Below are 144179 nucleotides of genomic sequence, written 5' to 3'. Positions count from 1 at the left end.
AGACTCACCTGTTCTCAGCTGCATTTGAATAAAGCACCAAATCCACACTTTAAGCTTAAATTTCAAAACTTACATTTAACTACTGATTTTATCTACTGTTCTGATTTTATCTGTTTTGATTTTATATACTGTTGTTTGTTTGTTTGTTAATTAGTTAGTTAGTTTATTTGCTTGTTTTATTCAATTTTAAATCATGCTTTTTATTTGTTCTTGTTTCTAATGTCTCTGTAAAGCACTTTGAATCACCTTGTTGTTGAATTGTGCTATACAAATAAACTTGCCTTGCCTTGCCTTGCCTTGTGCGCATGCATAGAAACAATGGGTAGGATGGTTTGTCAGGTAGGATGGATTCCCAGAACACCGGCTAAAGACAGGCTGGTGAGCTTCCAGAGCTATCACTGACTCCACACACCAAGTTTCAGGTGTCATCACGCAAATTGACCAAAAGAAACCAAAGTTACAGCCCCTCTGATTTTAAAGGGCCAGAGACCAATTAAATTCTCCATGCGCACGGCAGAAAAGGGCCATTGCCATGTAATTGTGTGGTTAATTCTTCAAAAAATATATTTAATAAAAAGCATTTTTAGGCCTATTAATAAAATTAATTAATTTCTGCTTCTGTGACTGACCAGCACCCACTCCATGACATGCTGGTCAGTCACAGGAGCGCGTTCAGTGAGAGACAGATTACCGAAAAGCACCACTGAACGACACAGGAAATCATTCCTGCCTGTGGCCATCTCCCTGTACAGCTCATCCACTTAACACACTGTTTACTGCAACAGCTGCACCCTTCTTGCACATATTCTTTTTCAGCTACTTATTAATAAGTAACTTTTATGTATATATATGCCTGTATATATTGTGCTATTCTTAGTTAGCATATTATCTGTCTTTGTTAATGTTTGTTTATAATGGAGCACTGTAACGAAAAATAATTTCCCCTAGGGATCAATAAAGTATTCTGATTCTGATTCTCTTTAATACCTAAAAAAATTCAACTGGTATGATGTCCAATTGTGTGCCAAAATTGGACATTTTTGTACAACGTCTGGATATTCATGTATTGACAGGCCTGTAATTTTTCACTGTTTCACTTTAGAAACATAACTCTTTGCACAGATGATGTTTATATATTGGTTACTGAATTTCTGGAATCAAATGTGAACTGAGGCACATTTTTAAAAGGGTTATATGCTAAAAATAAAAAATTAGGCGAGGATAAAATCTACTTACTTTTTCTGTGTTCCAGTCTCAGTAACTTTGACACAGTAATATCTGCTTCAATACTTACACGTCTGATGAAATCTCACAAGTGTTAGCTTTATTTCGATACCAAGATTGTAAGGACAGAGTTTGTAATTGCAGAGAATTATTAAATTAAATTTGGGCATTACATTTTCGAGCAGGAAGCTCAAAATGTAACAGATTGTGTTATTAACCTCTTGGGGCTTAAGAGGTTAATAACACAATCTGAATTAAATTACCCAAACTGAAGTAGATTGCCACCCAGAGGATGGTATAGCCTTTACTTTTGTCAAAAACCAAAGCCCACTGAGCTATAAATAATCACAAGTACTGCAATGTTAAGGAAATGAATGTGATCAGGCTGCTCACAACACTTCCATAGCAGTACTTTACAAAGACAGAAGCCAAATAAAATAAATGAGCAATTTGCAAAATGTGTGCATTAATTAGAAATTATGACTTTTGTTACTTTATCATTTTTTCTCTTGACTTCATGTGTGTAAATTTATGTAGGAAAATTTGAGAAATAAACGGTATTCTGAAAACGTGAATCACATGATTGATTATATGATTATAATTAGCTGACATCAAAGCTGCTTGCTGTAGGGGGCATCTGGTTAGCAAAGATAATGAACAACAAAGTTAGTTTGATCCTGATTCCTGTGCCTTTAATGCGCTCAGGCTCTGTACTACAGCAATGCACCCCCTATTACAGAAACGTTGTTAGGGAAACAGCATGTTTATTAACTGCAATATCCTCATTTGAGGGCAGAGGAAAGTCTGGACAGTGAAGCACGACTTACCTTCTCCACCCCCTTGATAGGCAAGGTGTTTATGAGAGGTGACTGCTTCAAACTCTGCTTGATACAAAAACAGTGAAGAATAGATTAACCAAATTCAGCACTTTCATTGCACAGCTGAGCCACCCTTCCTCTGTGGTTATCAGAGTGTGACAAAATGATTACCTGAAGTACGACATCACTCTTATATTAATTTCGCAGCTATGTTTAGGGAATAAGGTCACTAGAGCTGCATTCTTCTTGTGGCAACAGTGCTGTCACACTGATGCATTTTCTAATCTGAATAGTTTTTATTTAATCACTGATACTATCAAAAGAACTGCGATAGGCACAAAATGTCAAATTTTTTATTTAGACATTCAAATGCCTCAAAACAATATCAGCAGTGATCTAAGCTGTACATTATAGTTGTTCTGTAATATAAACAGCGTTATAGTACTGCAGTGCAATATATTAATCTATTTAGTTATAAAAATGACTGAGTTTTAACCCTCTCACACCACATGTTTACATGTGGTTGTGGCAGTACTCTAAAAAGCTGGAAAAAAGACACATACAGTGTCACCTGGGGAACTGTACCCCAGGAAATGTAGGAATGTAGGAAACAGGTTAATTTCAATAGTTTATTTAACAAATCATTAAATCAAAAATAGGACTGACACTGCAACAATAACTTTAAATGAACTACTTAAAACAACCAAAGCAAAAAACAAACAAACATGGCAAATCAGTAAGTTAAAAAACTGAACATTTGTGGGGTAAACATATATATATATATATATATATATATATATATATATATATATATATATATATATATATATATATATATATATATACATACAGTGTTGGGGAGTAACGGAATACATGTACCGCCGTTACGTATTTAAAATATAAAATATGAGTAACTGTATTCCGTTACAGTTACCGTTTAAAAAGGTGGTATTCAGAATACAGTTACTTTGTTGAAATAAATGGATTACACTGCGGTACTTTCCTGTTTCATTTTGTCGCGGGTCAGGACTGTTTGGGTTTTGTTTGACAGCTACGTTCTGTTGTTCCAGGCGGCAGCGTTACGGTTGCCATGGTTACAGGGCGACGCTCTCTCTCTCTCTCTCTGCGATTGTGTGTTTCCTGGGTGAGAGAGCGCCTTTTCGTTGTTGTTGTGCTAAGCTAACAGGCAGAATGCTACAAGCATAGCTCTAAAGAATGTAGCATCATGGCCAGTGTAGTTCGTGCTGCAGGGAGAATGGACTGCCATACACGTTATGGGTCTGTGAGCGCGAGGAGGGAGAAAAAGGGGAGTGGAAAGGTACGAGTTGTTATCGAGGAAAAACGGGAGCTGGAAGCATGTAAATATAATAATAACCACTGCAGCCAAGAAGAGTGCCTGACGAGCCCAGTTGTAAGTAAGCTATTAAGACTCGACTGTACACCGTGTTCGTGTTTTCCTCCGAAAACAATAAGTTCCGTTGGAGCAGCCTTTCAACGCCTCTCTCTGTCTCTCACAGGCAAAGTTGACCCACACAACAAAGTAAAGCTAGTTTTCGGATACGAGCCGACAGGGACCCCGCCGTATTAGTCAGAGGTCCCTTTACTACAGTTCGGAGTCACGGACCTTCAGTAATAGTAATAAATCACACAGCAATAGTACATTCACGCTGTTGTAAAAAGCATGATAATATATTAAGTAATCCAAAGTATTCAGAATACGTTACTGTCATTGAGTAATGTAACGGAATACGTTACAGAATACATTTTGGGGCATGTATTCTGTATTCTGTAATGGAATACATTTTAAAAGTAACCTTCCCAACACATATATAAAAAACACCCAGCACGCCCCTGCGGGCGGTTTATCCTTCAAGCTCGGGTCCTCTACCAGAGGCCTGGGAGCTTGAGGGTCCTGCGCAGTATCTTAGCTGTTCCCAGGACTGCGCTCTTCTGGACAGAGATCTCCGATGTTGTTCCCGGGATCTGCTGGAGCCACTCGCCTATCTTGGGAGTCACCGCACCTAGTGCTCCGATTACCACGGGGACCACCGTTACCTTCACCCTCCACATCCTCTCGAGCTCTTCTCTGAGCCCTTGGTATTTCTCCAGCTTCTCGTGTTCCTTCTTCCTGATATTGCTGTCATTCGGAACCGCTACATCGATCACTACGGCCGTCTTCTTCTGTTTGTCTACCACCACTATGTCCGGTTGGTTAGCCACCACCATTTTGTCCGTCTGTATCTGGAAGTCCCACAGGATCATAGCTCGGTCATTCTCCACCACCCTTGGGGGCATCTCCCATTTTGACCTCGGGACTTCCAGGTTATACTCCGCACAGATGTTCCTGTACACTATGCCGGCCACTTGGTTATGGCCTTGCCTTGCCTGCTAGCATCTTGCACCCTGCTGTTATGTGCTGGATTGTCTCTGGGGCATCTTTACACAGCCTGCACCTGGGGTCTTGCCTGGTGTGATAGACCCCAGCCTCTATGGATCTTGTGCTCAGAGCTTGTTCTTGTGCTGCCATGATTAGTGCCTCTGTGCTGTCTTTCAGTCCAGCTTTGTCCAGCCACTGGTAGGATTTCTGGATATCAGCCACCTCCTCTATCTGCCGGTGGTACATACCGTGCAGGGCTCTGTCCTTCCATGATGGTTCCTCGTCTCCCTCCTCTTTCTTGGGTTTCTGCTGCCTGAGGTATTCACTGAGCACTCGGTCAGTTGGGGCCATCTTCCCAATGTATTCTTGGATGTTCGTTGTCTCATCCTGGACTGTGGTGCTGACACTCACCAGTCCCCGGCCCCCTTCCTTCCGCTTAGCGTACAGCCTCAGGGTGCTGGACTTGGGGTGAAACCCTCCATGCATGGTAAGGAGCTTTCTTGTCTTTATGTCAGTGGCTTCTATCTCCTCCTTTGGCCAGCCTATTACCCCAGCAGGGTACCTGATCACGGGCAGGGCGTACGTGTTGATGGCCCGGATCTTGTTCTTACCATTCAGCTGACTCCTCAGGACTTGCCTGACCCTCTGCAGGTACTTGGTGGTTGCAGCTTTTCTAGCGGCCTCTTCATGGTTCCCATTCGCCTGCGGGATCCCCAAGTACTTGTAACTGTCCTCTATGTCTGCAATGTTGCCTTCTGGTAGTTCAATCCCCTCAGTTCTGACTACCTTCCCTCTCTTTGTTACCATCCGACTACACTTCTCCAGTCCGAACGACATTCCAATGTCATTGCTGTATAGCCTGGTAGTGTGGATCAGTGAATCGATGTCTCGTTCACTCTTGGCATACAGCTTGATGTCATCCATGTACAGGAGGTGGCTGACAACTGCTCCGTTCCGTAGTCGGTATCCGTAGCCAGTCTTGTTAATGATCTCACTGAGGGGGTTCAGGCCTATGCAGAACAGCAGTGGGGACAGAGCATCTCCTTGGTAGATCCCGCACTTGATGGTGACTTGTGCTATGGGCTTGGAGTTGGCCTCTAGTGTTGTACGCCACATCCCCATTGAGTTCCTGATGAAGGCTCTTAGGGTCCCATTGATCTTGTACAATTCTAGGCATTCCAGTATCCAGCTGTGGGGCATTGAGTCATAGGCCTTCTTGTAATCAATCCAGGCAGTGCACAGGTTGGTCAGTCTGGTCTTGCAGTCTCGGCTGATTGTTCTGTCTACCAGTAGCTGGTGTTTTGCGCCTCTGGTATTCTTGCCAATTCCTTTCTGTGTCCCGCTCATGTATTGACCCATGTGCCTGTTCATCTTAGCCGATATGATGCCTGACAGGAGCTTCCATGTAGTACTGAGGCAGGTTATTGGTCGGTAGTTGGAGGGGACCGGTCCCTTCTTGGGGTCCTTGGGGATCAGGACCGTCCGGCCTTCAGTTAGCCATTCCGGGTGTCTCTCGTTAACTAGCAGCTGGTTCATTTGTGCTGCCAGACGCTCGTGGAGTGCAGTCAGCTTCTTCAGCCAGTAGGCGTGAACCATGTCGGGCCCTGGTGCTGTCCAACTCTTCATACTGGAGACCCTTTCTTGGATATCTGCCACTGTGATGGTTACTGGACCCTGTTCAGGGAGGTCGCTGTGGTCTGCCCTCAGATCCTCTAGCCACTGAGCATTGCCGTTATGGGTTGCATCCTTCTCCCATATGCTCTTCCAGTATTGCTCCGTCTCCAGCCTTGGTGGTGCTGTTCTCTTATTGTTCCCTTGCCACTGAGAGTACACCTTTGCTGGTTCTGTGGAGAACAGCTGGTTTATATATATATATATATATGTATATATGTATATATATGTATATATTAACTGCACTTAATTAATGCAGTTAATTAACTGCACTTAATTAATGCAGCACTACGGGCAATACCTACAACCACGATTACCGACACTAACAAGCTGATCTACAATACGGCAGCAGTGATCAGTGAGATGCTTGGCTACAAGTTGAACAGCGACAAGGGGCAGTACCCTCCATGGAGAAGGAGGCTAGAGGGCAAGATCAAAGTAGCACGGAGGGAGGTTAGCCAACTAACAGAGTTGCAGAAAGGTGCGACAAATAAGGTGCCTAAGAAATACAGCAAGCTGTCCATACCTGAGGCCTTGGAAACTGCCAAGCAAAGACTCACAGCCTTGGCCAGCCGCTTGAGGAGGTACACCAGAGAGATCGAAGGCAGGAGAATAAACCAGCTGTTCTCCACAGAACCAGCAAAGGTGTACTCTCAGTGGCAAGGGAACAATAAGAGAACAGCACCACCAAGGCTGGAGACGGAGCAATACCGGAAGAGCATATGGGAGAAGGATGCAACCCATGTCTAATATATATATATATATATATATATATATATTAGATATATATACTCTAATATAATACTCTAATATAATGCGCTTCCATGTCTGTTTCTGGACAGAATTTTGTAGACTTCAGTAAATCACTGTGCTTCTTTCCTATTTTTCCAGCAAAATACAAAGAAAGCAGGGGTGGCTCATGACTTTTGCACAATATAGCTCAAAAGATTAAAAGATACAAACATGTACAAAACACATACCTGTAGGATGTGCTGGATAAACTTGGCTGGGTAGGTCCATTGGACACACTGGAGGTGTTACTAGAGAAGACACGTGTGTCACCAGTAACACTGGCAGAAGAACCCGCTGATAAGCCAGGTGTGTTGTAACTGACAAAGGCAGATGTTCCACTGGAGTAAGGCTCATCCTCATCAGTAGCAACGACAGCAGGATTGGTGGACATTGTGAGGGTGTCAGCAGAGATGGAAGATTCAACAGTACAAACATCTTGGGTTGCAACGCACCAGATGACCTCATCATCAACAGACATGGACTGTGCGTTAACAATGGGAATGGCTGAGGGAACTTCTTTAGAAATTTCAACTGTGAGAACACAAAGAACAGGAGTTTAACTTTTGAATAACATCTCATCACATATATAGCTTTTGCTTTTCATGTATTTAGGGGTACATTTCTTCCTGCTCAAAATATTAAACTAAATTTAAATATGATTTTAACAAAGACTTGACACTTAACTAAAGACACAATGGCTGAGATGACTAAGTAACAGACACTGAACCAACTTAATTTACAGTTTATTTGGAGCGACTTTTAGATAGGAATATTTACCGCATTTGTCAGAATTCAACGTTTCTGTGAAATCCTGCCTGCTTGTATGGCTACTCTCTCCATCAGAATATGTCTGTAAATTAAAACAGAGAATACATTTCATTTTACTGACAACAAAATGTCATAATAAATATTAGTAATATGTTTATGTATTATGTATTAAAACATAATACAAGTGACAATGTTTAAGGGAGTTTAAAATCCATCTTTGCCTTTTTCACTCTCATTTTATGAACATACATACATTTGCTGAAATGATCAGGATTACTTACTGATTCATTGTCCTCACATAAGATGACCTTGTCAGGTCTGACATAAATTGACTTCTGATGTCAGTTTTTTCACAAGGTCTCCATTCAAAGTCTGTTTGGAAGTGAGTGATGGCTCAACTAGTTTGGTGTGGCATGCCAGCAAAATCTGTAGCCTAGGGGAGGAAGAAAACATAGTGTATATGAAATTTTTGTTAAGGCTAACAGACTACAATACAATACAATACATTAAAAGGCTTAATTTTTGTTAACTCTAAAAGATATCAATCCAGTCATCCGATCGGTGCTCCCAGATCCTTTTTGGAAATACCCAAAGTTGACCTTTAATAGTATAATAATCTAAGTAACAAAAAATTTATTTTTTTTTTATAAAAAAGGATCTAATGCTTACCTGCATCCTTCAAGAACTGGCTGGAAGGCAGTCCTTATTGCCTGCATTACTTTGTCTGAGTCCCAGTCACAGCTAAACTCCAGTGCAGATTTTATATGTCCATTTTCAAAAAGCCAAGCTTTTTTGTTACGCCTTGGCACATGTGTAGTTAGATGGTCTGGCAAGAGAATCACTTCTTTGGTGAAAGACTGAGCCACAGAATGTGACCTGCTTAGCTGTGCTGGAAACCTAATGGAGGATAAAGGCAAATTAAACATTTCTGCATGTAATATACTCACACTTCTCTGATCAATGAAGTACATTTAATTAAAAAAATACACCATGCTGTACACATGTCTAATCTGCATTAATAAACACCCTCTAGCCCCATGGTAGCTAGGATAGGCTCTTGGAATCCTGAATTGGATAAGTGGAAGAGAATGGATGGATGAATGGATGGATAGATGATGGAAGATAGTGGGATGGGTGGGTGGAGAAACTTAACAATCACATAAACAAATGTCTTCAATTCATGGAGTACTTTTTGTTGCTTTAAAAAAAGTTTCATTAAATTATATACTGCCAACAACTATGTATTGTAACAACTGATGTGCTTTACTTTTACACAATGTTTGCAGATTAAGCTTACGGGACGTGAAATATTATAGAAATCGCATGTTTCCACAATTAAACAAATTAACTGTTGTGCACAGTTTAGTCTCCACGTCCACACGCTGTCAGTCTGTCGCACAGTTTTTTTGGTTTGTTTTTTTGTGATATTTTTGTTTACTTAGCTTCGTCGAGCAATTGAAACCTACGGGCTATTACTAACCTTCCACTAGTAATTTCAGTGCATTTAGTTCTGGTCTTACCTCTTCTGCCTTGGGCCCTTTCGAGTAAAAGGTCTAAGATTGTAGATGGGACCTGTTGTGGGGCACTCCTGTGATGTGGAAGGCACATTCTCCATAACGTTAGCTGGATAACCAGGGGTTATCTGACCGGAGAGGTTCACTGCATTTGGTCTTCCACGATGAAAAAGTGAATAAATTTCTTCATCAGTAGTACGATGCGGTACACTAGTACAAATATTAGGTTGGCCAGAACATGCATTTGCCAGGGTGTTAATTAGCTCCTCATTCCTTAGAATTTGAGCCACAAAATTCCGTGCGGACCTGCTCATAGTGCCATTCCTCGCAGGTACAAACAAGGAAAACACTAGATGGCGCAAGCGCCTCCGTGACGTCAAGCTTCATTCTATAGAAGATCAGAAGATCATTCTATATATTCAAGTTTCATTCTATATATTCAGAAGATCATTCTATATATTCAGACTTTGGTTGGAATATATATATAATATTTTCCTAAAGGGCATTCCATAACACACACACACACACACACACACACACGTATATATATGTATATATATATATATATATATATATATGTGAATTTAAAAAAAATTTAATTTAAAATTTTTAAAAAAGTTTAGGCTTCTCAGCAACATGGAAAAAGTGATATGGTCATGACTGAATTATTAATTACGTACTAATAATATAATGTGAATTTGTAAATTGGGCAAAAACTGCTGTGCCACCATATGAAAAAAATAGACTCACTTAAACCTCTTTATTAATGGAAAATTAAGATTCATAATATAAATATGCTAATACTTGTAGGTGCTTGTCTTCTGGGTTTTGAAGGTTAGAAGGTGGACAGAATGAAAACAAGCGGTTGTTTTCCCTCGATGGTAATTATGCTCCATGCATGATCAGACACACTCTGCTGACGTCCAAACACTCACAAACCCTCCACAATAATGGATGCTGACTGAAGAAATCATTTGTTTTGGGATCTAATTATTAATTATCGGCTGTCTGGGAAACCTGGCTGAGTTTGGATTTCACAGACTCCACTGACCCAGCAGGCTGACTGGCGGCGGCCTGACAGCGGCTGTTGCGGTGTGTTAAGCGCGGTCGCCGTGCTTCATCCCAGTTGTTGTGCACAGAATAAGGACTCGTCACGGGCACTGACAGGGCACTTCACCTCTGCCGACACACTGAACAACCATTATTCGTAGCTGTCTCTCTCTTACAGTCACACTCAGTTTCACAGCATCCTCTATTGCCGCTATTCTGCGTCACATTTAACAAATAAACAGCAACATATTGAAGCTTATATGCATTTATATGTGCATTTATGGTAATATGGACCCAATTACTCAAAAGTTAATTCGAAAGTGATCTCATCACGCTCTGGCTCTCTAGCAAATGAGCATAATCTTTTCTGCAGATAATCTAATTATGACTAATTGTATCTGAGCAGCTCATTTTGATATCATCTAGAGAGGGACACTGTCAGTCTGAAAATGAAAGCAGTAATTTGAAAAGTTTTAACGGTAATAGAAAATTTCTCGCCTTTATTAATTTGTTACCGGGCAGAAAAAATAGACTTGATACAGAGATAACGATTTCATTATAGTGTAAGGTGCCCATGTTCATGCTCTTTAGGCCATTTAGTGGCTGTATAGTCCTGAGTACAAACACTATGCACATCAATCATCAGTACCGTCTTAATTTAATCCAAGCACAGTGAAAGGGGAGCTTTACTAACAAAAGCTGGAACCAAAAAGTAAATTAATGAATCATGTGAAATTATTAGTCCAAAATGCAAGGACTGAAAACTTCAAATTGGTTGAGTGCTTATCGACTCTATTTGAGTGCCTTCTTACTACGGTACACGCCTCGTTCCCACATGTGCCTTTTTCTGTGCTGTTGCCTTTTTAAACTTCACACACTCACACTGAATAATGAATGCATTTTGGGCTATTTGGAGGGTCAGTATCTTGCACAAGGGTACTTTGGCATGTAGACTAAAGGAGCCGGGGACTGAATCACTAACCATCCAATTGGTAGATGACCCGCTATACCTTCTTAACAGAGCACAAGCAGGGAAAACAGGAACAGTGGAGAAAAGTGAGGCAAAGAAATATACTGGGCACTTTTCATTATGCTAACTTGCACTGCTTCGCATCGTGCGATCAAGAAACTGTTCCCCCTCCGCCATCATGAAGGATATTCTAATTCCTTAAATGCACCTTAAGAAGATGAGGGGAGAGAGGCTTTTGGAGGGGAAAGTGTTTGATTAAGTGGACACTTTGCCTTCGACATGGTCAACATAGACCTTAAAAGTGACCGCTGACTTGTTTTTTTCCTTCTCTGCCACTTGTGTATAGAACTAAATGATGGAGCCAGATGTCAATTTGAAAGTGCCACTGAGTTGTATCGCAAAACAGCAGCTACAATGGTGATTACCATCTGTTAGGATTGTGCCAGCATGTTAATCTTTTAGAAAAATCCATATGGTGTTTCCAAAACAAACTAGGTTGAGCTATAGCAAAATTGGCCAACCACTTGGACAACAGCAAGAAATACCAGGGCGATTGAATGTGAAAATCTCAGTGGTATGGTTAGAGTCTATGGATTTTATTGTTATGTTTGGCGTTATGACTCTGTAATTAAGATGAATTCTTAGTCCTGCAAACCACAACAAGCACAAAAAGGAAAAATCTCTGAGTTGGAGAATGATGTGAGAAAAGACAGGACAGGAGAGGAAGATGACAGGTTAGGTTTAAAGGTAAGGACTGCTCAGTGATGCTTGATAAACTGCAGATTTAAAGCTTAATGTTGTAATTTTAATCACAAGCTATTCTATTTTTGTGTTATTCAAATGTCATGAAAATCCTGTGTAGTTAATAAAGAGGTTAGCTTGTCATACTGTGGTGAATTTCTTGTAAAGCAGTGCGCTGGACTGGTGCAGAGTGGCTGTGGTGCGCATGGTCAGTGTTGGTTTATATCAACTGTAATAGATTAAGATGCATTTTAAATCATGAAATTAGGTTCTCTACTGGAGTCCTACCTCATGTGACAAATATGGCCAATGTGATTGGCTGTGCCTTTCAGGGAGCTCTGTTTAGTTTTATCAGCGGCAAGCCTGCGCTGCAAGGACCTGCAAGGAGGAGAAGGGGATGAACCTGGATATAAGAAAGTATTTTTCAAAGAAACCTGTAAGTCACTTAAAGCCAAGTTAACTCCTAAAATGTGTCTGTCATAATAACGTTACAGGCTATGCTAGGCTTTGGCCCACATCAGTCTAAAATTGTATGTAACCATGAATAACGTGTTTTGGAAACTAACTGCACAACAGCACTATTAGTTATCTCAGTCTCAGAGTAGTAGTATTTGGAATGTCTCACTGTTATTCATCAGGTGACAGAGGCAGCTCTGCCATGTTGTAGCTCGGACAGAGGTGAAGAGGCACTGACTGATGATTTGGTGCTATAGATTAACTAGTATTTATTATCATGACAATTGTTAGGCTGCTGACGTAAATTGATTCATTTGTGTATATTTGACAAAGAATCTGAATTGACATGTCTCACTTTTTATATGGCACGAATCAATGTGTTATTTTATCAGGTAGCAATATGTCCTAGTGCAGTCAGAGGGGAAGAGCCAGGGCCAAAGGTGAGGCACATCAAGCACAGAATAATAATTTTAATCTGAGGATAAAACGCATGTACAGTGGCTATAGAAAAAAATCTACACACCCATGTTCAAATGCCAGGTTTTTGTGATGTAAAAAAATGACAGCAATTCATGTTGCTGTAACAGTAGTTCATTTAGAATTTAAAAAAATCCCAGCTCACTGAGTTGATAGGAGCAATAGTGCCTAAAATGTTGCAGAATTTTGCTGTGAGATCTTTTACTTTGTGGTAATCTTAGATGAGTAGTTTTATGGACAAAACCCACCAGGGCATTCAGTGTTCCCTTAGTGCTAATGTGTAAGAGATGTTTGTGTACTATAACTGAAGTAATGTTGTTAAGTCCTTAAAGTCATATTCTTTTATTGTGATGTCTGTATTTGAAGCTATTTTTATTTTTGTATGATACCTGATTTATATGGAATAGGGCTGAAGTAAACTAAAGCCTAAAATACTTAGTCAGTCATTTGTTTAATAGTAATTTAACATTATAAAACTATGAATTGTAAGTTTAAATGGTTTAAAAGCATGTAGAATATCATATGTAGGCAAGTATATTTCTCCTTTTTTTATCAAGAAGCAAAGACAAAAAGAAGAAGAAAAAAAAGAAACGGGGCAGGGTTCGGTGGTTGAATCATCCGTCCCCACCAATGCCAAAACCAAATCTACGCCCTTGCTTTACTTACTTTACTAGGTGTGGATGTAAAGTCACCTTCTACAATGCAGACAACAGAACATTTTTTAAAATTATTTTTCACTCCATAACAGAGTCAAACTGAATACCTTCATTAGAATTAGAACTTTGATTCAAATAATATTTTTATTTTCCTGTACTAAAATTCATAATTTAAAAAATGTACATTCGTCCTTCCAGGAGTTTAAAAAGTTGCTTCAGTACGTCAACTTTTATTGGAGTATTTTTTAACCCAGTTGTCTGTAAAGAAAGTAAAGAAAGTCTGTACTTTTGTCACCTGTGCAATTCTCTACAAATGACACAGCTGGGTTAATGGGACATTAACTAGGTAAAAGTTTTAAAAAAACACTGCATACATTTATGCTGCTATGCAGATTATCCCTTTTTTTATTTAATAAAATTAAAAAGTCTTGAGCAATCCCATATTTCCTCAAAAAAAAAAGAATAGGAGAGAAGAAAAAATGATGCTGGATATCTGTACTGATGGACAGGGTAATGTGCCTGCTCGGGGTGCACCTGCTCTCATCTGTGAAAAGCACAGAGTGCCATTCTGTGCAACCATTCTATGTTCATTCTATGTCTTTTAACCAGTGGTCCCCAACCCCCGGGCCACGGACCGGTGCCGGTTCGTGAGTCATTTGGTACCGGGCCACGAGAGTTGAGACTCGGGTGTGAAATGTATGGTTTTCAGGGTTTTTATCGGTTTTTATCATTATTTTGTTATCGTTTTTTTCGTTAACTCGTTTTTCCTGGGTCTTTTCACGTGTGTTATGAATAAATCATATTTTTTTTGGTACCAGTACTTGTTTTATTTTGTTGTATTTATCCGCGACACCTTAAAGGCCGGTCTGTGAAAATATTGTTGGGCACAAACCGGTCCGTGGCGCAAAAAAGGTTGGGGACCGCATGCTTTAAACCATAGATTAAACAAATAGCTCATTCTAGCCTGCTTCCTTTGTAAGAACAGACCTGTCGCCAACTGATTCTGAAGAATTAGTGCATTTGATACTTCTAGACTTCTGGACTAGTGTGGCAATTTTCTTTCTTAAAGATGGATTTTGTGATTACAAAACTATAGTTGGAGGCAAACCCTTCAGCCTTCAGACCCCTGTCCTGTGGCACCAGCTACTGTTCAGTGTCAAGAGACAGACACTATCTTTGAGGATTAAGCTCAAAAATGTCCTTTTTGATCAAACGTGCAGGTAGGGCTGAATCAGTTTCCAAGAATTTCGAGCAAACGTTTTTCACTTCATTGTTTTGGGAGATTGTGTGTAGAATTTTAGGTGAAAATAGGTTTAATCAATTTTGGGATAAATCTGTAACATGACAAAGTGTGGAATAAGTGAAGCATTACTTTTGTCTGCTGTCTTCTGTGCTTTTTTTCATATTTTTTATTGAGCGTCTCTCGATGCTCCTGTTTCTGTCTTCTCTTTCCCCTCCCTGTAACCACACTTGTTCCTGAGACTTGTTCTGCCAAAGGTCTCCTCCTGTTAAAACCATCACTCAGGCTTTGCTTGGAGGGTATTTGAGGAGGATATATGATGTTCGAGGATTTTACAATATAAAGTGCCTTGAGTTATTTGTTGTTGTGAACTTCAAATAAAGTTCAAGACTGTGTTTTCAGCCAAATTCTTTTTGTGTCATAGATTTTCAGCTTGTGTGACTTTGCTGAAATCTTACCTCCACACCCAGCATCACAGGAACAATGAAGACAATACTGCATCAAATTGAATATTCCACTTTTTTATATTGCTTTATAGGATTTTGTGACGTAAGGGCACACAGCAGTATGTAATCCACTATTCACATCCTATGTTCTTGTTCGTCTGTTTTCCATCATGCTTGTAAGCAACAGTTGTTTGATTGTTTTTTACTAGATTTGCTTCATCAGTCTTATAATGTTCACCTGTTTCTCATATGGGGAGATGGCCTTACATCAATAACAAAGGCTCTCCTGCTGTATCTAGAATAACTTTAAATATAACATGACAGTTCACAATGTTGGAGCCATATTAACTTCATCTTGAAGCATTGGGGCTCATCTTGTCTTAAAGACCTCATAGTAGCATATCAACCAAATAACCCAACAGATCACTTCAGACTACTGTCTTACTTGTGGTTCCTAGGGAATTTAAAAGTAGAAAAGTCAGAGAGAGTGTGCAATAATAATACAATATAAAGCACCTTGAGGCAACTGTTGTTGTGATTTGACGATATGTATACATATATATAAACCTGAATTGAACTGAATTAAATCTCTTCTAATTCAAGCCACTACCCACAGGTTGTCTATTTCACAGTGATGTTGAAAACCTGACGAAATACACCCCAGTTGCTTCACTGATTACAAACGGCACCTCAGCACACACCTTAATCATTCTGCAACCATAATGGCTCCCTTTCTGAAAAGTCCCATTAGCAGATGTGCTCACAATAATAATGGGAGAGAGTTGGGGGTTTTTTTTTTAAATCCCAGGTCTGTCACGTTATGCCCCCCTCCCCACCCCTCTCGCTTTGATCTCTATTCAGTTTTTTCACTGGAATCTCTAATTGGTCCTTTATAGGATTCATCTTTGATCATGTCCTGCAGGCACAGAAGCTCCACAGCACTCCAAATAAAGAGGTTCTATAACAAACCTCATTAGTGTTATAGCTTTCATATAGATCAACCTTTTGGTTGATTGTAATAATTTTTATAGACAGAAAAAAAGCCAAACAAAACTGGTACACTACATGTTGTGGTTTCCTCCCTTGATCGAACTGAGTTTGGAACTCTGGGTTAAGGGAAGTCATACATCTTCCTTCCTGGGGAATGATTGCTGATTGTGGAGGGTACTTGAGAAACTGATGCGCCTAAAGCACCACCTGAAAAAGAGTTTTTTTCAGTTTGGGCAAGCTCCCCACTTTGGCCAAAAATTATTACAGCTTTATCAGAACTACTTTTGCAATACACTGTCATGAAGCAGCTCATAAAGGTTTACAGGAGGACAGAAACACTTGTGAGTCCTTCTTCCACTAGTACTTTGAAGTAACAATGAGCTGTTGGAACGCGGGCCCTTCTGTTTTGGAGAGGTATACCAGAGAAGTAGAGAGCTACTAAATCTCAACAAAAAGCAACACAAAACATATAGAAGACAAATCAATGTGGGCAGTTTGACAAGTGCATAGAGGAAAAAACATCAGTGATTAAGTAGACAGGCAAGTATAATGTGTAACAATAAGGTTCATATGAGCAAATAGCATTGGTGAGTGCAGAATTCTTTATGTGGTGACTGAAGCTAAGCAGTGCAGCGTTTTGGTGGAAAAAAGGTGTTTTAAAAGTGCAGTGCAACAGTACAGCATATACTGGTACCTTTAGAAAGCTAAAGAGAAACGTTTTCCTTTGTTGCTCTTGAAAATCAGCCAACATTTCAATATAAATCACAGCAGTAAGTGTGAAATTTATCTTCTGCAATAAAGAACAAGGTCCTGTGGTGAAATGCATCTAGCAAACAGTAGAAGTAACTTGTGAATAAAATACACTGTACCTAAATTTATTATACTTTTATTGGTATTTTTTACATACCATTTGGTATGTGGATACCGAGTTTACTGATGTTGAGCATCTGTGTATCATCAAAGTAAATCTGGAGAAAAATGTTATGCTTACATCATCTACAATAAGTTTTGCAAATTAAATAGTATCTTTTTATCTTAAAGTTATGATCACAACTATAGTATCTCCCCCTTCCCTATTATAGCAGTAAGGTAAGGTAAGGTAAGGTAACTTTATTTATACCTAAAGGCAAGGTAAATTTGCTTTACAGAAAAATGACAGCATTTGACATCCCTTTAAAAACACACATACCTAGTAAATATATCTCACTCACTGCCGGTCGCTGCGTGCGCATGCAGTGATTTAAAAGGAGGCAGTAAAATCTTAATTTGGACTGTGAAGGAAATTGGAAGCCAGTGCAACTGTGTGAGCACTGGAGTAATGTGTTACCTGCACCAAGCGTTTGTGAGTCTTGCCGCTGTGTTTTGTATGTTTACAGTGAGTTGCAGGGAGGAAATCGGCGACTTGGACTGACCTTTGCAGTATTTCTAATCTGTACAAAGCAAGACTGGACAGGGCTTTTGACATTCTGGTTGAAATTGAGACACTGATTGAAAATTATGCCCATGTTTCTAGCAGATTGCTTTGGGTCGTTATTAGTCGTCCAAGGTGGGTAGTGGCACTTCAGATTTATCAGCGCTCGGTTGTAAGAAATCAAAAGTAATCCAGTCAATTTTTGTGCGTTTGTCAGGACTAAATGAGAAAAAGAACTGAATGCAAACTGGTTACATGCCCAGGGTGTACCCTGCCTCTTGTCCTATATAGCCTATCTCAACCATTATAGGCTCCAGCAACCTGTATGGATAGATGGGCGGATGGATGTATGGACGAAGATGTAACCAAAGGACAATAGGTCCAAGAACTGAGCCCTGTGGGACCCCACATCTCATGAGGCAGTTGATGAGGTAAAACTGTGACTCTGCACCACAGGCTGATTCTGAATATTATGGTTGATGAATACAATGTGAAACAGACATGCTAACACAGACGTTCCTTAAAACAAATGCAAAAATGTGACTGATAAAAAAATATGTATATATGAAGATCATCTATCAAGCACCAGTTGACCCACCTTCACTGCTTTACCGATTGAGGAAAATAGTTTAAAGTTGGTATCTGAAAAGAGCAGTTCTGCCTCAAGCGTGTTAACCAATAAATATCAGGTGCACAGGTAGAGTTCTGAGACATTAACCAATGATAAGAACTATCCAGTAAAAAGAACATTCAAATAAAACCCAACAGAGGCTTGTGTAAATAATATAAAAGGGACAGTGAAAGGGTTCAAAGGCTGTGATGCAACCAATCACTTGCAAATTTGACTTAAACTAAACTTCTGAGCAGTGAAATATAATTACTTAATTAATTACCAAAGTTGTTGGGGGAAAAGTGCACTTTACATAGACTTGATTTTAAGCTTGTTAAACAGTCAAACATTAACACCTCATGCAAATATTCAAAGTTGAAGAAACCATTCAGGAAATGCCACTGGACATGAAGCCTTAATCTCTATGCCTTGTGTAACATGCTCCCCAATGTGGATCCAATTATATTTCTCAAGCACTTTTTCCTTCAGTTCAAACTACAACTTGAGGAGTTTAAAAAAAAAAGGCCCTTTGATGTTTAGCTGACGCTTCTTAAGATCCAACTCAAGAAGTCAAACTACTGACTGCAGCAGAATGGTGCAAAGCACCAATGTCCCTCCGGATAGTGTGCTTTGAAATTGTAAAATAAGTGGGAGATTATTGTTAATTAACAACATGGTGGATCATTGAAGAATTTTTTTAACAAATTCTCCTGCACCTGCTGGCAGTGCTAATAAGATCTGGTCTCAAGTTTACCAGAATTCAGCATGAGACACATAGCCCTCACTCACAGAGACTGCATAGATACCTTGTGGGAACTCCTCTTGCTTTAAGAGCAGAAAACAAAGTTTCTTAGTATGAAAAGAGACTAAAATAACAGTGTTTGTTTTACCTTAGACACATTATTATGCAAATATATGAATTTATATAGCTTTATTTCAGAGAAGTCAAGGAGAAAATGGCTGCATTTCTTTCACTAGAGCAGCATGCAGTAAAACCCAGAGGACACAGCGCTCGGTCAGTCAACTCAAACAATGTATAAAATCCTTCATGGAGACCCACTGTGACCAAAAGATAGATCAAAACCAGAAAATAAGCCTGAACAGAGAGGCTCTTTAGATCAGTGCCCTTTCAAAGCAGCTTTAGTTTGCCTCCACTGGGCAATCGAGGGGAATTAGATGTCATTCTTTTTCTCAGAAATGAAACCCGCCTGTTTCTGAGAGTTAAAGCTTTGTGGGCAAAAAAAAGTAAAATCAGCAGCAGCATTGAAACAAGTTCTCCTCTCCACAATAGGGATTATGGTGTGATAAAAAGTGGAGTAACATACATTGTTGATGTTGTGGGGGTGGGTGCAATATGTAAGACTGTATGATGTATCCCTGAGATGGTGTGTTCTGCTTAGGTTTAACTTAGAAGTGATTGAGATGTTTTAATAACTGTTAAGGTGTTGCTATTTGGTGAGTAGCTGCTGGAGGTTGTTTTCAGTTGAATCTATTCCTTAAATATGATATACACTGTTTTATATTACAGTTAAAAAAAAAGTAAATCTCTCATTTTACAACCTTATGTATTGCGTTTTGTCTTAAACATGTGCTTCTGTATCCTGTATGTAATGAAATCATCACTCATGGATGACATGTTTTTACACATTGAGTATACCACTTAAAACCAGTGTCAGAAGCACTTCCCTTTTAGTGTTCACATTCATCTTTACAGAGAAAGGGTACTGTCGGGCCCACTTTTAAAGACATTCAAAATATCTGTCAACAGACAGATGTCGGGCCCACTTTTAAAGACATTCAAAATATCTGTCAACAGACACAAGAGACAGATTCAATTTATGGTAATGCACATGTAAATGTCCGTTTCCTCTGCACTTAAGGAGTCTGTGTTTTCCTGATTGACCAAAACCCTGCTTGTTCCATTCTGAATTTTTCTTTCTATTTATTTCCAGGTTTTTCGCATTTTGAAAAGAATATAGATGGAGCTACTTCTGTTAAATCTTCTGCAATGCATTGCTATTTTATGTTTTATGAAAGCACTCAAACCTTTGTGACAAATCAGAGGATCCATGCAACGGTTTACCAAAAATAGGAATATGTTTGAATATGACAAATTTAAAACCGCAATACTTTTAATTACGAGTAGAAACCCTGGATATTAGGCTTATTAGCAATTAACTATTATGAAAAGGTCAACTTTTTAAACCATGGATAATAATTTATATATGATGTGTATATGAAGATTTCACACACTAGTGCAGGAAGCACAACTCCTAAATATTTGCATTTGAGACCATGGAAAAAAACTAAAACCTGTGATGGATCCATTTCAATCTTCGGCGTGAGGGTCAAACCCTGTAGCCACCAGGTTTGATTATAAAAGTTAATTATGCAGCCATTATGAGCTATTTGTGGATATAAAACATGAGCAACTGTGAATTCTTACATACAAGACACACAAAATCAATATTAAGCGTCTCCCTGTAAATGCAACATGCATTCCTGTTACAACACCCTCACCTCAGCTGTTGAACACAGATGTCATTTTAGTGCAGGTAAGATTAAAAAACACATCAATATAATCTAATTTTAAAATGCTGGGGTGTTTATATTAGTATCACAATAAAACCATAGATTTTAATCAGGGACTAGCTTGCCATGATCCACTGTGTACACAGTTTGAGCATTTTAAAAAGAGATTAGACTGTGTTAAATTATTCACCTTTAAATTCGGTTTTTAATTATCTTTTGTTATGAATACTCTGAATTATTTATTGATAAATAGTACATCTCTACTGTTTCATTCTATGTGTTACATAACACCGAATGAAACAGGAAACACTATACCTCAGAAAAGGTTGAGTGATCACAAATACTAACAAAACAATTCCAACTGCGCAAAAACTAATCTCATTAGTTAAAAGTAAAAGACGCCGAGACCGTGGTGTGTTCATCGTAGCCATAGTGTGTAGTCGCAGTAGCACAAACAAGTGACGAACACGTGGTAAGTGAAGTTTCAAAAAAACAGTTTATGTAAAATCGCCCCTGCATGTCTGCATCACATGATTTAGTCACAGTTATGCTTTCAGATTATTGCATGGAGATGTCAATGGCAAGATGAAAACACTGGACTTTTAGACACAGTATTTTAGACATCCAGAGTGTCAATGAACACATCCATTAATATCTCGATAGGGCAAGCAGTAATAACATTTTTACCAAACTTAAATACTAAAGCTGGGGTTATTTCCTCTATCATTTCATTTTATTTTAATTAATTTTCCAAGATGTCCCAAAATCATTTTATTTTGTTTTGATTTTTTTTAAGTCTATTTTTGCAGCTTTGTTTTAGTGAACTAAAAGGTTTTCTCACATCTTGTTTTGGCTTTTAGTTTTATTTAACTTAACTATAAATACCTCGCTGCATAATACATAATAACACACGTATTTACTCTGAAGATCATACAGTATCTAGCTTACCAGAACAAAGCAACACACTGACTACAACCCTCTTCTCCCATTTTTGCCCATATGTAATTATATTACAGAGTTTATCTTGCACTTGAAAAAAAAATCTAAAGGAATAACATTTATATCAGGTACAACAGGAGGAGTACTGTGAGTGATTTACTGCTACAAATCACGTCTCTCCCTCTTATCACTAGCTTGAATCTGGAGGTGCCTTTTACATTCTGTCACCTCGGGTAACACTAAGAGGCAACATTATACAGTACTGTCAGATGTGCAGCTGCTGAAGCTCTCTACATGCACCACTGAAAGAGAGATGGGGTGACATGTGACTGCATTTTGTCTAATGTGTTTAGGATGGCTAGTTTTGGCTGGCACATCTTTATGGAAAGAGCTAAACATGGAAAATACAGTGGTGTAACGGTGTCATATGTTTCTGCTGTAGTTTCATTCACCACTCTCCAGAATGGCTGTTGCTGTAAACACAAAGTGACCTTGAGTTCTGGACTATCCTGATTGAATGCAACATGCTTCTGTTCGCCATCCCATCCGCATTTTAGATTTTCTATACAGATTTTCTATACTACAAGTGGCTGCACTAAATGCGGTATCACAGAGAGCAGGAGGTTAGTAAAAGGCCAGCTGATGCACCACTGTGCTGCAATAGCTTGTGAACTTGACAACTGATCCTGATAAAAGGCCCTTTCTTTCTATCTCTATTGTTTGATAAAACAGAAATGACAAAAAGGATAGTATGTGAGAACGATAGTGAGCAGCAACATTAAGGTAGATAGGATTGCTGTCGGAGGCATTGGCTGAACTGTTTGTAACAGATTGTGTGTGACATGTTATCAGAAATGTGTCAATGAATATGCACTTTCAGTTTTCTGCTATTTACGGCAAAAGAACAACACGACCCAAACATGTCACATCAATTGTTCAGTGCAAAAACAAAATGCTAAATGCTATATAGATTTACTGTAGCATCTTGTTGCACAAAGTGGTATATAGTAGATGTCTATGACGGTTACAGTAGATATATTTAAGAAATTTTGAATTAAAAAAATGTTTAGGTCTTTTGTGTTCTTTAAGCTTTTATAGCCACTTTATTAAATACACCGGTTAAACCGCTTGTTAACTCAAATATCTAATCAGTCAATCACATGAACTTTGGTATGTAGACATGTTCAAGACAACATGCTGAAGTTCAAAGTGAGAAAACTAGAGAAGAAAAGTGATTTAAGTAAGACGGCATGGTTATTAATGCCAGACGGACTGGTCTAAGTATTTCAGAAGCTACTGACCTACTGAGGCATGCACCTCTTGGGTTTACAGAAAATGATTAGAACAGAGAAAATATCCAGTGAGTGGCAGTATGCAGCTAAGTAAAAGTGCCTTTTTGATGCCAGATGTCAGAGGAGAATGGCCAGACTGTTTCGAGGGGGGTCGGACTGATTGAGGCTGATTGGTTTGGAAGATCCAGGAGCAGGCAGCAGGGGCCATCTCGAGGTGGTCCAGTTTGGGGGTCTGGGAAGTCTGAGATTATGGTGTTAACCAAACTACACAGGTCCAAACTATACTGTATTCACTAAAGCTGTTGTCTTTTTAACATTTTTTGATGCTTTGTATCTTGCTCTATCTAATCTGAACATTTAGACAGTTTTTAACTCTCAGTGATGCCACTGAGTGTTTGTGTTTGTTTGAGTTTGGAAACTGAAGAGGAGTTTGGACCCGGAAACCGTGACGTTACAGTTAAGAGGGGGATACTCATCTTCTAATGGCTGTTTCCAGCAGAATAACACATTGTGTCAATAATCTCAAACTGACTTCTTGAACATTTTTTGCAAGCTCACTATTCTCCCACAGACTCCATAGTCACCAAATCCAGCAGAGCACCTTTGGGATGGGGTGCAACCAGAGATTTACATCATGGATGCGCTGATGACAAGTCTGTCGCAACTGTGTGACGCTATCATGTCAATATGGACCAGAATGTGTGTGGTTTCCGTTCCAATCTATGCCATAAATAATTAAGGCAGTTCAGAAGAACCGTTAATTGAACTCTCATTCACAGCATCCACTGCGCCCTTTGCACTGGTCCATTCCCTGACTTATGCAGGTTAATTGAACTTCAAAGAGCGATGGCACTTCTAGGCTCTAAACGTAAATTATGTCATATTTCATGGTCACATGGCAACTATATAAGAGCATTCATGTCACAGGTAAATGAACCCTGTGTTTTATAGAGCCTTGTAATTACCAGATAGTAAAACCAATGAAGTGACCATCTTTAGCCTCTCACTCATTTGATCATTTACATTTATAAAGTGCTCGTGTAGGATTTTAGAAAGCATGTTCAGTTAAGTTCTCTGCAAAATTGGTTTGATCACACAGCGTGCATGAAGTGCGTCTTTATTAAACTACTGCCTTATGTTCTGATTGCAAAAAGAAATTTTAAAACTGTGATTTTAAACTAAAGGAAATAGTTGTTCCATTATATTGGAACAATTTATATATTTTGTTGCTGTTTCTAAAATATTTGTTACAACAGCATGATGTAACATGATGTCTTTACTGTTGCACAATTTTGGCAAAGTCCACAAATTATCAGTATGGTTCAGGCTGGGGCTTTGGGAAGGCCATTTCAGAAACTTAATGTTAGTCTGCTTTATCCATTCAAAAATCAGTTTTATTTTGTGATTAGGATCATTGTCCTGTCGGAGCACGCAACTGGGTCCAAGTTTCAACCATCTAGCTGTTGATCTGAGGTGAAATTAAAGGTAGTCCTTCTTCATTATTCCTTCCACTTTCTGAAATGTGCGAGTACCACTGGAAGCAAAACAGCCGAAAAACATGATGCTACCACTGCCATGCTTGACTCCTGGTAGGTTTGTAAAATGTAAAACATCAATGTAAAACTTCACTGTGGTATCACTGCTATTCCAGCAGTTTGCAGTTCCCAGCAGGCTTGAGCCTTTGTGGTTACGTCAGAGTAACTGGTCCATATGTACAATATATTGATCCAATGGGGGGGAAAAAACCTTTAAAGAAATCCTTAAAAGCCCAAAATTACCATGGCATTCATGCCCATGATCATTGTATGTACAGGACCACAATAATATATGAGACTTCAGAAATTCTAACCTACAAATTGCTAGCCGCATGTTCAAGCTCACATCAGTGTGATCAAAGGGGAAAAACTGCCTTGAAAAAATGGCAAAGAAGAAAAGTAATTTTATAGGCAATTTCAGTGAAACAGAGGGCAAGAAAGCGTGATTAGAGGTTGAGTATCGGTCTCTCAGCTAAGAAAGGTGAAAGCTACGTCTTTAATGAAAGCTATGTCTTTAGTGAACGTCCAAGCTATTATTTTAGTAATAGGTACATTAGTGCTCATTCTCTGTTCATTAAAATGTGTTTTGTATTTTGTTTGATGCTTTGTGAGACATTACACTTCATTCACTTACTATTTTTAGCTTGTTCGTGCATCCTTTGCACTAGCATGTCCCCTAATATGGCTAGGGTTATTTTCAGATCTGTTTTTTTGAATGAGGCTTTGAGTTTTGGAAAGTCTGTTAATAATATTGAAACATTTCATCTCATTAGTAAGTGAATCAAATCCAGATAATTGAATTACTGCCAGATACTTAATGAATTTTTTTGGTCATGGGCTCAGGGTTATTGCTTTGCTGTCAGAACCAGCAAAGTTAAGCATTTTTTTTCCCTTTCAGTAGCCTCCATAAGCTATTATTAGACTCAACTGTCTAAAGTGACTCTGCATTTAGTTTAAGTAGTGCCATTAGAATGGCCACAAATGTGCCGACACATCTTGGCACAGCGAGTAGCGAGCTCGCCTTTGTTCATTACTGAAAACGGCCACTCTTGGCTTTGGAGCCCACCAAGCAGCCAGACAGTTGAGCTGAAGTTATTTATGCACACTCAAGCTCTTTCATTCCAGGTTTAAAGAGAAAGTATGGGCCTTTTTTCCTGGCTGGTGCTTTACAGTAGGTGTCCAGTACAAAGAAAAAAAAACCTTCAGTGCAAAGATGGTAATATCTTTTGGATAAATGATAAAGCCCTTATCGGATATAGAAGGCACACATTTCTTGCTGTACATTGTGATGGTGAAACAGATATGTACACTTTCCAGCCACTTTATTAGGTAAGCCTGTTGAATGCATTTTGGCAAGCAGACATTCTGCAGACACTTTTTCACAACTTTGTGAATCTATTTATTTGTTCATTCATTTATTTATTTAAAAGGAAACATCTGGCTTTAATATGAGTTATGATCGTATTTCACGCAGTGGTAAATGGATTCTGACATGCTCTCTGTGACTTGTAGTCACAGCATTTTTTAAGCAACATGGGGAATTAGACCTCTTTAGGCTCCAATAGATTTTTTTTTTATGTGGAATAATTAAATTTACTTCTGAAACTGTGTCTTTTTCTGTGAATGACATTTTATCAAAACATTATACTCAATGGCCAATTCTTTAGCCAAGTTTGTGGTAAAGGCCAGCGCTACTGTTGCCAAAAAACGAAGGAATAAAGCCAGTTTCAACAACAGTCAAGGATTAAATAAATACATCGTTGTCTTCATGTTCTCTTTAACTGTTTATATCTATTTCAAAGACTGGTTGCTCGTAGATAGCACAACAGGTCCAAGAAGGCAGCTTTTAACCATATTTAACCCCATCTTCCTGTATCTACAGTACTGTGATGCTCAGCCTTGACTTTTCTTCCTACAGCTCACTGGAGACAAAATGACATCCCAGCTCAGTAAGGTCACATAAAGTTGCAAGATGAGTCAATTTCCTTAAGGAGCTTGTTTACCTCCTCTGTAGCTAATAAGTCAATTTCAGTAAGTCAGATTTTGTCTCATCTTTAGGACTCATCGGTCTTTTTTCTATCCTCAGCAAGGAATGTGAAAAAGGAGCTCTCTGGTATGAAATCTGCTCTTCGCCACAGACAGCTTTGTGTTTGCCCAAGCAAGCATACAGATGCCTCTTGAGAGCCACTGTAGCATAAACACAATATGCCCAAGATAACCACAACATATTTCTGCTGCACAATGAACAAGTTTTTTTTTCTTTTATCCAGGCAGTGAAAAGACAGAGCTCTATTCCTCTGCAAAGTTTCTTTTTTGACCTGGGAAACATCAGGAATAGTTTTTATTTAATAATTCATACTGAATGCTAATCCAAATATAATTTCTTTTTGAAGTTTAAAGCCCATGTACCAAAGTGAAGTACCCCAGCAACCTTTGCACAATCTGACTTTTCCACCAAAGGAAATTGTACAGTGGAAAAGCTTGCAATCCTTAGAAAAGGTCAGGTGTGCGTTTTTGAGAGATGTATATATACATTCTTCAACATTTAATCATCAAATGCTTTGATAACTAAAAGTAAAAAGTCATTGTTAAGGGAAATGAAAAGTTTGGTGCACCAACTTGCTGACAGTCTCTTGAGTTAAGTCATTCAGATGAAATCTGAAGGCCCAGTTTTTATAAGTTTTAAATCTTCTGTGATTTGCTGGCAAACAACCTCTTTAGTCCACACAATGAGTCAAAGGTGAACTCACTTCTTTATGAGGCTGATGTCAGTCTGGTGGTAAAATAAGGAGCTAATATGTATTTTGCTAAGTGACTGAGTAACCTTGAATGCGGCCCCCAGACCAATAGTACCATCACTATCGACGGCGAGCCGCTGACTAAAGTTGCCCAATTCAAGTACCTCGGGTCCCTTGTCACCTCGGACTGCAAAACTCTACCTGACGCCAGACTCCGTGTCAACACAGCGTGGATGAAGTGGCATCAGGTCAGTGGAGTCTTATGCGACAAGAGAATGCCAATCTATCTTAAGGCGAAAGTCTATAAGACGATTGTGCGCCCAGTGGCACTCTACAGGTCAGAGTGCTGGCCAGCGACGACCAAACACAATCTCACACCATGGAGATGAAGATGCTGAGGTGGCCTCTGGGTCTCACACGACTTGACCGAGCGAGGAACAAAGATGTCAGGAAATGATGGGGAGTGACACCAATCACAGACAAGATGCGAGAGGCGAGGCTCCGATGGCACGGCCATGTTGTCCGTAGTGATAAGAACTCCATCGCAAAGACAGCCCAGCAATTAGATCTAGGTGGAAACAGGCCACGAGAGGACCAAAAAAGCGCTGGATGGACGAAATCAAAGATGATATGAAGGCTGCGAATGTTACACCAGAAGACGCCCTGGATAGGAAGAAGTGAAGGAAGGCATGCAAAATAGTGGACCCTGCATCACAGGATATAAACTACTAGGAAGAAGAAGAAGAAGAAGATGTATTTTGCTAAGTAGAGTAGTTAGTCTTATTATTAGAGTTTAATAAGGCATGTTATAATATATCTGGAGATCACCCATCCATCCAGTCATTCATCATAGCAATCCAAGTAAAGATACCCAGGTGTTCCCAAGCCAGAGAATAAGAAATATGCAGAGGCCTTAGTGCTCAGTCTTAGAGGACCTGGATGTCCATTCTCTGACTGCTGAAAGTGGCTCTTGGAGTATCTCGAGATGTTAGGTGTTTCATTTAAAGTGCCCCGGGGTTCCCTCCTGGTGAGACATTGCCAAAGCACCTCACTAGGCATCCTTTTCATCACAGGTTATTATCACATTAAATCTTTATGTTTTACATGACAGTATTAAACTACTTTGTTATAATCTGCATCTTTCAGAAGTGGTTATAGTGACTATATTTATGGCAAAGCACTTGCAAAACGAATGCAATTTCCATCATCACAGCTTTACGCATTTAGGTAGCTATGGCTTAGTTTTCCTTTCTTTGTCAAAGATCTTTTTTGAGAGGATTTGAATCAACCAATCATCTTACATGACACCAAGCTCAGCGCCTTGAACTGAGCTTCTATAACTGCTACTTTGTGGGGCTTTCCGGACTATAGTTACCAATATTACTCTTTTTTTATGTCAGTGCACAAGAGCATCACGCGTCTTATCAAATGTAAAATTCCCTTTACAGACATACATACATTTAACCATGTTCTTCCACCCAGAGCTATGACTCGTGACGGTGTATTCTATTTCTAATATGCCACATTTCCCTTTGGTGTAAACACTCCTCTACGATCAAAGATATATGCCACGTTGTATAAATCATATCCTTCTAGGTTTGCAGGTTGGGTTTGACACTGAACTATCCAACTGTCAGGGTCATGTGGTTTTGATAAGTTTATAATTCACAGATAGACTGGCAGCATCATCGATATGCAACATTATTCATTACAGCGCTGACAGAGAGAAATGTGCCATGACAAAAACTGTAATCTATGACCAGATACAAATGCGTAAATGCAATAAATCAATGCATGAGCATGGTATCTTCAACTGCCTATTCCCTCATATTGAAGAAGGACATTACATTACAAGAATCCTCCAACTTTATGTTAAAATATGTATCCTGGAATTGAATGAACATCTCAGAACACATCCATGTTCGTTAGAAGTGCATATTTTCTGCTTAGAAAAGTTTTTTAAAAAATAGCTTTAAATGTCTGTAGCTGGATATGTTTGTGTGCACAAACTCTACACACAGAAAAAAGCAACTAAAAGAAGTAAGAGCTGACAAGGAGAGAGTGTGATGGCAAAATAATGCAGCAGTGAGCTTGAAAGAAATGATGCTTTAACTTAATTATGTTATCACATTAGACATGTTAACCTTACCCACATTGCTTTGTTTTCTATCATTCTTGACCCTAGACTAAATCTTTTAAACCTCGACCTCCTGACAGAACTTTAAGGAAGTCCTGATTAACTGGATGTATAAATATATCTCCTTAAATTAAAGTACTGTGTTATATCTTGAATGGCTTTTTCCACCGAAAGGACCGACAGATTCTGAGCTTTATGTCTGATGTGCAGAGACAGTTGTCTGGGAATTACTCTTCCTAGAGTTCACAGTTCAGCACTGACTGTCAAATATAACTTGGGTTCATAAATAATAGGATAGAAAACCACACATTTCCCTCAAATTCAGTTCTTTAGTGCTTGATATTTAGAAGTAAAACCACTCAAGCTATGGCTATCTGAGATTTATTTTCATGTAGGACCATTAAAATGTGCAGTATAAGAATTCTTCAGCATGTACGAGAACTAAAAATGACATTTTCTTTCCTAATTGGCCTTAGAAGTAAGCAATGTTATTTCCTTTGCATGCAGGTTAGATGTGACGAATGCGTTTAGTCACAGAAGTTGTTGTGTCATGAGGTGAGCGCTGCTGTTTCACTGTCTTTATTGTTTTTGCACAGGCAGGAAAAGGCTACTTAGTTGTTTTCATCTCCTGACATCCATGACAAAAAAAGAAGAAAGAAAAACAAAGTAGTGCAGGAAGTCTGGAACACAATTCATCCCTATTAGAATCAATAGCGATGAGGTGTTAAAGTGAATTATCTTCACAGTCATCTTAAGCAGCCTCATTAAACCGTGCGAGCAACGTATCTGACATCAGACGGTATCTGCTGATCTTGAAGGAGAGATAAAACATTTATTACTCTCTGGAGAAATTAGAATGCTTTAAAATTCCTCCCACAATGTCCCAAATCTGCATGATCTCTGTTTAACAGCATTTCTGTGGTGTTTTATAATTCTTTAATTAGCTCTAAGTTATTCCTGGCCGATGTGATGAGAAGACGATTGCAGCCTCCATCTCAAGACATCAAAAGTAGGCTCGGTAACCCACGTCAATTCAATTCAGTTTTAATGCAATAACTCTGTGCTTCAGCAATGAATAAGCAATTGACTGTGCAGCACTTAATCCATGCAAAAGTCATAAACTTTGTTATTTCACAAAAAAAGATGAAAAAGAAACTGAAGTACAACAACAAGGGTTTACATTTCAGAAAACTTTTTAAATAATTACTGTAGAAAGTGGTGGATAAAAATGAGTAACTATAGTCCTGTGAAAAACCAAGGACCTCTTCGTGGCTTCCATGGGAATTAAGAGAGTAAGTAGGAGCCAGGTGCTGCTAATCAAATGCACTTGATTAATTGTCCACCAGCAAGTGTGAGCATCTCTATAAAAGCAGAATTTTTAGCAGTTTGTAGGTCTGGGGGATTCAGGTGTGTGTTAACACAATGCAACATTTTTCCCAAGAGTGGTAAATCTGGCAAATTCACCTCAAGGTCAAACTATGCAATGCTCAGAGAAACTGCAAAAATCACAAAAGCTACATCTGTCATTTTTTGGGACTCAAAAGGAGTAATAAACGATTTAAAGGTTCCATTTAACTTGTGTAGGGAATCAACAGGGCACAAGGTTAAACAGGTAGGTAATAACAAGTAGAGCGCGCCTTTCAGGGACAGGACTTCTGCCAGAGAAGAGAAAACAGGGTAGTGTTTGGCCAGAGTGAGGACCTGGAAATTGAGCTGGAATTTCTTAGAGGGTTTCTAGAGAGGGGTGAGCCATCCAAGAAGCAGAGCACTGGATGCACAGTAGTCCAATTCCTTGGAATCGTTAGCCTGCCTGCCTGCCTATCAATCCCGCTTATCGGTTCTTACGCTCTCGATCAGCTGATTTCAGTTTGTGTGTCAGAGGGGGAAAATAGTGGCACAGTATATGGGCATTACTTTTATTTTTATTACACAAAAGGACGAGAGCGCAATGGTAGAGACTGCTCCAGAACAGAAACATCTGCATTGTACTGTTAACACAATTTTGGCTCTTTACAAGCACAGCATGCTAATGCTATGCTAGCCAGGAACCCAGAGTGATGTAAAAGCTGAGTAAATGCTGACCACAGCCCAGCAACGTGATAAAGTGAGCCGTCATCTCCAGTGAAGCCAGCCGCTGCGTAACTTCAACAGGTAACAGTCAGTTGGGCCTCGCGACAGGACAATGATCCCAATCACAGCAGCAAATCTACAACAGAACAACTGAAAAAGAAAAGAATCAAGCTGTTTCAGCGGCAGAGTCAAAGTCCAGACCTCAACCTGACTGAAATGCTGTGGTGGGGCCTTAAGAGTGCATAAACAAATATCTACTAAACTAATTTTTACATGCTACTGAATTGTGGGATGTACTTATTTCCACAGATGATTTTATTTAGATAGGTGTGTAGGAGTTATCTTATTTCAAAGCACAGATGGGACGTAATTCTTTAAAAATATATTTATTTTTATATCAGAACCTTATTATACGTTTCTCTCCCAATGAGGTCCAGCATTTATCTTGCACCAAGCAGCATTCACCGGTGCTGAAACTTTAGCCTAATGTGGGAATATGGCCAGACCTAAGCTGCCAACAGAACCTCTCAAACCAGTGGGTCCAATTTTCATGGATAATCACTCATTCATGTCTAAAAAGAAAATTATGCACTTTGGTTAAAACAAAATCCAGCTTTAACTTTAGCTTAACAATTTTATGACGTAATGTTTCTTAAACAAAGAATCTTTAACATATTAGCTCCTGCCAGCTTGTACATCTTGAGTCTGAATTACTATGACAGCTTGAATACGTGCCCCACCGGACATATCTAGTCAAAATGATCTGGATGTGCCCAGAGCCTGATTTAAGTTTTAATCAATAGTGCAGACTGACACAGAGAATCTCCTGCAACAGGGTTTGAATAAACAAGTGGCAAACTCTCGTCTCAAGTTCCAAATCACAAGCAAAGGTTTAGGAAGTTATAATCTCTTGTGAGACGAACGTTAACAAGCACCAAGAGCTTTTGTAATCAGCTGCTGTTCTTTTCAAGTCTCATCTACCCCACACTTCCCATCGGCCATACTGATAATGACGAAGTGCTGTGAAAGGTTCAGAGAGCCAGTGAGGAGTTGCTGCTCTATCAGGAGTTTAGACAGAGTTTAAACAGAGTACAGAAGCACACAGGGATATTCCTGAATTTGCGTTAATAAATGCCAAGAAACCATCTTCGATAGATAGTTTATAGAAATGAGATGGCTGAGACTGATGCCAAGTAATATAGATCTGGATGTTGCTTAATAAATTTGCGGAATTACCTCATATCACCCACTCCTATATAACATCCACTCTCCCACACCCTCACACTTTTATGCTGTTGCCTGGAAATCTAACACAACTGAAAAATAATCCTGTTTGAGTTAAAAGCTCTCCACATCCCTTTCTTAAATGGCACTGACGTTGTTGTTTGTTTGTTTTTTAGCCTACATACATAGAAAACTAGAAATCCAGGTTGTGTTGAATACTAAGGATAGTCATACTAAATATTGACTTTCAAGCTTGTTGGAACTCTGTTACTGCCACTGTGTGTTACTGTATTTGCTGTATTTTGTTACTTTAAATGCATACTACTGTTTGCAGTACTTTATTTTAAATGGAGTGAATGCACAGGCTTGTTGTTGGTTACAGAAGTTGCTTTTTCAGAACAATGACCGTGATCTGACACACATAATACATCATAAGGCCAGAGCAACTCAAACATTAAAGAGTCTTGGATTTTGACAAAGCATAATCGGAAATCTAAATGTCAGATGGCAAAGGATGTGAAGATCAGCAGAATGAAAAGAAGAAGAAAAAGAAGAAAATGTGACTAATGGATAAAAAAGAAAGAAAGCGGACTAAATATAATTAATTAATTAATTAATTAAGACCATGACACTGAATGTAGCCTCTGACAATGCAAAGCACTATGTTACCAGATCCTGACACTCGAATGTAAATAAATGTCATGAACTGACATTTGAGCTGGCAGTGATGTTACTGGTAAAACAGTATTATGTTAAAGCAATCAAATTAAACATGAATCAAAACCAGCAATAATTCAGTTGTTTACATCTATAACCTAATAATCACTCACTTCTAGAAAGCCTACTGCTTTTTATTAACTTCATTCACAGACTGATTTTTCTTAGTATAAAAAGAAAGAAAAAAAAAGGAAAGAGAGCGAGTGTATTTGCTCATGTAAGGACCTCTATATATTATTGTCTTGTTTCTTTTCATGATAATTTCCCTCTTTGCTTTAATACCAGATGAAGTACAATAAGTGTTCAGATTTCTGATTTCTTCCATTACTATCCATCCATCTGTCCATTCATCCATCCACTAACAGACTGGAGCCAGTTTTCATGTGGCAAGAGGCAGGGATTATCCTAGACAGGTCACCAATCTATCACAGGGCTAACACAGACAGACAGACCCCTATTCCATTTGGGATCACCAGTTAACCTGACATGCATGTCGTTGGACTGTGGGAGGAAAACAGAGCAGCAGAGAAAACGTTCAAGCTCCACACAGAATGGCCCCAGTCTTCTTGCTATGAAGCGACAGTACTAACCAACATTTAAAAAACACAAGCTCTATCACATTTGAATATCAAAAATAATTATTATAGCTTAAACGTACCTTTAAAAAAGCATTCAGAAATCAATAGTATCTTCAGCTACACAATTAATGAATCACCAATGTAAACAATACTGCCTTTATCAGTAACTTTAGAAAGATCCCTTCACATTTACCCTGTCTATTGTCTGTATGTGGTTTCCATTTTAACTTTATAAGTGCCCATGATGTGAACCTTTAAAGTATTTTTCTTCTCTTTCTATGAGTCATCCTCAGTAGTAACACCTAAAGCGATGCCTTTTTGGCCAGCAGGAAGAACACATGTTGTCTCATTTTTGTTTTACTTTAATTTAATTCTTTTTGTATTAAAGTTGGCCTGTGATAAGATGAGACACTGTTGCCACCATGTGGTTTGAGAAAATAGTGTTAAAGATTTGAGTGTGCTGGAAAGGAGCTGGTGAATTGTCACGGGAGTGGAACGGACTCAGGCGCAGACTGAGGTAGCACAGTTCAACGACACTTTATTAATCACACTGGTGCACTATATACACGTGAAGGGGGGGGGGGAAACACCAGGGTCCCGGGGATCACTTGGCTGGGGAGACACACTTCTTCGCACTCGCTCTGCTCCTCGTCCAAACAGTCTCCACACAAGCAGCTCAGCTCACTCTCCTACTCACGGGGTCCAGGGGTCACAAAAGGGCTGATCCAGGTAAACCTGTTTACACAGACGAGGGTAAGTCGAAGGCAAACACGGGAACAGTAGAATCGCAAGGAAGCCAGGCAATACTAACGAGAGTTAATATTCCAGCGACGAACAGCTCAGAGCCCCAGCCTTAAGAGCCAGAGAACTGCAATCCGCTCGAGATCAGCTGCAGGTGCGTGGGCCAAGGGCAGGAGCCCAATCAGAGCTCCGCCCAGGCAGACAGGTAGGAGAGACAGAGTGAGAGAAAAACAACAAACACTTGTGGCCACACTGGGCTGGCCGGGGAGGCACAGGGACCATGACATGAATAAAGAATTTTTAAGAAAATAGCCTATCAGCTCAAATCTCACTTGGGTTTATGTGAGAATCTTTGGGTTAGTCGCGTAATATGGCATTTTAGAGAGCAGAGTGACAAATTACAAGTGCAGTTTTTTGACAGCATTTGATCTAATGCAAAAAAAAAAAAAAGTTTCTAATCCCAGGCTCTGAAGGGAAATTCAAGGTTAGTCTCTGCCTCTGCTGAATATTGCTCTGGAACTATTGACGTTATTCAAACAGAGCAGAAAATCAGAACTAACAGAAAAGAAATCTTATTCATCAGAGGTCTGCAGCACTCGGCATAGTGTAGTACAAGCCAATTTATAGCTCACACACTCCTACTATCTGCTTGGGTTTCTCTGTAGTATAAAACTTTAAAATACAAGATGGCATATGGAATAGAAATGAAATCAGTTTAAATGGTCTGTTTAGAAGTCCAGTTTAAACACTGCAGTGTATCTCCAACAAATCATAGGAATATGACTTGTTGGAGATGTTTCACCCACCGCTTTTAGTTCTTCAAATTCACAGAGATATCTGGGGGGTAATCATGGGCAGGGGCTAAGCAGTCAGTTTGGGCAAACAGTGCAGCAATTTAAGAATGCAAGAGAAATCTCTGTATGCAAGAAAAAAAGACAAATCAATACTGCATGGCTCTGATCTTTGGCCCCTAAGATCAGATATAATCCTTTGCATCAGCTCAGCAAGAAGGAAAATAAACAAGAAGCTAGATAGGAGAAAGCCATACAGCTTGCTGTCAACACACTTTTCAAAACTCAGCTTCTGTAATGGTGTGAGAGTGCATTTACACATTCAGAAGTATGCACACAGGCTGAAATATATATAAACCCAACCCAACCCAACTGTCCTGGTGGAAAACCCAACTTTGTTTAAGATTCCACTATCTAGCTGTTTTAAGGTGAAGTTGAAGAATTTGGAGCTAGTCTTCTTCATTTTTCTATCCTCTTTGTGTAATGTACCAGTACCATAGGCAACAAAGCAACCCCAGAGCATGATGCTACCACCACGATGCTTAACAGCTGGTACATTGCTCTTGGGATTGAAAGCCTCACCCTCCATTGTGGCCTAAGAGCTCAATATTGGTCTCATCTGGTCATAAAACAATTCTCCAGAAGGCCTTTAGCTTGTCCATGCAGGCTGCTGCAAATTTCAATCAAGCTTGATTTACTGATTTTTCTTGGTCAACACCTTCTAGGTTCATGGGGATGTAAAACTCACTTCACTGTGGACAGTGAAGTGATATTGTATACAGACCTTGAAGCAACATATGCCATCATGCAGAAAACTGCCTTTTGGGTAAACACTTACTTCCTGACTCTGATTTGACTTATTATAAAACAAAATACAACAAAGCAGCATAACCAAAATCCTGTATGAAGCAAAAATGGGTAAACAATTTATTTTAAAAAAATGAAACCATTTGGTTCTATTGGTCCTTAAAGACAGAGTGAAAAGAAGAGGTGATGGAATTGAAACCTCTGCCTCTGTCTCAACACTATAGAAAATATTTGGGCAAACATCAAATTCACAATGAGCTTATATTTTTCAAAAAGCAAAATCAGCTTCAACAATTGACATTTTCTTGTCTTTTGCCTATTTGTATTTTACTCAACCTCCCAAGTATTTGGCAAATGAAACTATAACATGAACTTAAACTGATTTTTGATAAAAGAACAGACAGCCTTGGTCCACCTGATGCCCCACTCACTGAAGCGTTTCCATGGTTTTCAGACGTGATGGACAGCTGAGTTCAGGGTGAGGTCTGAAGGTTGTAATCACTGTTCCTGTTCCACAGTCACACAATTCACAGCCTCAGGTTTTACGCATCATCCATCTTTCTCATACTGTGCTGTATTTATCATCCCACCTCCACATCTTTGCTCTCCGAGAAGCACACGAGCCTGCAACTTTAGCAGAAAGATAAATGGAAACTGCATCTATGTGGAATTAGTCACTGTCTGATCTGAAGAGCACGTCAGCATTGACACACCTGTGTTATCACCCAGAACCATAATGTAGAGCTCCATCAGCTCCTGAAATTACTACTATCATTACTACTTCCTCCCTTAAGAATATCGAAAGATGTTCAAGAATCATAATGAGCTTTGTCTATAATTAATTATGTAGAGTCCACTTCAATATGGTTTTCTCATCAAGGCTTATTTCACTGGGAGAAATTCATCTGATTTACCTGATGTCATCATAGGTAAATGCAGCACTGTGCTCAGCATGTCTTCATATTGTTCCTTCTTTGTGTTCAGCTCTCACTGTAATAATTGAGGATGATTAAAATTTTATTCAGCCAGATGGGTAAGTGTGTGGAAGTGGGAAATATTCACTGCCTACAGTTGTATCACTGACCTCACAGTCTCTGGCCACCAGCCACTGCTCATCAATGTGGATGTCTAATGAACCAATCATATCACAGCAACCCAACGCATTTAGTGATGCAGAAATGGTCGAGACAACCTCTTGATGTTCAAACTGAGCATCAGAATGGGGAAGAAAAGGGATTTAAGTGTCTTTGAATGTTGCATGGTTGTTTGTACCAGACGAGCTGGTTTGAGATTTTCAGAAATTGTTAATCTGATGGGATTTTCCCACACAACCAACTCTTGGCTTTACAGAGAATGAGAAAGAGAAAATATCCAGTGAGCATTTTTTGGGCGAAAATGCCTTATTGATGCTAGAGGTCAGAGGAGATTGGTCAGACAGCCTTTACGTTGATAGGAAACTAACAGTAACTCAGGTAACCACTCATTACAACCAAGGTATCCAGCAGAGCATCTTCTGCTGTAGCAGCAGAAGACCACACTGGGTGGCACTCCTATCAGCTAAGAACAGAAAACCAAGGCTACAATTCACACTTAGTTGAATCAATGCCCTGAAGACTTAAGGTAGTCCTGAACTCCAAAGGGGTTCCAGCGCAGTATTAGCAAGATCTACTTAAAATATACTTAATAAAGTGTCTCCTCAATGGATGTTGTCTGTTCAACTCGGGTATTTTTTGTGTTTTTTTCTGCGCTTAATCCTGCTGTTCATTGACTAGTATCTCAACAGTCATTGCAGATAATCTGGGATTAATATTCACTTCTTCAACTGTTTAATACTTTCCTAATTTTCAAGGCTTAGTAATGTGATCAGAGTCAGAGGTGGATTTTTAGCCTTTCAGTCATGCTATAATGGCAGATTTGATCAGTCAATCAGCTGATTTGCTCCAGATCAAAATAAGAAACGTCAGCCATCATCTGATGAGCTGATTTGTTAAATTTAGTCTGTCATTGTTTTCACATGTCAAAAGAAATGTTGCATATGCATTAAAGAGTACCTGCCTAAATTTTCTTAATTTTGGATAAATATCCAACCAAAAGTGATTATTCTCCAGCATAATAATAATGTCATTATCTTCCACTTGGGATGCACTTCATCACAGGTGACTAACTATGTGTCAGCATCAGGTCGATTAGGATCATCACCTGCAATTAAGAACAATTTTAAAATGAAGCCCAAAGGCAGTGGTAGCTGTCATTGAACTGATGTCGTGTAACTTGATTTTGTCAGCGGGTGCAAACTGCTCTGCTGAAAGACAGAGACATGAATCAGCAATAGCGGCTGCCAAAATGACTGACAAAGTCACTCACTAACACAGCCATAGCGGCTGAAGGTTGGCGCTTATGTCACGTCAGATAAATGTGTGAGTGTGAACAGCCATAGAGAGAGGAGGCTCAATCAGAGTGCTGGCTGTAACTCAGTTTTATAGTTCATTGAGGCCAAAGAGGTGCCCAGAATGTGCAAAAAGTCTTTCGTTGTTCTCCGTGACTCTGTGATCGTGTGCAAGAAGATACTGATGTGGATTCTCATTCAAAGTGGAAAGCTGTTTAATGTGGCCTTTTAAACAGTAACACGCGTCATAGTTTGTGCTGCTTTAAAATTGATTGCAGAGTGACACATATGTTTATGTAACTGAGTATCCAAAAAAAAATAAATCTGCAGCTTCTATGTGTTTTCAGAGCAAACGTGCAGCAGAGCTCCTCCCATTTCAGCAAAAATACACACTGCAGCTCACCTCAGCAGTGGTGATGTATAATAAAACATAAGAGCAGTGGACCAGTTTGTCTGCCTGCGCTTTAAATTTATTTTCTGACAGTTTCATGATTAGCAGGGGCATCATCTCAGACGTGCACTTTTTTTGGCTAACACATCCTTGTCTCTCTCATCCTTCTTACATACATTCCTCTCACTTTTGTACAAGTTTAATTCCTCTGTTTTTTTAAATCAGGATTGCTTTTAAGATCATTTTGTCCAGCGACTAACGAGCAGTGTAAACCTACAACAAACAGGAGCTTCGGTTAAATAAAAATAGGAACGGGTTTTCGGAAGAAATAGCCATAATGATAAGATGTTCTCTTCTCGCTGTCCTCTTGTCAGTTTGAGTTGTGAGACTCATGCATCAGGCTATAAGACATGGAGGTGCACTCTTCCCATTACCGTGAATCAGCAGCGTATGAAACAATCCCATCTGCTGCACCGCCTGCTCTTCTTTTATTGTTCTACACACTTCTGTAATGTGGACTCATTTTGGTATGTATTGATTCTGTATTAAGGTGAAAATTGTTGGTATGCAGAGAAAGCAGACTGTATAATACAAGCAGAGCTTAAGTATCACTTCGGTATGAAAAGAAAATCTGAAAAACAACCAGTTAAGATGAGCTGACTCACACAAGTGCTGCTGGATGATCCTCTGACTCAGCAGTTCGTCATCACTGTAACACAGCCAACCACTCACCATTTAATTAGAAGGGGTAGATAGTCAGCGGACAGGAGATGGGTGGTGATCTTCTTTGGTGTACTCACATTACTGCTGTGTAATGTGAACTAATGTGTCATAGTTTCTAAATGAGGATATCTGTAACATTTTAAACAAACAGATCCACAGCTCATTTTATGCATTTGGATGAAAATATCAGAAATGAATCTAAATTAGCTCTTTGACTGATACCATTGACTTTACGAATGTCTGACTGCTCCCCTGAGGGCACATTATCGTTCCTCAAAGTAATTAGCGGCTCTGCACTCAAACAGTATAGAGTGACTAATTACCCAAATTATCTCGCGGGCTCATTAGCTTCGGATGGCTCTTGACACTGCTAAGGCACTTTTTAAACAATGGTAGAAATTACACTGTCAAAATGTCACTCGTGGCTGTGAAATAATAGCCGTGCAACTAATCGAATGCGGAAAATTAAATCAAGGCTGATGCATTTCGCACGGTATCTTTATTACTCCCATTAAAAAGCAAAATAGCCTTCCAGAATTATACCGGTCTGTGTAATTGTTGGTGGAGATCCCACACAAACTAGCGCACCTTTGTTTTCAGAGACGTCCTCGTGCTTTTAGAGGCATTAGCTGCACGCCAGTCAATGAATGGGAAGGTAATCAGGTTTAATTCACTGTCACCATCCATCACAGTTAGTGATAACCCAGAACAACCTTTGCATTGCATGCCCGTGCATTTGAATCACAAAGTTCTTGTTACATCAAAGTGGTGAACCAAGATGTTGGCCTTATACTTGATTGGGAGCTTTCTTTGCAGGGTGTTGGTATTGGGGTACATTTATGCATTGTGCTGTTGCCTGTCCTTCCACATAAGAAAAAAGTATCAAATTTTACCAGGAAAAATGCAAACAAACTTACTAATAATATGCTATGTTAAGGGTATCAAACATAAAGCCTGGGGACCGTGTTCGGCCCAGCTCCAATCCAAATATAACTCCAGTCCGGTCCATTGGACACCTCCAGAAAATGTCAAGGAGGGCAGACCTCCTCCATAGCCATTCCTATGGCAACAAAGTAACAGATAAGCAATAATAGACATTTCTATATCACCAGTATTTCTTAATTATAATTTATTAACTATGAATTGCTCTCTTGTAACTGTAATTGCAGGAGATGGTAATGAGGTACAGAACTTTTTTTGTAATTTCACTCTTCTACTTATTTGTGCTGACAGATTTTTTTTCATTCACTACATCAGCATTTCTTCACCACATAGAAAAACAGAGACGTACTGTATAAATGTAACTTCTTCTTTTCTATTACCTCTATTACAGAAAATAGAGTTTTTCTGTTTCAGCCAACTTAAGATGAAAGTGTGCTGCAATGTGGCCCCAATGTGAAATGAGTTTGACATCCCTGCCCTGTGTGGTTCCCTGCAGCAGGTCAAACTGTCATCATCATAAGATACCTGAATTTGTTCTTGATACTCAAAATGTAAATGGCTACTCATTATGACCCCATCGCCCTCTGTTCTGCTGCCACACATAAGACTAAATTTATACAAAGCTGTGAATGTGAAATGGGAGTAAGCCTGACATTTACTGAACTATTTCACATCTCCCCTAAGGACCTCTTTCCCATTACATGAGTTTTAGTGTCATTCTTAAGCCAATTAATTTATATTCTTTGTTTCACGAAAGGCAAAACTGCTGCAGCATTGCTCTGAGGACTCACTGCCTGCACAAGATCATCTATTGATTTTGGTCTTCCAAAGCCATCATATAGTCATATATTACAGAATATAGTGGGACACAGTGATTTCTGAAACGTTTTTTGAGCTTATTATAGCTCCTTAAAGGAAAACCTTTGCTAAACACTTATGTTGTGTCTCTCATAACACAACATTTAGAGAATATTTTAACTGCTGTAAGGCTCCAACAGTTTGTACCATGAGCAAATCTCAGAGGTTTTTCTTTGTATTCTGTTGTGAGTTTGGAATGAAAAAAACTAGGATGCTTAACATATAGAGTAAAATACTTTGCAGCCCACCTACTTCTCTCATGCTTTCTGAACTCATTTACTCAGCTTAAATTTATTATAAAGGGGGTTTTACATTATTTTTGGCAAAGGGTAAAGAAAATATTTGGCTTTTTCTTTGTTGGCTAAGTTTATTACATAATCAGGTAAAACAGTTTTGTCAATATAAATTATTGATGAGGCACAAAAGGCAAAAAAAGTCACATCTTCACTTGACAGTAACAGTAAATACAATGCGTGGCATTTCAATACAATGTTGAACTTTCAGCTGCTCCCTTATTAGCAAGGAGTCACCACAGCAGTTAGGTCCACATATTTGATTTGTCTTCTTCACGCCTTTCCTGCTACATCCCAAACGGGATTTGTATCTCTTCCTGGGATCAAACAGGGGATCTTTTGCTTGTTAGGTTAATGTGTAAACCACTACACTATGAAATTAAAAAACCCACAGTTAGGACAGCGATGAACTCTACGCGTCCATTTGATTTCTACGCAGCATTTGGGAGGGACCCTTCAGCAGGATCTGGTGGTCCAGATGGTCGTCTCTAAAACTCCTACATACATATCCACACTGGTATTAAGATTTTCACCACAAAATAGTCACTGGATAGAGTTTAGCTGACCTCCAGACTTTTTTTTTGTTAGGGGGGGTGCTCCTGCCATTTGTTTATGTAAGCTCCATCACCTTCATGAGATAATTTTCCCTAAAAACTAGGTTCTCGCCAAAGAAATTCCATGAATACTAATGCTCGGCTCTCTCGCTTCTTAAGGCTCCACTATTGGCCTTTCTGGAATATTCTTTGCCTTTGATAGGATTAGAGTTGTGTGTTTAGCAGGATAAAACGAATGGAGCACATAAAGTGCAAAGGCTGCGTTTATGAGCCAGCCCTCGCCAGAAATTAAAAAGGCGGAAATATCAATTGGGGCCAGAGGAGTGGCTAAAGATCAATTTTAGCACTTCCCCCTGATAATGTAAAATGACAGTAACTGAAATTACATAAATCAGTCATGGAGAATGAGGTTTTTATGGAGCCAATATGAATCATTTTTAGGGCAAACACGACTTTTAGTGCTGCACAGGAATTGCAGCACAGTGGGTTTTTTTTCATGCTACTTAGGTAATTAAATAGGATAAAAAGCCATTTCATCAAGATATGGTGAAATACATTAATTTATACAGCATGTTCCCAGATTAGAATTTTTTAATAGGAAGGAGGATATAGAGCTATTTAAAGAAGCTGTCCTGTGTGGTTTCTTTCGCCTGGCTCTATTAGGACACAGTCCAGAAGTAATTTCTCCTTTAATAAAAAGACTAAGCTGGAAACAGATTTGTTACTAATTTTTGACAATCTTTCAGAAGTGTTGCGTTGAGCCCTCGCGGCCCTGTGTAAATAAACCCATCCACAGCTCATTACACTGACTGAGTAAATACTTTCATTTTAGCCACGCATGCTTATTCGGGGCAGTGGTCGTTCCTCTGCTCTGGAACACTTTGCACTAATGAAAAGGTGCCATGTTCGCTGAGATTGTGATGGATTGAAAGAACACAACCTCTGGAGAGATCTCTGGCAAAGCGTCTCATGAGAGGAGGAGACTGCCGCTGCCGGTCTGAGGAGAGGAGGCGCGTCTGTGCCAGAAAAAAGCCCCGAGATGTGATTGATGCCGATGAACCACAACCTCGAGGCAAACCTCAATCTGGATAAGCTGCTCTTTGTGCCGCTGGCAGCTCCAGTATCAACAATTTGCTGATGGAATCCAGACAAGCGGACATGATAACATCTCAGTGTCCCTCCCAAAGGGTTTTGTTTTTCCAAGTGATGTTAATTTAAAGAATTGAAACTCTAAAAGTTTTAAGTTTTAGAACAATATGGCATACCTTTGATCATCATTGCAGCTAATCTGATTGCAAAACCATGTTTTTTCCCACCCTAAGTTCTAAGCTTCCTAATTAGTTTTCCTGTGCTGTAACACACTGGCTGTCTCACTAAAATCCCAGTGAAAGTTGGGATTTGGCCGCTTCACTGTTGCACATAGGCTCATTTACTCCCTTGCCTAACTGAATTTGCCAGAAAAAGTTCTTTTCTTTCTCACAGAAACTTTAGCAAATCAGTGGAGAGTGCACATTTTTGCTATCAACAAAACCCAGCTGGAAACACAAGGGAGAGGTTTGACACATACAGACTGTACATAAATTTAAAGGGAATATGACAACTCACTTCTTATCTTGAGTGTCATGCATTTAACAATTGCTGAACTTTAGCAGCTGCTTTATAAGAAATAACTTTTTAAAGTGGACCTTTACAGCTCAATTGTTTTAATATTCTTGGACTTTATTAGATTAGCTTTGCATGATTCAAAATTCAAAATGATCGATCTTCCACAGGGGCTTTGGTACAGCCCCTCCTCAGTTTGTCCCCAGCTGAAAACAAGTCGTTTTTGGCATTCTTCCTTTTAATGATGCCTTCTCTTTCCTTTTGATTGGCTGCCCTTCGTAAATAGAAGTTTTGAACAGCAGTTTAAAAATCTATCTGAAACTTATGTCATTATTTGACACCTTGGACATGTTTCATATGCACCATGCATATTTTAAATGTAAAATGTTACTCATTACAGTGTATCATAGACTTGCTCACTGTTAAAATAAAAGGCTGTTGCATGGATCTTTGTTTGTTGCTGGAATAATTTACTCCTGTGTAGCATTTGGCCGTGTGCCACATTAATCACCAGGGTAATGGGAAGACAGGCCTATTGACCAGTAGTCCAATAGGACAGAGGCTCAGGACATACAAATCAAAGCTGTCCGGCTTCATATTGACAAGGCTGTCCACAGGAAGCAAGATTTATTTGCCAGGTGACAGGGGAATGAGCACAGGAAGTCATGGAGATGTGATTTGGCTCAGGATCAGCCAGATCTGCACAAATTAATGGTTTATTGTGTATTTAAAGGGCAACTGGCAGTTTGGTAAATCCCCAAAGTAAAGCCAGAGGTGAAATGTGTGTTCTGCTTTTGGTCTAATGCACCTGTGTGTAGGAGGGTGGTCAGGTGTGTGAGAGCTGCTCACGGTGAGCTTCCTCAACATGAAAAAGTGAACAATGACGAGTTTTCTGTTTGCCCCTGTATTTTAAGAAGTTTGGTGTATCCCGCCAAGTCTTTGGAATCTAAAGGACCTCATCTGCAGTACTGTGAGCAGTCATCACTAACTGACCGGGGCATAGACCATATGATGTTGCACATTAAATCTTTTCTTTCTGACAGGAACAAATGTCGAACTATCACATTAGTGAATTGGTTTTACAGTCTGAGCTCCATTCTTTGTTTGTGTGTGTGCGTGTTTTTTGTTGGGTTTTTTTTTTTTTGGTTTTTTGCAGTGTGCTTTATTGGCAGCAGATATGTCAGGAATAAATGACCTCTATTTCCAAGCAGACCTGTAGTGTTCTCTCTGCAGTAAAGCACAAAGAGGGATGCTGTTTATTGTTCATTCAATTCATTGTGGAACCGCAGCACAGAAGTGTGATGAATGTGCACTTTGCAGCCAACTGAGGAGTTTCACAAGCAATCAGTGAAATGCAGATTTGAGAGAGAAGGGGCCTTTCTATTGTAAAGGGAAGCTTCAATACTGAAGCAGTACTGAAGTAGCATATTTAAATGTTTACAGGGTGTTTTTGTGCACAGGATGTTTTGACGTGTCAGTGTAGAGAACCACTGGAACTCAGTGCATTTATCCATCCATCTGTTCTTTTCCGCTTAGCCAATTCAGGGTTGGGGGACTGGAGTCTATCCCACCTACCATAAGGCGAGAGGCAGAGTAAACCCTAGACAGGGTCCCCAGTCTGTTGCAGGGCTTACACAGAGAGACACACAACCATTCACACTCGCATTCACACCAATGGGCAACTTAGAATTACCAGGGAAGAGAGAGCTGAGTGTAAAAGCAAAGCTCTCAATTTACCGGTCGATCTACGTCCCTACCCTCACCTATGGCCACGAGCTGTGGGTATTGACTGAAAAAACGAGATTGCGGATACAAGTGGAGGAAATGAGCTTCCTCCGAAGGGTGGCTGGCCTCTCCCTTAGAGATAGGGTGAGAAGTTCGGCCATCCGGGAGGGGCTCAGAGTAGAGCCGCTGCTGCTCCACATCGAAAGGAGCCAGCTGAGGTGGTTCGGGCATCTGACAAGGATGCCCCCTGGGCGCCTCCTGGGTGAGGTGTTCCAGGCATGTCCCACCGGGAGGAGGCCCCGGGGCAGACCCAGGACACGCTGGAGAGATTATATCTCTCGGCTGGCCTGGGAACGCCTTGGTGTTCCCCCGGATAAGCTGGAGGAGGTGGCTGGGGAGAGGGAGGTCTGGGCCTCTTTGCTTAGGCTGCTGCCCCCGCGACCCGGCCTCGGATAAAGCGGATGAGGATGGATGGATGGATGGAACCTAACCCCACTAACTGCCTGTTTTTACACTGTGGAAGGAAGACAGAGAACCCAGAGAGAACTGACACAGACACGTGGAGAACATGCAAACCCCGCAAAGAAAGGCATCGGCCAGATGGTGGATTCAAACCCAGAAAGGTTCTTGCTATGAGGCTAACCATGGTGTCTCTGCCTGACATGTAGAAGTGGTCAAGATGAGGTTCAAACCAGAATGGTTGTTGGTGCCAGACATGCTGGTCTGAGTACTTGAAGAACTGCTGATTAACTAGGATTTTCCCACATACAGATCTAAAGAGCAATTTCAGCAGCATGTCTCAGTTTTTCTACCTGCTAATTGTGTAAAATTACATAAAATTTTCTGTTGCTCATTGCCCAGACTGTCATGTATTTATGAAAGTTTTTGTCGGAAAAAAATTGTTGATGTCAGAAGTCAGAGGAGAATAACCAGACTGCTTCAATCTGATAGGAAGGGAACAGCAGCTCAAATAACAACTCACCAGAACCAAGGTCTGCAGAAGAGCATCTCTTACTACCACAAAACTATTGCTACTTAGATGCCTAAAGTATATAGTTTCACATATGTTATAACATTTGATCTTCCCTAACAGCCCTTACAACATTTTCAGAACCGCCTGACTATCTCCGCTTCCTTTTCTCAGGAGTGGGACCCATTGCGGTCTTCTGCTGCTGTAGCCCCCTCATCCTCACCACAGACTGCTTCAAGGTTCAGTCTGTGGTGTGTTCAGATAGTAGAAGTAGTAGTTTTTATGTCAGGACTGTAAACACGTTTTTTAAAGGCCGCATAGACAAGAAATTTGGAATCAGATACTGTCATAAAATATGAAATGAAATAAATAAAGTGCAACTCAGTTCGCGGTTATCAAACAAAAGTCAATCAACGCTCGCAGAGGACCGTTATTTTATTTTGAAGTTTACCTGGCAACAGCTGAGGTAATACTTTGATTTTTTTTTCTGCTTGAATTCAAGTACACCCCCTCATCCTCAGGACAAGAGGATGGACGCTCTAACATACACCGCTCCGCCACAGATCCGCCGTTCAGTGTGTTTACAGGAGGATGAATGAAGAGGCTGGTGGTGCAGCAGCGTGCGGACGCGCAGTGTGCTACCGGCTGTGCTCGTGTCGCTAGTATAATTATTATTATTATTAACAGTGTGTTACTGGTTTGACTGGCAGACGACACACTGGAAAAGCACCGAGGCAAGACAAAAACCCGACTTTCCAGCATCCGTAAGCCTTCAGAGATCATCTGTGTTAGTGTCCGGTGTTTGATTCATCTGCATTACAGCGCCATTCGCGTTTCCGTCATACATATTTACATCTCGTCTTTCTGTTTATGTATTTCACGGCAGTGTTGATATTTTTTTCCTATGGCCTGTGACGATGACAGTGACGCGAAAGCTGCCTATGTATCGCCAGCTGACAGATCCATATACTATGATTTATGTGTTTTTCTTCGCTTATATAACAGCCTATATGCGACTTTATGGCTTTACAGCAGCGCTCTCCACCTACATGATCTGAAGGGGGGGAGGGCTAAATAAGTTAAACAGGACGGTATAAAGAGCCCGAAGGCCTGACTGCGAACGGCTAATTCAGTGTCTGACAATCAGTGAAACCGAGAATTTATTTACATGCAATTTGAGGAAGACTTGATTTTGCAATACGTAGACAGATAGAAAAACACACATTTCAATAACTTCTCTCATCTCTCTCCTGTAGATTTGAACACGGTCTCCCTGGTCTACTTAATAATCAGAAGATGCTGCATAAACAAACCTAAACATAGCTGAGTTAACAGAGGGTGGGACCACATAATCTGCTCTCTGAAGGATAGAAGTTGATGCATACTAACTGTATGAGGGCCCTCAGCTTCTCCCACAGCTGTGTGCTGTGCTGTAAGTATGTGTTTGTGTCATATCTCTCATATGAGAGAATAACGTGCATAAATAAGTGTATTTGGATGACTCCTGTGTTGCAGAGGTCTGGTTGTTCACAAACAGTGCACAGCAGGCACACTGAGTAATTATCTCATCATTTTTAAGTCATTTAGATTGTTTTGCAGTGCATGTCGTGTAAAGAACTGGATCAGTAGACACACACTTAACATCACAGTTTCCTGTGATTCAAATCACTTCCAGTGTGAATCTTTTTGAGCTGGGAAGTGAAGAGTCATGGGCTGTGGGGGCAGCAGAACTGACGCTTTGGAGCCTCGCTACCTGGAGAGCTGGACAAAAGAGACGGAGTCGACATGGCTGACGAGCACAGACACAGATATCCCCTTGTCATCCATCCAGAGCATCCCCTCTGAGAACTCAGAGGCTGGCTTCACTTCTGAGAAAACAATCAGCCCTGGTAAGAAGAATGAATTACTGTATGGCTGAGCAGATGGGTGAATGAATACTGAATTAATCTCTTAACCGGAGCAGGCATTAATTTAACCTGCTGAAAAGAAATATCCTTGATTACTGTATGAAGAAATATAAAGGGGGCTGGGAGGCTTCCCCATCAGAATTTAATATATCTGTAACAGATGATTTTAAATCTGTTTGTTTTTGCATCAATCCGTAGTTTCTAATGTTATTGTTCTACTGCCGTTTTACATGAGTAAGGTACATCCTTTAAAATCTCACTGCTGTAAATAATTTGAACATACTAGCAATGACTTTGCCATTCATTAAACTCTTTCTATCAAAGCGGAGTGGACCATCTCTTCATGTCAAGGGCTGTGCTGATGGCATGCCTGATTTCAACAAGAATCCATTATGCAGAAGAAAGAAAACAGAAACATGAGTGACAGAGGAAGTATCCACTTTAGAGACCTTTGTTCTTCTAGTGTGCAGTTAGTTGTATGTGTCTCTACATACAGGTCAGGACATCAGAAACAGATAAATCTCTTAGATGGATCCTCTTCTTTTCTTTGAAGCCAAGGGGAGATGAGTCCGTAAATGGGGATGATAGGCTGCTTCAAAAGCCACTGTGCTCAAACAGGGCTCAGCTCTCATGGCAACAGATACAAGCATGAGTGAATGCAGGGAGAGGAGCCTTGATGTAATTGTGAAGGCAAATTGACTTGAGCTTCAATGTGGAGAGATAAAACAGACCCAAAATTGGCTAAATTAATCAGCAGCTGGGAACCAAACAGATTTTTATGACAACAATCATAATAAGTTGTGGTTCAGTATGTCTAGAGAAAATATTCATTAAAATGTCCTCATTTCGTGTTTTGGTTTTGTCCAACCTGCACCATATGTCATCTGTCATCATTAGACACATGGTCACACATTAACGAGGAGATGAGGTGTACACACATCTGTAAAATGCAAACATCGACTACCTGCGAATAACTGATCACAGCTCACGCCTCCACAGTACCATCAAGTTGGTTCAGTGTAAGACAACTAAGTTGTCAATATGTAATCGCTACCGTTTCATTTACCGATGACTTCTAACAGAAGCTAATTGTGGCATAGCGGTTATCTTATCAAGCTGAAATTGATTAACTTCAAGAGAAAAAAAACGAAAATTCATAGAAATGTATAAAAGCTACAAACACATAAGCAGACATAGCTGAACCTCTACATCTTTACAGTTCCAGATTTCTTTGAAGACAGCCTCCCGCCACCGGCTCAGGCCTACCTAAAGGTCTGCTCGGCCATGTCTGAAGCCAGCCTGAACGATGTGAAGCCCAGCAGCACACCAACAGCACTGGGCTCTCCGCGGCAGGACACGACGATGCCTTCTTCTGGAACCACAGTGCAGCGCAGAAGTGTTTTGCACACTGAAGAGATTGTAAGCCTTTCCTTCTGTAATGTGTTTAAATGTGCTCGAGACAGCTCACAGCACCTTTTTTTCCCTGCAATACTGACCTACATCTAAGGTGTGGCGCATCAAACATTTCGTTTCACATTTGGAGCTAAACACATTCATACAATCACTTCTAAGATTTTGCAAGCATGTCATTGAAATTTGTTAGAAAGCTATCTGACAAATCACAGGCAGACCATTTATTTTAATAGTATGTCAAAGACAAGAAATGTGATGTGTGGAGTGCCTCAAGGTACCTGTTTGGGACCACTGTTAGTTTTGGATTTTATTAACGATTCTTTTTTAAAAATTTTAATATCTCAATTGATATGTTAGATATTTGAAGGCAGTAGAAAATTGGATGAAAGATAATAAACTGATGTTTAATGTTAGCAAACCAAAGTGTATGGTAATGCAGGTATCAACCAAAAACAAAACAAATACTTAAGCTTAGGTAATAATAATATTCCCATGGAACAGTTGCAGACCAGGAGAGAAACTGATTAGGTAGAACAGTGGATTGTAAATTAACATGGTCGAAACATACTGATATTATAATTTAATAAGTAATATAGGTAGAGGTCTGTCAGTGGTGTGGTTTAAACATTAATGACATCAGAGGCTATAAAACATGTTTTAAATCAATTTGTTCTGTCGCAGTTTGATTACTGAAGTGTAATCTGGTTGAGTGCTTCATCAAAAGAAATTTTAAAAAGTGCACACAGAAAACAATTTACAGAACTATGATAGGATAGAACTCCTTACCAGTTTATATTATGCAACAGAGTACTAAAGATGAATTAAAATATTTGTTAAGACATGAAGACAGAGACATAACGTGAAAAGGGAAAGACCATCTATGAATCGAGGAGGGGGCCAAAGGGTACATCTTTCACCATCTTACAATGCTGTGATGGCAGCCATTCCCCAACTCTCTGTGAATGATACTTATGGCCATTGACCAATGGTCTTTGATCAATGGTTGTTTATCAATGGTCATGACAATTTGCATATTAATGATCAAGGAACTGACCTGTCAACCTATTGTTCATTCAGTGGGCTGTTTTCAGTTACTGTGCAAATGTACTGTTTATAAGGTTGGGGTAACCTGCAGTCAGCTGAGACTGAAGAAGTCACTTGGATGCAATGAAGTAATGCAGATGTTGACTATTGCTTCTTTTGGTGTCCTTTTATAAACTAGTTTTATGTTCTGCGAAATTCAGTGCTGTCTGTATAAGCAGAATTGGCTTGTTTTACACTGACATGTTGTTGATGTTGGCTTGAGTGTGTAGGACCCCAGGAAGAATATTTACCACACTGTCAGTATTTCAGTGTTTTTTATTATTTTTTATTGTCCATTTATTCTCCATTAACAGACAAAATGGCAGGACAATCGGATGTCGACCAAGCAGGTGACCATTACAGTCACCCAGAGCATCCACCAGGTGGACAAGAACGGGAAGGTGAAGAAGTCCCTCACGACATATGAGGTCATGAAACCAGTGGAAGCTATCAAACAGGTGGCGACACAAAACGCTTGAGTGCAGGGGGACATTGGAAGAAGCCAAAAAATGAAAATAATTATGACTGTGAAAGAAATCGAACAGGTTTTGTGGTCTGACAGGTGTCGAAAGCACAAAAATCAGATTTCTAGTGCATTTAATACTTTACGATGTATGTTTTACTGACATGTTGGAGACTTTTACAAGAGACATTTGATCAAACAAGCATGGGGTAACAGGCAAAACAAAACGTGGTATGTTACAGCGAATGTCATATTAAAAGCAATTGTAGTATATTACAGCTGACAGCTTGTTTCCACATCAGTGTAAAGAAATCATTGCTTAGCACTGAACTCGAAAATAGTTTAATCCAGAGTATTTTCACATTTTAAGATGTGGTTGAACATTAACATAGGTGTAAAACTATTACTGCAATATTATTTAATATGATATAAATGTTTCATAGTTTTGTTACTTGGCATTGATGCACCATTTGTAGTCGCTGCTGTCCTACAAAGCAAAAGGCTCAGGAAACTGACTGTGACGATTGCACTATTTACAGTGAAGCCTGGACGGAGGTTTGTGATAATAAAAAAGAAAAAGCGCTCACGAACAGCATCGTGTTTTGTAAGATATCGAGGTTACTTTTTAAAATTCTGTCGTTATTTGTGTTTTCTAATGATAATAAATTACACACCGAAATGTACTGTCCTTTTAAAATGAACTCATTTGGCATGCTCAAAGACAATCAGGTAATCATGTGGCCTTCAGCTGAGGTACCTCTGTATATATGTGAGCAATAGATCAACAGTAATAGTCTTTATACTGATGATGTTGACAGCGTTGAGCTGATCTGGTGTCAGCTTGACAATGAAAGTGTGTGAATCTGGTTTTGATGGTCATAACGGATCTGCCCTGATCTAAACAATGGCTCCTCCTTTTTCATCCACTCGTCTGCACAGAAGTCTGGGAAGAAGAAAGTAATCTCTCTTTGAGCCGACTCAAGAGAATCTACAGAAAACAATAACAGAATGGAAAATCAAAAATTTGCATAGTAATTACAGGCTTCTTTTTAATTGGTCTAAAAATGTCATTTATGTGCAACCAGAAAGACACGTTACTATAAAATATTAAGATGGATTCCAAGATCTGCTATGAAAATAAACGCAAATCTTAAACATTTCTTACATTTTCATGCAGCAATACTACTTGTCACATGTTCAAAATATAAATGTACAATACTGTGCAAAAGTCTTGAGCCTTCAATTCTTTATAGTTTTTTCCCAAATAAGCCAGACTTATAATAAATCTTATAATAGAAATAGCTCTCCATGATTTCTGCTGTTCCCTCATTTTCAGTCCAGTCCTTCTACCTGACCATCTTCTGAAGAATGTTTTGTTTGTTTTTTCATGTCCTTCAAAAAGCCTGGAGAACTAGTCCTGAAACTACAGAAAGCTGTTTTTGCCTTTTATTTTCATGCATGTTTGCACGTTTCAATAAATCATTGTACCCATTTCCCAATTTTCTGGTGAAACAAAAAGAAAAGAGGAGGGTTTTGCACAGACTATGCCTATTCTGTTTTCTGCCCAATGACACCAAACACCATTATAGAAACTGATGGGCTTTAAAAGATGTGAAATTGAGTCATGTGTAAAGTTATATATAGTTATAATAATAATGGATTGCATTTATATAGCGCTTTTCGGGGCCCTCAAAGTGCTTTACAATGCCACTATTCATTCACTCTCACATTCACACACTGGTGGAGGCAACTACAGTTGTAGCCACAGCTGCCCTGGGGCAGACTGACAGAAGCGAGGCTGCCATATCGCGCCATTGCCCCTCTGGCCATCACCAGTAGGCGCTAGGTGAAGTGTCTTGCCCAAAGACACAATGACCGAGACTGTCCGAGCCGGGGCTCGAACCGGCAACCTTCCGGTTACAAGACGAACCACCAACTCTTTGAGCCACGATCGCCCCACTATTACCTCTTGCATATGTTTAAGATAATATATTCACAATAATAGATTATTAACATTACGCATATCATTTTGTTATCATTTTTTTAGCATTATGAAGCTTGGGAGCTTTTTTACCTGAGCCATGAGTTGTGTTCCTTGTGTCTGTGAGTCCAAACTGGCCCCTGATGGAAGCAGGCGAGTTGAATCTGGCTCTGAACACTTTGGTCGGCCCCATCAGTTCTCTCCAGTGGCTTATGGCATCCTCCCTGGCTAAAATGTACGCTCGCATTGGCCCACTGAGGACAAATTTCCACAGCAGTCATGAATCTGACTTTGAACACTGCTGATGTTTTCTAGATAACAGACCAAAAAAAAACCAAAAAACACTCTTCATACAAATCTAATCTATTCACCCCCAGGACCTCCTGGGAAGACAGTTCAGCCATAAATAAATCCGTTTTAGCTAAACAATGCCAGCTGGTGCGGCATCAAGCTTGACTGGCTGACACACTTGAAGATGCTTCCTATGTTTGCGATATCAATAGCAGCAGTCAGAGAAGGGTTGCTGTAGCAACTACTGCTTCACTGCTGTGAGCAGACAAAAAAAAAAGACAAAGTAATTACAAACGCCTTTAACAATCCAATGGAGGCTCGCAGCAGGAGGACCTATTGTGAGTGGTCTGCATAGCGATATTTAGGCTACTGCACCAGGGAATTGTGTTCTAAACACGGATAACTGAAACTCCTGTTGTCCTGTTTTGGGAAAATCGTTTACTGGTGCCTTACTGAGCATGAAATTGGAGTGCTATCAGCAGAGGTGCTGATGGCTCTCCATCCATTATTCCATTTAAAATACAACACCCAACAACAATCATCCAAACACATAAAATTGTAACTCAATCACATGGAGTCAACGAAATCTGTCCATGATATAAGCATGGAGGCTTACCTTGACATGAATTCAACAAGTCTTTGATAGAAGAATCTCCCTGAGATTTGTAAAACAGAAATAATAAAGAAAGAAAGAATAAAGACCTTCAATAACAAAAAGGAGAAATCAGCTATCCTTCATTTGACAAGACATTTATTTCTTTTAACTGTCATACATACAGTGCACCCTGCTAAAATAGGCTGCTGACTCATTTATTTGGGTACATCATATACTACAGCAATATTTTTAAGTAAAGCTTAAACACAAATGAATTGTTTCCAAACCTGAATGTTCAGCATAAAACCTCTCAGAGTCCTGTCGTCTCCAGACCAGATCTTTGCATCTAACAATCCCAAAGTTGTTGTCTAGAATTCTCTGGTGAAGAGCCTGAAAGACAGAAATCACGATGTTTGTCCTCCAAGTTGCATCAAAACATGACTGGATCAACTTTAGATGCTTTTTCCTGTGTGTAGATTTTTTTGCAGAGAAAAAGTTAAAAATTGACAGCTCTGCTTCAAAAGGTCATCCTCTTGTGCTTTAACTTGAGATGACAATAAAGTAATGCACATTAACAAGTGAAATTAAACCTATCACTGATGGAATATTTTATGATAGACACAGCTGCTATGATTTTGAAGCGTCCAGGTCTGTGAGGTGAGCAAATGCTTCTTTACCACTCGATAAAATTGATATCAGAACAGAAAACATCAATTAATTAATTGCTGTTTTATTTGACAGTGGGTTAAAAAAAAAAAGCAATTAAACGGAAAGATATGTTCATTTATGCTTCATTAATTCCAAAAACTAATCTTTATAGATTAAACAAATAAGGAACACAGTATTTAAATCACACCATGCAAACTGTTACGCCCTGAGAAAGAGCAACAAATGTTTGAAATCTTGAAAAATGAAAATAACATTCACTGGTCATTTTATTAGGTACAGCTGTTAAACTGCTCATTCATCAAATCAGCCAATCACATGGCAGCAAGTTAATAGACATGTAGGCATGATGAAAACAACCTGCTGAACTTCAAACAGACCATCAGAATAGATGTATTTCAGAAATCGATGATCTACTTGTTGGGGCCTGAGGTCAGAGAAGGATGGCCAGACTGCTTTGAGCTAATAGGAAGGCAACGGTGACTCAAACAATCGCCCATTACAACCAAGGTCTGCACAAGAGAATTTCTCAACATGTTGAACCTTGAAGCAAATGGGCTACATGAGCAAAAAGAAAACACTGGGTGCCAGTCCTGTCAGCACAGAACAGGAAACTGACTCCACAATTCACACAGGCTCACCTTAACTGGACAACAGAAGAGTGGAAAATGTTATCAGGTTCTGATGAGTCTCCATTTCTACTGTAACATTTGGATGGTAGAGTCAGAATTTTGTGTAAACAACATTAAAGCAGGGATACATCCTGCCTTGTATAAATAGTTTAGGCTGATGGTGGTTGTGTAATGATGGAGATTTTCTTGGAACACTTTTAGTACCAGTTGAACAACACTTAAATGCCACAACCTGTCTGAGTATTACAACTGTCAGAAAGCTCAAAATATCTCAAACTGGTTTCTTGAACATAGACAATGAGATAACGGCACTCAAATGGCCTCCACAGATCAGTCACCAGAGCTCAATCCAATAGAGAACCTTTGGGATGTGTGGGAACAAGAGAGTCTCATCATGAATGTACAGCCAACAAATCTGCAGCAACTGTGTGCCATTATGTCAATATCAACCAAAATCTCAGAAGAATGTTTGCAGCACCTTGTTGAATCTGTGGTAGTCTGTAGCTTTCAGACTACAACTTCAACTGTGTAATCTTAGGTCTTAAACTCTGTAACTTAAACATCAGGGCAGCTTACCTCTAGCATCAAAGGATGAGCCACAGCATCTGGTTTGATGACCGCCAGGGTGAGCTGCAGCACTTTGGACAGGCGAGCACTTGTCAGCAACATTATCTAAAGACTGAACAGAAAATACGCCCTCAATGATAAGATCCAACTCGCCTAAAAGTACTTACATTTTTAGTTAAATTAATACAAAACAAACACCACAAGCAACGAAGATGCGACTTCTTTTTCGATTTTTTTTTATCGTTAATTTACCATTAATATAAATCATATAAAGTTAATAAAAATACGAAGATTTTCTGCGTGACAGTTTCCAACCCATCAGTGCTAAGTTCGTGACTGACACTAACCTCTGTTGTGACTTCTGTCCAAAAAAGAAAAAACAATCAGTTTGTAACGGGGAGCAGAGCAACGGCCGCCGACATACTGTTAAATAAAAACGCGTAATTTTTGTGGAGTTAGCGGTTATCTACAACTGTAGCGTGTGAATATAGTCTGCATCCTTGCTTGTCCAATTACACCAAAAACAATGCTAAAAATGTGAAAATTAGCTGAACGAGTCGTTGTTTGGTCTGTCCGTTCGTAAAAAGGGTCCCCAGAAACAGTGCCAGCAGAGTTTGTTCCCCCGCGAGAAGAAGTAAAAACATAGATTTCATGTCTTATAAATTTTAGTTCTAATAGAAGCTTTTTGGAATTATTTTTCTTGATTTCCACAAAATGTGTATGTAGAATAGGAACGTAACTACACGTAGGTACTGGCATAGGCCTACTGAGATTCCATATATAAATACTGCACTTATTATTGCATTTGGCAGTGGAATGAGACAAATACTTTCCTATTGTTCCCGTATTGGAACGCTAGGAAAATGGAAAAATGTCATCTGGTCAGAAGGCAGTGTCAGAATTTGAGGTAAATTACACAAAAGCATGGATCCATAATTCTTTATATAAACTGTTCAGTGTAAACAGTATAATGATGTGGGAGATATTTTCTTGGAAAACTTTAGTACCAACTAAGCATTGCAAAAAAGTCACAGCATGCCTGAGTATTGTTACTGTACAGATAACACTCCATGTCACAAAGATCAAATTATCTCAACAGTGAGTTCACTGTACTCAAACGACGCAGTCACCAGATCTCAATCCACTAAGATGTGGGAGAATTGGAGATTTGCATCATGGATGTGGAGCAGACAAATCTAGAGCAACTGTTTGATGCTGTCATGTCAATATGGACCACAAATTTTTGAGGAATGTTTTCAGCACTTTGTTGAATCTGTGTCCTGGAAAATTTAGACAGTTCTGAAGGCGAGGAGTAGGGGAGTGGGTGCAAACCAATACTAGCAAAATATACCAGATCAAGTGTCCAGTGAGTGTGCCCTTCTCGTTATTAATGTTTAATTTGTTTCCTAGATTATTGGAAGGAAATTCTTTGTACATATACACTAAATGAATATTGCACCTGGGTTGTCTTGTAAAGCAAAGGACCAGCAGTTCCAAGTATGTGATATAAATGATCGATATAGAGAAATTTCCCTGCACATCAAAGTGAGCAAGAATGTTTGAACATAAAACCGAGACGTCGAGTTCAGCAGCACACCAGCTACAAGCAGGGACTGGAACGAGACAGATTTTTGTCTCTGGTATTTCAACACTGGGGCAGATCAGACATACAGTATGAATTACAAACACAGCGCACATTCCAGCAATGCAAAATGGCCACACCCTTGAAGAGTAGAGATTGTGTGTGTGTGTGTGTGTGTGTGTGTGTGTGTGTGTGTGTGTGTGTGTGTGTGTGTGTGTGTGTGTCTGACATTCAGAGAGACAGAATGGGGGGAGGAGGGTAGTTAGATGTCCCACATAGGTTTCTCCCACCTGCCCATGTCATGTGACTTGGGGTGACAGGACAGCTGTTACCTCCCATGAGAGGGCTGAAGAGGATAAGAAGAGGTGCAGAGTTAAATTGGATATATTTTAAGAGTACAGACTGAAGACCTAAATTCTATGTAACCTGTAGTTTTTGTATTTTGTATGGCTTTACAACCCACACATATCCATACACATCCTCCACTGACAATAAAGGCATTCAACTCAATCGTCAGGAAGACGTGAGAGAAAAGAAACTTGGATATGAAAGTTGTGTGAGGGTGTTGTGCTGTTTTATGATCACTTGCTTTGCTGTAAATAAATTGCAAATGAAATACTGTTGCTGAGTGACACAAAATACAGGTGATTTTGTGTTTTTTACACTTATGATTTTGTCTAAGGTAGGGTGTCAAACATAAGGTGTGAGGATCAAAATCTGCTCACCGAAGATTCCAGTTGGGCCCACTGGATGACTTGGGAAAATATAACTTTTGTACTTTTAACTATATTTTAATAGGTTTTACAGCTTTTCCTGCTGATAAAGCTCTCCCCTGGAAGCTTTCATACTACACTTAAGTAGATATGTAAAAGATAAACAATAAAATGACAGACGGATTTATGTTTTTCATTGTGGAGTATAGAAATTTCATCAATCAACAAAAAACTTAATGTTTTATAAATATAGGACAGTCTGAGCAGTGAGCTACAAGAAAATTGATCATGTATAGAGACTGAGATGTGCTGTTGAAATTACACTTCATCTCATATCAAGATATATCTGGGATTAAATATGTCGCTAAATGTCTTTACACTGACAGAAAGTGCAGTTTCACTCCTCTGGCCCACTTAATATCAAAGTAACCCTCAATGTAAAATGAGTGTGGCATCCCTGGTCTAAGGCGTCATGATATCAAATCAAAAATTAACATGACAGGATCAAATGTGGCTGTTCAGCCATGCTTACACAGATATCCTGTACATTTTTAATCAGCAAAATTTTATAACCACATTGGCAATCAGCACCATATTAGCAAGTATTATAAGTGGAAGAAGATACATGTAACACATGTAAAGGTAGCTCAGTTTTACATGCAAAAGTACCCTAGTCGCCCTTTGATCTTGTACTAATGAGTGCACATTTAACACCAGCAAGAATTTTATTATCTTGTTCCAGCAGTCAACAGGATAACCTGAAATACTTTTAGGACCTTACATCCCCCAAATGAGTTTATGTGGCTGAACTGTCTGGTTATGGAGATACTGCGAGTTTGATACTATCCGTGTAATATAAGCAGCATTAAATTTACACAACACCAGCGTCTTTTCCAGGAAAAATAGTTTTTTAATGTTAAACTTTTTTTAAAACATCAGTCGTTCTTGTATTTCTTTTTAAGCCACACTATCATAATTGCAATTTGGAATGATAAAAATAATTTGTTGTGACCATTTATATACCTAAACTGCTCAGAAGTGTTAAAAAATAGTGTTTGTTTTAATCTTGAAATTGTTATTGCCTTAATATGAAATAACTTGTTAAATGTTAATGTTAAAGGATTTTTTTTTTCCACAAAGGGCTCCTTCCAATTCTGCCTGTGTCCGCTCAGCATCTCTGCAGATGATGTATTGAGGAGCAGTCACTGAGAAGTACACCAAACTGCCTGAAAAGCAGTTTTCAGATGGTAGAGCGCAACACTTGGACAGAACAGACATCATCGATGCTCACTGCTGACTCTCTCTCTTTTTTTTTTTTCCCGTTCCTTTTTTTTTTGCCTGTCCCATTTGGCTCTTTTGCCATCAGAATTATTGTCTAAAGGCAAAGAAAGATGCCCAACGGATTCACTTTACCAAATTGACCATCCCAGCCTTGCCGTAATGGTCACTGCTGACTCTCACTTCAAGTGTTCTCAGCTGGTCGGCTGATTCAGCTGATCCTGCACTCTTTGACCACCATAAAACTCATCTCTGTTTCATCTCCGTGCCACTGCTGCTGTTGCTTCTCTTGCTTCTCTTCCTTCCCTTGCTTCTGGCTCTCCTGCAGTTGTCGTTCCCTTTTGGTGGGAGTCAGCTGACAACTGACTTACTCACGACCCCCACGGGTGCTTGGGTGTCCATAGGCTGCTCATTCTTTTGCCAGTAGCCACCGCAAAGTATCACGTGGAAAAGGAATGCTTAATGTGAGAAAAAACTGAGCTTTTGTCATGACCAACTGTGATGGAAATGTGCACAGCATCTTCACGTAGTTACACTGTTTAAAACGAGTGTCAATTATTGATTGATTTATTGAATGTATGCTTATTTTATTGGTTTTAAACTAAATGTGTTATATTTTTGCTGCCCTCTTGCTGGTTTTAATTACTATCCTGTTATTCTTTTAATTTTTAGGCTGTATCATTTTTATATCAAGTCCCTTTTTTTAATGGTTTCATGCACTTGATGATTTCTGTTTCTGTAAAAGACTTGGTTGTTTTATCAACAATAATGCATATGTTGTTTTAAATAAATATTAAAATAAACTAAATATTTATTACATACACAACATAGTTGTTAAACCTTATCCAAACTAAATGGTTCAGTTTAAGAAATTTTACGAGGAAATAATGAGCCTGAACAAGTAACAGTTTAATATCTTCCCTTATAATTACCCTTTATTATCCTCTACAGTGAGGCATTTAGTAAAAATTCCATCTGATTTACTACTATTTATATACACACATACTGTATATCGATACACAGGAGGATGTATGGTGTCACATCGCCTTCAGGTATTGGTTTCTATGACAAGAAACATTCACAAAGTGATCCAGTTATTATTTGAAAGACAGTGTTTAACAAACTTATTAGACCAAAAACTTGTTTAAAAAATCATATTTTTATTTATTAGGCAGGATTAAAACCTGAAATCAGGTTTTCAGAAACCCCTAAAACTGCTTTTTCTGTTCAGAAATGAAAATAAATAAATATAATTTGGCATCTTAATCTAAAACTAAAAACATTTTGTCAAATAGTCAATTTGAAAATTCATGGATAACAACAATAGTTACATTTTAGCACTCAAAACATTATTTGATTAAAGAGCTGGCACATACTTGTGGATTAACCATTACAGAAACATTCCAACAAGTCATTTTAGTAATTTCTAATACTAATAGATGCTATGATTTTTAATATTAGCAGTTAGATATGCTTGCCTGCGAAGTCATTTCAGCCTGTCATTGCCATTATGTAATTGAGCTGACAAAACATCCTACCATGCTTTGGTACAATAGCACAGTGAATATGATCGTTTAATAAAATTGTACTTAATTTGTCCCCTGCTATCGTCCAAAATCAGACCTCATGTGTCACCTCTGACTGCTGCAGTAGGCCCTTCTAGGGTGACACAGGCTCCAGTGTAACACCCAGAACCCTTTCATGTCCTAACTGTCGGGCTGGTGAGAAAAGTGTGGGATGTGTTTCCTGTTTTGGCACCTTTGGATGGCTTCAGTATCAGACTGAAGCCTAGTCCCAAGCACCTCGAGGCAACTGTTGTGGTGATTTGGTGCCATATAAATAAAACTGACTTGAATTGAATTACTTAGGGTGCCACATTAATAACAAGCTTTTTTCTCTGTGTTGGTGAAATGAAATGAAAACTCTTTGCTGTTTTCTAACCAAACACCAAACAATAAAGACGCTGACGTCACCAACTGCTGCATTTCCTCACTCCTAAATCTCACATCCTCAGAGCATCCGTTTAAATCCTTCTGTCCTCTCCTTGAATCATGTGGGCGAGTTTCCTTCACCTCTCCATCACCTGTTCTCTCTTTCAGCATAAATGCTGCTGACCTTTGACCTTTCTGCTCCATTGCTTTGCCACACGGACCGGGCTTCCTTTGGCAGCTGTGTCAACCTCGATGCTGGCAACTGCTGTGCCCAGGGAAGGACAGAGAGCGCCATTAATATCAGACCACGTAATGAGTCAGCAGCACAGTACCGTCTTACCATTGTCAGGATTAAGCAGCTCACTATTGCTTTTTCAACTAGGCCAGCTCCTAATCTTTTAGTGTGCCTTTAGAATACATTAAAAAATGTGTGTGAATTTTTTAGACACTTTAAGCTATTATCTGTTGCCATGATGCCAATTTTACAATCTCAAATCCCAGTTTTAGTCTTACTTCTAAGTTATTTGTTGTTAAGTTATTAAGTTATTTATTAACCCCCCACCCCCACCTTCCACCACCACCACTACCTCCTACAGGAGCTTTCCTGCTAAAAGAGGTGGGGGTCACTCCGTGTGCGTGTGCATGCGCAAGATCTGGTCTGGTGTCAGCTGCCACTTTATTTATACCAATAGAATTCCATATTATCCGCTGTTGAAGAAACTGCTCTGGAGTTCATCATTCAAAGCTCCTGTCTGCTGTCCTGAGGGAAATTATTTCCTCCTGCCAAGTGAAGTGTGTTGTGACCTCCCCAGAAGCAGTGGGACATTGGCAGCAGGGCAGATGGGTATGACAGAGGGGAACAAAGTGATTAGCAAACGGGGGCCCCGGTATGTGAACAGTAGTTAAAAATAACCTCCCTAGCCCAATTTGAAGATAACATGCAGCTTGGGCACTTAAGCCCCTTCACTGACTTTCCCCCATGTTGATTTAATTGATCTCAAAATTGGTGAGCAAGTCAAAATCCTGTCATCCAGTGTCCATGTTTACAGTGAGTTCTGGAAGTATAAAGAATTACCAGACTGGATGACTGGAAGTCAAATTAAAAAAAAACAAAAAACAGAAAAGGTGTAGACAGATGAAAAAAAAATCAGAGGGTAAGGTGAGCTCTTCTGAATGATGCATGACACATGATGAAGGAGAAACAGATGATTAGATGAGAGCGTTCGCTGGCAAAGCCCCGGCCTGTGCGCCAGTATGTGACAGTGATCAGCTGTTCCCGCAAAAGAGGAACACAAGGATTATGATTTGTGTCTTTACCATCGTGTCCGGTGCGAGCGACCAAGAATTCACTCAGCAACAAAAGTCATCTGATATTCCAAGCGCTCAGATGTAACAAGCAAGGCCGTGGCACATCGCTGGCATTAGTGGAAATGTTGCATTTGTGATACACCCTGGCTCGGCGCCATGGGAAATATTGAACAACTGTCGAATTTAGACAACATCCTGTGGGGTGAAAAAAAAAAACGGGAGCCACAAAGATGCAGCCAGGTTGCTATTTGTGGACGGCAAGTGCCTCGAAAATAGCGAGAGCGTTAGGTTTCAATATAAGCCCCTCTCTCTGAGCTTGAGCTTTCTGTGAATGAGGCCCGGGTTCCTATCACACCCAACCCCGGCGCTGATTTTAGAACACAGGTGTTGACCTTAGTGGAGCAGCTTGTGCTTGCTGCAGAGGAAAATGAACCCCCTGAGCCTGGGTCTGTTTGCCTCTACACTGCTGGTGATCAGTGCGTGTAGATGCTTCAGCGCTGTCACACCTTCAGACCTGTCATTCTATACGGCAGCACGTATCCTGAGAAAAGACATATTCTTCCAGGCTTTGGATTTTTGCCTCCTAAAGTGGCTCATTTCACATCGAGTGCTTGTGTTCTAAGAGTCATGGTGGCAGAATGGTCATCTTGTGGCCACTGAAGAATTTATTGCTTTCTTTTTATGATGCCACAGGAGCACCTATATATCCTACTGGCCATGCTTCGTGGACAGAGGTTTACTTTACAGTTTGTCAAAGCATTTGCCACATTTGGTGCACTGTGAAGCATACAGGCTTCTTATCATGTGATGTCTCCCAAAGGGACCTGTTTCAGTTGCCCGAATCACCGCATAAAGGGGCCTGAAATGTTATTTTGTGAACTTGATAAGCACATACGTCACTTTTTCCTCCCCGGTAAACGATGCAATGAAGCTAAAGTGAATCAAAGAAGCCAAAGAGGGCTGAAACTCAACCTTGGCTTCGGCTGTGACTCACGGCCTGCCGTAACTGCTGCTCTGACTGTACCCCCAGACCCAGTAAAACACGCCCCTCTTGCAGTTGCTTCCTTGTTTCTCCCTGTATCCCCTTTTCTTTTCTTTTTTCTTTCCCTTTCTTTTTTTTTTATCCAAAAAGGAGCCATTGACATTCGGTGTAAAATAGAGGCAGGGTGGGGTGGGGGGGGCCTGAACAGAGGAACGGCAGGGGTGTAGGATGTCTCGAGCCCAGTGTGAACAGCTGAGAGGTGTGATTTCACAGGCTGGCTCCCCTCTGTCAAAGCGCTGATTGGGCCGGACAGGAGGCGCAGGAGAGGCCCGGGCTTCTAAAGGACACCAACAGGTGGGAGGCCGCATTGGAGGGGGCCGCTCCTGGAGCCATAGAAAAGGCCGATCTGCAAGGCCTGCTGTGGGCACAATCCACTGACCAGATACAGAGGAGGATGGGTGATCACAGGAGAGCTGAGGGTGAAGCCGGGGAGTGGTTCTCAGAAAGCGGAGGGTTAGTTTCATGAGCTTGGCTTTAAAGGGTGGATAAAAGGCAGAGGACAACTTCAGGGATGAGGAGTAAGGTTGGTCTGAGTTTTGTCTGTTTTTGAATCACTCCTGTGATTTCTCCTTCTAAAACTTTAGTTCACAGCGCAGGAAGAGACAAAGTCATATGTCAGGCAACAGAATCTTCGGGTTACTGTGCTTGTGTGGTTTCAGCTTAACTTCAGCACAATATGAGTAAAAATCTGGTATCAAACCAGCTTTCTCTCACTTTTACTGAAGACACAGCACAACATGGCAGCCAGTTGTGTCAGGTGAGGGGAAGCTGAGATGTGATGCAGGAAAGAATCAGGAAATCTGGTGCCTCTCAGAGGAGTCGTCCTAGTCTAATTACAGTAGACGAGACAGACTTTCTGGTGGCCATTTGGTTCAGAAGTGTTTAGATTTATCAAGGAAGTCACCACTTGTGAAGGAGAGGTGGACTGAGGCCTTCATCTTAACCCCATTTACTCACCGTGAGAAAACCACAAGAGGAGGCGCAAGGAGACCAGACGAAGGTGAGTAAAACGCATTTTTTTTTAAAATCAGCTCAAGCTATTTTAATAAGGGGTTGCAATTAAAATGAATTGAATTTTTTCCGCTTTTAAGGATCACTTGACACAACTGTCGGCATCACGTTGACTTGGCATGGCACGATGTTTGGGAAATAAAAAAAGGACGATGACCTGTGTTTGATGGGAGCCGGTATTTGCCTCACCCGCCTGAGTTATTTAAACTCATTTCAGCAGCATCACACTGGCATTATCCATCAAGTATCTGCCAGTATGATCAGTCCCGTCATCTGTCAGTGTCAGAAAATTCACTTTTTATTTGTCTAATAAAACAATGGTCAGGTTTAACCCATACAAATTGCTTCTAGCTTCATGGAGATGATAGAAGCCACCATTCTGTGCCTCTCATGCTCCATTATTCCTTTATTCACTCACTCACTCTGTCACAGTTAACCGCTGTTAAGCCGGTTCTTCCCACTACTCTTCACGCGTGGCTATGAAAGGGTGCTTTGTGTCTCGAGGAGCAGCGAATCCAGTTGTTGTCCCTTGTGAGCACATGCTTCCTTATATCCCCATATTAATACGCCACTTATGGAATGTAAGGAAGTGTGTGGTTTCAAGGGGACCTGAGCATCGACGTCGACATTTCTCATATTGTCCTTTCATTTGTCTTCATTCAGAAAATTGTGTGAGGGTGTCTGTCTACTTTATGTGTGTGTGTGTGTGTGTGTGTGTGTGTGTGTGTGTGTGTGTGTGTGTGTGTGTGTGTGTGTGTGTGTGTGTTGTGTAAAGAGCTATACAAATACAGGCCATTTACCATTTGGGGGGTGTCAGAGTTCATGACCATGTGTGTGTGTGTGTGTGTGTGTGTGTGTGTGTGTGTGTGTGTGTGTGTGTGTGTGTGTGTGTGTGTGTGTGTGTGTGGCAGGACAACAGGTGAAAGGCCTGTTCCCTCTCCTTCAGCTCAGGCACGTGTGCAGTTAGCATTACTCCCAGGGCCGCTGATCGGGTCTCAGGGACTTCTTGAAAAATTCCTGCCCTGCCCCAACTGCTGACAGTCAAGGAGGATTGACAGAGCACAGCTGTCACCCATTATAGCAACCGCAGAGCTCTCAAAAAGGGAAGAGGGGAGGGAAGGGCAGAGATGCAGGAGCTGTCACTGAGGGTGAAAGTTCACTGCCGTGGGCTGGATTTGGAAGGAAACGGAGAGATGTCACCGGCTGTCAGAGTTCTCAAGCCTCTAAATAGGAACTATTTGCTTGGTAACACGGAGGCACTTGTTCCTGTGCTGTAACTTCTCCTTTTCTCTCTCTGTGTGTTCCATCAGGTAAGACTGAAGAGGATTCAGCAGCCCTTACTGCCTGCAGATGATGTCCATCTCCTACCGTCTTTCTCATGTCCCTCTTTTTCCGTGACCTTTACCCCTGTAACCTTTCCTCCTGACTGCCCCTCCCCTCCTGCTCTGCCTCTTGCTCTGCCACTCGCAGCTGAAGCAACACGCCTTGCTGTGGCTGGTCAAACGGAACCAAGTCAGGTGTTTCTGTGAGGTTTGGTCCCCTTCAACCAGCTACTGCGCCGTGAATTCAGTCAGCACACACCGGCTGGGAGTCAAACACGCAGTGACATTGTGGTGTAGCGCTGCTTAATCTGGAGGTGGTGAATAGAATAGATTTTACAGCACAGATGCAACGTGAATCTTCTTTAGGAGCACTATGTTGATTGTCCATGGTAATATGTGACTAGAAACCAAATAAAAGATCACTGATGATGTACAGTGTTGAATTCCTGTTCTTCTGATTCACGTTCAGTCCATTGTGTACTCGAGGAAAAACACAACGATACATTAAGTCTAGCAGTTGAGTCCACCTTATTCTGCAGAATAGACTCTGACCCAGTATGAGATGATATAAATATGAGGCCTAAAATGGCAGCAAAGTATAACTTAGTAAATTATTTAAACAGAAAAAGAACGCAGGTGTAGCAGTGCAGGGATAGACACTGTAGAATAGATGGGAAAAGCTAATATTACAGTCCGGGCCAGAGAATTCAGTACCATGGATAGCACGCATGATGTATATATACAGTAATATGCTGTTTCTAGCTAGGTTGCCTTCTGTGTGGGTGTGGAGTGTACACATGCCTGCAGACTATTTACAAACAGGCTGTGCAGAGGCAAGCCAACAATCTAATAACCCTGCGCTATATGAGCTACACACCAAGTACCACTCGGAGGTTTAGAATATCACTGTGCTGCCTGACTAGAGCTAGAATAAATCTCTTTTATCCCAACTTCAAGCTCAGTTTTAAATGATGAGGTAGGGATGTATCAATAAAAAATGACAGATCTTTTTACTTTTAGTGTTTGCATGAATTTTACAGTTATTTTGCACTCTACTGTATAGGTCTATAAATAGCACATATGCTTATGTCTGTGTATTTTTGTTCTTGTTTCACTCATATTTCATGTGTGTTTAAACATTTTTTATAAATACAGCCTGGGTGGAAACCTGATCCAAATTTCCTACAATGTGGGACAATAAAATCTGTCTTCAGTCTATTTTGTGATGGAGTATAATATACACACAAAAATGACACTCCAGCTGTCTCCATGAAAATAAACTTCCTCTAAGCATGCAGATGTAATGGGGATGCAAATAAGCATACAAAGAACAGCGCTGCACATCCCTTACCAACTTTTTCACTTCAAACCTTTTGTCAAAACCAGCTAAATCTGCTGCTGTTATTGAAATCACTGACCAAAAGCCAGGATGCTGAAGTTGTAATTCACTGGATCATAATATAGACAGTAAACTGATATTTAACGTCAGCATTTTAATCAGGAATAGACAGGCAATCTGTCCAGGGTTTACATATCTCCTACCCAATGGATGGATGGATATTTGGAAAATAGTATTAATTTTTAATGGGCATAAAACAAAGATTAAAATATCAATACTATAGTCTAAATATCAGGAGAGCAAATCAATATGCTTAATATTAATGTGCACACACTCATCAACATACAACGTCATCCACCAGGGGGCGATATACGTTTCTATGGTAGTAGTTTCTACAGCAGAAGAGGAGGTGAAGCAGCATCGTAAACATGGCTGACAGTGGAGTGATAGGTGGGTTTCAGAGTGTGTAAATAGCTGTAGTTCATTTGGTTTTTCCTTTTGGTTCTTATTCTTTAGTTGCAGGAGTTACGAAGAAGTATCTCATACTCACAGCGCTTATTATGTAGACTTTGTTATTAGCTGGTAGCAAAGTTAATTTCCCAGATGCTAGACCTGCTAACGTTAGCGTCGAGAGCATGTAAACGGTACTCATGCCGTAGACAGAGAATGTATTGCATCATCTTTTCGAGTAGTTTTAAAATGTACAATACTCATGTTTCTAGTTGTCACTGTGCTGTGACGATGATGCACTACACTTGTTTTGTTACTGATTTCGTTGACACGGTGCAAACTAAAAGCAGCTAACAGACTCGACCTTAATATCACCGCCTCTTGTGGAAAAAGTAACAGAACTACGTTATAATGCTAAATAACCTAATATTATCATCCTCTGTTGCTCGTCTTACAGACGGACCCGGGAGGAAAGATGAAATCGAACGCGCAAAGGTTAGTCTAGGTGTTTTCTTGAAATTTATTACAGCCTTTTGTGTGGATAAATGCTTTCCTTAATAGTTAGGTTTTTCTTGACGCCTCTTCCTGTCACGTGACAGAGTGAAGGCAAAGACCTAACCAAGGAGGAAAAGCAACGGCTGAGGAAAGAGAAGAAACAGCAGAAAAAAATCAAAGAGAAAAAAGATGACAAGGCATCACAGGAAAATGAGAAGGAGAAGAAGCCGGTCACTTCAGCAGCTCCAGCATCCCAGCCCCCGACACAACCCACAGTGCAGAAAGGTGCCTCCCATTTAGGCAGCAGCAAGTGTTGTTGTATCTGGGTGCACAGTGTGATTCATTCTTTATCCTAACATCTGTGTCTGTTATGGTCTTTGTCAGCTCCTTCAGCAGTGCCTGCTACTGCACCTGTTTCTGTGCCTGCCTCGGAGGCTTCTGTGCCGGCGGACAAGCCAACAAAGACTAAAGCGGAGCTGAAAGCTGAGAGGAGAGCTCGGCAAGAGGCTGAGAGGGCCAGCAAACAGACCAAGAAGGGAGAGACAGGACAGCAGGCAGCCACGAGCAAACCAAAAGCTCCGCCCAGTGATCTGCAGCCAGGTACTGCTGTTGCACCTAACATTTGCGCGTTCAGTTTTATCTTTTGGATAATCTAACTCAAAATAATCAAGTCAGAACAACAGACAGCTACCTGTAGAACTTTGAGAAGCTGTTTTTGCCAACACAGAAGCTGGCTGTGATAAATACAGACTAACAGTGATCAGTGATTGTTGTAGGGTCAAACGTTGGCCTCATGATTGGCTGCAGGGAAATATGCTGAAACAAGACTGACTGGTGGTAACTTCACCAACAAGGTTTTGGTGCCAGTGAAGTGTTAAATGTAAAGGTCAAGGTCATGTGATATCGGTGGCAATGGTAATAAGTGTATCAGCAGTAGAGCGACTGATTTTGGAAGGTGAACCTGTACAGAAATATGGGAAAATATGAAGACATTAAACATGTAATACAGACTGAAAGCAATACAGCTGCTGCAGACAGACCATCAATATGAGTGTGTAAGAGGGGAAAATGACTGTAACGTAATAATATATCAAAAGTGTAAGCTTTAAGTGCTTTGGTCAGTAAGGCTAGACAAGACTTGATAAAGTTTAGCCTATTTACATGTGAACGGAGATATTTTTTAAAACTGCACGTGTGGACGGGATTTTTTTTTAAAAACGGAAAATCTCAGATTCCAAAAATACCCTTGTACGTGTGAATGTAGCCTTAGTCTTTGTTCAAATTTGACAGTGCAAATACCTGGATAACATAAAATCCTGCTTCGCAGTACAGCTATTTAGCATCTCCCAAACGACCAGCAGAATTTTTTGGCTCGTCAGCAAACTGGAGAATATTAACACTCTTTGCATTTTCAGTGGTGAAGAGGCTCCCTGAACACATTCAAGTGGACAACCCAGACGTTTTAAAGAAACTTGCCAAGAAGTTGGAAAGGCAACAGGTCAGTATTGCTGTGAGGAACTTCTGAAGACCCTTAAAAATGATTCAAGACACACTGAATACACACGATACATAGTGATTCTAAGTAACCTTTTAATTTGTTGTAAGGATGGATAGATTCATCGGGAAATGTTTGACTTATTTTATGAAAATGGCTTTATCTTGGATGCTTCAAGTAACTATTTTTGTTTGAATCTAACATACTGTATTGTAAACAAATTCAGTTGATGGAAAAAAACACTGCTGGTATGTTTACAACATGTTATATTGGACAGAAGTGTGACATTTCCTGCAGGTGCATGGTTCGTTTTTGGAAATCTAAGCTTTTACTAGTTAAATCTGAGACATTCTCTAATTAAACAAAAGTCAGTCAGTTGTATACATAAATAGAATTCCTGTTATTTGTACAGTAACTCCAAAATAAAGTAACTTTATTTGGTTGAGTCATTGCAGCCAGTAACCAGCAGTTGTGATTGCATGTGACTGTATCCAACATTTCTTTCAGACACCAGAGCACTATGCTGCTAAAAAGGTATAAGCCATCGGCGTCTGGCTTTACAGAATGTGTGCCTTTAACCTTTTTGGTTCTGTTTCAGTTGCTAACCTGTTATCTTAATCCGGTTTAACCCATTATTGTTGGTTGTTACAAACTTAATGGTAGAGATGTAAAAACATCTCTTCCATGTAGACAGCTGTTAAGTTGGCAAGTAGGTTTTACAGTATGTGTGTTGTTTGCTGTGGTCACCGAAACACCAGGCTGTCCGTTGCTTGCTGCTGTTCTGTTAGTCATAATTTATTATAACAGTAATTTTTAATTTTGTCAGTTTTCTTTCTATTAGGTCTACACAGAATTCAAAGTTTAATGTAACTCTTAATGAGCACAGTCTACAGACTCCCTGTTTTCACCTCATTAACTCAGCTGTAATCTCTGACCTGGTGTACATTTTGTGCATTTCAGATCCCGCTGCGCTCAGATTATGGCTACAAAGTCAGCCTGTTTTCTCATCTCCACCAGTACAGTCGCAAAGCTCCTCTAACACAGCAACTCAGGTAAACTGACTTTAAATTGTATGTTACAGTGTGTTGTTTATGTCATGTTATAAGATGTAACCTCTTAAGATTTCCTTAAATCTCTTTTGTGGTTTGCAGCATTCCTTCCACAGTGATTCATCCCGCTATTGTCAGGCTGGGTTTGCAGTATTCACACGGCATTGTTGCAGGATCCAATGCTCGCTCTGTCGCCCTGCTGCATGCTTTCAAACAGGTACAGTCCCAACATAGACCATTCATTCTTCAAACCCCACTGTTCCCTCTCTCATGGGCAAGGCTAAGGCTGACACAGTGACCGTTTGACTGCAGTCAGTTACAAAGAAGTCGGCCAGTATTGGAGAGGGTCCATGTTTTTACTTATCAGGAGACATTGTAAAAGTGAATCTGGTCATTAAAATCAGGTAGATACAATCTCAAATTCACACCAAGTTGAGAGCGTGTAATGCTCAGAGAAGCTGCAAAAAAAAAAAAATTCAAGGACTAGATCTCAGACTCTACACGCCTCAGTGAGTTCATGACAGTACAGTTAGAAAAACACTGAACAAGTATGGTTTGTTTGGAAGTGTTGTCATAGGGAAAGCTTATTCTTTCTAAAAAGAATATGGTGGTATAGCTTAGCTTTTCAAAGTTGCATCTGGGCTTGTTTTACAGCCACAGGACCTGGGCACTTTGTAGTCACTGAGTTTACTACGAGCTCCTATGTATATAAAAGTATTGTAAAGTCAATGTGAGGCCATCTGTCTGACACCTAAAAGTCTGGCCTTAATTGGGTCATGCAACAGGACAACGATCGCAAGCACAGCAGCAAATCTACAACAGAATGACTGGAAAAGAAAAGAATGTTGTAATGGCCCAGTCAAAGTCCAGTGTTTCATTTTTCCCTTCAGGTAATAAGGGATTACACTACACCTCAAAATGAAGAGCTATCAAGAGACTTGGTCAACAAGCTAAAACCTTATATCAGGTAAAGGAAGAAAAATACTGATTTTAGTCATTCATCATTATTTCCTACACTACTGACACGTTTTTGGTTTAACACATGAAATCATTCCTTTTGCTTTGTTTTTATCTCAGTTTTCTGAATCAGTGTCGCCCTCTGTCAGCCAGCATGGGTAATGCAATCAAATACATCAAGAAGGAGATCTCTAATATTCCTAGTAACTGTAAAGAAGACGAGGTTAGTGACACTCGTGTATTTGCAATCACATAATCTGTTTAAGTAGTGAGACTTTTATCACACTGTGTGGTTCATTTTAAGTTTCCAATACTTGAGAACTCATGCACTTCCTTTTGTTTTTAGGCAAAGAACAAACTGCTCAACTGTATCGAGTCCTACATTAATGAGAAGATTATTCTTGCTGGTGTAGCTATTGCCAAGTGCGCCATAGAAAAACAAAAGATCAGTGATGGAGATGTGATCCTAGTTTATGGATGGTAAGTCTCTAAAAGCTGCGTGCATGTACTTGGTTTCAGCTGTTAAATCTGTTCTTTATTAGCGAGCATTGCTTAATTGTTTATTCTTAACGCTTTCTCTTCCCTGTTTTGGTTAGATGCAACCTTCCTTCCGCATTTTTGTCCTGACATTAAATGTTCCTCTCTCCTCCCTGACAGCTCGTCACTGGTCAACCACATCCTTTGCAAGGCCTTTGAGAAGAACAGAAAATTCCGTGTTATTGTTGTGGACAGCAGGCCTCGGCTAGAGGGCAAGGAGGCCCTGAGGCGCCTGGTTCAGAAAGGCATCAGCTGCACCTATGTTCTTATCTCTGCTGTCTCTTACATCCTTCCAGAGGTAATCATGGAGCTACACTAGAGTAAACCCCAAAATATTTGGTTCTAAGCACAATGAGTTTCTTTATTCTCTTCTAGGTGTCAAAGGTTTTCCTTGGTGCTCATGCTCTGCTGGCTAATGGTTACGTCATGTCTCGAGTGGGGACATCACAGATAGCTCTGGTGGCCAAAGCTTTTAATGTGCCTGTGCTGGTGTGTTGTGAGACCTACAAGTTCTGCGACAGGGTGCAGACAGACTCCTTTGTATCTAATGAACTCGGTATGGAAAGTGTTCAGTTGCTACATAAATGTCTGCGAGCCTTTCAGCTCAATTTGTCCTTTTGCTCAACTTTATTTCCATACACCAGTTTATCCTCATCTTTGCTTTCCAGATGACCCCGACGACCTCATTGTAACCCGTAAAGGAACGACTCCGCTGGAGGGATGGGAGAACGAGTCCTCTCTCGGCCTTCTTAACCTGGTCTACGACGTGACGCCGCCTGATTTCGTAGATCTAGTCATCACAGAGCTCGGGATGATCCCGTGTACCTCTGTCCCCGTGGTGCTGCGAGTCAAAAACGTGGACCAGTGAACAACTCAGTTTGTGTGCACCAGAGCTTGTACACACACAACAAATTGTGCTTTTAGCATGCAATAAATATATATCTGAAGTGACATATGCTTTTTAAATTGAGTCCATGTGTGTTTTTATGGTAGTATTGGATGAATGGAAATATATTTCCTGGCCTAATGTGACAAGGCTGTTCTGTTTATTTAAAAAAAAAGTAGTGCTAGATGTTATAAGACCCACTGTTTATTAGAAACAGAACAATTAATTGTCAATACAATCCCACTGAGCGTCACAACACTAGTTATTAACCATGGCATGCAATTTGAAACAAGACAGAAATTTTTCCTAATTACAGTTGGAGTTGAAGCATCAGATAAATGTTATGGCTCCCATAAAGTTAGGTTTAATGACAAAAGAAAAGTAAGACATTAACCAGGTACTACAGTTTTTGGTAAAGCAGCTAGGAGTTTATGTTCTCACTGCTCATATATCGTCACCAAGTTCAGTTAAAACCAGGAGAAATATTCTGCATGCTGTAGATGCACTCTCTCCTTACAAGAATTATTTATTAGTTGCAATATTTAGTCAGTGCATTAACATTCAGACAACTTATTTAGCCAGAAGCAATGTATTGAACATAGAGCAACTAGAGCTGCCCTTCAACACTGAATTTTCCCAATGGGAGAACACAACATTTTAACAGCTAGAAAATCAGTTAATGTACAATTAAATCCTGTATATGCATAATGTAAACATGATACTCGAAGCATAGAAACAGATATCCTGTTTTAAAATCTTCAGTAGAACCCTGAATCTCACTGGAGAAGAGTATCAAAGGAGGTTACCCTTGAATCTCAAGACATTTAGCACATGTGGCCTATAAACAAAATGTGGCTGTAACAGACAAGTATCTTCCACATTTTGTGTTTTGTCTGAAATTGAAATTAAAGATGTAAATAAAAACATCACACTTCAAAAAGAGGTTTGTTGCAAAAGAAAGGATTTTGTGTCGCTCAACTACATAGAAAAAAAAAAAAGGAATTTAACCTATTGGACTATTAAAATAATTTTTAAAGATGTCAAATAAGCTTGCACCCTTAAAACAAACTTAGTCTTTGCTGTCAGTAAAGTGGAAATTCAGCACGTCTGCCCAGACAGGTTTTAGGACTGAAGACAGTATTTGTGTAAGTGCACATAGTTTCTGAAGGATTTTGTAAAACACAGTGTTTTCCCTTCTATCACATGGTGTCAGTCAAATACATTTACAAATATAATTGATGTGCTAATAGTGGTCATTTTTGACAAAAATATTTGAAATGCGGAGCAAATCTTTTCTTTAAAATTGCACTGAAACATCTTTGAGGTCAAACGTGTAAATTTCCTTGAAACAAAAAATACAACAGACCTCAAAAAGGTGTAAAATGAATAAAAACACATTTAAAAGAAGCCCTGTAAAAGTCCCCTCAGACTTTGTCAGCATTTTCCCCTATCAGTATCTTCCCTTTAAGAACAGTCAGTTTGAGATTAAAACCAGCTGACTAAGGTTCAGCTTTAGAGTGATTTGGCTTTACGTCTCTGGGTGGCCCACAGAAGAACCGAGATCACAACCGTAGAAGCTGCAAGAGGCCCAAAGACTTGCAGAGCTGGGAACTCCCCCTATGGACAGTTTTAACAAATGCACAACTTTAAATAATCGAAAAGCTTAGCATCAAAAGGTGATTTGCATAAAGCTGCTTGCAGAACCAACCTCTCGAAGACACTTGTATCCACGGAAGTTTTCAGCGCAGCTGCACTCAAAGAAGCCTGGGCCGAAGGGGGCACAGAGGGAGTTCTCTGGACAGTTCATTGCTGTGGATTACCAACAAGTATGAATAGATGTCACGTGTAACATATTTAACTGTAGTTTTAGATGGCATGTGTCACAGCAAAAGTTAGGAACTTACACAGTTGTCCAGTCTCGTTGCATATATTCCTTTGGCCTTCACAATGGCGATTTCCCTCTTTGATTTTAACCTTTTCCCAAGATGTGTTGCTTCCCGGACAATCTATATTTTGTGGTAAAATCCTACAGAGAAATTAAGTTAGAAAAAAAAATCTCAATCTAATACTGAGGAGAATCTGTCATAATTTGGGTAAAATACTTACATGTAGTTTAACTTATTAAATCCTTGAAAAGCTGTATCACTGATGTTGACAAGGGGATTGAACGAGAGGTCTCTGTAATATAAACATTTATAGGATGCATTTAAAAGAGCGACCACATAGATAAAAACACTAGCACTTTCTAGTACAACTATCAGTCATCCAGTCACACTGCACTTGTATCTATGCCTAAAACACTTTGTTTAACTTTGATACATCTTGCCCAAGGATACTTCAATATGTGAACCATTTGGTAGAGAAACTGCTCAACCACAGCCGCCCTGTGTCTTCCTTATTTGCTTCAGCTATATTTATTTTTTGTGAAGTTAAATCATTTTAGTGCTTGCCAGAAGGGGAGATAAAAGTTGTTATGCATGGCCAGAAATAGAAACTTTCCTAAACTCCTGCTGCTCAAGAATGCTTTTATGAACATGAAGATCATTCTGAGGAATCGCCTGCACATGTGTCATTTGTCTTTCTCGGTACACCAATACAGGCTTTTACTACAATTTTTCATATGAAATGTAAACTGTGGAGTAGCGATAAGAGCAGTTATTTCCTTTTGAATTAAAAATAACCTTACAATCAAAGAAAAAGCATGTGTAAGCAGGAGCTTCTGTTGTTTTGCGTGCAGACGAGAGGATTATTTGTGCAAAAAAAGATGTGAAACTGTATTTACTGTTCTTACATCATGAAAGCTGTTGATGCTCCCTGAAGATCCTGCACACAAGTTAGTGAACAGTTGGACAGATCCAACCTGACAAACAAAAAACACAAATAAAGTTCAGATAATGAAGAACTTCCTCTTTCAGCTGCACTCTTTAGGGGTCACTACCAAATTTGATCATCTGCCTCCATCTCACCCTATCCCTAGCATCCTTCTCTACCAACTGTGCATGTGCTTCTTCATTATATCCATGAATCATTTCTGTGGTCTTCCTCTTTTTATTCTGCCTGCCAGATCCACATTCAACACCCTTTGTCCAATATATCCCACTATCCAAACCATCTCAGCTTTGCCTCTCTAACTGTGTCTCCAAAAAACCCAAATTGAGCTGTACTTCCTAATGAAAATGCTAGCACTGCCAATTCTGCCACCTCCAGCTCAGCCTCCTGTCTGTTAGTGAGATTATGAAGACGAAACCTTTCCCACAAGTTAATACACAGTCAGCATTGGAAGTCACTAGAAGGAAAAAGACATTTACATTTTCTTTTTTTTTTAACAGTTATTCACAAAATAGCTTAACAAATCTTAGCTTGGGTGTAAATTCTGTTTCCGACGGACCCTGAAAGCAGCAAATCCTACCCGATGATGTGTTCAGGGTCGTTTGTGGTGTCATTTCTCAAACAGCAACGCCCGTCTATCCGTCCAGCGGATAAGAAGCAAAAGTGACCGACCTCGGAGCTGTTTAGGATGGTCCCGCCACACAGGTTACATACCTGTGGTTACACGTCATAACAAAGAGAGGGGGGGGACACCTGTAAACAACAATCTTGCTGGCCATTTCCTTTCTGGCACATACAGCTACACCAGAACCTGTTGTATTATTAGTAATATATATGCGCCACAGAGTTGTTGAAGTAAAGACTACAGTTATTGCATTTAGAAAGCCCAGCCTTACCTGCAGCTCGGTCAGCTGATAACTTGCTTGGAAAAATAAATTAAGGATCAAAACAAGCGCCACAAATCTCATACAGCTACATAAAGCTTTCATTTTTAGCAACTGGAGTCACATGATCAGACCGCAGCAGGGCACGTGACAGGAAGCGGGTCCAGCATTTTATGACGTTTGCAGGATTTTATGGGATTTTAACTAACATTACCTGCTTCTGTACGCTCTCTGTTACACACAATCACAAACAATAGTATAAAATTATGCCGTAAGCATTTCTAGCTGTAGAAAAAAGGTCAAATAAGAAATATTACAAAATACAAAATATTTTTAATATTCAAAACATTTGAAGTAGTTTTTCACGTCTTCGAATATTTTTTTTAAATATAACGTTTAACTGTGTGTGTTGTAAAACTAGCGGAAAAAAACATTTTTGACTAATGAATTTTGACTGCGCGTTCACTGTCAGTTCGGATTGGACCAACTAACGGATTGGATCAAATAACGTAAAACTAATTCTAATACAAAAAATACCCTTTGTGTTATGTTTACAAAATATTGTGCCATAAAGTAAAATAACTGTATGTCTTGGGGGTGAATTTGTGTTATTTTAATTGCATAAACTGCAGTATACACCCGTGTGCCGACGATAAGATGGTTTGACCCAAAACCTTGATCTGCCAATACGTACGCTGAACACAGAGTGGCTGGACGGTGGGGTAGCCTCTGGTTTCTTACGCGATATTTGCCACATTTGCTCTATCTATATACCTTGTCGCTGTTTAAACTTTTTTCCGCAAAGGTAGGACGTCGGGAAAGCAGGAAACGTTCAAGTAAAACTGTCCGCTCATATATTTCGAAAGGTTTACCATACGGGCTGTGCGGCGCTCTTGGGCTTGCAAGAACCAACTGCACCTTTTATCCAGCAACTTCATCTGGTTACGCTAATGAACTGAATTCACTGCACAGCTTGAAACTGAGTTTTGGGTTTTTTGTTTTTTAACAAATAGGTGATTTTAAAGGTTTTCTTACAACTTGCCTAAAGTGAGTTAATAGGATATTGTAATGCTAACAGTGAAGGTGTAATTACACTTGCAACATGGCTGCTACTCGAACGGCAGAGGGAAAAGTTTAACACTGACGTGGGAGAAGTTTAACGTTAGTGCGACTTGGTACGCGAGTTGTTGTCCACATAATAAAGTCGTAAGCAGTCGCCCCGTAGTCCGGCAACAGTATCCCCCCGGACTCTCAAACCAGTGGCTGAACCGAGAGAGAGACGCCTCCTCCTCCTCTTCGTCCTCCTCCTCCTCCGTAGTCACCGACGTTAGTCACTGCAGTGGACTTTGTGGGGAAACTGTGGTGTCTTCCTCTCCATCGCAGACTGTGGTGGCGTTAAAGGACTTATCATCTGGGAGCTGCTTGTGTTTCGAGCTAAGATGCATTTTTCCATACCCGACACAGAGGTTCGTTCGGGAGAAAACGGTTCGACCTACGTGGTAAGCACGACGTTGTGTCTTTCTTTTTTGTTGTTGTTGTTGTACCCGCTTTAACCACAGACTGTGTTAATGCTTGTTTCAGCTGCCCACATGTCGAGCTAATGTCAGTGCGGCACGGGCTCCAGTGTTTACTGTGCACAAATTATTGGGAAGGCGGAACTGCTGGGTTATAAATCAGCTATAAACATTACTGTGTAATCATGCCATTTATGCTTTGCATAGGTGATTAAAAACTTGATTTGTTGTATTAAAATTTGAGCAAATTGGGCAAAAAATATTTTAGCATGATTCTTTGAGACATCAACAGAAAAGTAATGTGGCTTTTATCGTGTTCAACACAGTTTCTGCCATTTTACCTTCATCTGGCGGATTAGTTCTACAGTATAAACATATAGCATCATTATGCCATGTCTGAAGTTTAACACACTGTGATTTACCCTCAAAGCTTTATGCACAAACTTGCATGTGTCCCAGTCTCTTTATAGGCTCAAATCAGCCACAACAAAGTCTCTTTTGTTTTAAAGGTTTGAGCCAGCACCTAAATTCTTAGTGAGATTTGAGGTTTGCTTACCATGATGTTGCCATCTCCCGTGTTATTTAGAAAAAGAGAATACAGCCAGCATTGCTTTAACTTCATCCCTTAACTAGCAGTTATATATATCAGTCTAAACTATGGTAGTCTTCAAAGCACATTGGGAGCTGCAGCATAATCTTTATGTTTATTTTCTTCTTTCTGTTTCTTATTGTGTTTAATGTTGTTTGAAACATGAATTACCATTGTGCTTTGCTGTGTTCTGAAGTGAAGGTTGATCAAGGACAGCCGTAATAGCACCATTTTCTTTGCTATTTATGAAAAACCCAGTGACTGACAGTCAGGATACATTGTATTAATGTTTGCCAGATGTAGTGTTTATTTCTCAAAGTTTGCGTCAACTCAAAAGATTTCTTCCTTGTGTTGCTTGATTATTTGGACAGAGACGATAAATATGATCTATTGGTGATTGCAAGTTGCCAGAAAACTGCTTGGGTTCAAGTTGAGATGGATAATGATTTTAAAGATGTCATTATGAATTGTGCTTCCATTCCTCATCCATTTTCTTATTTGTTCCTAGCAGTAGGCCTTTGCAGGTTTATGGCATAAGTACAACAGTTTCATTATTTCTGAACACAGAGTAGAAAAAAGGTTTGCATCTGACTCAGATGTGCAAGAGCTCCACTGCCAGGAGTGGGACGTCATTGTTTAGCAATGTGCGACTGTCAGAAAACCTTGACAGCATCGATGAATGGAACTGGAAAGCTCAGAGCTCTGATGGATCAGATCATTTGGAACCTGTTCTCGGTTCCCAAGTTTGCTTCTCCTCATGTGTTGATGTCGTGCAACAAATAATTAATAATTCAGGATTTTTATAGAAAACAGTGTCTATAGTATTTATTAAAAGTGTTTTTGTGTGTCAGGTCCCTTTGTCCTGTGTGTGTGTGTGTGTGTGTGTGTGTGTGTGTGTGTGTGTGTGTGTGTGTGTGTGTGTGTGTGTGTGTGTGTGTGTGTGTACTTAAAAACACAAACACTGCATCATCTGATTTTAATGTAACATTACTCTGGCTGCTCTCAGTGTCATACACCTGTAAATGAGTATTTTCCATTTTGACTGTGTATTTGGAAGAAAGTCTTGGAGTAGGTATAATAATATTTGAATTGGCACAGAATTAGGAAATAAACATAAAAAGCTTTCCAAGAGAAGTAGTGGACATGTCGAATAATTCAGAATTATTTCCCTCTTTACAGTGTTCTCCATGCGTTCCTCACTGATGTCGTTCTCTGACGTATCTCTACTTAACCAAGCACATTTTTAGCCTGTACTCCAGTGGGAAAAGCAAAGGCCTTTCACCTCTCAGCTGGGAGTCCTGTGACTGTCACTGTGACCTTCCCATAACCAGCTGAAAGGAAGGGACTTTGCTTGATTGTAACACTGAGAGATGGGTTGTGTACCTTGGAACCAGTAAGCCGCAGAATTTGCCGCGTTTGCAAAGGGCTTTCTTAGAATTAAAAAGGCCTCTTTTTTATGGCAGTGTTCCTGGGTTGTTGTTTTTTTCCGCTATTACACTTCTGCCTTTATTTCAACCTAATTTTTTTAGTGTTTGTGGATATGAGAACAAGAGACTTTGGTGTTACATTAAGTGACGATAACTCATTTACTCAGGATGAGGAACAGGTTTAGACTTAGCTCTAAACTAGTTCATTATTCATTATTCAAAGTCTGTATTACTTTGGTTTTTGTTTTGTTTTTTGAAACTATGAAAGCTGTGCTCAACAGTGTAGCTGTGTCAGTTGGCTCCATGTACTGAGCCAGATGTATAAACTTAGAGACACAGAGAGGTTCCCTAAAATGTGCTAACAGTAGCAGGTATCTTGGAAATCCTCTCACAGATACTGGTTCACAAGATTAGATCACATATGGTTTTAGGGGTTAAAGTGGGCAGTGATGAAAAAAGTAAAAACACTGACAGTTTTGTTTCTAATAAGGGCGTCTCATATTAAATCTGGTCTATCTCAGGACTGAACATTCAGTGTTTTGATCTGATTACAGCAATGGGATCAGACAGCATCTCACTCCTTTATTAAGAAACTTTATTATGACACAAATTTTAGATTAGCAGCTGGATTATGAAATCAAAAGCTTTTAGACATGATGAGGAACTAGGATCAAAATGTAACACTATTTAATACATTTGTAAGAGTTTGGGGTGCAGAAACAAAGATGAGTGTGGGAATATGGAGGAAAACATATACAGCCTCTTGAACTGTCCCCAAGTTGAACTGCTTGTAGCCACCAAAAAAAAACTCGGGTATTTTTTTTTTTTTTGTTGTTGTTGCACTTTTGCATTTTTAGAGCCAAGACATTCTGCATACTCATTCTTCCTTCCTGTCAGGATCCTGCCTACACAGACATATTTTTTTTTTGTCCAAGCCTTCCTCTTTTGCAAGAACAACTTTTGGCGTGATATTCTTGTTTTTCCCTTTGATTGTTTGTGCAGTTCAGCAAGAGCATGTACATGTGCAGTCAGAAACTGTAAAATTCCTTTTGTGTGGACAGATGACCCGCCATGTTGACTGCAAGAATTAATTGAGATAGAAAGGGAAGAGGATTAAAGCACTACAGCAGTTTATGTCTTGATATCCAAATATGAAGTCTTCTCAGTGAGCTTGTTGTTCCCTTATCACTGTGCACAGCCTGCTGGAAGCTGATTGGGTTTTTTTGGGGGGGGGTTTTAGCATATGAAGGAGGAAATAATAATTCTCAAATTCTTAAGAATAATTCTTCACACAATACTAATAGGATTATTCCATGTAGGTTGTTCTGTAATTGATGCATTACATTTTTATGTATATTTGGTTTACTATCGTATTTAATGACATGAAAAATTTCTTCCTTGCTTTCTGTGGCTGGCTCTCAACATGAAGGCAAGCAGATTTTTGGTCTGCTAGCTCCAAGTGGTTGTTTTGTGGAGGAGTTTTCAGTGACAGCTCCTGTCAAAACAAGCAAAGTGTCTCCAGAGAAGGAGTTAAAGATTCCACATGAAATACTTTCTCTCTATATTAAATGTCTGGATGAGGCAAACGAAGCGGTTTGGATTGAAAACTGTGCAGCAGGTTCTGTTTTCCTCTTTGGATGGAAGTCGCTGGAATATGATTGAATCCAGTTCACACTTCATTTGTTTGGTCTAAGAAAACAAAAGCCGAGGAAGCACACTGCAGTGGGATAATCAGATGAAATCAGTAGTGAAACTTGATGCTAAAGGTACAGGGTGGTAAATGCTGATTCTTCCAGCGTCTTTCAGCGGTTGTGGTTTTATTTCCTCCATGCAAACACAATGCCTCTGAAGTCACCAAATCACTGTTGGGTGTGCATTTAAAGAAACAAATTCAGCACTCGCTTTATGCTTTTTTTTACATAGTCTTTGTCCTTATGTCTGTCCCCACAGGCCTACAACATCCATGTCAATGGTGTGCTGCACTGTCGGGTACGCTATAGCCAACTTCTTGGCCTCCATGAACAGGTAAGGTTTCAGCCATGTTAATATACCAACCACACTGTCAGTGTGCTTCAAAGCACGTTTTTATGTGTGGTGCTCTGACATAAATGCCATCACATCCACCCATGGTGACCTTTTACTCGTATTTGTGTCATACGGTCGATACGCCAGCCTCCCGTCACTTTAAATCATGACTACGATGCCTTGAAGTCTTTGGCTTCCGCTTTTCCAAGAGTTCCAGCTATTGGCTGTAAATAGACAGTATTATGGAGGGGGGTGGGTGGGGGTGTGTGACATGGAAAGAATGTTCTTGGCCTTTCTTACACTTTACCTGCTGGGAAAAGGAATTTAATCTGAAAAAGAAATGTGGTGGGAAAGTGTTGAGTTGTCTGTTCTTGAGAGTTGTTTGGTCTCTGCCTCAGCTGAGCTTTACACACAGCCAGACTGATATTTCAGAGCTGTTAATAGGCAATTAGTGTATTCAGTGTTTCACATGTGTTTTTCTTTCTTGTAAAGATGTGTTTTTAAGTGCTTTGTGCACTAAAATGTATACAACAGCATAAAACATGGCCCTAAAGGAGTGCCCAATGCCCCTTTTGCTTATACACATTACAAACTAAGAGAGCTAGGGCCAAACTTTACAATCTCCATCCTCAACTCTGTGTTATCATCCTGACAGTTGCTGTTGCCTGGCAACAGGGAGTGGGAAAGACACACTCAAATCTTTAAGCATCAACCCCAAAGGGCTTCCTGTGGCATACTCATGACCCCAAAACACTCCACACTTGATTGTGGTGCACACACTCGTCTCAGTTATTGCTCAGAAAATTAGATTTTTTTTAAGTGCTTCTCATGTGTTTTCTCCTGTAATGATTTGCAACACGGCAGAATCTGTGCTAGATTCAAATCCTGTTTAAAGCAAACAGTAAAAAACAGGACAAGCTCTGCCAAAAATGCTCCGCATGAGCTCACATGTATTTCAGATGTGACAGACTTTTATGAATCTGCAACCTGTGCTCGGTGTGTGTGGCTGTGAAAGCTTATTTGTATGTGTAACCAGTTGCTGCCTCTGGCATACTTAAAATACCACAGGGAAATATGCAGAGGTGAAAATCGCCTCTTTTCCTCTAGCACTCGCTGTGGTCTGCCTTCATCATAGCATACCTGCAGCAATATGCAGGTTAAAAATTAAACCACATAAACGTGTTTGATTTTTAGATCAGACACCAAATGGTGTAAGACTTCAATCGTTCAAGCTACCAGTGCTCAGATGATAGAAAATGGAAAGAAATGAGTCAAGAAGCTGGAAGACAAAGTAAACTTGGAATGACTAGACATTCAGCGTTCCAGATGTGTTCGTGTGTGAGTGTGTCTGTGTCTGTGTTTGTTATGCACGGAAACTCCAGCAGCTAGCCGTTGAAACAGTGCTTAAAATAAACCTGTGATTCATCTCAAACAACCTCAATGTACCTCTTAGAAAAATTAATCCACAGATCTTAATTCAGAAGACTGCTGTTCTATAGCAAAGTTATCATTTTTAATAGTTCAAACTTAAATCTCTTTTCAGTAATTATGGCTTTGTTAAAATAAGAATGTAGCTAGCAGACTGCTTGAACAAACTCTGTTTTCTCTTAAAACCAGAGAAATACTGGTTTGCGAGGGTTTGTTTTTTCCAAGAGTGCCGACTCTTTGTTCCCTCCGAGCTTCACAACTTGTGGTTTGCATCAACAGATAAAGAAAGAATATGGAAGCAATGTGGTGCCTGCCTTCCCCCCAAAGAAGATCTTCACACTGACCCCTGCTGAGGTCGAACAGAGGAGAGAACAGCTGGAGAAATACATGCAAGCTAGTAAGTTATTCATGCAGAATAAACTTTTCACAGATGGCTTGTATTGTATTTCACTTCATTCAGATGCAGAGTGGTTGTTTAAACCAGTGTTTAAATTAGATAGTGTTTTTTAAGTTGCACACATTCCCCTCTTTAGTAGTGTGTGTGTGTATAACGAGTCTGTGTTTTTAAAACAGAATATTTGCAGGACAAACACGGTTTCCTTGAGAGCTTTCCCCACAGCAATCACAAGAACAAGTTTGCTTGGTGTCTGCAGGGAGTCCAAACATGCACTGTTCTCTTCATGCCACATAAGTGTGAAAGAACTGTTAATCTGGGCATAGTGTCTGAGCAGGGACACTGCTTCAGTTGGGAGTGAAATGTTGACACACCTTATGAAGAAAAATATCGAGACCCAGAATCTCAAAGCTGAAAGTGTCAGTAATTTAAATAATTTTTTATTGATTTGAATTTTTTAGTAAAGAGATTTTTGTTTTTTTGGTTGGTTTTTTGGAGGAAAAATACCCGGCTTTTGTACCATGAAGAATAATTAAAATCTTTGGCATGGTAAAACCAAGTGGAACACCTCGTGACAGTTTTAAAAGCTTATTTAGCATCAGGTCAGTAAACCCATTCAGAGTATTTCAATTCGAGAGGGTTTCGGCATATTACACGTTGTGCAAACAGGTCAAAGGTGAACTATCCAAGTACACACATACACAAATAAGTGCAACTGGCAGCAACATGGAGGGTTGGTTTTAATCCTTTCAAGCACTGGAAGTTACAGCAGAACAAGGGATCATTGTTTGAGTGCATATTTGCTCATAGTCTGGGAGCATACGCATTCAGGGTGTTCTTGGCTACAAGTTCACTAGGTTACATCATGGTTTTTGACATAGTTATGGAAAATAAACTGACGCAAACACAATATGCACTGATGCAGATGGCTTCAAAATTTCCCTTTTTGTCAAGTGGAGTTTGTGAAGTTAGTATACAGGATGACACACACATGCTCACACTAAGTCATATTGTATGTTATGTTAAATGCTCTGCTTTGCCACTGAAAACTGTGTCAGGAATAAATGAGAAGCCAAAGCAAAGGAGAGTTGCTCATTCAGCCTTTTATTTACTAAGTATGGTGTGTTGGAGCTGGTTAGTGGCAGTTAAGGTCGTTGATCCTTTGCCAGAGGTCAGCCCTTCTGTCATAAAGTTTTTATGCGCTAAGCTAAATTGCCTTTACAAATAACTTGGAAGGTATGACCTATTTCACAATAGCAAGCTCAAAAAGCAGAAAACTAAGAAATGGGAAGTGGCTCCACCTAAAAACATTGATGTTTATGAGTAACCCCCAAAATTGCATACCAACACCAGTTAGGCATTCATGTAGTTGTGTTACTTTCAATTATTGCTTTACTGTCCTTTGTTTTGTTTTGTTTTTTTCAGTCCGTCAGGATCCCTTGCTTGGAGCCAGCGAGTTGTTCAACAGTTTCTTAAGGAAGGCCCAACAGGTTGGTGGTTATTTTATATCTAACCTGCATCAAGCTGTTGTCGGTCAATAGGTCTGAAAGGAGCAATGCACCTTATACTAAAATGCTGAGGCAGTTATTTCTGCTTCACTAGTAATTACTTTGACATTGCGGTGAAATTAGGTAGTGCTGTTCTTGCTGTTTATCTATCGCAGCAGCACACATACACTTTCTTGGATTGTGTCATCTGTACTTGTAAGCTTCTGGTTAGATGTGTCAGATCAAGACTGGCCTGCATGCTGAAACATGGAAAATGATAACATGAATCATGTAACAAGTCTTTTGTTAAACACAGCAACTTAGTTACTGTGTGTGTGTGTGTGTGTGTCTGTGTGAGAGACATCCAGCTCAAAACAAGCTTTTTCCATACCAAAAAAATCTGATTCTATGTCATTTCAAATGGATGGTGTATTCATAACTTATTCATAGCAGGTTGCACCATTTAGTCTGTGACTTGCATTACCTGAGGCTGCAAATCCATTCAGATTCATCCATCTGCAGCCACATCGCACCCATTCTCCTGTTTTGTTTTTTTCTTCCGCCCTCTTCTCCTCTCAGATTAGCACATTAGAGTCAGTGTTTATGTCACTTCTCTCACGTACTGTGAGGAAAGCAGGTCTGGAATAGGAGATGACTTGCCTCCCAGTGTAGGCTTTTCATCTGTGCCTTCTGTGCTCTCAGAGACCCCCTGCTGTGGGAAAAGGGAAGATGATAGATGATTTAGCCAGGAAGACGAGAGAGAGAAGAAGCTGGAGTCATCCAGTTCAACATTGCACCCTTAATATAAACGATGAGATTATTTAAGCATCTCATCATACGTTTTTCTTTTCTTTTTTTTAATGCAGACTTGGTTTAATTAGTGTTAGAGGCCTTTTCTTACATAATGATATTGCTTTTACCTTTTTAAGTAAGCATTTTTGTTGAATGGTGCTTTTTTTTTTTTTTTTTTATTGTTTTGTAATGTGTAGTCAAATCGTGGCTTTTTTTTTTACAAGTTTGTTATCCAAAACAAAAGACTGTATGTAGCACTATATCCAATAAACATTTCCCTGCTTTTGAATATCTTTATGGGGTTTTTCCTTTTGACTGTCGCTTGGACAAAACAAGGCAACCCTTTACTAAAGTTATGGTAAATATTTTCATATTTTCCAAACAGTATGTAGATAACAATCAATTACAAAGAAAATGAATGTGATCAGTATTGTCCAGTCCCCCAAAAAGTTAGTGAATAATTAAAGGTGATTTTAATAATTAAAAATATTTAATTACTCGTTATTGTGGACTGTTCATTGCACAGGTCCTATTCTTATATGCACTAAATAATTCCCATATGTGAGCCATTGCCTTTGTTCCTTCTCCATTTGAGTTAAACCATAACATACTTTGAACATCTTTCAAGCTTTTATGTCAAAATTGACAGTAAAGATAAAAGTGATCAGACTGAATGGATTAAATTTTGTTTGAAGTGCATTATAAATTTGTGTTTGAGAAAATGTTACAGTGGAGGGTCATCCATTGTCGGAAAGGGTTTGGGGGGGAGGGGGTGGTTCCCCCTCTAACCAGACAGAGTTTTTCCATCTGTGTGGCTTGGTGTGATTTTTGTTGTTGACTGATGGGAATGAAAACATGTAGCTCACCCAGAAAGTTGAATTCAATCCTTTTGTTTCCACAGGAGACCCAGCAGATCCCCACAGAAGAGGTTGCAATAGATATCTGCCTCTGTAATGGCCAGAAGGTCACAGTCAACATTTTCACATCATATAAGACGGAAGATGTGCTTGATGTAAGTGCTGCATGTTTAAAGTGAGAGTAAACATGTTTTTACTGTTTTGCACAGTACGGTGCTTTTTAAGTGCCATGTTTGTTGAAATCTTGCTTAGACAGAAAAATATTTACATGAAAAAACTATAAGTGAATACTGCTGTCAGCTCCATATCTTGATATAGTTAAAAGAAACTAAAGTCTTAAACTTTTATCTGTTTGGTTTCAACTTTTTTTTTATTAGTTCTGTGTGTTTGGTTGGAGAGCACATGGACAAAATTCAGCCCTGAGGGCTGGAATTGGATGAACTAGATAAGTCTGCGCTGCTATTTCACTCAATTCCAATGCAGTGTGTTTGATCAGTGACCCATGCAGTAGCGTATATACCAGGACACTACCAGAATGTAGCGTATTTTAAATATTTATGTAGGCATCTAAGCAAGTTATAAATATTTTCATTGTAACCTGTGGCCATGTTTCAGTTCAGTTATTTAAAGTGTGGCCCATTGCTTATTTCATTTAAATCGGTATGGTCATCTCTGACCTAGAGGCATTTGAGCTCTTCATAACAGATCTGATAGACACCAGGGATTTGCCTCAGGCAAGCAATATTGCTTTACAATCTCCTGTGAGCTCTGAGGCACTACATACCATAAGTCAAATTAAGCCATGTTTATTTGTATAGCACCTCCTCAGTACAGCAATATTTCACGAAGCACTTTATGAAGTCTGGCCTACTTCAATCAAAACTAAGGAAAACTCGGAACACAACCAAGACAGATGGAAAGAAAACAAATCTAAGCACACGCTAAAGACACTTGATGGCATGATGAAAATACCCATCAGGCCTATTTAAGCTTTCAGGCCATAATCCCAAAAGAGCAATTACAATGTGCCAGTGAAACAAATATACAGTATTATTATCAAACAGCTTTATTATATGTGACTTGTTTTGTTGTTGTTGTTTTATTATTTTTTTAATAATCTGTGCAAGACATGGTGATGTCCAAACCATTCAGTATATGCACTTCACCTGTACTCTTTATTCACCATAAACACACACTAAAGTACACACTCTAACTCATCCCAGTAAACATGGTGATGCCTCAGTGGCGTGCACTTTGTCGATCTTGGCTGTAAATCAAACTTGTTTGAGTCTCTTATGAAAGTTTAACCACAGTTAACCTCTGATCAGAACAGCAGCTGTCAGAGCACACAGATGGTGTATATTTTAGTCAGGGTTTCTGCCTCAATGTAGTATTGCTTAATTATTTTACTAACTAAAATGCTAGATTTTTTGTTTGTTTGTTTGTTTGTTTGTTTGTTTTGTCTAGGCAGTTCAAAAACTCTACCAGTGGTTTGCATGTGGCTTTGTTTACCGTTAAATTATGAGAATTACAACTTCAAAACCAGAAATGTGTAAAATGTAAATAAAAAAAAATCTCATAAACCCACATTTTAGTCACACAAGAGCACAGAAAACAAATCTGATTTTTAAACTGGGGCATATTGTTTCATTTGAATTGCCCATCTGCTAAGAACCACATCTACAAATTGCAGAACAATGTTAGAATAATGTTCCTTGCTTTGTGAAAACTTTGAATATCTCATCATCTACAGTATATAATATCAAAAGATTTTAAGAATCTGGAGAAATTTCTTTGCTGTCTCTGGGCCAAAGCTCGATTAAAATAGACTGAATCTAAGTGGTAAACTGTTCTGTGGTCAGACGGGAAAAAAAAAAGTAAAGTTCTTTTTTTGGAAAACACAGATGTTCTGGGTTAAAGATGAGACACCGTCTGGCTTGTTATCAAGGGTTAGTTGAAAAGCATTCATCTTTGATGGCGTGGAGGTGAATCAGTGCCTTTGGAATTGGCAGCTCTTAAATTGGGAAAAGCACCATTAATGCTGAAAGGTATAAACGGGTTATAGAACAACATATGCTCCCATCCAGATGTCTTTTTCAAGGAAGCTCTTGTATTTCAGTAAATATGTCAGCAATACTAAACTGCTTTGTGGAGTTCAGCAAAAATGTTATTGTTTCTGCAGGCTGTTGCGACAAAGCTTGACCTCCCAGATGACCTTGTTGGTTACTTCAGTCTTTTCCTGGTTCGTGAAGGTGTGGATGGAAGTTTATCATGTAAGTTCAAAATCATAAAAACAGAGCCATAAAAGCAACTTGAACTTGTGCAGCATCCTCCCGTTTCTGTTATTGCTGTAAAGTTTTCTTTTGCGTGCTACATAAGCTGCAGAAATGTTCCCTGATAAGAATTGTAAAGTAAAGTAAATTGTAGCAAAAATCCATTTGAGCTGAAAGTGTAGTTTGCCAGCAAATGTTTTAAGGATTATCTCTCCAGCTAACAAGAGCCATAAAAAAAGAGCCATCATTTATTACTGCTGATTATTTATGTTCTAGCTGGAATTCATTTCTCAGTAACCAAAAGAGACGATTCTCAGAAGACACAAATCACACAGAAATAAATGAAAGTAGGATTTTGGTGTAAACACTTGAACTTTCATTAAGAATTGCTAGAGAGTAGATTCCTGTGGAACCGCAGGGAACTTTATTCTGGCAACAAGAATACGGCTGAGTGTGTTTGTCTCTCTGTTCTGAGAAATACTTCAGTTTAGTTGAGGAAAAAAGAAAAGCTGTGTATCGCCTCTAGAGGGTTTATCTTGAATCCAAATTCTGCTGTATTTCTGTCTCTAACTAGAATGTATAATAAATTTTTTGGGGGCTGTTCTGACTCCCAGTGAGAGTCAGCTATTTGTTGGCTGGTGCATGCAAAACATTTTGTAGTGCTGGAGTGTGAGTGCGCACAACATCCTTTTTGCAGTGTTCTTGGCTGAAATGCATGTTGTGGTTTACCAACAGTTCCAGAGTGGTACCACATTTACAGGCGTCTGATTAGTAAAGTTATTGTTTTTCCAGACTGCAAGAGGAGTGTTGACTTCCAGCATATTATAAATGTGGTTTTTTTTTTAAAAGTACGCTGTAAATGGAAATACACAATGATACTGTTTCAAGCCAGGGCAAAATCATTTTTTTGCCCATATACATTTTGTGAAGACTCTGTAGCAGTTAGCATGTGGTTTGTCCATTGTCTTTTTGTTGTCAATGTTACTTACAGGACCGCCTCAAAAGACCAAATGGCCACATCTCATGTGGCTCAGTTTCACTTGACGCACATCATTGCAAAGTATTAGCATTCACATTCATGTATACCCCAGTGACAGAGGAAGAGAGCCCTTTTAGGTCAAACCTCTCCACAGTCTGAGATTCTCATGGTTTCCACCTGTCACATGCTCGCCTCAGAGAGCATCGATACCAGGCTGGAAGTGAACCCAGATGAACTCAGAGGGGTCTGTATATTTTACAGACGTGTTGTTCATCCTGCCATTTAAATCTGAGGCTGAGTGATATGAAAAAGAAGAGGCATGTGCTAAATATGGCTAACAACGCAGCAGGTCATTGATCAAGCAGAACTGATGGTGGGATGATTGACATAACAGGATAATGAGAAAAATTCAGGCAGTAATTTCCCTGAGGTCGGAGTGTTAGTCAGGATATAATGTAAAATATTACGGACATGTTGAGAAGAGCCAGGATGTGGTTTGAATTAGTGCTGCTCTCATTTGCTTTTTGTGGCATTTTTAGCTTTCCAGAGATGATTTATTTTGCTTAAAAATGTCCCATTACATGTTAAGTATTGAGTTTGTTTCTCTTTATGCCAGATAATTTTCAACATCAAAGTAACCACTCTGTGTTTCTGTTTTCAGTACACAGCCCCTCTGCCCATAAAAAAGACAGAATACACTTTTATAAACCTAATGGTAAACTAAAGGGCTCTTTAGTCATCTCATTTGTGTGTATTTGTGTGTGTGCACTGAGCACATTTATTGATGGGTGAAAACAAAGTAGCAGCAGCAACGACCTTCAGTCTACTTCACTCTCCTTAGGGAACTGACTGCAATAAAATAGCTGCAGATTCTGGGTGCATGTACACAAGAGCCCTTTTAAAAAAGTATTGTCACACACACACATTTTACCACAAGTTGTATCCTGCTGGGGCCTGCACAGATGGTGTCTTCCCCGTTGTAGACATTGTTATCCATGTCTTTGGTACCTGAGCTACATTTATGATAAATTCTGCTTTTTTTTTCCTCTTTCAGTTGTGCGGAAGTTGCAAGAATTTGAGCTGCCCTATGTATCCATTACCAGCTCGCGGAGCTCAGAATTTCACATAGTCTTACGGAAAAGGTATGTACCTCCTCTTGTTCACATTATGAGTATGAATCTGATCACGTCTTGTTTTCTTTATCTGTGGTAAAGCTCTTGGTGTAGACATGTTAAAAGAGAAGGTTAAAGATGGGCTGCTAGAAAGGTTACCTTTTTTGTTGTCAGGGAGAATGATGATCATCACCTGACAGTAAGTGGGCTTGGTCCAGAAAATGTAATGAAATGACAATAAATTCTACATCTACTTAAATTTCACCACTTTGCAGTTTGTCTTTGCAGTAGGTATTCCTTACAGCTACAGCGTCTACAACAATCAGTTGCACTGATCCAACAAGTTAATCTTTGAACCAGAACTAAACCAAAACATTAAAGGACAAAATAACTGCAAACAAATTTATATTATATTTTATCTTGCTATAGATTTCATTTCATTCATTTACCCTTGGTGCAGAATGCCTGTTGCAATTTCTAACATCTTCGTTACCAATTAACTGGATAACCAGAGTTCTGATAAATCATTTACTCTGAGATTTAAACTTGTTCTTGGGGTTCATCGATTACCAGCTTTCGCTTTTTTATTTACACAAAATTTAGCCTGAAAATAAACAAATAGATTCAAATATTTTATATAATTGAACTTCTCACTTCACGAAAGTCACATTTCCAACAGACTGTTGTGCTGCATCAGTGTTTTGTTTTGTTTTTTTCGGGTTTATAATTTATTTGACTGGGTCAGGGTTCAATAAACATCAGAGGAAACTAAATGTCAGCACAAGAAATGCATCAACAGTGTTTTTTGCTGCAGATATCTGTATTACTTTTCAATTAACAGAAAAACCCACTGAGTCTGAGCTGTTGGTGTGGAGAGCAGTGCACCAGGAATTGCATGTGTCACAAAAACGGGGGGGAAAAAGTGATAGAATTAGTCTTAATGTTGTTCTATTTGAGAGAAACGGCTAAATAAACAAGAAGATACTAACTGCTCATTCAGTTTCAAGCCTACAGTCCAGTCCGCTGATTTGTCCGCTTTTTGTCAAGATAACTTTTATCTGCTTCCTCCTTTTTCTTTTCCTTCATTATTCTGCCTCCTGTGGACTCTGGAGGTACACAGGATGTTTACTTTCTTTCTGCCTTAAGGAAAGTCTCAGTCCTGCTGACCTAGTTTCGCTGTGGAGTGTAGAAGAGTGAGGGGAAGAATAAACGTAGAACTAACAAGTGAGAAAAAACAGACCCCCAGTGTATGAGATCCAGACGAAGAGGAAGAATGTAGGGAAGAAAACTACTGAAAACCTAAAATGTATGATGCAGTTCTCTATTGCCAAGCTTTATTCAAAGCATCTACAAAATGAAAACAGGATTATGAAAAACAGTCAAGGTTAGTGAGCGGTACAATATAGTTTATATACTAGTAAGATTGTAGCTTTATGGTATTTTCAGTCTTTGTATGCGGTAAAGAAGATCCAGGAGGTGGTTTGAACCAGTCCAACAAGCAAAACTATTTCTCTCAACAGGGTCTTTAAGTGCACTTTCCATTACATCTGATGAGACAAAATAAAAGGACTCACCAAACACAGTGCTTCTGATTCCACCACCCATACTCTCTTGCTCCCTTTCACCGCCCTACGTTTTACTGGTCGTTTTTGAATTGCGGATGTGGCCAAGTAGCTTAACATTTCCTCAAACAACTGCTCTATTCAACTGCTCCTAATAGCACCCCAGCCAAGCGCCTACATGTTAAGTTTCACACCTTTGCGCTAAACTGTTGGGAAACATGAGCTCAAGGACGATTTTATTTAAGAACAAACGTAAATACAAAATGTAACTGGGGCAGGAAAAATGCCTCAGTTGTGGTGTAAAGAAAGTGTTTGCTTAAGACATTTCACAACCAGCAGTGAGGAAGTGATACATCTAAATTGTATACTGTTGTTCTGGGTGTTTTTAAAAACATAGACCCAGATCTGATTCGTCTGTCTCAGTCAGATAGAATTTTTTGAATTTCTTTTTCAACATCATGTTCTGATTTTCAAGCTGGCCTCGGGCTCCCACACATCTCTTTGCACAAACGTACAAGCAGTACTTCTAATATTGCCACAGTGCTGTGTGGAAATTATACCATTTCACTCACATCCTTTCAAACTCAGCTGTAAATAATTCTTGAGGTGAATGTTTGCATGCCTTACTCACTGACTGAGCTGATTTCTCCATAAGTCACTCATTTCATGGATGGAGTTTGACTGTACACCGGACAGACGTCTCCATTGCCTTGTATTGATAAATACATAGTCCATAGAAATAGGTTTGTTAATGGGTTAATGCATTGTATTGCATTGCATTGCTTGCTCCATGGTACAAAGTCCATGTGATGTGAATAGGGCTTATAGTAGACAGTGAATTGATGGCTAGCAGTCTTTTGTTCTCTGTCCTGCTCCTTGCACGTTTAGTTTATGGTATCAGTCTGATCTGAAACAAATAGTAGCATTATCAGTATTAAGAATGCAGCTGACTCCTTTCTGCTGCATGTACATGCATGTTAGAAAAGACCAACTATTTAAAAGCCGACATTTTGGCAGTTGACTGGTCTGGAGCATTCAGGTGTGTTAACACAATGCCCTAATCTTCCCAGGAGTGTACATCCCAGCAAAATTCACCCTGAGGCCAGATTGTTCATGGTCAGAAAAACTGCAAAAAAAACCCCCAAAACCAAGAGCTACATCTCAGACTCTCTACACCAAAGTATTCTAGAGTGTGGGGCCATCTGTCTGACAGCTAAAGCTCGGCTAAAATTGGCGAACGCAACAAGACAAAAATCCCAAGCACAGCAGTAAATCTACAACAAAATCAAGATGTTGCAATGGCCCAGTCAAAGTCCAGAACTGAAGCTTATTGGATTGCTGTTGCAGGAGGCTAATAGCGGTGAATAAACTATTGAACTGAAGCAGTGTTGTTAGAAAGAGTAGGCCAAAATTCCTTCACAATGATGCCAGAGTCATACAGAAAATGATTACTTCAGGTTATTGCTGCCAAAGCTTTTCACATGACTACAGTACCCCCCTTAGCTCTCTTCAAATCACTCAAAGTTGACAATCAGGCTGTGTTAATTCTGCTTTATTTGACACTGTCTTATTTTTTTTGTCTCTTCAGCTACTGGGACATGGCATATGATAGTGATGTAATGGAAAACAGAGTTGGCCTGAATTTGCTTTATGCCCAGGTAAGAGGCTTCATCACTTAGGTAAACCAGACACTGTTTTAAATTAAACTCCCGCTGAGATGTGCACCCAAGCAGAAAATTTAAATTAGACTTGATTGTATTTGTTTCCAGATTGCATCTGTTGTATTTTATTGAGCTTGCTTGGTGCCAGCCTCTCACCAAGAAAACTGAATCAGCAGCTGCTTCATCTTTTGGTTGCCAAATGCTTTTGTGCATCCCCTGGGATCATCCATTATCGAAATATTGGTGTCAGCTTGTTTTAACATTGCAACACCTTGAATCCTCTCTGCGTCCCTCTTTCAGAAGAGATGTCCTTCCTATTATAGTAACTTCCCTCTGCTGTAACAGTTGTCTGATTTTATTAAGCATTTTCGGGGCGGCAAGTTTGATTAGAATCTGTAACCTCTGAGCGTTGCCTCTGCGAAGCAGTATAGTGCCAACGAGCTTGTGCTTTTGTGCATATTTTGTTGAGCTGCACTGTTAACATGGCGTTTTTAGTGTTGTTTCTCCTAGCAAAGGAAACTCATTGACCTGAATTATTGTATTTGTCTGTGTAGAAAAATAAACTTCCTGTTTGTTGCTTCACCAGACAGTATCTGACATTGAGCGAGGCTGGATACTCGTCAACAAAGACCAGCACAGGCAGCTCAAATCGTTGCAGGAGAAAGGCTCTAAGAAAGAAGTAAGCAAGGGTGCCTCTTTTTGACGTTTCTGCCATTTGAATTTTCTTTGCCAGTTGTCACTTAAATCCAGCTGATGCTCAGAAATGTCCTTGTGCTAGGACAAATCTGTAGACCACGGAGAATACTCCCTCTAGTGAATTCCATGTTATGCAATTAACCTAGTTTGCCCCATAATATGAATTTTTAAACACATCCCAGGAGAGAATTTCAGAATTTTCTATCAGGGATTAGGTAAGCCTAAAAAAATGACATCTAAAAATTGTTTGGTTGTTTTTTTTTTCTTTTTTTCCTCAGTTCATCCATCTAGGCCAGACCCTCAAATATTATGGCTATATTAAGTTTGACCCTTGTGTCACTGACTTCCCCGAGAAGGGCTGCCAAGTCATCGTCAGCGCCGGAAACAATGAGCTCAACTTCCATGTCAAGCTGCCTAATGAACAGATGAAAGAGGGGAGCTTCAAAGTTACTCGCATGAGGTGCTGGCGAATCACATCTTCTGTAAGTGGAAGCGTGAATGCATGAGAGTTTAAGTGTACCTTTATTTTATCAAGATGAAGGCCCTCCTGTTTCTAAAGTGGCCTATTGGCATTGCACCAGAAACAAACCATAGTTAGTTTTTTAGCATTAACAGCTAGCTAAAAATGCTTACCTCCACACCATCCATCGTCATCAGTCCAATTACCCAAACACACAGCCCACACAAGGATAGTGCTGAATTGATCTTTTGTATCGATTAACACCTAAAACAGTATTTGAACTGCAAATTGTCTGCTGGGAAAAGCAGATTCATGCATTGAGGGGAAGTACTTCCACACCTCTGTAAACAGTTACATGTGTAGAAAAAAAGTGTAAATGTCAAGTTTTATTTCTCGCGTGTTTCTTTAATACACTGAATTCAAAGTAAGACACCAGATAGTACATGCACGCTTCAGTTTTATCTCAGTAGGGTTTTTTTTTTTTCATATTTCAAGCCAGTTTTTGCTTTTAGTCTTTTTACCCTCAGACATGATGCAGTCTCTTCAGGCAATCACAGAAACCACTTATTGCTGTCTCAGCCTGGTCTTCTGCTTGTTTTTCATGCCTTTGAATTAATGCTGCCACTTCCTTCAGTAAGTAATAAAGTTATATCAGTGTGTCATGTCCACTGGCTGCTATGGTATTAAGGTGGAGTACTTCTGGTCATGAGCTGTTCCTCCTCCATGCTTCCTCTTTCAGTCAGTGAATGAAACTATTTTTATCATTAGTCTGTTGAACTTTGTTAAAGCATACCACTTGTGCAGTCTCTTCTTTACCTTTTATATTAACAGAAAACTCAAAATCAGTCTAAATGTCAACTCTGCATCATCTGAGCCATCTGTGAGTTCCTTGTAAATGTTGTGATGGTGAAATCATTTACTAGCTGAGTGTTTTTGCTTCTTGGCTACTTTGGAAATTTAATGCATTTTATCCATTATCTTATTCTGAAGTGTGCTGAAGTGCAGAAAAACCTCAAAAAAAGCTATCAGACAGTACTAACAGCTCCACTAACACTGAATTAAACCCATTGAAAGTGTGTTGTTTTTTTTTTGGGCGGTGAGTCTAATGAAAGTGTAATGGTGCTACATCACACACCAAAGATTTACGAGTTAATCCATGAAGGTTCTGTTTCAACTGTGACCTTAAATCAATTGATCAGCATGAGATGGTGCCAGAGTCCCTCGAGCATATGACTGGAATTGATTGATCAGGCTAACATATTGCTGGTCCAATACCCAGCATTTAATGAGTGTTATCTGTTGCATTGATGGCGGGGGGGAAGGAACAAAAACCATCTCTTGTTGTCATTTCCTCAAATGTTACAGATGGAGGACTGAGTCTCTCTCAACTGGGCGTCTGTCTCAGCAAAAAAACAAAAACATTTGGTTTGTGTGGGCAGCTACAGATTCCAGTTTAGGTTGAAGGTATCGATTTTGGAGCAGGAGGTTCCTTCTTGGTCAGCACTCTCTCAGTCTATGACAATGTACATTCAGTTTTAACTCATTAAAGGACCTTCATTGTAGGACATTGTAGGACCTTCAGCACCACATATTGAAAGATTTAAGTGAGTGCATGTATATTTAAGCCTATATCTAAACTTTTAACCCTCTGTGGATTAGAGAGGTTATTAAAGCTGTATCCTGCATAATCATTCCACCATGGAAAAAGAACAGTTAAAGGAAATCATCAAAATTACCAATTATCATGATATTCATCCACATGATGAATAGATTTAAACTTCTAAACATAAGTTAGTTGTAGTTGTGGTAGATATTTGCAGACAGTGGCGTTAAGATAACAAAGACCGGGAATGTTGGAAGGTCTTGTGTTTGTGATTGCGTCAGCGCTCGGCTATTTTTGTGCACAGATTAGATTGATGGTCTTATACAATCTTTTCTTTGCTGTATCACAAATACTAAACAATATTTAGTTTCAGCTATACAGATTTTGTTCTTTCTGTGCATTTTTCAAAATACATTTGATCCCCTTTTAAAAAGTTACAATTTCAAATGGGCTAAATTTAACTCATTAATTGGATTTTTTTTTTTAACCTTATTTGACACTTCAGCTCTTAAGCCATCTAGAAAAACGGCTTGTTTTGGGAATGTAAAGCATCTCATTAACCAGTATTTGTCATGAACCGAAGTTCCGTACACAAGCTGGACCCAGAAGCAGAGACAACACGCACAGGAGTACGAAAAATAAACTTTATTTCAACTAAAGGTGTCCCGGAAGGGTCAAAGGAAAACACGCGAGAAACTAGAAAAACCAAGGGACCGGGGGATGAGTTACGCAGGAACGCTGTAATCGGGACTGTGGGAGGCTGCAACAGAAAGAGGAAGAGAGTTACTGGGAAGCAGGGAAATAGCAGCATACGTGGGGGAGAGTATGAGTCTTACAGTCAAAGCGGGGCCGTGGGAGCCGGAGGGAGGGGTGAGGGTCCGCGGGGGAGCTCCAGGAAAGTAGAGGTGATTGGTACCGGAGGCGATCCAAACTCCAGACGGGCAGGTGGACAGGCAGGTGGCTCAAAAACACGCCGAGCTGTTACCTGAGCGCAAAGGAAAAGATTAGCGTTTGTTCAGGTAAATGAGGGTTTTCACAACCGCCTTCCCGTGGGTGTACGTTACCGCTGTGAGACGACTAACGGACTGGCGTGGAGCAGCTGGCTGGGCTGGATCAAATAGTCCACCTGATAATTGCCTGAGATGGAATGCAGGTGTGGAGTTAACAGCCACACCCGTGGGCGTGGGCATCCCATCAGCTCCTTGGACACCGGGCCGCGGACCATGACAGTATTGTGCATGGAACAGCTGAAATATGCATTTTTTGTGTTTGCACCCAATCGTAGCAGAACAGTCTATTTTACTACTGAGAAAAGCATTACTTGAGGCTCTACCCGCACAATTTCTGCTGCCATTTGAAAGATGGAACATTTAAATATGTCATTTGAATGGAGATGGGCAAAAAAGTTCACTTTTGTACTGCGTTTGTGTTTGAGCATTACAGTCATTATGTGTATCAAAGAAGCTTTTACAATTCTCTAAGAGCTAATGATGTGGACACGTGGCATCACATCTAAAATTGCAATGCATCCTAGCTTGTGTGTTACAGACTGAGCCCCCACACTGCCAGGCGGGGTGATTAATTCCTGAGCTCATTCTCAGAGGTCAGAGTCATTTAATGAGTCCTTTCCTTAGCAGCCAAATATTCAAAACATCTCATTTGTTGTAGCTCTGCAAGACACCCCCCCCCCCCCCCCCCCCCCCCAATCCGTTGTAGCCAAATTACATTCGGAAGAACCCAAAATAAACACTTAGCATGTACATGTGTTTGTGCATCTGTGTCAGACCGTTGTTTGTCTTGCATTTCCACTACAGCTACATTCTGACCCAGAGCGGAAATGGTTTGTGAAGCAGTGAAGGGCAGACACTGCTTAAACGAGGAATGAGGGCTTATTTCTAGGGAGCGTAACACACCCATCACAAATATTTCTTTCATGTTATCTTTTAGCCTGCCTGTCATTTGTGATGCAGGAGTTCAAGAATAGCAGCTTAAGGAGAAGACATGCAGGGTAGAAAATGAGATTTAGCTCCAGCGACGGAGCTTATCCGCTTAATATTGAAAGTTTGATGCTGGTTGAAAAAATATTGAAATCGGTTTCTTTGTCATTCTCAAATGTAAACGGAAGTGGTCGATGATAACAGAAGGTGACTTTTTTTTGTCTTTGTTTTTGTCACTGCAGCAAGTTCCAATTGCCAACGGTACAACCAATCCCTGCAGCTCGGGTCAATTTGAAATCAAACTCGAGCTCTCCTTTGAGTACCTGATGAGCAAGGACCGCCTCCAGTGGGTCACCATCACCAGCGACCAGGTAGGAGGATGATGGATAGTTTCACTTTTATATAGATAAACTAGATCTTTTTTTTTTTTTCATTAAAGATAATTTTTCCCTTTGTGTATTTAGAATTTTTTAGTTTCTTAAGGTACTGTACATAATCCTCTTTAGTGCTCATTGGATTACCTCAAAAATGCTGCGGCTCAAGGCTGAAAACAGCCGTGTTGTTTTGTTTTTTCATAGTTTAGCTGAGATTTTAAGGAGGTGTAACTGTAAGTTGCTTGCAGCTCATTATGTGGTCGGCCATTTTTAGTGCGTTTTGTTCTTTTTCAAACTATACAGGCTTGCTGCTTTATGTCTGACTGGTTTCTGTGTGGATGTGATTGCAGGCTATCATGATGAGTATCTGCCTCCAGTCTATGGTGGATGAATTAATGGTAAAGAAGTCCGGTGGCAGCATAAAAAAGGTTTGTGTTGACTGCATTTAACAACATTATGCCATCATTTTGTTTTCCATACATATCACAGCGTTTGTAAATGTATAAGTCATTCATTTATAGCTTTGACATTTATTCTATTTCTTTTGACATCTTCTGTCACATTTCAGATGCTGAGGAAACGACACAATGGCTCCATCCACCGGTCTGACAGTCAGCAAGCTGTGAAATCTTCCCCTCTACTGGTGAGAAACGGGATAGCATGCCAAGTTTTTTATTCTCAGCTGTAGCTTTTTTTTCTTGACTGTCTTTTTTTTTTTCTTCCATGCTGCAGGACTCCCCTGATTCAAACCGTGAACAAATTGTCAAACTCTCAGTGAGTACCATCTTTGTCGTTTTTACTGACTAGCTAATAAATATTCCAATAAATTAGCATCAGCTAAGCATTAATTATACTTATATTGATTATTCCATATAGACCAAGCTGACCTCGGTGTCTCTCAGAGGGGTCAGCGCCTCCAACTTGGCAAACAACATCAGCAACTATGCTTTCGAGGGAATCGGAGACGATGACCTGTAACCCACAATTCCCCTTCCTCCCCTACTCATTCCACTGTTAACGACAAAGATTACAAGCTGAGCTGAGCCGAGCCGAGTGGTCCACGCAGGCGTCCGATTCTGCAATATTGTAGCTACTTCCCGGAGAATTTGCTGCCTTAAGCTCTCATTTAATCTTTGACGGTGACCTTTCATGATTTAGACTCTGAAGGGTAATCTTGATTTGCATTTTAGTTACAATCATCATATCATCCAGCTCTCTTATTGAACTTATCACGTCATTAACGTACGTTATTCGAAGATCCTGGATTCTTCCCTGACTGGCTGCGTGTCCGTTTCCAACCAGAGAGCCAACTGTTTGGTTAGACCCGGCACTAGTGAAGATACAGCAGAACTGGACGCAGTTGTTCTGGAAGTTACCAGGCATATTTCTGAGAATGTTCTCTTTAACTCAAAATGTAGAATATTTAGAGCAACTGCTTAGCTGCGTGACGATCAATGTTCGGCTTTGCTATATACCAAAATGCTTCCTCTGATGTCAGTGGTCCTCTTGTGCGTCATGCTACATGTGTGCCAAGTTAACAGAGATCATCAGCAGGGGTTCATTTTATATTAGACATTAGAGTCACATGTATTCAGATGTAGTTCGAGGCCTTAACTTGCTTTTTTTTTTTTTTTTTTTTAATATATAGTTTCTGGGGTCACCTTCTCACATGGGTTGAAACTAAAGAGATGTTAACTAGAATTTTGCAGAATTTAATGGATGGTTGATTTGGTTGAGCTGCTTGCACTTGCTGAACCCATCGTTTTTGCACAGTATAACCGGTGGAGATGAATGTTTGAGCATGAATTTATAAATGTGCGTAGGCTCTTACCCTGGGGGGCTCAGTAAATCCATCAGATTTTTTTTTTTAACAATTTTTTTTAAAGGTTTCTCATAAATGCCAAATTATAGTTTACTAAAGCATTTTGCACAAAATAAACATTTTTAAAAAGTCACTTTTTATATTATGTACATGCAATTAAGTATTCTGAACATTTACTAATATCTTTATCATCTAGCTTATTGTAATCAGATCTAATGTAATCTAAGCTGTATGGAACAAAGTTTAAATGGACCAACATTTATCATGTTTACATAATGTTTTAGTTCAAATGGAAATTGTTTACAAATTTTTGCATCTGATTTTGATTTGTGTTGTTCTTTTTGGGGGGAGCGATGGCGTCGCGGGGCTTCAGTTCATTGTAATTTGTTCGTACGTTGTTCCAGTCATCTCAGAGGATTTGGTAAAAGGTGCTTTGATGAAGCGGCTAATGTGATCATAATTGCTGGAGTGAACAAAATTTTAAAGAGTGAACATATCCCACTTTTATAAGGTGTGTTATTCCATTATTATTAATTTTAATTTTTTTTCTTTTTTTGCTGTCAACTTGACTTATTTCATGCCAGCAGATTTTAAAGACGCTAACTGTAAATCAGTGCCAACCTATCAACAGCTTTACTGTCACTTTTAGCCAGAACTGCAAACAAAAATGTTCTCAGTATAATTGTCTTGTTCTTTCACTGGTGTGATTCTTCTGTTCGGTTGCTTTCACTGTAGGGAGACACGGTCGCAGCGATTCATTTATATTTTCTCTGTTCCTGTCGATATGAAGTACACAAAGCTGCAAGGTCCTTGATGTTAGTGTATGTGTAGGTGCCAAATTTTTCTAATGTGCCGTTTTGTTTTGGTTTTTTTCCTTTAGCATTGCTTTTATGAACGTTGTACCGTCTTGATACATTCCACTAATTTTCATGTTGATTTTTAGTGGTATGTTCAGTGACAGCTGTCGGTTCATTTGGTCATGATGCTTAAAATAAACTCTGAACTTCAACGATTATGTGTGGGTTTATTTTATTTATTATGTAACAGTCATCTTTTACCACTACTCCCATTTATTTTGCAGCAGCAGTTTTGTACTTTGCCACGTTATATGCTAAGAGTAGCACAGATAAGTGTCAAGATACCAGGGGGTGCAGTGTTTATAGACTTTAACTGTAGACATAAACTCACCAAGCACTTCATCAGCTACAAGTGTTCAGCTACTTATTTACACAAAAATGCTATCAGCCAATCAAATGGCAGCAAGGAAATGTGATTTAAATGACTTTGAAAATGGCATGGTTGCTGTTGCCAGACGGGCTGATGTACTGGAATTTTCCAACACAACCATCTGTGGCATTTACTGAGAATGCACAAAGAGAAAATATCTACCGAGCAATGTTTCTTTGGGGGAAAATGCCTTGTTGATATCAGACATCAGAGGAGAATGACCAGACTGCTTCGAGCTGATGGGAATGCAACAGTAACTCGAATAACCACTTATTACAACCAGCATCTGCAGAAGAGCATCTTTGATCGGACATGATGAACTTTGATGTAGATGGGCTCCAGCAGCAGAAGACCACACAGAGAGCCACTACTGTCAGCGAAAAATAGAAAAATGAGCAACAATTCACACTGACTCACCAAAATTGGACAACAGAAGATCGTCTGGTGTGAGGAATCTCAACTTCTGGTGCAACATTCAGATGATAGGGTCAGAACCACAAAAGCATGGATCTATCCTGCCTTGTATCAGTGGTTTATGCTGCTGGTGGTGGTGTAATGGTATCGGGGATATTTTCTTGGCAGTTTGGAGCCCCTAGCAACAGCTCGCCATTGTTTAAATACCTACCTAAGTATTGTTGCTGACCATGTCCATCTCTTATAACCATATTTCACCTTTGATCAGATGCAGATTAGATGATTAGTTTATCTGTATTTCTTCCCAACCAGTATATTATATCCAGTAATGGTCTGTTGATAGGATTTTATAAATACATTTGTTTCTAAACACAGTCAAACCAATATAAACCTGTTGGTTTATCTTATCCTTCTGTGGAAATAAACTCTGGTAACCAGTAAACACATCCTGATGATCCAATCAGTGAACATATACAACATTCTCAAACCAGATTATGTTTGGTTATTTTGTCCCTTTGTCTTTAGGAATGTAGATGCCTGTGTGTGAAAAGGTCACAAAGATCTGAGTAAAAATCAGAAGTCTGACATCTGACATTCAATGAAATGAATTCCATGTGTTTATTTCAAAAGTTCCTCACTTAAGGCATTTATGAGACACTGCATAAAGACACAAATGGCCACTTGCGGGATGTCATCACTAATCTAAAGGTACAATGCTCCATCATGACACGGCAAGTTGGCGACCTGTCAAACATCTCACTTGCATAAAACAGTCATTCACAAAGAGTAAATCTGAAATCACAGTTATTATTCCCATGGCAAGCAAATAACACACCACACATTCAAAATAAGACTCTATAAAGTATGCACTTCTAGCAGTGTATAAGAGCCACATTAGAAAAAGAAAACAACCAATACACACTCACATGCTTGCTAACAGTGTCATCTTTTTTTTTTCCTCAAAACAATAAAATAAAATTCACAGTAATCACAAGTGAGGTGATTAAGTGGTTTCCTCTAAAAAAGAAGAACCTTTTGAAAACAGTGAAATCATTTAAATCCGAAATAACTGATATGTCATTGTAATACTAGTGTTTGGGGCAAAAAAAATAATAATAATTGAACAGCATGCTCATACATTTCATTTTCACTTGTATTTTTTTAACCTTAATCCAAACTTGGAAATTGCAGCTATGTGTGTAAGATTGTGCTTTTTTATTTTACCGCATACAGACTGAAGATGAACTTTCTACATGATTTTGAGTCCAGTTTTAGAATAAAATTCTATTCTAATCTGTTCTTTACCATAATCTGAGCATTTTAGCACCAAATCAGAGGGATGAGTTAAGTGTTTCAGTACTACTAAATAGCACTTTTATAGTAGTACATCAGTACATCAAACCAAAGGCAGAGCTTGTTGCTGAAAGCAAACAAAGCACAGTATGGCCCGCTCAAGGACTCATCTCTGCTTAAAGCTCCACTGTGTAGTTTGGGAAAAGTAGAAAAACAGAACACATGTCAAAATAACGTCTGTCTCCTAATGATGTAAGATGTGAAAAACACAATCTTGAACATTCAAAGAACTTCATCATGAAAACATTTCAAAGACTACACAGTGCAGCTTTAAAAGTCCAGGCAAATAGTTGCATCAGTTCCATGTAACAAGGAATATTTGGTAGTGTCCTCGTCAGAACGAACAATCAGATATGTATTACAGTGTGAGAGGAATATTTTTACAGTTAGCCTACTGTGTGTTAACATATAGAATTAGACAGGGAGTGGACTTCCATAGAAAAAGAAGTCCTTTAGTCTTGACATGAAAAAACAAAACAAAAAAAGGACTAGAAGACATCAACACATTATCATATTTGTGTGAGATCCTACAAACGAACAATTAGCAGCCTCAGAAGACATCTGACAAAACACTGAAAGACGGACACACACCAAAACAATATAAAGGCTCTGTGGAAATCAAAGGACAACTTGCTGGTAGCTTAGTTTTGCTGAGTTAGAATTTATACAATCTCAAGTTTGTAGCATGAGTGTATTGTCTGACTCCCCTCCCTTGGCATGTACTGCATATCGACCCCTGCTTCCTTTCTGTGAGTTTGAAGCCCAGCTCCCATCCCTTTCCTCACTTCCTGCTCTTCGTTGTTGCCCGTCATCGGCACTTTCACCCAGCCGTCTGTGGCCAGGCCGTGCTTCTTCTGGTGTCTCTTGTAGTTGTCCCAGTGGCCCGTGGTGTAGCCGCACTCTTGACATTTATAGGGCTTCTCCCCGGTGTGCCGGAGCATGTGCCGCTTCAGGTTCATGCTCTGGTTGCAGCTGTAACTGCACACGGCGCACTGGAAGGGCTTGGCGCCAGAGTGCACCCGCTGATGGCGCTTTAGGTTGGCCAGATTCCCGCACGCGTAATCACACAAATGGCACTTGTAGGGTTTCTCGCCGGTGTGCACTCTGTGGTGTCGCTTGAGGTTGTCGAAGTGTGCTGAGGCGTAATCGCACTGTGGGCACTTGTAGGGTTTCTCGCCGCTGTGAGTTTTCATGTGGCGTGCCAAGTGGTTAGGGTAGTGTGTGAGAAAGGGGCAGGCGGCGCACGTGTAAACCTTGTCACTGCGCTCGCCGGGGCTGTTGGGAGATGACGAGGAGTCTTTAGTCAGCATTTCGAGGGTACACTTGGCACAAATCTGGGCCGAGGAGCCGTCCTCGTCTTCCAGGACGATGCCACAGAGCCGGCAGGTAAAAGGGAAAAGTGACGGTGGGAGGCCGCTCCTGTCTGCTACACCTCCTCTTGATGCTCTGCTTTCGCTGCTGCCTGTCGTATCCAGCAAGGGTGGAGGTTGATGACCCGGAGCTGGATTGGAAGCTGCTATGGGGGGCGGAGATGCTCCCTTTAGGCTATCAAAGGCTGACAGGTAGTCGCTGTTCTGGGCTGCCAAAGTCAGGTTTGACGTTGGCCGTGCAACCTCTGTAACTTCACAATCAGATTAGACAGTTATTAGGCATCAAAGATGATTTAAAGACATCAAAATGAGCTTTCATGCATCAGCACTGAGCAACTAAAGTAAAAGAAATGAGACACACCTTTGCCTGCAGCACCAGAAACCTCTTCTCTCTGCCCGGTCCCTTGCCTCTTCAGACTGTTCTGGGCCACTGGTGGGTCGTGACGGTGCGTCCTGCCCCACCCCCACACAGGGTACATGCATGCGCTGGTGCCTCTTGAGGTTGCCGAGAGAGCTGCAGGCAAAAGTGCAGCTGTCACATTTGTAAGGTTTTTCCCCCGTGTGAATGCGAAGGTGTCTCTGGAGGTTCACCAGCTGAGCCGAGGCATACGTGCACAGCGGGCAGTTAAAAGGCTTCTCCCCATTGTGCGTCTTCATGTGGCGCTTCACGTGGTTGGCGTAACGCGAGGAGAATCCGCAGAGATGACACGAGTGCATTTTAGCCGATTTGTCCTCGGCTGTCAGCGCCTTGTCACCCATCCCATTTCCCACCTCTTCGCAATCAAGCTGCATATTAGAACCTGAGCGGATACCGCTGATGCTTCCAAAAGGTGAGCAGAAGTCCGTACTCTTAGCTTCCCGAGAGGCTTTGCAACATCTAAGGCAGTACGGGCCAACGAGGTCAATGCCAGGTCCCAGAGGTTCATCACGGAGCTGTCCGCAGCCCCTGCAGGACAGGTAAGGAGGGAAACTGGGCTCAGACTGGGTCGCTCTGCCTTCGTCTTCCCTCCCATTGTCCGTCGTGCTGCGCGAGTTGTCCGTTTCACTTTCCATGCTCAGCTGGCTGTAAGCAGAACTCTCATCACCCAGAGGATACACGGAGAAACCGATCTCGGCAGCAACTTCTGTGCAGGGAAGACAAGAGAAATATTTGATTAGGCAGCTCTCAGAGCTGTGCTTACATTTACATTTGCAGCACTGCCTGTATTAATCAGTATGCAACTCTAATTAAACGGGTAATATGACTGAGCTTAAGAAATCTAAGGAAAGAGAAACTACAGAAGAAGAAAAAAGAAGACAGAAAATGAACATAGTACAGTTCTATTCTCAGGTATCTGTTATTAATCTGTATTATTCAGGCATGCTGGCTCAAAAGAGAGCATGACTTTTACAGAAATCCAATTTCATAAGGAATCATGAAATAAACATATAACTAAAAGTTTAAAATATACAGTCTTTGCAAAAAATTGTGAAATACATCAACATAAAATGCATTATTATTCAGAAAACTTAATCCCTTAAGTTTAGAAATGTGCCGTGACTGAAAGTGTCACAGGAAAAAACGCCAATATAATATGAAACTGACTTTCGTCCTAAAATACGACACGCTCCAATAAACTTATTTCAACATAAAGGGAAAAAAATGAATGAAGTTCTTTTTATACGGCTGGGGATTGATACAAAGGAAGCGTAAGGACATCTGAAGGCACCAACCCACTGTCAACTCACTTAATCACTCAAAATTAATGGACACAATTTAAACACAAACCAGCAATTACTAAAAAGAAGACATGCTCAAACACATCAAACTGAGGGAAGTAGTGAATCTCATGAAAACGCTTCATACTCACAGAGCTGCAAGGTTAAGTGCATTTTAAGATGTTGTAAATATCATCTGAGAATATTCAGACATCAAAGGAAAAAAAGAAAAAGGAGAGAGATATTGTTTCCAGAAGGGCAGAAAGAAAAGCTTCGGGGCAGAGCGCTCTGTGGCTTCGTCTGATACGTCGGAAAGCGAGAAGGCCAGGAAACCACCTTCCGTCAGTGAGGCTGAGACGAAGTGCGAGAGAGGCGAGAGCTGAGGCTGCCCTTTTATCCTGGCCCATGGAAACCCCTCGTGGATGATTACCGAGCCTAATGATAATGATGATGACTATAATGGCGAGGCTGCTGCTTCTGATGATGATGATGATGATAATGATGATGAGGGTAGATGATGATGATGATGATGATGATGATGATGATGATGATGATGATGATGAGGGGGGAAACGATAATGGCAGTGGGGTAGTGGGAGCAGAGGCTGCAGCAGATGACGATGATGATGATGATGAATAAATGCCCTTTTATAATGGTGTCCTTGATGGTAATAGTCCTATTTTTATGACCCCATATAATAATGGTGTCTCAGTTCCTTTCTCTACTTTTCCATTTTTCAGATCACTCTGACAAAGAGGCATGCTGGGAAATGTGAGCTGATAGCACCCATTCTCTTACTGATTCATTGTGGGACAACACTTCATTACTGACAAACTGTACAAACCTGTGACCCCGGCACACGGGGGAAAAAAAACAGAGGTGGCTGATTCTATTTAATATGCTATTTCCATGTTACGTTTATATAATCAATTGTTTTGAAACAAATCTGCTTCACACTGCTCCGCTGCTGAAATACAGTATAAAGACCAAGATGTGTGATCATCCAGTCCATTTAGTGTTTAATCAGTAGTCTAATTCTATGAAATGTGCACTGAGATCTTTATAAATAATGAATTTTTTAAAAACGACACAAGTAGAAAAGTAAAAGTCACTAAAAGAGCAAAAATTAGAGGATAAATAGATGAGCAGATACAGTGAAGGATGCTGGTGCACAGACAGTTCAGCCTTGTTGCCTTTTGAGAACATGCTAGCATTTCAGCAGAGTACTATCATTGGCTAACAACTGGTGAATGGCACTTTATTAGCCAATGAGCATCCACTGGCTCATCGTCCTTTCTGACTCTAATAATGATCAGAATTTAGAAAATTAACTTATTACTTTAAAGTCATCAAAAAAGCGTTTACTGGGGGTGATACAAGGGATATTTTCCCACAACTTCAATACAAACAGAAGCCTTTTATTACAACCAAAAGAGCACCCCCTGCTGGCCGTTACAAAGAATGCAAGTTTTACGGCATTGGCTTCACTTTTTCGACATGCAAACTACATTCATTTTACATGGTGTCTATCATTAATCACTACGATTTTTCTGAAAGGAAACCAAGGTTTTTATATACTCTGCATGATTTGTTTAATGTACTTTTAACTAACAGTTACTGCAACTCACTACAAAGTTTTTTGTTATGTGGTGGGAGGCTTATATTGTATTGTGCACTATGATCGCTGCTGCTAACCTTTAAATAAAAGCACTGCACATTTTATTTCTACGCTACATTTTATCTGTTTTATACTTATTTTAATGAGGCACCATACAAAATATAAAAGTACTGAGGATGGTAACAATAAAGAGTATTTTGGATCATTGCCGTTTGCATTTTCTTTAACTGAGAAAGCCTTCACGGTTTCATGTTCACGCTCCCAGTTCCGCATCAGACCTTGTTTAAGTTACTAACTTACTATGACTGCCTCTGCTTTGTATTAAACACAGGGGGCTTTTATTGTGAAATCATCACAAGAAATGTGGTTTATTTAAGGTTGAAAAAAAATAATCCAAAAAACAAATACACAGATCGATTTGGAATGAGCCACTAATGCTACAACCCATATTGGCCCCTGTAGGTGTACTGTGCACCATTAGGCCAGTCTAAGGTAATGCCTTTTTTGTTTCTATTTAAAACAACCATCTCAGCAATACTGAGATGAACCTGCACTATACCAACTCCCTGTGCATCATAAAATACCCTGTGGTTACATTATTTTTTTACTTCTTTATTAAATCATCATGAGTTTATTTGGTTGCACTGTGTGCAGATACAGCTTCAGTGATGTTACCAACCACAGAAACCACAGGTATCTACACAACAAGCAGGAATACAACAGTAAGGATTATAAACTTTAGATTTATTCATAAAAAAGGGTTTACAAACCTGAGAACTTTTCCAGGCCTAGAATCTTGTTGTCCTGATCAGGATCATCAAACTCAAGGTCTTGTCCTAGAAGGAAGTCTGTGTCTAAGGGGAGGTTTTCTGGGGCTTCAATGGCTACATCATCTTCAGAATCCACTACAGTCACAGAGAATCAAACATTTAATCACTAATATCACTTCTTTACAATTTAATTATATTTTACATAGATATTTTTCCATTCATACTTTGTTCCATTAGAAAGTTGAGCTGTCTACACTTTTTTATGTAAACATCCCATGACAATCATGATATCTCACTCACTATGAACATGAGCCTAGCCGAAAAAGGTTTATGGTAAGTATACTGCCTTAAATCAACCAGGGAGTGATATTTCCCTCTTTTCTTTCTTCTCTTCTTTATTATTTGGTTTTGGGGATGCTAGTTTTGAGCATTTATAAAAGCATGATACACTATATTGCCAAAAGTATTCATTCACCTATCCAAATAATTTAATTCAGTTGTTTCAATCACTTCCATGCCCACAGGTGTTTACAATCAACACCTAGGCACGCAAACTCCTTTTACAAACATTTTGTGAAAGAATGGGTCGCTCTCAGGAGCTCAGTGAATTCCAGTGTGATATCGTGATAGGATGCCACCTGTCGTGAAGTTTCCTCGCTAGTAAATATTCCACAGTCAGCTGTTAGTCATATTATAACAAATTGGAAGCAACTGGGATCAACAGCAACAGATGCTGAGGTGCAAAGTGCACAGAGGTTGCTTTTTACAGAGCCAAACATTACAAACCTCCAAACTTCATGTGGCCTTCAGATTAGATCAAAAATGGCTTCAAGGTGTGGGGTTCCATGGCCGACATCACCAAGTGTAATGCAAAGCGGGGGATGCAGTGGTGTAAAGCACGCTAAAGCTTAACTGCTGAGCAGTCGAGACATGTTCTCTGGAGTGACGAATCATGCTTTTCTGTCTGGCAATCCAATGGACGAGTCTGGTATTGGCAGTTACCAGGAGAACGGTACCTGTTAAACTGCGCTGTACCAAGTGTAAAGTTTAGTGGAGGGGGGATTATGGTGTGGGGGTGTTTTTTAGGAGTTCGTCGGCTCCTTAGTTCCAGTGAAAGGAACTCTTAATGCTTAAGCAAACCGAGAACTTTTGGACAATTTCACCCTCCAAACTTTGGGGAACAGTTTGGGGATGGCCCCTTCCTTTTCCAACATGACTACACACCAGTGCACAAAGCAAGCCCCATAAAAACATGGATGAGCAAGTTCGGTGGGGAAGAACTTAAATGGCCTACACGGAGTCCCGACCTCAACCCAATAGAAAACATGAACAGAGAGGCCAGCAAGCCAGGCCTTCCTGTCCAGTGTCTGACCTCACAAATGTGTTTCTGCCACAATTGTCAAAAATTCCCATAAACACTCCTAAACCTTTTAGAAAGTCTATCAGAGGAGTTGAAGCTGTTGCAGCTGCAAAGGGTGGGCCGACATCATATTAAACCCTATGGATTAAGAACGGGATGTCACTAAAGTCCATATGGACGTGAAGACAGGCAATCAAATATTTTTTGGCAATAGAGTGTAGTATCTATTTAAATATGGCTTTAAAAGCCAAAAGCGGAAAATCAGAAATTTTCTACCCCACAACAACAACAAAAATATCTGCAAGCAAACAGATGGAGGTTTTTTTTGTACTACAGTTACAAGTAATGATGTGTGAAATTTTAACTTGTTTTTTTTTTTTTTTTTTTTTTTGATGGAATCCAAACTGCCATCGCACAGCTGTCACTCTTCAGAAAACTAGAATCAGGCCAGTTGTAGGGCATCAAGCTCAACAGCCCATTTTGGTAACTCTCCTGTACCAGCATCTTGCTACCATCTGCTGGTCATTTTTGCATTTGGCACATAAACAATAATGTATGGTAACTGTGTGGGATGATTCTACTTTTACATTTTAAATGAATAGGTGGATAATAAAACATCTCCTTATGGTGTTCTGGTCAAAAACTCCTTTGTCCCACACGGCATCAGACTGTTTAACTCCTCTCTGGAGGGGAGAGGGAGGGGAAACAGGAAACAGGAGGACAAAGGAGGGGGGAACAACTAAGCTGTAGTGCCTCTTCACCTCACTGTACAATACCTTGTGCAATACTTTTTGTAAATAGTCAACAGTGCAATAGACTCAATACTTGAAATGTGCAATTCACTTGTATTTTTATTTTTTATTCCTATTTATTCTATTTATCCCCTTTGTATATTTTATTTATATTTGTCTCTGTATTTATATATATGTGTGTGTGTGTGTGTATATATATATCTATATATATATATAACAATTCTGTAACTGTAACTTCGGTCGTTGCTGTGCTTTTTTTTGGAAGTCGAATTTCCCAGAGGAACCCACCCGAGGGATTAATAAAGTTCTATCTTATCTTATCTTAACTTATCTTAAATAAATCAAAATACTAGCCTGTGGAAGAAAGCCATGTGAAAGTTAAAAAATGGCAGTATAATTAGGACTGTGCAATTAATCACATTTGAAGTTCAGTTATAATTTTGGCTTCTACCAGCTATCAAACCCATGCCCTCAGGATAAAATCATCATTTTGCTAAAAAAAACAAAGGTAACCTGCAATATCAATTAGAATAACTACTTACGTTATGTTATGTTGTTAAGAGAGGTTCATGCTGGTGGCATTAAGTTTATGTTACAGTTTAAACTCTTTCTAATGCATCCAACTGCTAACATATGGGTTTGTTTCATGCTAATTCAGCTACTGCTCAGAATAAGACACAGAGAGGAAACATGCAATTTTCTGCCATTAAATAACTCGAAATATCTTCTTTTAAAAAACACAAAATAGCACTACATCAATGGGAGAAGCGACTTCAACATTCACACTACTACTGACATTTGTTCCAGCACCGTCTGTCAGTATGAAACATTTCAATTCCTTAAAAACTCAGAGGTGAGCAATAAAAGAGGATAAATGTAAAAATAAATAAATAATCAAGACACATAGACATAGATTTCATTTAAAATGCTAAAGTTACAGTCAGTGTGGAGGAGGGATGTCAAACTCATTTTACATTGTGGCCCACATGCAATTTACTTTGATATTAAGTGGGCTGGCCCAGTGAAACTATGTAATAAATGTGTAAAATTACAGAAATAAATCTGATAGTTCATTGTCCAGATTGTCTCAAATTATAAAATATAAAGTTCTTGTTAGTTCAGAGCAAATTTCATTGTTTTCTTATGCTTACTGTACAAGAAAACAAATGTAAACCTCCTTCACATTTTCCAAAGCTACCCAGTGGGCCTGACTAGAGTCTTTGCCGGGCTAATCCTTGACACACCTGGTGTGGAGTGACAAATAATTCTAGGACTGTGGCTCAGGTCTGCATCAAGTTCCCAACATTAAAAAACATCTCTGAATACCTACACTTCACTGGCTGTGGATTCTGTTGTTTTTTTCTTGGCATCTTCCAGTCAGCCTCTCTCCTGTTTGCAATGTCCTCTTGCAGACTTCCACAACTATCAGCTCATTCTTGCCTGGAATATTTGGAAAGTAGTTCTCAGCATTTCTACAGATTCAAGTACAACGTTACCATACCACGTTAATCGAGGGATATAACTAAAAACACGTACAAACCTATACAAAATATAATTAACATAACAGGAGAATTCCATTAACATGCAAAAACTAACAGGCCAACTTTCATAAAGTGTGACGAATCATGGGCATAAGAAAACAATAATGGTTTGGATCAGGATTTATTTTTATGTATTTTAATAACACCAGCTGGGGGGACATTACATTGATGTTAACATAATCTAAATTAGCACTTTATTCAGTTATGGTGGCATTATCAAATTCTCGTAAAGATAACCAACACTGGCAGGACACTGGTGAATCGGGGTTTGAGCTGGTGCATGTAAACAGTATAAGTAAAGACCACCAAGCTACTTAAACAAAATGGCTAGCCCATTAGCTCTGGTGCTGAAACCCGTCAGAGGAAACCATTCAGTCAGGTAACAAATTAAGTTCAAACATGCCCGTGTGTTGCATGAAGCTGGCCATGTCAGTATACAACAAGAAATGACAGTAAGATCTGAGAAAACTGGCGGCGCACAACCTTACGAGTGTCTAATCAAAGCGCGTCCTCGTCAGCGCGTAGTATGATTGACAAGTGCCATCTTTACTTAGTATTAGCCGGGAGCTAAGCATGGTAACGTTCAGCTAAATTAGCTGGGCAGCTAATGTCAACTTCACTAGTTAGCTTTCGAGCTAACTTACCTAAAAAACGTAAATATTCCTGTCGACTGAGATGGTTGTTACCGTCGGTTAAAACGCCATTAGGTGTCAAGTGTTTTTCCCTAAATGTCCAACGTCTGGAAATCCGCCATTTCTTCATGAGCTGCGGTGACAAAGAAAGGCAATTAATGGTATTTTTCATAACTTAATTGATTTTCTGATTCGCCTGTGATCCAGCGGTAGCAACAACAAAGACACTTCCGGCTTACGTCTTTCAGAATAAAAGCGGCATCTCCGCTTAATAGTAAAACTTATTTCGCCACAAACGCTCGTATATACGGGCCTTTTTTTTTTATTTTGCTTGGAAAATAGGATACATGCAAATACATTATATAAGGTAAAGACGGAGCTTTGGAGTCACATTTAAATATGACCACCTTTAGACTTTAATATAACCTGAACTCTCTTGGGCAAACTTTTCTTTAACGTTTCTTCAACTTGTCTTCAGGAATAGCTCCTCAGGCTTCTTTAAGGACATTCAAAGATCTTCATTGGATGTTGGCTGCCTTTTACTCCATTCTGTATCAAGATGATCCCATACTGTTTCAACATTGTTGAGATCTGTAGTAGTAATACTTGCGCACCCTTAATAGCTGCACATCCTCTACAGTGAAAACAACAATATAACAAGGTTTTACAGTTTACAGTGGTCCTTTAGTACTAAGTCCGGAGAATCTTTGCTGGAGACATCCCAGAATATATCCTCATGTGGCATTTTACTTTGATGGTTAAGGTGGTGAGCACTTTTGCCCTTGCATATAAAAAATGCCCCATTGATGTAAAAAGGGATTGAAGAAAAGGTAATAGCATATAATTAATTTATTTTTCATACCTGTGAAACTATTCAGTGACTTCTTGGGTCTTTTTTCATACATTGTCACCACAGAGATACGCCATCCTGTCATTGTAGGAATAAAAAGCTCAGATTTCTTGCAATTTCTAGCCTTCTGTTAACTTGGTGTATTGATAAGATACGAGCTGGAGTGCAATGGCCGTTGTTTTGTACTTTTCAAATTTGAAAAGCTTAATGGCTTGATAGCTTAAGCTATCTCACTTTAAAGCAGTTTTGTCAAAAAACAAAACAAAACAAAACAATAATTCACAATATTCATTTGTTTCTAGTTCTTTTTGGTCTGTGATACGTCGATTTACCTTTTACTTTTCTGACATTTTATCAATTTATCTTTATTGTTATTATTAATTTACTGGTCTGGTTAAATTTAAATCTGCAGCACGTAAAACGGTGAAGAGCTTTGAGCCCTCTGCCTTTATTTTGAAAACCCAGGCGCATGCCGGATGTTTTATTCCTTGCGGGATGAATCTTGACTCCACACTCCATTGTAAAGGCTGCACATCTCTCGCCCTTAGACGCTTCCGTTCCGAAAATAATTTCCGGCTGCTGTACCTCAATGGATTATAGTAGTTGTAGTTCTTGTGTATATAGTTGCGACGAGGAGCGTCATGCTTGAATTGTTTTACAGTACTTAAAAAGAAAATTATGTCTGGTTACAAAATGATCACAGATCCTACTTAATACCATAAAGTTAAGTCCACTGGCCAAAGGCTAACAGCTACTATGCGACTGGCATCAAATAGAGCTTTTAGGAATAGTTATGTGACAACTAAAAATTATTGGGAGGTCTGAGGAGGCTAGAAACTGTGCAGTTTGGTGCTCTATCTGTGCAAAGACACACGGATACGCTGTCTGTTACCGATAAAAGCAGTAGTAAAACATTAGGATATAAAGTACAATACAAAGTAGGTCAATCAATCTCTCAGTTTCTCCAGGAAGCTGGATCAAAAGCCTGTAGACTTAAATGGGACTTAAATCTAGGTTAACCGAGAAAAAAAAGAATAGAGAGTACATTTGAGTACTTCCCCATCAACAGAAATTGGAACTTGAAGAAGAATTCGTGTCTGCAGAGTGGGCTGCAAGAAATCCCAGAGAACAAAGAGAGTGTGGTTTCTCTGGAATCAAAAATAGAAACAATCACTCAGTGGACACAACAGTAAGCTGTCATGTGTCACTATAAATGACCAAAACCACATAAACAATCTGCCAGGTTAATTGGGACAAGATGTCAAAACGGGAAAAAAGGAAAAACAAAGAAAAGAAGAGGAAGGAGTCCTGCATGTAGACTGCTTTGGCTTTATATCTGAAACGAGGGAGAATGTTTTTTTGTTTTTTTTATGGGACTGGGCATTTATGAATAGGAGATCCTGGGATTCTGCGTCATGTCATTGGCTCGCATCTCTGCAGTGTGCCTCCCCTCCAGGCCGCCGCACAGAAAAGCCATCAGGCAGCTGCTGTAAGAGGGAAGGCTTTCCTCACTGCGGATCTCCTTTCCTCTGCTCGCCTCTCAACCGGACCGGTCTGGACCACAATACCCACCCCCTCTCTGCAGCTCCGTCGGGCGGACACGGTTTGTGTGAGGCAGTGAAGAGGAGGCGACCTGGGTGGGGAGTGGAGGGAGGTGGGTGTGGGTGTGGGGTGCAGATTTCTGTGCTACTGTTTGGTCCTCAAGGGGGAGGAGCCAGTTGTCGATTCTACGCTTGCGAGGAGAGAAGGCGCCGTGCAGAGAGGTAAGATACCCTTTACGTAATAGAAATTATTGTGCGTTTTATCCGCTGCCCGGACACACTTTCAGATGCGCATTCAGACCCTTTTTATTGGTGTTTTTCACTCGTGGCCGTGTGGGGTACGTGGAGGTGGAGGTGAATACGAATACGTAGGCTGACATGCCACTCCCTGCAATAGCATACTGATGCTCCGGACAAATCCTCATTAAATGATTCAAATATTCTGTCAGCATGCCCAAATAACCCCAATAAGAGTGGTACTTGCGCTCGGCTGCCTTATAATAACCCGCTTTTTTCATTCATATAATTTCCAGATGCACTCCCAAGATGAACCCCGCAGGCCCGTGGTTTATTCTTAAAACGATACTTTATATTATTGAGTAGTTTAAGGTAATTGCGGTATAACTGCATCATTTTTAACAGTGCTTAAACATGTGTGTCGGAGAGTTAACGTGGATTTAGAAGACATGGTCTAACAGTGTTGTAAAATTCTACAACAATAGTATGATGTCTTATCAAACTAAATCCCCTATGCTGCATGCGGTTATTCAATACAGTCGAGTAGACTATAGGTTTTCACAGGTCACTAACACTGTCCGCTACGCGCCGCATGGCACAGAAGCTCAATATTTTGGTCAGGGATGCCGTGGAGCGCTTAAGTGCGCGCGCCAGTGTGTGTCTATGTGTGGGTAGGCTGAGGTCACTCTCATGCCTCTGAAACCCGCATTGCTGATGCGGGCATCTGTCCAGTGGAGGGATATTTAATAGGGTGTATCATCACGCTTCCCTCCACCGAGGCAGAACTCAACATCCGTCTGAAAACTACTATTTATTTCACTCTTTTTATTATTATTATTATTATTATTATTATTATTATTATTATTATTATTATTATTATTATTTAAAATAGCAACAGCTTATTAACAGGTGTCACATCGTCGAAAACGCCTCCAAAGCGAGAAGATACTGTAATAATGGCTGTGACAGCAAGGTTCATGCAGAGGACAGGATTCTGAAAAAAAAGTACTCTGTTTCTTCCCTGTTTGGCTTTTCAGAGGATGGGAAGCTGCTTTGGGGCAGAATCCTGATTGTGTAATAATCCCATCTGTTAGAGGTGGAGTGGCATAAACAAGTATAAACGCTAACTGTAGGTAATTATTCGTGAAGTCAGAGTTAAGAACAGTGAATTCGTTTTTTTTACAAAGTGTACCTTTGCTCACTTATAAAAAATAGCATGGGGGCATGATTTAAAAACATTGAACTCATGGTTTCACTGTAATTGTATGATGTATGATTGATGACGACATTCTTTTGACCCACAGCAGGTATCTGAAAAGGTCAAATGTCACAGCAATAGATCATTACTCCCTTGAAGTGTTTTATAGTTCTCTATATATCCCTGAGGTGACTCCGTTGTAGTCTGTGTATACATTAATGAAGCACATTTGGGATAAACATAAAACATTTTGAGTATTTTAAACCATATCTAGACATTTTACTCAGGTAATTTCTTATTGTGCTTTAATAAATTTGGGGAACTCACAAGAAAATGGTCAAAACAAGAAGCAGCAGATATCGATTTTCTTTTTTTCAGAAAGGCCGCATCCCAGATGGCCTGCATCACTACTAACAGTATCAGTTTGTGTGACCTTCCCTGCCAGTTTGCAACACAGACTTTCTGATAAAAAGTCTCAAAGTCAAAAACATCTGACATCATCACAACTTTTCTTTTAATCTTTGTAAAGCTCCTCTGAAACCGCAGAGGACAAATGGGATGACCTTTTATGCATGTATCAGTAAAACAGCCTTGCCAACTTTGCTCACGTGTGCTTTCTGTGGGAAACTGTGTGAGTGTGTGTCACTCTTTTTGGTCACAGTAAAGGCGGTGTGAATCAGCATGCTGATTCATGTCAGAGGATAACAATACAAGACTCCTGCACATGCCTTAGTATGTTATGTAATAATGTCCAGTGATACTGTGCCCGAGGGATCTGTTTTCTTTCGCCTCTTTGAAATAAATAAAAAATCAGTGTTTGCTGCTGTGAATTAAGACTAAAATGAGGGTTTTAAGCTTTTGTTTTGCGTTGACAGGACATGAAAGGAGGGCAGTTTCACAGTATTACTTCCTTTGGCTTGCTAAAAAAGGAAGTTGTGAGGAGTTTAAACAGGTTACAAGGTGACATCTTGTTTAAATCATCTTAAGATCCTAGCTCCTTTTCACCCATTCCTCACAGCTCAAATATACACAGGTGATGGTATGATTTTATGGATGAAGAAAAAGAAATGGGCTGAAAAGTTCGATTTGGAAGTAATTACTTTCTTAGAAACTTTCATGGATTACAGAGAATTTTTCGTTTAGAACCGAAATTGGTTATTTTTCTTCTGAAAATATTATATATATAGATTAACTCCAATAGGAGTCAATTCATTGTGATTTGTTTGTACCCTGAGCTCTGAGAAAATTATAGTGGGTTGTGCTTTGAACTTGTGGCGCCTAAGCACTCAGATGGATTAAGTAAACACATAACAGCAGGTTATGGTTCACATTTTCTGGTTTCGCTCATACTTTGTGGTGTGAAGATTCTAAACCTTTAATGGTACTGACAGATTTTGAGATTTCAGCATGTTATTTATTTCAAAAAGATTCATAATAGATTTCATTCTTTTGTTAGTTATTGGCATTATTCACACAGTCTCTTTGAACTTTGAATCCCAAATGTGTGATTCACAACTTGGTTGTCATCGTATAAACTCACTGACTAATTCTCGTGACTATATTTATTCTGTTCATTAACTATATTACGTACAGTATAAAGACCTGATTTGAAAATGGTATAAATGAAAGGTGGTTTATGCTATGAATTTGTTATGAGTTATGAAGTATGAATAAGTAATTAATATTATATGCTAAATAATAATAATAATGACTAAAAATGAATGTCACTTAAGATTAATATTATCACACCGAAGAGCCTGCTAATGCGATTTACTAACAAATGGTAATCCGCTTACACTCTAGGTATAACGGAAACCCATGCCATGAAGCCCCCAATGCACAGTTTCTGTGCTGATGTTAATACGTTGGAGGATATCCTCTTAGAGCAGCATGTGAAAGCTAGAGGAGCCGCACCCTGCCGGCCGTGAAAACAGTGCAGGTTATAGATACTTCAGCTTCACAAACTTTCTAATGCCAATTCTCTAAAGCCTAAGCTAAAACACAGTTAATTGAAAATTAATTGATTCAGCTAATGAGGCCTTGTCTTTCTTTTGTTCCCATAATACATGTAATAGAGACAACATGTTAATAATACCTGGACCAAAGAGAGAGTGTGTGCTCACTCTTTATGGACAGCATCTCTGTGTTAACTGTTGTTGTCCTGAGTTTTCTGAGAGATGACAGCAGGGCTCTTCTCTCTCTTCTTGTCTCACAATATATATAGAGATGGATTGTTGATTCATTTATTAGGAGAGATGCGCAGCTTGGCAAAAAAGTGCTTGAGTGTATTGTCAGTAGCCAGAGACTGCAACTGCAGTGGTTTTGGAGTTCTGTGAATATCTCACCATGGTAACAGCACCACATCACTCATTTCTGTTATCTAATTATTCCATTTGAAATATTTAAAATGAATAATTTTTTAACTAACTATATCTCTTTAGAGTATATGTAGATATAGTATGTATGTTATAAACTATGTGTGGCATGCGTTACATAAGGTCAAAGTTGTGTTTGTGTGTGTGACAGTGTCACGGTCACATTCATATGCTTGTTCTGATACACTGGAACCATGTGATTCCTGATTTGAAGATGTTCTTGAATGAAATTTCTCCCATTATCTTGTTGTGTATCATGTAATGCGCATTTCCCTAACGTGAACCTCATGAAGTTATTATTATCATGCTTATCTGTCCGATTTTGATGGTATTGTTGACATTGAGCTGATCCGAAAAGCAGTTTGTACTAATTCTGACCCTGTTCTAGCAACTGATCATGGAAAACAGATAGCATCTTCTTGGCCATTTCATCTGTGTATCCACATAATTAGGTTACGTATATATATGATGATGTGGGTAAATGTAAGTGTGTGCATGTGCATGTCAGTATTTTCAGTTGATGGGAGATCTGTTTCTAAATCATGATGCATTACAGTTGAAGGATGCTCTGTAGTTTGGAAAGCTGGACTGCAGCAGGTATTTAATTAAAAGAACATAAGCAAGCAAGAGAAACAAGAGAAAAAAAAGAACCAAGATACCCAGAAGGATTGCAGCTCAGTGGTGACTTAAGTTTAAGGCACTTAGTTGAGAGACTCATGCAATATTCAAACTGCCTTTCTTGAATGTTCAGCCATAACTAGACTGAAAATCTTCTTGGTAGTTCTGCTAACTTGGGATGACCCTCATCCTAATAACCTGGAGCTCAAAAATCCTTGCCAGGTCCGACAGCAGCATGAATCAGCACTAAGTTACATTTAGTCATTTGGAGCCAAAACCCAGCAAACTTTACAGACACTTAGCAGAGAATTACAATCACTATATATATAATATATATAGTATATAGTAGTATAGTATATAAAGTCTTATCTTAACTTATCTTATCTTATCTTATCTTATCTTATCTTATCTTAATGCAAAAAAGAGTTAAACATATAAGTAGGTAAATTATTCTAGTAAAACATCAGAAATTGTACTTCAATGAATCCATAAAGAAATCCAGTATGTGGTTTTAGGCTGTAATCTAGTCAATTAGATTTTGAGATGTTCTGTTTCTTGTTGCTATAATGTTCTGTACAATCTGATCTCAAATGAGCAGTCTCTACAAAGGCACTGCCTGCTTATCTCTTCATTTTTACTTCATTTCCTCACAGTGACAACTTATCTAAGTCGTTAGGCAGCGAATTGTGTTGTCTAATTGCTTGGCAATCTGTCTCATAGTGTAGAGCAACAAACCCACCGAGCTATGCTTTAAAAACACTCAATACTACATGCATCAGTTTGCCGGCGTGCGCTTGAGTGTCTTCATTTGCATAATTATATGTACGTGAGCATATAAGCATGTGCGCTTTTGATGTTTTCATCTGTGGGAATTATTTCTATAAATAAACAGCAGCTCAGTGGTGTGTTCATCACAGAGGTTGGTGCTTTGGTGAAGGTCAGTCCCCACAGAATACGGATGATGGGGAAATTCAAGTGGATGCACATTTGGGATGCTATATTAGGATAGAACTGTGTTACTAGACTCTGGACATAGCTGGATATAGAAATGATGAGCTGGTTGCTGCTTTGTTTTCCACTGGATTGCTTTACTTAAATATTTATTTTAGAGCAAACAAAGGCATCCATGTGAAATCCAAGCCATTAGAGGACCAGTAGTAAAGATGTTTTTAAATAAATGTGTTGAAAGTAAAGATTTTGTACCTCTGAACTCCAAATTCTTTAAACTGGTGGGTTTTGAGGAAAGGATAGTTAATTTGAAATACAAAACACCCTGGTGGTTCTTGATCTGAAGCTTTTCCTAATGATTTTGAAAAAGATTTTTGAAAAAGTACCATCATATTTAGTATCTTTTTTGGGTTCTTCAAGGGAATTCCCAAGGCAGTAAGCAATCTGGAAGACTTGGGTGGACACTAGTTTGAGTTTTGTGACACGATGTGTTATCCTGCTGGAAGATCAGAAGAGGGGTACACTATGGTCATATATATCTAAAATATTAACGTGACTCTTCAGTATATGGAGAATACTTTCAAAGGGCAAGAATGTTGGTTCTTTACCCTTAAATTACCATATACAGTAATGATCTAAAAAGGGTATTCTGTTCATGTTGATTTAACACGAATGAAATAAAGGTATAGCCCTAACTCTGGTCTCAGACAGGGAGAGAGCAGTTTAGGTACTTCAGTGTATCAGAAATGCAGATCCTTTGTATATCTCTGTTTAAAGAATGATGAAGCTTATAATATCTGCAGAATTACCTCAACTCCTGTAGTCATTGAATTTGATTTAATAATAACGATAAGGCAAGCAAAGAGATAGATAGATTTCATACATTTTACTGTTTTCCACAACTAAAAAAATACTAAAAGCAGCACTGGGGAGCTTGAAATAGATGATCTATAATCATATCACATTTCAGTCCATATTCCTTGGTCTGATTTGATGTAGTTGCATGGAGACAGCTATTTTAATTGGTCTGGGGTTTCATGAATCACCTCATGCTCCCTTTGCTCTCTGGGGCTGATTATGAAAGCTTGCTGCTGCCTAATGGATGCAGAATGAGTTGTCTGTGGTGTCTGTCACCGCCTCTCTACTGCTTCACCCTCCTGGGGGAGTCCTTTTTGTCTGATCAGTCACAAGTTTCACATCTTTCTGCTCTTTGTGTCTCATAGCAATGGCCTCACTGCTTGTCTGGGCTATATGACAAACGGGCCATGGTGCAGACAACACCCTTCCATGTGTTTGCATTTTTAAATGTATCTCATACAGAGATTCGAGAGTAAAAATGACACACCCTATGTTTGAAATAGCTGTTTGTCCAACACTATTGATGATCAGTTTTTTAAATCAGATCTCTGTAATGCGTTTGATTGATTGAAATTACATTCAGTCTCATGCCTGATTAGCACTCCACCATTTATAATACTGGTGTTATGTTATTATTAGTATTTTAAACAGGATGTCTCATGGACTCAAGATCGCTTTTCAAGAGAGACCTGTGTACAAATGACATCTACAGATTAAGAGTACACAGACTAGTAGACAGGCAGAAAATTCAAGGACACATTATAGGCGTTCAGAAATTAAGAAAAGCATGTGCAAGGACAGTTGCATACAGTTTAACATATTTTAAAAAGCTGCTATGAAATCACAGAATGTAGCTTTGCAGTCTTTTGTAGTCTTTCCATTTGTTCTTTTCCAAGTTTAATGTCAGTAAGAGGCACAGCTAATCTTAAAATGTCCAAGGACCTGTCATTGTATCCATATAAACTATCACTACAATAATAATCAAGCTCAGACAAAATTGTACCTAATACAACAGTTAATGAGAACCAATATTTGCTTTTTGTATTTGTATTTGTATTTTATATGACACTGGAGAGTTTTAATATGGACTGTATGGTGGATACTGACCTTGGTGACCTTGTGAATAGTTTTCAGTTGGTTTTATCAGAATGAAAAACAAGCTTATGTTTCATAAGATAATTTTGAAATGCAAACTTTGGATTTTTCAATAGCCTGAATAAAAGACATCTAGCAATGAAAACCTGTGGAATGCCTGTAGTAATGACAGGGAGACTTGACCTGAAATCTTTGGAGACTGCTGATAGAAAGATTGTCATAAAACCATTTAATAGACTGTCATCTAAACTAATTGTAACCGATTGTATCAAAGGGGGAAATTAACCATAGAAACTAAAACCATGTTTCTGTTTCAGGTCAGACATGCTGGCTTCTGCTATAAAGTTGGGATTTTAACATTGAAGTTTAAGAGGATTGACTTTAGGAGACTTGCATCAGATTGAAACTCTTTCATTGTGTAAAACAATTTTTTAGAAGCTATGACTAGATATTCTTAATTTATTTCTTATTGTAATGTTATTTTTAGAAAATTGATATCCAGTGAACCAAAATGCACATCCAAAGGTCTGTAGTTCTTGCTGTGTATTATAGTCATTACTTACTTGTGTTTCCAGGTTGAAGGACTGCTAACAGTGGAGAAAAAGCCTAAAATGATGAACAACAGTCGACCAGTTCAGGACTAATTCAGACTTCTGTGTGGGTGGAGGAGGAAGACTGAAGAGAGACAAAGTAAACCACATGATCAGGCCTCGGAAAGGCTCCAAAACGGTGATGTTCCCCTCAGGCAGGGATTACCTCCTCCCCGTCGTCTCTCTCTCCATCTCACCCACTCACCCTCCCTCATACAACAGAGCAGCCGTCCAGCTCCAAGACTCTGAGCCGTGAGAGCGCACTGTGCTCGCCCACCCGCGCACAAACACACACGTACTCTAACATCGCTTTTGCATCCTGCTCATGGTCGTTGGCCTGTTCTCCTCAGCTGCTGCTCCCGCTCTAGTTCTAGACCATGAAGAGGCCCAAGCAGCAGACTGGGCCCTTGAGCTTCTTAAATTTCTTCAGCCGAAAGCCCAAATCAGAGCCAAGGGCGGAGAGGCCTGTGGAAGCCTGTCCCAAAGAGGAGGTGGCCATTACCCTGACCCCAAGCGAGCATCCAGAACAGGTAAGATTGATGCTTCGTCTGCTTGGAGTGAGTGTAAGCAATGAAGGAGTTCTTTATTTGGGGTTTATACAAGTTTTGGTAGAGTATGGTAGAGTATTATGGCATATATGTATACCATTTTGAAATTTGTGTTTATTTTTGAAATTTGTAGCTCATACAGGATCATTATCCTTGCATCAGTCAGAAGATGAAAATGTCTCACAGAAAATGTCGAAAGAAAAGCAACAAAGCTATTGATCATTAACTTTAGAGCCATGCCCGTTTGCTTGCTTTGTTCTGCGCTGCTACTGAACAAATCCATTAGTGTGTTTGTACGATTAATTGATCATTTGTACAAATGACGTTGCCAAGAAACCAAATGAATTACAGCATTCCAGCTATGTACACACTTACCAATACTCCCTTCATTTCTAAGAGCCCTTCATTCTCATAAGCGTGCTGTGTTTGGATTTGGTAAATCACCATATCCTATAACTGTTCTTAGGACCTCACAGCAGAAGAGGCTGGAGAATCAAGAGTTTCTGGAGCAGAAAAAGGAGAAGGAGGAGGTCCGCCAGCATCACTGGCTGAGGTGGGCGAGAACAGCGCTGCCACAGTCGAGTGCGTGGGTGGGGTCAGCCGGGTGTCCACCGATGTCCTGTCCCTCTCCTCCTCCAGCCAGGACCAGCTATTGGACGAACACCTAGAAGAATGCCCACTGTGCCTGCTCAGTCAACCGCGCTGCCACTTCCCGCGACTCACCTCCTGTTCTCACAGGGCATGCTCTGACTGCCTACGCCAGTACTTGCGTATTGAGATATCGGAGAGTCGGGTGGGCATCGCGTGCCCGCAGTGCCCGGAAACACTGGCACCTCTGGATGTTCGTGCCATTCTGGATGATCGGGCATTGCTGGAAAGGTTTGAGGAGTACCAGTTGAGGCGTTTTCTGGCTTCTGATCCAGATACACGCTGGTGCCCTGCGCCTGACTGCAGGTGAGACGTGAACTGATACCATCTACCAACAGGCTGTTTTAGGCATCAAGAACAGTTTCAAGCATATTGTAATAAAACTAGAACATCTTGTTTTTTTATTGCTTATATCTAATAAAGATATAAGCAAAAAACTGTTAATTAGAAGGGAGAATAATATTTTGGAAATTAACAATAATGACTTTGTTTTGTGAAAAAATAGGTCTTTTATTGACATGATTGACACAGCAACAATCCACTACAATTTAATTACTTATTAAAAAAAACATTAGAGCTAATCCAGCACTACAATGTGGCAGCCCTTGTCAAATTCTTGTCATCCCACCGCCGGCTTTATTTTGTAAAACACAAGACTGACGCATTTGTCACTGTCAGAATAATTGACTTAGATTTAAGAGGATAATTGGCAGCATTTTTAAAGCTTTTTCCATAGTTCACCAAGTTTGCTGCAGTTTATATATTTTGCAGATCCCGAAAGAGAATGGACTGTGAATAAACCAGTCCTCTACGTATTGGTAAGAGTTACTCTTTGAGGCCTCAAACAGAAATACCTAAAAGATTTTCCTTAGTGAGATGTAAGAAACATTCACCTTTAATCGGTTTAAAATGTTATTAGTGCCGTACTTAACATTTATGGCGCCATTGTATTGTTACTCTTTTTCCCTCAGAATAACTGCCTGAAATATAGCTTTCATTGAGCTGCAAAGCTCAGCTGCAATATGATTTCATTACAAAATCGATCCTTGATGTCGTCGTAAATCTTACGAGGGAAAGATGTATTTGTTTTCTTTCCGCTGACATTGGCGTCAATCAGCTCTCTTTTTTTTTTCTGTTGTTCAGAACTGGCGCTGACACTTATCCTTTGCTATATCAGCTTAATGTTCATGCATGGGTAACTGGATAAGGGGGGCTGATGGGAAGTCACGACGTGCGTCCATTTTTTTGTGTGCAACGTTTTCAGTGGATTTTTTGTGGTCAAAAGCACGTACGCGCCAGGGCTCAGGACCCCGTTCAGTGAAAGTCTGTCAGTACTTGCTGCTCAGCGATGATGAATGAGAGGAGCAAAAATCAATACACAGTGGTGAATTAAATATAACGCAGAGAAACAGGAGATCCTGTTTTTAAAATATCTACAACAAATTCAGTGTGTTTTGCGTTTGATTTATTAGAAGGGTGTACGAGTGTGCAAAATGGCATTTTGAATAACAGTGAATAACACTTCTCACATAAAAGAGACTTTGAAGCTGTGATTAATTATGTAAACTGGTCTTTAACAGTTATGATTGGTGCATTCCTGTGTTTCCAACATGTAGAGATTCCCTGAGGTCTTAGTGACAGAAGCTTAGCTGAAGATAATGTCGGGAGAGAGACTCTCAGAGAGAGTGTGAAAACTGTGTGTTTTTGCCCTAGGTCTGACTGTGTAACACACACTTGGGTCTATGAGGGCAGCTAATCATGTTTTATCTACATGTGTAATACAAGTAGGAATTATTTAGATATCTCAGTAAAAAAACAAAAACAAAAAACCTCTACCAGATTAAAAGTACGCTCTGGGCTTCAATTTATTTTATAACCATAATCCAACATGTTACAGAAACATACCCCACACATTTATGATGTCAGAGTAGGGGGTCTATACATTTCTGAAATTCACAGGATTATATTTAAGTGTGGCCACTGTGAACAGCAATTAATACTTTTGATTTCCAGCACTCCTTTGTTCTAAGAGGATTTTCCTTGGGGCTAACACACACAAACATGTTAAATGAGCTGACTTACCCATATCAGACACAAATTATTCATCAAAGCAGACTATTTTTAGATGTGTTAGGCCTTGTCAACACACACAAAATCATTAATTACAGTTTTGTCCTTGCATTCCTAAACATACACATTTGTTTTAATGGTTGAATTATATATATACACATATATATATATATATATATATATATATATATATATATATATATATAGTGGTCATTGGCTTTGCAGCTGTTTCTTTCTAATTTCTCTGTATGACAAGGCGTAGAAGTTTGTACACAATATAAATAATCCAATTATTGCTTGTTTCATGGATACAGGATACTCACTGGTATCTAGAAATATTTTATGCATGAACAGCAGCTTTGTTCTTCAGCCAGACATGTTGGACTAGAGAATCAAAGTCACTTCAAATCTGGTCTGACACCGTAGTGGAATCAAGGTAACGCTGTAATTATCTTCTTGCCTGTGTTGCCTTCAGCTTGTTTGATTCATTCGCCTGTCTGACAAACAGAAAACCACTCAGAGCTGGAAATGCCAGCCTGTCAGAGCCCTCGTTTTTCACAGCAGAGTTTGATTCCCAGAGGCATTCAGATTATTTAAGATTGCTTTTACTTTTTTTATTTTTTGGTTATAGCTAAATCACATAATCTTGTGAACATGCCTGTATCAGAAAATGGAGATGGTACTGTCTCCATTCCTCATAAACCTTATTTGATTTTATTTAACAAATTTGAGGTTAAAAAAAAATCAAGAGCCCATAACTTTAACATAATCTGCAGTTTCCTAGCAACGAGGGAGGTGTAGGTTTTGCCCCAATCCTAACCCAACAAAGAAGAAAAACCACCACAACTTTAAAGTCAACACTGCACTAAATGAATGTTTGTTAAAAAACACAACAAGCACACACACATGACCAGACTGCCTTATTTTTTTATTTAGTTATTGATACAAAGTTTTAAAAGTCATATTTGGGTATGGAGCCAATAAGATTATCATATATCTGTTTATTATCAGATGATAGGTTTTCAGTTCTGGAAAGCCGTCCCCCAGAATCCCCATCAGCCAACCGAACGTCTGATATTTTTCTGTCATTTTTATCTGTAGTTTCTCTCTTTCCTCAGCTATGCTGTGATAGCTTACGGCTGTGCAGAGTGTCCCAAGCTGAGCTGTGGCCGTGAGGGATGTGACACAGAGTTCTGCTACCACTGTCGGCAGCTGTGGCACCCCAACCAGACGTGCGACCAGGCCCGGCGTCAGCGAGCCCGCCACACCTCAGGCGGCAACGATGCCTCTACACTGTACGTCTTCAATGAAGAACCTGGAGGAGGTGAGACAGGAGCCATGTGATTAAATGAAGCTACGAGTCGTTTGTGGGCCTCTTTGCTCTAAACAACCACTTGAAAAAGTCTACCTGGTTTTGCCACGAGTACTTCCAGGCCTGTATGGTTTTCAGGTCTGTTAGACAGATAGTATGGGCTCAAAATGTGGTCATAAATATTTTGTACTTGTCTATCTGTCTAACAGATAAGTTTCTTATCTACAGACTGAAATCCTGTCATGGTTATACTGTAATTTCTTCCATAATTTCCATCAAATTTGGCAGCGCCAGTAACTTACGGTAACATTGCAACATTTCATTTTGGGAAAAGTTACGTCATTTTTGGTTCACATCCTGGTATATTATAGAAACAAGTGTTTTTTGGAGGGTGGTGAGCTTTTACAGGACCCCATGCAGTCAGGTGAAAAAATAAGTACATACCATGATGTAGCTTGTAGAAATAACTTTAGCTAACTTGAAAACTAAACAGTTTTCCATTTAGTTTTATGATTCTTGTAGAAGTCGTGGAGGAATTTTGACCCACTTTTCTTTAAATGTTACTTCAGTTCATTGAGCATTTTTTATTTTTTATGCACAACTCTCTTAAAGTCCTGCCACAGTCACTCAGGTTGAGGTCTTTACTGGGCCATCGTAACACCTTGATTCTTTACTTTTTCGGCCATCCTGTTGTAGATTTGCTGCTGTTGTTGGGATCATTGTTCAGTTGCATGATCCAATTTTAGCCAAGCTTTAGCTGTCAGACAGAGGGCCTCACATTTGATTCTGTTATATTTTAGAATACAGAGGAGTTTATAATTGACTCAATAACTGCTGCCAAGGTCCTTTGGCTATAAAACAAGCCCAAATCGTCACGCCTCCACCACCGTGCTTGACAGCTGGTATGAGGTGTTTGTGTAGATGGACTATTTTGGACTGTGCATTATTAGTAAACGTATTCTCCACTTTAGTCTCATCTTTCCAACTATATTTTTCTGAACAAAATAGAGCATATCTACAAAAAATTAAACTGTTCCTTTACGATGACATATAGATATTGCTTGTTAAGTGTGTAGTAGCTGAAGTATTTCCTCCGTTGCAGATGCAGAGGAAATCAAAGCATGCCCTCGCTGTGGTGCCTACATCATGAAGACCAATGATGGCAGCTGTAACCGTATGAACTGCACTGTGTGTGCCTGTCAGTTCTGCTGGCTGTGTATGCAGGAGATTACTGACGTGCACTACCTCAGGTATGCTGTTCATGCTGAACTCACAAGAACAAGAAAACTAACAGCCAGAAGTCCTATTAAATGCTTACTCTAATGTCAAGGTTGGCTGTGTAGCAGGCAGGAGTAGGACCCAAACTCAGGACTCGGAAACATGACGGGTAAACCAAAAGCAGTTTTGTCCAACTTAAACTTAGTGCAAAAATAATGCAAGTTAGAAAAACAAGGAAAACAGGAAAACTACATTTATGAATGCTCAGGAAACTCACTGCAAGAGACAACACAACCATGAAGGAGGACACAACAAAAGGCAAAGGGAAAAATGAGACAATATGTACACAGAGGGTAACGAGGGAACAGGTGGCAGGTGGGAGGGCTGCTGAAACCACTCAGATAATTAGACAGGGGAAGTAGAACTGAATAGAAAGCCCAAGAGACAAGATGTCATCAAAATAAAACAGGAAATGACTAACACTGACCTGGACTAAGACGTGTGAACTTGACACAGACAGAAGGCAAAGCAGGGAGACAACTTGGACTAAACACAGGGGATGCCCATGACAAAACACAAAGACGAGGCTCGGAAGTAACATAATGAAACAAGAAACCAACAAATAGAAACTGTAGAAAGCAAAACTCAGCAGCAAAAGGACATACTGAACTCAGAACAAAATAATCCAGAGTATGAACTTAAACCAAAGACAGAACCATGAAAAACAAACTCAAAACGCTGGGACGAAAAACCAGGACCTTGACTCTATAGCTGTAAGCCTAAGAAGCCTGATGATGATATTTTCTATTAGAAAAAAATGCTGAACATCGCCCGGTTTGAATTTCTTAGGCTTAGTTATAAGCAGCTGGTCAGACAAAAGCAACCGTCATCGGTTTTGGTAGCTGTAAAATGTTTGAGGGGGATATTCAGTGGCACAAGTTCATCCTAAAAACAATCGATTTCAGTGCATCACAACTGCTAATGCATCAACAATGCAGTAGCTAGTCAGAGATAAAAACCGTGCCAGTCAGGGAAGCATGCCCGTATTTCATAATTTAGAAGCTGCACTAGTTTAAATGGTTCATCTCAGCTTTCATTTGTTTTCACATTCTTGGAAGGGAGTCACTGCTGACTTGACATCAGTTATTCACCTCCAGTGTTTCTCCTTCCATACTCCTAAATCAGCACAATGTGTAAGTCGAGCTAAGACTGTGTTTCTCAAGCTCTTATTTGTTTGTGTTTCTATATAAATAATCTTCATTAATCTTAATTTCAATGCATATTTTAACCCCTGCTGGTTCATGCTCATCCTGCAGTAGCAGCTATACGTTGAACAATGTTATTGGGAATATATGGAATATTACCTGTGTCTTATTCATAATTTAACACAGTTAAAAACCACAAAAGCGTGGTAATCAGATTGTCAGGCATACGATTAAAAACTAACCTGACTTTAAAAAAATATATATTATTATCAACTCTGTCTTAATATAGCCTTATACAGGGTAACCAATTATTTTCTTCAGGAAGACAAAGTGCTACATTTAAACTTTGATTAAACAAAAAAAATTAATACACTGTAGTTGGATACTTAATATGCACTGTATTTAATGAAAGTTTTTTTTTTTGTCATGTGAAACCAACTATTTCCGATTACCTTGTTTAATTTAATTTTGTCTTCCTTTCCCCGCTTCCTTTGTTCTCTCCTCTCCCTTCAGTCTTTTCTGGCTTTCATATAAAAAATTACAGTAGATGTTGTACAGAATGGCAAAGCTTTTAAAGTCTCACAGCGAGTTCAGAATAACGCAGCCATAATCTCTTACCATAATTTCCCCCACTCATGCTTTAAAAATCCCCAAAGTGGCCTAAATGCATACTTTGAGAAAAACATAGCCCTTGGCTGCTATTTGTGTTCTTTATAAAAGTTATTTTTCCGCTTGATTAAAATCAGACAGCACTCATCACATTGTATTGCTCTTCTAGACAGTTAAATGTTACACCACAGCGTCAAAGGCTGGTAGCAGATTAAGGTAACACTGAAGGCAAAATAGACTTTTTTAGCCAGTCATATTTTAAGTAAGAGACTAGCTATTGCTGATAAACCAATCCAGGCAGCTTTGTTTTACTGATTTCTCAAACATAAATGGTTAAATATGATAAATGAGTATTTGAATAAATTATAAGTAGTAAATGATTGCACTTCAGGAAATGAAAGCAGGAATGCATATCAAAAATGGTTTATACGACATCAGGCGTACATGATGATGCTTTGTTGGTTATAGCAAATGATTATGAGGGCATTTATTTGAAGTCTTAAAATAAAGTACCGCTCATTTTGACAGGAATTTAATTTGTTTTTGCACATCAAAAGGGAGTTACTGTAAGGGATCACCAAGTCTGCAGGGAATGTCTGTACCAAATCTTTTGTTGTTTTACAGTAACTGATCTCTCCTGATGTGTCTGCTTTGTCTCTCAGTCCCTCAGGATGTACATTCTGGGGGAAGAAACCATGGTCTCAAACCCGCAAGGTACTGTGGCAGGTGGGCATGTTGCTCGGAGCACCTGTGGTCATCTCCCTTATAGCAGGCATTGCCATCCCAGTCATCATTGTGGGGATACCAATCTACATGGGCCGCAAGGTCAGTAAAGCCCATGTCACACTGTGTAACTTGTTAACTTTGTGCTGTATATTAATGTATTGTTTTATGCTGTTTATAGCAATAAGATGTCTGCTTACCCTACACTTCACATGTGACTAGTAGATCAAAGCTTACCTTACCTTAGAAACTAAAAACATGTCCTAGGGAAATTAAGCTGCAAATGAAATCCCCTTAGATATGATTAGTTTTCTTTTTGTCAGAGCCATGGTGTGTCTTATAAAGTCTTCACAGGCATGCTGCAGTGTGTGTGTGTGTGTGTGTGTGTGTGTGTGTGTGTGTGTGTGTGTGTGTGTGTGTGTGTGTGTGTGTGTGTGTGTGTGTGTGTGTGTGTGTGTGTGTGTGTTATTGGGCATGAGTAAGTGGCTGCAGAAATAGAAAATGAAAACTCGGAGCACTTTGAATTTCAGTAATGTGATTTGTGCTCTGTTTATTACCTTTCAGGTCCATGGTCGTTGTAAGAAAAACAATATCTCAGGAAGTAAGCACTACTTGACTGTGGCAAGTGGGGTGATGATGTCAGTGTTTGTGTCGCCGGTCATAGCAGCTGTCACTGTGGGTAAGGAACATATAATAGTAATGTTACATTTTTTATCCTGCAAACCAGAGAGAAAATTCAAAGGGCAAAATATTGTTGTTGTTGATCTTGTGTTATAAAGAATGAATTTCAGTAAAAAAAAAAAGGATAAAACTGCAGAAAATGTATCCCCTTTGGAGCTCTAAGATGCTAAAAATGATAATTCGACAGATCTTTCTCTTTCGGTATAATAAGATGTAGTTTTGTCAGAGTTTTTCTAGGGCAATGCTCAGAAAGTCACTTTTGAAAAGTTTGACTAGCACACAGCTCTTTCTGGGCCATCTTGGATAGTTTCCTCAGTGATCAGAGTGAGAACTGTAGGAGCGAACCCTCATCTTTTACCATGCAATGAACTCAATTTAAAACGTAAAATGAAAGGAATAAGTAAACCTTTTGTAAAATACATTCAGTCCATTCAAAAACTGAGCGTGCCATATGATTTAGTAACTTGTGGAAACATCTTTGCCAGTCGCAAATTCAAGTAAACGCTTTCTGTATGACTGTATCAGTCTTTCACATCATTGTGGAGGAATTTTGGCCCACTATTCTTTACGGTGTTGCTTCAGTTCATTGAAGTTTGCTGGCACTTGTTTATGCACAGCTTACTTAAGGTACTGTCACAGTATTTCACTCAGGCTGAGGTCTGGACTTTGTGCCACTTCAACATCTGATTCTTTTCTTTTTTGGGCATCCTGTATTAGAGTTGCTGCTCTGCTTGGGATCATTGTCCAGTAGCATGATTCAATTTTAGCCAAGCTTTAGCTGCCACATTTGACTCTAGAGTGCTTTGGCTCTAGTGGAGTTCATGGTTGACTCAGCGACTGAAAGATGCCCGGGTCCTCTGGCTATAAAACAAGCCCGAGTCATCACGCTTCCACCACCGTGCTTAACAGTTGCTATGAGGTGTTTATGTTGATTTGCTTAATGCTGTGTTTAGTTTTCCCAAGCATGCTGCTGTGGATTATGACCAAGCATCTCCACTTTGGTCTTATGTGCTCTTATGTTCTTTTTAGAAAGATGTTTAGAAAGACTTTCTCCCAGTAACCCTACCTAATAAGCCACATTTTTCAGTCTTTTTCTTATATTTACATGTTTTCTAGTCTTTTCTTACTAGTCTTTTCTTTTTTTTACTTGTACGGTCATGTGCATTAACATTTACAAACCTGAGGTGTAGCTCTTGTTTTTTTTGGGTTTTTTTTTTTCACTTTTCCTAAGCATTGCACAGCCTGATCTTTGGTTGAATTTGGTGGGGTGTTCACTCCTGGGAAGGTTGTATCATTGTGGTAACATACAACTGAATGCTTCAGACCAGCAAACTGCCCAAACTTCTGCTTTTACAGAGGTGGTAAGTGTGTTCGACTAGCAGCACCCGGGTGCTACGTTCCCTGTTATTTTTTATAAAAAGCATCAAGGATGTACTTGATGCGAGTTAGAGCATAGAGTGCTGTGAAAACTTTCTTTTTTACATGACTGTATTTTTGCTTTCACCCTGAAAGTTTGATGATGGACTGATACTGATGCCTTCTGTGTTAGCTCACACTGATATGTCTGACCTAACAGCAGCTCTAAAACATCCTGCTAAACAAAAAAAAATCCCCAAAAATCATAAATCTATTTGTTTTCTAAACTCATCCTTGACTTTTAATTAATAAGGCTGCATGTGTTACCTCTATGCAGTATTGTACAGTTTATTTTATATAACTCAGCAAGACAGTGAAGAATTTTTCCTAACCTGCTGTATTTTTTCCATAAATTCTACAGATCTGAATATGCAGCCAAGCAATCTGCATAGGGTTTAGTGCCAGCCATACAAATATCCACAAGCCAGGCTTCTGTATACAAACATACCACTTTATTTCATTGCTCCACACACACACACAGTGCAAAGCAGCATTTCAGTGACTCATGCTACTTTAGGTAACAGTCCCAGCCGTGACAGAAATTCGTAAGACTTCAGTAGCGTCTTATCTTTCCCCTGCAGTGTCACAGCCATAACTGTACCCCACTCTGACTGGTCCTTGCTTGCCGCACACAAACTCAAAGACACATTTAGCCGCATTGTACTCGTCACCGTACCTCTTACCCCTGCATGTACTACTGTGCTTGCATACTGTGCAGTTTCTTTAGCCATTTTTACTTCATGTTTTACTTCATTCCACCATGTGTTTTGTCGAACATCTTCTATTTTGTGCTCTCACTGCCCTCCAACTGTTGTTTTGTTTCTCATATTTGAGTCAAAGCACTCTGTTTTTTTTGTGTGTGTCTCTCTTGGACACAGATGCACACTGTCTTTCGCTTTCACTCCTCTCCCTGTGTGATCTGTTTGGCTGGCAGGTTCATCCTCTTGCCCTGGTTTCACCCTCTTGCTGAGTCAATAGCGCCCCAGTGTTCCTGCTGTGTTAATGATGTCCCTTTGTTTGGCTGGCACTCTTCTTTGTGTTCTCAAACTCCTGTCTCAATCACAGGTTGCATAATTGCACAGCGTAGGGAGGCTGCTGGTCACCAAGCTTGGGCTTTATTCAAAGCACTTTTGTGAAGGTTACGAAGGACAATCGAAAGAAGTACAGCTCGTTAAATAAAATTTGACTTTCCCAGCGCAGCTGTGCCCTGCAACATTCTAACTTTGCTCTGCTAATATGATGAGTCGATCCATAAGAGTGACTAATGATCTATTTTTGTGAAAACTGTCTTATTGTATCCTGACAGGGTATGTACTGCACATTTTTAGAGCTTCTAAGGAAACAGTTGTGTTCATCTCTACATTCACAAATGTAACAAAGAAGACACTTTTTGTTTAGGTGTCTACTGCGCAATTGTCCGCACCATAATCAGTTCATATTAATAACAGTAATTAACCAGGAAACACATTTCACCTCTCTTTCTAATTATTTGCCTCCTATAATAAATACTACATACAGCATAAAATCCTATATATAAATGATGATCATGATCAAAAGGACGAAATAGGAAAGTTAAAAAAAAGTTTGTTATTGCTAAAATAGACCAAAACACAGCTTCTTACAAACAGCACATAAAATAGATGACTAAAGGAAGATCCAGTTGCCTGGATGTCTGCAACTAAAATTATTTTTAGAAAAGCTTGGAAGGAAACCAATGTTACTCACTTAAAGAACATAATAATTATGAGGATATAATTTCAGAGAAAATGAGTTTTTCTTCCTTTTTTAGGTCCACTCTATATGCCTAATTTTTTCCAGTTACTTGGGGCTAAAACGCCTTAAAAAAAACAAGCCTGTGTCTATAAATGCCTGGCAGCTTGAATGTGTCCAGTCCAGGGTAAAGCGGGAAAGGCTCCCCCTTGTGTTTGTTTTGTGTTGTTGTTGTGATAATAATAATAATGATAATGATAAAAAGACAATAACTGAAGTCCTTAAAGGGGCACTTTGTGTAAAAATGATTGAGAATGCATCATGTCTTGATGCATTCTCAATCATCCAAGTGACTTCTTCAGTCTCAGCTGACTGCAGGTTTCCCCAATCTTAGAAACAGTACATTTACATAATGACTGAAACCAGCCCCTTGAAGGAACATTGGGCTGGGAGGTCAAATGTACTGTTTATAAGATTTGGGGAAACCTGCAGTCAGCTAAGGCTGAAGAAGTCACTTGGATGAGTGACGAAACGTTTCTCCCACTGAAAACACTACGTCCAGATGAACTGAATCAACCTTTGGAGGTCGATCATATCATCATATTTTGATTTCAAATGCACTACCGTAGCGCACAGAGGCAAGACAATGCTCAAAAACCCTTACGGGCCTATCTGTAATCCAGTGCTTCACCATTACAAAGACATTTCGGTTATATGATTATTAACATTAAGCACAAAGTCCAGAAAAGTCATTATGAAAAATATGTTAAGAACGAGGTCTTTACTCTTTGCTGTTTTCTTTCAGGTGTGGGTGTACCGCTAATGCTGACTTATGTCTATGGGGTCGTTCCCATGTCACTCTGTAGGAACGGTTGGTGTCGACCGCAGAGTGAGCCCCCTGAAACACACAAAATCCAGCTGGAAGACTTAGCCAACTGTGAGTATCAATAATTTAATCAGTCTATAGTTCAAGTTAGGGATACTGTCTGACCGTATGAGTAGTCGGTTATGATTTGTGCCCCGAATTTTGACCCGATCTGATGAAGTTTCAACTTCTCTTATAGATCTTCTATTCTCTCATGTAGTCAGTGATCACTGGACGGGTCAGAACAACCCAGCACTCAACAACACCAGCGTCCAAGAAGTTCGAGTCAGTGTACAGGAAGTAGGCGACCTCCCAAATACGAGCACCACACCGCCAGAGCCAGATAGATATGCCGGATTGGATGAAGCCACAAAACGCCATGGATACACCCAGCAGGACAGCCAGTCTGACTGCAAGGTGGTTATTGTGCCTGATAACAAGACTGATGAGATGCAAATGATTCCTTTAAGGTAATTATTGCCTTTACAATTTCCTCAGATGTTTACATGTTTTTACACAGGACTTTAATATTTGAAAGCAACCATTTATAGTTTCTCCTGCTTTAATGCCTATACTTAAGCTCAATGACTTGTTTGTCCAATGACTGATGCATTAATGTTTATATAAAATAACTTGCCACTTGCACAGTATTGTGTGTAAAGGTTTTAGGTATGTTCTCGCAATTAAATTAAAGATATCTTGTGGAAATTTTCTTTTAAGCAAACAAAAGTTATTCAGAGTTAATCAAGAAAATCTTTGGCTTGAAGTCACTGCCATCTGAGATGCGAGTGGAAGAGTGGAACATATCAAGAAAGCAGAGTCCTCCTCGCTACGGAGCTGTCATTTTAAAGTAATGTCACTGGCGCAGCTGCGTCATCTGTTTTGTTACAGCAGCCGGCCGCTGCATTTTATTATCTTTGTTAGATGAGCATAAAAGTTTTCATGGCATCATTGATTTAAACTTGAAAAATGATGGAGTGCTAGCCTTTATTTACACTGACAGATGGGAGACACGGCGGGAACAAATCAGAGATGACGAGATGCGGGAAGTTGAGCTCGACACAAGACACAGAGAACAAAACAGGAATTAAACAGGAGGAGAGACAGAACAGGACCGGATAATGAGATTAACTTGCAGACAGACAAGGCTAACACAAAGATGAGACAGAGGGAACAGGACAGGAATGCTAAAGGGAACTAATAAACCTAAAATCATCGATACTAAGAAGTAGAGGCAAAAATAACAAAACAATAGGGAACCAAAACCAGGGATCAAAATAACTTGTAAGACCAAGAAATTACAAAAACACTATCAACATAAACCACTTTAAAAATCCAAAAAGAATAAAGAACTGACAAAACTCTAAACTCTGGGTCAACACTCCATGGATCTTGACACCAGAATAGCTGTGTATATACATTTTTTGTTAGTCTTACAAACATATATTTGCTAAGTCTAACTTTCCCCGTGGTCCTTATAGTCTGACTTCCATAGAGGATACACCCTGTCTCCTCACTCCTCCCTCTTTGAGAGACCCTTTTAGGTATTCAGACTTCCTTTAACATGCTTAGATTCATTTTCACGTCAGCGGCAGGTGGATGGAGTAGAGAGGAGGTGAGGAGGCACAAAACAGAAAAATGAAAAGCACCCATCTCTGTTTATTTGCAAGCAGTCCTCTTCTGCAGCGGAGGCTGGGCCATTGCTGCATTTGTTGGTGCATTACCACCACTTGTTAGTCAGTGGGATAAAGCAGCTGTTACATATTGCTATTAGAGTTCAGGAGATACACCTTAAAGTTAATGGAGCAGTAACCAAATAGACAAATGCACACACAACTGAAGCAAACCACCACAGTATTCTGTATATCAGTCTTTGCTTTTAAAACAGTACTTGTGCAAGTACTTGCTTGTATTTCTTGTAAATGCATTTCTAGACTGATTCGATAATGTTTGGTCAGGACTCTGTGTGCCACTATGTCTCATCACCAATGACAGCTCTTTATGACTTGCTCTGTGAGCTTGATGTCTTCTGCTGAATAATGATTTTTGGATCGACTGGAGTGCACTATGGAATGGCAATATTTTTGGACGGTACTGTATAATGACTCCACTGTGTTTCTTCATTGTGACCGCAGGGAAAGAACGAATATTGAGGTTCGCGTTGAAATTGAGACCCACCCCAGGGGCGCCCGCCAGTCCAGCCTAAGTAGCATCCTGTCTAGCCGCAGCTTGTCAACGGAGTCACTGGGACAGCCGCAGCCCCAGTCCCAAGACTACCCGTGTGCCTCAGAACGAGAAGAGAGACGAGAGGGGGGAGAAGGAAGAGGAGGAGGAGAGGAGCAGGAAGGACGAGAGAAACCAGGAGGGGAAACGGGAGAAGACGAAGGGACGGTTTTCCCAGTCTTTGAAACGGACGGTGTATGAGGTTCTTCAATGCAGGTGTTGTGCTTGGTTGAAGATTTCGTCAGGTTTTATGGATGTACACTAATCCATCACCTGACATTGGATTGACCTGAGAATAGTTGGCAAAGGTCACCTTCTGCTTCCAAGATGGGCCCTCCAACCAGATGCCTTGTAGCTGCACCCTCTGAGGAAGATGCGGGTTTAGAAATAAAGATGAGAGTGTGTGTTTGAGTGTGTGTATGAGACAAAAAGCATGAGGCTATGATATTTTAAAAAACCCAGGAGGGCTATATACTGTAAAGCAGACAGGAGAGCATGTTAGCCGACTAGTCCAGTCTGTTTTTTTTTCCTATGTTGTCCTTTCTAAAAGAAACTACCTTTCTCTCCCTCTCATTTAAGTCTATTTCATGAAGTCCTCCCCTTCATCTGGCTCTGCTCTTTCAGCGATCTTGCCTTCCTCACCCTTTACAAATTCAGAGACCACCAGAAGCATGAATTGTTTTATGGGGGACTAAGACTCTAACAAATGTCCTGTCAGTGACTTGATGTAAACATTTTCCCAAAACATGCTGCAAAACAGGATGATTTTTTCTTTTGTTTTAATCTAAATGGGTATTTCAAGCATCTTATGATGCAGTGTTCACACATGAATTGGGCAACCTTAAACAGATGATGCATGCTGCACTGTTCGATTACGCTTCTGTCAAAGAAGTCTAGTGGAAGATTAAATTTGAAACTAAAGCCTCGAACCGCTATTTTTTATTGGATTCAGGGGTGCTCTGTGACAATGTGCCAGTGACTAGAGGGCTTCTAAATACCAAGAATTACGATTTATCACAGATCCAGTCTTCCATGAAAACAGGTGGAGGCGGGGTCGGAGGGTTTTCTTTTGCATTGTTTCAGTGCAGCTTTCAGCTTTCAAGAAGCTGTTTCTTTTTTTAAACTGAAGAGGGAGATGATTCTTTAGTTTGTAAAAATGCTCACTCTGATGCAGGACGACGTGGGAGCGACACAACCTTCTTGAATTTTAAAACGCTGCATGGTTCTCCAACTTGCTGTATCCAGAATAGCAACACATTAACACGTGCAGATTGGCACATACTCACATGATCACATGCAAAGCAGTCAGTGTAGTTGCAGTAGTGTGTGCTGCTCAGGGCATTAAATATAAACTAAAGACTCTCTCAAATGACCACAGAGCACCGAAATTACTACAACAGCAAGCATGCCACCGCAGGCTAAACCGTAATAACTCGTTCTAGATGATTTGTGAGAAATCCGTGACTATACAGTACACGCACTGCTTAGCTTCCTGAGTGTGACATACTTGTGAGATGAGCTTAGACTTAAAATGAGAAGTTGTAATCTGTGCTGGGTTGTGGAGAGAATTTAAATAAATATTTCACCATGAAGGAAAAAAACAACAAATTTCATGTTCTCTATGTCTCAAAAATTATTTTTCTTTGGTACAAGTACTTGTAGTTGTGGTCAGAAGATTACATTAACTCATCCATGGGCATGGATGTTAGGGTAATGTGGTGGCTTTAAATTATTTCTTTGAACTGTTGTACAGCATACATCTTTAATGACTTTTAAAAAAAAAGAAAAAAAGAATTGGGTGTAATTCACACGGGGTTAAAAGTATGCATACTGGCTCAAATATGTACATACACTCACTTAATTTTTGTGGTGGTAAAGGTTCTTCTGTGTCTTTTAACTTGACAAGGCCTAATGAGGCCTAATTCGGCCCCATTAGTCTTTGTTTCTCTTTGCCAGCACAAAAAGAGTTTGTTTGAATAAAACTCAGAAAAATGAATATTTACACAAGTCATGAAGGTCTCTTGGAGCCATTTCAAAACAACTGCAAATTGTAAGATCATCAGTTCAAACTATTGTTTGTAAGTACAAATTATTTGGACCCATCAACACTTTGCCAAAGTATCGAAGAAGACCCAAACTGCCACCCTCAGATGAGAGGAAATTGGTTAGGTTAGTGAGAAACAATCCAAGAACCACAAAAGCTTAAATGTGCCATGAACTGGAAACTGCTGGAACATTGGCGTCACTGTCCATTGTAAAGCAAGTTTTACATCATTATGAGCTGAGAAAGTGCTCATCAAGAAAGAAGCCCCTGCTCCAAAACCAATACTTTAAAGCTCAAATGAAATGAACAAGCCTTCCGGAAAGAGCTTCTGTGATCAGACAAGACAAAGACTGAACTATTTGGCCACAATGACCAGAAGTATGTTTGAGGCGTAAAGGTGAGGCTTTCAAACCTAAGAACTATACACCAACTGTCAAGCATGGTGCTGGTAGCATCATGTGCTGGGGTTGTTTTGCTATTAGTGGTACTGATCCATTGTACAGTGGATGGAATAATTAGGAAGGGGGACTACTTTCAAAGTCTTCAACATCACCTCACATTAACAGCTAAGCAGTTAAAACTCGGATACAGTTGAGTGCTTCAATAGAACAATGATCCATACACACATCAGAATTGTTTTTTTGAATGGACAAAGCAGGCTAACTGGAAGGCTTCTGGAATGGCCTTTTGAAAACCTCGACTTTCAGCCCTGTTGAAAATGTGTCCACCACACTTAAAAGCTTGGTCCATGGTAGGAAACCAGACAATTTAAATGAAATTGTGCCAAGAAGAGTCATCAAATATCCAGCTAGACTTTTGCTGATGACCACCAAAAATATGTGGTCAAAGTATACAAAGCTGTATGTATACTTTTGACCCTGTGTGAATTACAGAAAATCTTCTTTCTCTTAGAGAAAAGAGAAAGCAATTCAAACTTGTGTACCCAGTTCTTGTTTTTATAGCCATTTAAGATATATGCTGTTTAAAGAAATCATTAAATTCTCCAAATTAGCATGACAAGCATGACCTTCATGCCGATGATCTGCACATATAAACTTCTGACCACAACTGTAGACCATTGTGTCTTAATATTGCATAATCACATATGAAACAAATGTTTGTAAATGTTATGATTGTTATTTGGTATTGGGAAATATATGAAACCTGGGCAGAACACATCAAAGACAGATATTTGCTTATGTTAAAGGTACACCAGTGGATTTTAGCCCCTTGCATTAAAAAATGCACAATATGCTGACTTTAACTAATGAAATTACAGGTGTAAGAGTAAGTAAAGTGTTAAATTTAATGGAATCTGGTTAAATAAAATATACGTGGTTGGTATACGTTTAGTTTTATTAAATAAAAAAACCTTTAATTTTATATATTTCGGTTTCATTTTACATTT

General features: G+C 39.7%; 7 protein-coding genes and 3 long non-coding RNA genes across 14 annotated transcripts; 5 read left to right on the top strand and 5 right to left on the bottom strand.

Moving 5' to 3' along the window:
* Nucleotides 1-7042: 7042 nt before the first annotated feature.
* On the bottom strand, nt 7043-8590 carry LOC113006945 (uncharacterized). The gene is made up of 4 exons (XR_003269830.1): nt 8320-8590; nt 7932-8083; nt 7660-7732; nt 7043-7413 (listed from the first exon to the last, which is right to left on the bottom strand). It is a non-coding gene; the product is annotated as an uncharacterized LOC113006945 (long non-coding RNA).
* Nucleotides 8591-34462: 25872 nt separating this feature from the next.
* Nucleotides 34463-52305, top strand: baalcb (BAALC binder of MAP3K1 and KLF4 b). Of its 3 annotated transcripts, none has more exons than XM_026143005.1 (5): nt 34463-34919; nt 48013-48188; nt 48432-48645; nt 49883-50082; nt 51474-52305. In XM_026143005.1, the coding sequence occupies exons 3-5, from the start codon at nt 48465-48467 to the stop codon at nt 51636-51638; spliced, it is 546 nt and encodes a 181-aa protein (XP_025998790.1). In that variant the 5' UTR covers nt 34463-34919; nt 48013-48188; nt 48432-48464; the 3' UTR covers nt 51639-52305. The 3 variants fall into 3 exon arrangements, with proteins under 3 accessions (XP_025998790.1, XP_025998788.1, XP_025998789.1); XM_026143003.1 differs by lacking the exon at nt 34463-34919 and adding an exon at nt 47248-47520; XM_026143004.1 differs by lacking the exon at nt 34463-34919 and adding an exon at nt 47248-47543.
* Nucleotides 51740-56995, bottom strand: nme6 (NME/NM23 nucleoside diphosphate kinase 6). The gene is made up of 6 exons (XM_026143002.1): nt 56702-56995; nt 56364-56466; nt 54777-54879; nt 54511-54550; nt 53697-53857; nt 51740-52610 (listed from the first exon to the last, which is right to left on the bottom strand). Exons 2-6 carry the CDS (start codon nt 56454-56456, stop codon nt 52459-52461), a joined length of 549 nt encoding a protein of 182 aa, XP_025998787.1. The 5' UTR covers nt 56457-56466; nt 56702-56995; the 3' UTR covers nt 51740-52458.
* A 7363-nt stretch (nt 56996-64358) lies between these two features.
* On the top strand, nt 64359-66976 carry LOC113006439 (uncharacterized). The gene is made up of 2 exons (XR_003269753.1): nt 64359-65208; nt 66530-66976. It is a non-coding gene; the product is annotated as an uncharacterized LOC113006439 (long non-coding RNA).
* A 1256-nt stretch (nt 66977-68232) lies between these two features.
* Nucleotides 68233-73829, top strand: eif2b4 (eukaryotic translation initiation factor 2B, subunit 4 delta). The gene is made up of 13 exons (XM_026142418.1): nt 68233-68330; nt 68788-68825; nt 68930-69110; nt 69210-69425; nt 70241-70323; nt 71281-71372; nt 71472-71586; nt 72260-72336; nt 72447-72549; nt 72673-72806; nt 72984-73161; nt 73239-73419; nt 73532-73829. The coding sequence occupies exons 1-13, from the start codon at nt 68309-68311 to the stop codon at nt 73729-73731; spliced, it is 1620 nt and encodes a 539-aa protein (XP_025998203.1). The 5' UTR covers nt 68233-68308; the 3' UTR covers nt 73732-73829.
* A 106-nt stretch (nt 73830-73935) lies between these two features.
* Nucleotides 73936-77633, bottom strand: atraid (all-trans retinoic acid-induced differentiation factor). The gene is made up of 7 exons (XM_026142419.1): nt 77475-77633; nt 77159-77292; nt 76541-76609; nt 75856-75927; nt 75654-75775; nt 75458-75558; nt 73936-75366 (listed from the first exon to the last, which is right to left on the bottom strand). The coding sequence occupies exons 1-7, from the start codon at nt 77565-77567 to the stop codon at nt 75262-75264; spliced, it is 696 nt and encodes a 231-aa protein (XP_025998204.1). The 5' UTR covers nt 77568-77633; the 3' UTR covers nt 73936-75261.
* Nucleotides 77634-77961: 328 nt separating this feature from the next.
* Nucleotides 77962-102260, top strand: snx17 (sorting nexin 17). Its single transcript, XM_026142277.1, has 15 exons — nt 77962-78961; nt 82943-83017; nt 84725-84842; nt 86265-86329; nt 88020-88130; nt 90158-90248; nt 92282-92369; nt 95490-95559; nt 96149-96241; nt 96537-96740; nt 100501-100629; nt 100983-101060; nt 101201-101275; nt 101365-101406; nt 101509-102260. Exons 1-15 carry the CDS (start codon nt 78902-78904, stop codon nt 101608-101610), a joined length of 1401 nt encoding a protein of 466 aa, XP_025998062.1. The 5' UTR covers nt 77962-78901; the 3' UTR covers nt 101611-102260.
* On the bottom strand, nt 98952-100475 carry LOC113006353 (uncharacterized). Its single transcript, XR_003269739.1, has 2 exons — nt 99158-100475; nt 98952-99081 (listed from the first exon to the last, which is right to left on the bottom strand). It is a non-coding gene; the product is annotated as an uncharacterized LOC113006353 (long non-coding RNA).
* Nucleotides 102261-104684: 2424 nt separating the features above from the next.
* znf513a (zinc finger protein 513a) lies at nt 104685-115292 on the bottom strand. Its single transcript, XM_026194694.1, is given in 6 exon segments — nt 104685-107069; nt 107180-107246; nt 107248-107942; nt 110905-111039; nt 114347-114456; nt 115244-115292. Coding segments are annotated over 5 exon segments (1896 nt in total). The 5' UTR covers nt 114387-114456; nt 115244-115292; the 3' UTR covers nt 104685-106110.
* On the top strand, nt 114523-142326 carry LOC113037508 (E3 ubiquitin-protein ligase RNF19B). 3 transcript variants are annotated; one of them, XM_026194691.1, is made up of 10 exons: nt 114523-114936; nt 125485-126029; nt 126514-127001; nt 129884-130089; nt 131180-131327; nt 133772-133934; nt 134397-134511; nt 138445-138576; nt 138704-138974; nt 140640-142326. In XM_026194691.1, exons 2-10 carry the CDS (start codon nt 125877-125879, stop codon nt 140926-140928), a joined length of 1965 nt encoding a protein of 654 aa, XP_026050476.1. In that variant the 5' UTR covers nt 114523-114936; nt 125485-125876; the 3' UTR covers nt 140929-142326. The 3 variants fall into 3 exon arrangements, with proteins under 3 accessions (XP_026050476.1, XP_026050477.1, XP_026050475.1); XM_026194692.1 differs by lacking the exon at nt 114523-114936 and adding an exon at nt 117483-117802 and having other exon boundaries at nt 138725-138974; XM_026194690.1 differs by lacking the exon at nt 114523-114936 and adding an exon at nt 117483-117802.
* Nucleotides 142327-144179: the final 1853 nt, after the last annotated feature.

The sequence above is a fragment of the Astatotilapia calliptera genome, chromosome 15, assembly GCF_900246225.1.
Source record: "Astatotilapia calliptera chromosome 15, fAstCal1.2, whole genome shotgun sequence".
Classification (NCBI taxonomy): Eukaryota; Metazoa; Chordata; class Actinopteri; order Cichliformes; family Cichlidae; genus Astatotilapia; species Astatotilapia calliptera.
The sequence above is the reverse complement of the archived record's forward strand: the minus strand, read 5'-3'. Positions and strand labels throughout refer to the sequence as shown.

Excerpts from the sequence above, each read along its gene's own strand:
- eif2b4 (XM_026142418.1), top strand. The coding sequence starts at position 68,309 with ATGGCTGACAGTGGAGTGATAG. Across the intron at positions 71,373-71,471 it reads CCTCTAACACAGCAACTCAG|CATTCCTTCCACAGTGATTC; the intron begins GTAAACTGACTT and ends TGTGGTTTGCAG. Across the intron at positions 72,337-72,446 it reads AAGCTAAAACCTTATATCAG|TTTTCTGAATCAGTGTCGCC; the intron begins GTAAAGGAAGAA and ends TTTTTATCTCAG.
- atraid (XM_026142419.1), bottom strand. The coding sequence starts at position 77,567 with ATGAAAGCTTTATGTAGCTGTATGAGATTTGTGGCGCTTGTTTTGATC. Across the intron at positions 75,928-76,540 it reads GCATCAACAGCTTTCATGAT|AGACCTCTCGTTCAATCCCC; the intron begins GTAAGAACAGTA and ends TTTATATTACAG. Across the intron at positions 75,776-75,855 it reads TTTAATAAGTTAAACTACAT|GATTTTACCACAAAATATAG; the intron begins GTAAGTATTTTA and ends ATTTCTCTGTAG.
- baalcb (XM_026143005.1), top strand. The coding sequence starts at position 48,465 with ATGGGCTGTGGGGGCAGCAGAACTGACGCTTTGGAGCCTCGCTACCTG. Across the intron at positions 48,646-49,882 it reads TGAGAAAACAATCAGCCCTG|TTCCAGATTTCTTTGAAGAC; the intron begins GTAAGAAGAATG and ends ACATCTTTACAG. Across the intron at positions 50,083-51,473 it reads TTTTGCACACTGAAGAGATT|ACAAAATGGCAGGACAATCG; the intron begins GTAAGCCTTTCC and ends CTCCATTAACAG.
- LOC113037508 (XM_026194691.1), top strand. The coding sequence starts at position 125,877 with ATGAAGAGGCCCAAGCAGCAGACTGGGCCCTTGAGCTTCTTAAATTTC. Across the intron at positions 134,512-138,444 it reads CATAGCAGCTGTCACTGTGG|GTGTGGGTGTACCGCTAATG; the intron begins GTAAGGAACATA and ends GTTTTCTTTCAG. Across the intron at positions 138,577-138,703 it reads GCTGGAAGACTTAGCCAACT|ATCTTCTATTCTCTCATGTA; the intron begins GTGAGTATCAAT and ends CTTCTCTTATAG.
- snx17 (XM_026142277.1), top strand. The coding sequence starts at position 78,902 with ATGCATTTTTCCATACCCGACACAGAGGTTCGTTCGGGAGAAAACGGT. Across the intron at positions 78,962-82,942 it reads AAAACGGTTCGACCTACGTG|GCCTACAACATCCATGTCAA; the intron begins GTAAGCACGACG and ends CTGTCCCCACAG. Across the intron at positions 86,330-88,019 it reads TCTTAAGGAAGGCCCAACAG|GAGACCCAGCAGATCCCCAC; the intron begins GTTGGTGGTTAT and ends TTGTTTCCACAG.
- nme6 (XM_026143002.1), bottom strand. The coding sequence starts at position 56,456 with ATGTTGCTGACAAGTGCTCGCCTGTCCAAAGTGCTGCAGCTCACCCTG. Across the intron at positions 54,880-56,363 it reads CTCATCCTTTGATGCTAGAG|GCTCTTCACCAGAGAATTCT; the intron begins GTAAGCTGCCCT and ends TCTGTCTTTCAG. Across the intron at positions 53,858-54,510 it reads CTTGTTGAATTCATGTCAAG|TGGGCCAATGCGAGCGTACA; the intron begins GTAAGCCTCCAT and ends ATTTGTCCTCAG.